Source organism: Marmota flaviventris, chromosome 13 (genome assembly GCF_047511675.1).
Source record: "Marmota flaviventris isolate mMarFla1 chromosome 13, mMarFla1.hap1, whole genome shotgun sequence".
In the NCBI taxonomy this organism is placed as follows: Eukaryota; Metazoa; Chordata; class Mammalia; order Rodentia; family Sciuridae; genus Marmota; species Marmota flaviventris.
Genome location: NC_092510.1, coordinates 784,258 through 928,436, shown reverse-complemented (window position 1 = coordinate 928,436; position 144,179 = coordinate 784,258). Strand labels below are relative to the sequence as shown.

Here is a 144,179-nt window from a genome sequence, read left to right as displayed (position 1 = left end):
TATGAAAATAATAAGGACTTTGGAAAATACTTTTTCCTCTCTCTTTCTCTGATTGATATTGGAATCTATCTATATGTCTACCCATTTATTTTGAAACACGTTTTATTGGAGATTGAAAAGGCAATTTTATACTATAGCTTTTTATATGACAAAGGAGAAAACAGTCAACTTGTCCTCTATGAAGGACCCCAAGATGTGTGTTCTCTCAAGTCAAGTAATCAAGATTTGAACCATTTGCTCTATGGGGACTGAGGCAATTTACTTATTTTTATTTTCTGTTCCTTTTTCTCTATCTAAAAGGTAGCATTAAATATAGCAGCTTGTTTACATTATTTTCCATTAGTTTTAAATAAATGATGTGAAGACAGCTGACATGTAGACAGTGCCCAACAAAAATAGCAGTGACTCTTGCCACTGTCATCCATCTTGTGGTCCTTTGTCATCATATTACAACAGTGATGTAGGATCAGAGAGATTTAATCCCTCAGAGTATCATTGATTCTCTGTGATCTAAATTGTGATAGCTAATATTTCTAGGTTTGGTTTGTCATAAATTAGTTGGTGATGAATGGTTCGTTCCTTTCCTGCACATGTTTGAAAAATTTTATGCATTGTTCATACACTGTTGGGTGACATTCTGGAAACACATCCAACTTCAGCTATTTAAAATATTATTAATAACAGCCTTCCAAATTGTCTCCATGACACCTATCTTCTGTAGCTTTTCCTATTATTTTAATTTACATCAGAATTTTCCTTCTAAAAACAAATTTACTCTTGTCACATTACTTCAGATGTACCTTTAGGATAAAAATACAAACCAAAAGAAACTAACATAAATATAATGAATTCCTTTTGTTATTCAATAAGCTAAACATATCATAGAAGTTCTCTAATTTAGTCCTTCCAGTGATTCTTCAGTATAGGTGATAATGAACGCTGACAGTAATTTTTATGTAATTTTTCATCTGCCATCTTTACAAATGTAATTAATATATAATTTTCCTACAATAAATATAACATTAGCATTTCAACTATTTTGCAGAATATGATTCCTGTCTCATCACAGTGAAAACTTTAATAAAATTTGTATATTCTTAAAACATTTATTATAAATATTATGCTAATTCATTATTAATAAGAAATCAGTCTAGTTTATATTTTCCCCTAAAAATGGCATTTTAAACAAAAATTGCATATTTATACCTACTTCCATTTTATTTTCAGATGTGCATCTATAAGAAAAGTGGTTCTATATTTGAAAAGTAAAAAAAATAATACTTTTTGGTTAGCTACAAAGTATGTTATGCAATTTTCAAAGAACACTGTGAAGTATGTACACATTAAATACATTTATATATATATATATATATATATATACATACACACACACACACATATGCAGTATAAAGCAATGTTTTGTTGTTTTAGGACAGAAGTATTTAGGGAGTTCTTTCAGATTCTGTTACACTAATTCTAAACCAGCAAGCTGAAGTGGATATATTTCTCTCAATACAACATAAATTAATAGAAATAAAGAAAACTATGATTTTTAAATTAATTTAACAACTACCTGTTGTTTTAAAAATAGTGAGGTACTAATATTAGAATTCAAATTCGTATCTATATATGTTTTCAAATATTTGAGCTCTTTTAATTTTTGCATGAGTACAAAATAACAATGGAAATACCTAAATCCACATGCTACAAGACCAAATTTTCACAATAACTAATAACAATTCTGTCCCGATTCCATGGTAACTCCTGGCAATTACTAAATGTGTTTCTAGTAGTAGTAATAGTAGTAATAGTAGGTAAATGTTAATGTTTTTAAACACCAAAATTATTTTTTCAATTTATAATCTCGTTGTGGTTTATTTATTATTATTTCTGCCCACGTGTGGTTAAGAGTTATGTGACAGAGGAGCCATGAATGGGACTATGCAATTTTTCTGGAAGTTACATAACAAAATACCATAAACTGTGTAGCTAACAACAGACATTTATTCTCTCAAAATTCTAGCAGTCAGAATCTGAAATCAAGGTTTGAGCAAGGCTGTGCTCTTTCTGAGTCTCTAGATAAAATCCATCCTTTCCTCTTCCTAGCTTTGGTGATAACCCTTAATCCTCAGCTTTCAGCTACCTCACTCCAATCTTCTTCTGTTCTCACAGGTACTTCCCTTCCCATTATCTTGTTATATATAAGTCCTTCAAGCATATTGGTTAAGGGGCAACATTAATTCCCTCATTTTTACTATGAGTGATAAAAAATAATGATTTTACCATTTTAGCCATTTTTTATAGACTGACAGATTAATTTTGTTCAAAGTATAATAAAAAAAAACTTACAAGAGTAACAGGCTTATTGCATATTTTATTTTACAGTCCCAAGCACTATTAAGTATCTAATTTTGTAATGCTATATGAACATTCTTAAGTTGGATATGGACATAGTTGTTTTTTATTAAAATATGCTGGCATTTTAAATCTATAATTTTCAGTTAGGAATGAATTAATTTAAAAGATACTTAAGAAAAATCAAATAGTAATTCCTTTAAAATAACATCTTAGCCATTTTAAGTGTGTAATAGAGTAATATTAACAATTAACATTGTTGGAACAACCTATGTGCCCTTAAACAGATGAATCAATAAAGAAAGTATGGTATATATACACAATGGAATATTACCCAGCCTCAAGAAGAATGAACATATGGCATTTGCTTGTTAATTGATAGAACTGAGGCTGTCATTCTAAGTTATATAAACCAGTCTCAAATAAAAAAAAAAGGCCAATTTTTCTCTCTGAGGTGTGGATGTTAACCCATAATGAAGGAGGGAAATACAGAAGTTCACTGAATTGGACAAAATGGAATGAAGGGAGGGGTAGGACTATAAAGAGAGTAGAATGAATTGCACATGATTTTTCAATGCACATATGAACACATGACAAGTATACCCGCACAAGAATGGGATAAAAATTATAATGGTTTGCACTCCATATACGCATAATATGTTAAAATACATCCTAGGGTCATGTGTGTGTAGAAAACAAATTTTAAAAAGAGAAATAATTTTATATGGGTTTTGTATTCAAAATAACATATTTTATGCTGTCAGTGATGAGAAATATAATAATGTTTTCTGATAAATAAAGAGAACTGTATTTGCATATTTTTTTCTTTCCCAGAATGTTTCTTAGACAAAGGTTACAAAAACATGCACCTGAGAAAAGACAGCCTCTTCAACAAATGGTTCTGGGAAAGCTGGAAATCTATATGCAACATAATAAAATTAAACCCCTATCTCTCACCACACACCCAATGTGGATCAAGGACAGAGGACTTAAATCAAAATGAATCAAGGACATAGGAATTAAACCAAAGTCTCTTCATTTAATAAAAGAAAAAATAGGCCCTAATCTTCATCATGTGGGATTAGACTCCAACTTCCTTAATAATACTTCTGTGGCACAAAAATTAAAATCAAGGAAAACTCAAACTAAAAAGTTTATCCTCAGCAAAAGAAACAATCTGTGAGGTAAATACAGATCCTACATCTTGGGAACAAATTTTTACCCCTCATATATCATATAGAGCACTAATCTCTAGGATATATAAAGAACTCATAACGATAAGCACCAAAATCAAACAAACAAACAAAAGCAAATAACCCAATAAATGTCCAAGGACCTGCACAGACACTTCTCAGAAGAGAATAAAAAAACAATCAATAAGTATATGAAAAAAATGGGCCCGTGCCTGCAAGGTGGCAGAACAGGCCCAGGGGCCCGCCGGCATGGTAGATACATCACCCCAATTGGAGGAATGGCCCAGCTGCCACCCACAAGGTAGGCAGACCGTGCATCCCAGAGATGGGGCCCAGCAGCCCGCTGGCCTAGTTGAAAGATCACCCCAATTGGAAAAGGGGCACAGATGCTGCCTGCGCCTACAAGGTAGGCAGACCTGCAACCTGGAGAACAGGCCCAGGAGCCTGACAGCATGGTAGACAGATCACGCCTATTGGAGGAGGGGCCCAGCCGTTGCCTGCATGGTAGGCAGACCATGCAACCCGGAGAAGGGGCCCAGTGGCCCACCGAAGTGATAGACAGATCACCCTAATTGGAGGAGGAGCACAGCCACCGCCTGTGCCTGCAAGGGAGACTTTGCAACTATACAAGAGCAATATAAATATATAGGGGAAAAATTCAATAACACAACAGTTTCACCAAGCAGAAAGAAATGCGAGCAATATGAAAAGACAAGGAAAGAAAGGACCACAAGCAATGCAGGTCAACTCAACTTTAGAAGAGGTAATATCTGCAGCAGATGGAATGTCAGATAAAGAATTCAGGATATACATGCTTCAGATGATCTGGAGTCTCAAGGAAGACATTAGACAGCAAAATCAGACAATGAAAGATCACTTTGACAATAAATTACATAAACGAATCCAAGAAGCAAAAGATCAACTATACAGGGAGATAGAGGTTATAAAAAACAAACAAACAAACAGAAATCCTAGAAATGCAGGAAGCAATAAACCAACTTAAAAACTCAAATGAGAATACTACTAGCAGAGTAGAACACTTAGAAGATGGAACATCAGACAATGAAGACAAAATATTTCAACTTGTAAAGAACATAGACAGCTCAGCGAGACTGTTAAGAAACCATGAGCAGAATATCCAAGAAATATGGGATAACATAAAGAGACCAAACTTAAGAGTCATTTGGATACAGGAAGGTATAGAGGTCCAAACCAAAGTAATGAGCAATCTGTTCAACAAAATAATACGAGAAAACTTCCCAGACTTGAAGAATGAGACAGAATCCCAAATCCTAGAAACCTACAAGACGCCGAATGTGCAAAATCATAAGAGATCCACACCTAGACACATTATAATGAAGATGCCCAAAATACAGAATAAGGATAGAATTATTAAAGCTACAAGAGAAAGGAAGCAGATTACATTTAGGGGTAAACAAATCAGGATAACAGCTGATCTTTCAACACAGACTCTGAAAACTAGAAGATCCCAGAAGAACATATTTCAAATGCTGAAAGAAAATGGGATCCAACCAAGAATTGTGTATCCAGCGAAATTAAGCTTCAGGATGGAAGATGAAATTAAAACCTTCCACGATAAACAGAAGTTAAAAGAATTTGCACCTATAAAACCATCTCTTCAAAACATCCTCAGTAAAACATTACAGGAAGAGGAAATGGAAAATAACAATGAAAACCAATAGTGGGAGGTAGGACAGTAAAGGGAAAAATAATCAAAGAGGAAAACAAATCATGTTAAGTAACATAAATAAACAAATATGGCTGGAAGAACAATCAATAATAACCCTAAATGTTAATGGCTTAAACTCACCAATTAAGAGACACAGGCTAGTAGAATGGATCAAAAAAAAAAAAAAGATCCAACAATATTCTGCCTACAGGAGACGAATTTGATAGGAAAAGACATACATAGACTGAAGGTGAAAGGTTGGGAAAAATCATATCACTCATATGGACTTTGGAAACAAGCAGGAGTGTCCATACTCATATCAAATAAAATAGATTTCAAGCCAAAGTTAATCAAAAGGGATAAAGAGGGACACTGCATACTGCTCAAGGGAACCATACACCAAGAAGACATAACAATCATAAATATATATGCCCCAAACAATGGTGCAGCTATGTTCATCAAACAAACTCTTCTTAAGTTCAAGAGTCTAATAGACCACCATACAATAATTATGGGAGACTTCAACACACCTTTCTCACCACTGGACAGATCTTCCAAACAAAAGTTGAATAAGAAAACTATAGAACTCAATGATACAATTAATAACCTAGACTTAATTGACATATATAGAATATACCACCCAATATCAAGCAGTTACACTTTTTTTCTCAGCAGCACATGGATCCTTCTCAAAAATAGATCATATATTATGTCACAGGGCAACTCTTAGACATTATACAGGAGTAGAGATAGTACCATGCATCTTATCTGATCATAATTGAATGAAACTGGAAATCAACGATAAAAGAAGGAAGGAAAAATCATGCATCACTTGGAGAATGAACAATAGGTTACTGAATGATCAATGGGTTATAGAAGACATCAAGGAAGAAATAAAAAAAATTCTTAGAGATAAATGAAAACACAGACACAACATATCGGAATCTATGGGACACAATGAAAGCAGTTTTAAGAGGTAAATTCATTGCTTGGAGTTCATTCCTTAAAAAAAGAAAAAAAACAACAAATAAAAGATTTCACACTTCATCTAAAAATCCTAGAAAAAGAAGAGCAAAACAGCAGCAAAAGAAGTAGAAGGCAAGAAATAATTAAAATCAGAGCTGAAATTAATGAAATTGAAACAAAACAAACACTTGAAAAAACTGACAAAACTAAAAGTTGGTTCTTTGAAAAAATAAATAAGAATGACAGATCCTTAGCCATGCTAATGAAGAGAAGAAGAGAGAGAACTCAAATTACTAGCATACGGAATGAAAAAGGCAATATCACAACAGACACTTCAGAAATACAAAAGATAATTATAAATTATTTTGAATCCTTATACTCTAATAAAATAGAAGATAGTGAAGGCATAGATAAATTTCTTAAGTCATATGATCTGCCCAGATTGCATCAGGAGGATATAGACAACCTAAACAGACCAATATCAATTGAGGAAATAGAAGAAGCTATCAAAAGACTACCAACTAAGAAAAGCCCAGGACCGGATGGGTATACAGCAGAGTTTTACAAAACCTTTAAAGAAGATCTAATACCAAACTTTTCAAGCTATTTCAGGAAATAGAAAAAGAGGGAGAACTTCCAAATTCATTCTACGAGGCCAACATCACCCTGATTCCTAAACCAGACAAAGACACCTCAAAGAAAGAAAACTACAGACCAATATCTCTAATGAACCTAAATGCAAAAATCCTCAATAAAATTCTTGTGAATCGGATACAAAAACATATCAAAAAAATTGTGCACCATGATCAAGTAGGATTTATCCCTGGGATGCAAGGCTGGTTCAATATACAGAAATCAATAAATGTTATTCACCACATCAATAGACTTAAAGATAAGAACCATATGATCATCTCGATAGATGCAGAACAAGCAGTCGACAAAGTACAGCATCCCTTTATGTTCAAAACTCTAGAAAAACTAGGCATAACAGGAACATACATCAATATTGTAAAAGCTATCTATGCCAAGCCTCAGGCTAGCATCATTCTGAATGGAGAAAAATTGAAGGCATTCTCTCTAAAATCTGGAACAAGAGAGGGATGCCCTCTCTCACCACTTCTGTTCAACATAGTTCTCGAAATACTGGCCAGAGCATTTAGACAGACGAAAGAAATTAAAGGCATAAAAATAGGAAAAGAAGAATTTAAATTATCACTATTTGAAGATGACATGATTCTATAACCCAAAGGGTCTACAAAGAAACTATTAGAGCTAATAAATGAATTCAGCAAAGTGGCAGGATATAAAGTCAACATGCATAAATCAAAGGCATTCCTGTATATCAGCGACAAATCTTCTGAAATGGAAAAGAGGACAACCACTCCATTAACAATATCCTCAAAAAAAAAAATAAAATAAAATACTTGGGAATCACCCTAACAAAAGAGGTGAAAGACTTATACAATGAAAACTACAGAACCCTAAAGAGAGAAATAGAAGAAGATCTTAGAAGATGGAAAAATATACCCTCTTCATGGATAGGCAGAACTAACATCATCAAAATGGCGATATTACCAAAAGTTCTCTATAGGTTTAATGCAATACCAATCAAAATCCCAACGACATTTCTTGTAGAAATAGATAAAGCAATCATGAAATTCATATGGAAAAATAAAAGACCCACAATAACAAAAACAACTCTAAGCAGGAAGTGTGAATCAGGCAGTATAGAGATACCAGACTTCAAACTATACTACAGAGCAATAGTAACAAAAACAGCATGGTACTGGTACCAAAACAGGCGGGTGGACCAATGGTACAGAATAGAGGACACAGAAACCAATCCACAAAATTACAATTATCTTATATTCAATAAAGTGGCTAAAAACATGCAATGGAGGAAGGATTGCATCTTCAACAAATGGTGCTGGGAAAACTGGAAATCCATATGCAAAAAAATGAAACTCAATCCCTTTCTCTCGCCATGCACAAAAGTTAACTCAAAATGGATCAAGGAGCTTGATATCAAATCAGAGACACAGTGTCTGATAGAAGAAAAAGTTGGCTACGATCTACATACTGTGGGGTCGGGCTCCAAATTCCTCAATAGGACACCCATAGCACAAAAGTTAATAACTAGAATCAACAAATGGGACTTACTCAAACTAAAAAGTTTTTTCTCAGCAAAAGAAACAATAAGAGAGGTAAATAGGGAGCCTACATCATGGGAACAAATCTTTACTCCTCACACTTCAGATAGAGCCCTAATATCCAGAGTATACAAAGAGCTCAAAAAATTAAACAATAAAAAAACAAATAACACAATCAACAAATGGGCCAAGTACCTGAACAGACACTTCTCAGAGGAGGACATACAATCAATCAACAAGTACATGAAAAAATGCTCACCATCTCTAGCAGTCAGAGAAATGCAAATAAAACCACCCTAAGATACCATCTCACTCCAGTAAGATTGGCAGCCATTATGAAGTCGAACAACAACAAGTACTGGCGAGGATGTGGGGAAAAGGGTACACTTGTACATTGCTGGTGGGACTGCAAATTGTTGCGGCCAATTTGGAAAGCAGTATGGAGATTTCTTGGAAATCTGGGAATGGAACCACCATTTGACCCAGCTATTCCCCTTCTCAGTCTATTCCCAAAAGACCTAAAAAGAGCATACTACAGGAACACTGCTACATTGATGTTCCTGGGAGCACAATTCACAATAGCAAGACTGTGGAACCAACCTAGATGCCCTTCAATAGACAAATGGATAAAAAATGTGGCATTTATACACAATGGAGTATTACTCTGCATTAAAAAATGACAAAATCATAGAATTTGCAGGGAAATGGATGGCATTAGAGCAGATTATGCTAAGTGAAGCTAGCCAATTCCTAAAAAACAAATGCCAAATGTCTTCTTTGATATAAGGAGAGTAACTGGGAACAGAGTAGGGACGAAGAGCATGAGAAGAATATTAACATTAAACAGGGACGAGAGGTGGGAGGGAAAGGGAGAGAGAAGGGAAATTGCATGGAAATGGAAGGAGACCCTCAGGGTTATACAAAATTACATACAAGAGGAAGTGAGGGGAAAGGGAAAAAACAAGGGGGAGAAATGAATTACAGTAGATGGGGTAGAGAGAGAAGATGGGAAGGGAGGGGAGGGGACGGGGGATAGTAGAGGATAGGAAAGGCAGTAGAATACAACAGACACTAGTATGGCAACATGTAAATCAGTGGATGTGTAACTGATGTGATTCTGCAATGTGTATACGGGGTAAAAATGGCAGTTCATAACCCACTTGAATCAAAGTGTGAAATATGATATGTCAAGAACTATGTAATGTTTTGAACAACCAACAATAAAAATTTAAAAAAAAAGAAAAAAGTGTTCATTATCTCTAGAAATTAGAGAAAGGCAAATAAAAACTCCTCAAAGATGTCATCTCACTCAAATCAGAATGGCAACTATTATGAAGACAAACAACAATAAGTTTGGTGAGGATGTAGGGAAACAGGTACTCTCATACATAGCTGGTGGGACTGCACATTAGTGCAGCTGGTATGAAAAGCAGTGTAGAGATTACTTGGAAAACTGGGAATGGAACCACCATTTGACCCAAAGGTCTATACCCAAAGGACTTACAAAAAACATATTACAGGGAAAAAGCCACACCAATGTTTATAGCAGCACAATTCACAATAGCTAAACTGTGGAGCCAAACTACATGTCATTCAATAGATCAATGGATAAAAAAGTGGCATATATACACAATGAAATATTACTCAGCAATAAAAGAAAATAAAATTATAACATTTTCAGGTAAATGGATGGAGTTGGAGAAGATAATTCTAAGTGAAGTTATACAATCCCCAAAAGACAAAACCTATACTTGGGTATTTACAGGAAGCATGGGAGAAATAGATGAACTCTGCATAGGGCAGAGGGGTGGAAGGCAAAAGAGGGAGCAGGTGGTTATATATGATGGTGGAATTTGAAGGACATTATTATCCAAAGTACATGTATAAAGACATGAATTGGTGTGAACATACTTTATATATACAGAGATATGAAAAATTGTGCTGTATGTGTGCAATAAGAATTGTAATGCATTCCACTGTCATGTATTTTAAAAAAATAAGTTAAATTAAATTTAAAAAAAAAGAATTGAGTGTAGGGACTCAAGATTTCAAATGTACACCTGTTCTCATACTAGCATTTTTAAAAATAACCTCTGATGGAAAAACCTCAATGTCCCCAAACACATGAAATTATTAAAAACAAACAAACAAACAAAAAAAAAAAAAAAAAAACAAAAAAACATGGCATTGTCATACCATAGAATATTATTCAGATTGGAACAACAACAAAAAAGTTTTCAGGAGTAATTCACGAACCTTTAAAACATTATTGCAAGTGACCTGTAGGTCATGAACTATCCAATGCTGTAAGACTTTAATGTAGAAGGTGAAATTGAGGGTAGAAACACATACAGACAGAAAATAGAATGGCATTTACCAGGAGCTGAGAAAAGGTGTCAGCGATATTTTGAAAAGAAGAAAAATCAATGGAATGGATGATGAATATTTCACAATAGTAAAAATGTGCTTACTGCTTCTTATCTGCATTCTTAGAAAGCATCTGAAGGTTCAACCAAAAAAAAAAAAAACACCAAAATTTTAGTGGGTGGCAATATATATATATATATATATATATATATATATATATATATATATAGTTTCAAAATTATATATATATATATATATATATATATATATATATATATATATATATATACACACACACACACACACACACACACTCACACACACAAGTAAATAAATGATATTGGTATTTTAAAAAAGAAAGAAACAAAGAAAAGGATAAAAATGGTATATTTTCTATTTTGTGAACCTTATCATAAAAAGAAGTACATCTTGACCTTTTTTATATGTTAAGTGTAATATGCCCAGAGCAGAAGAACAAAACACCACAAGTTCACATTTATTTGTAGAAATCAATAAGTACGTATAGTAGAACAGGATGGAATAGAGATCACAAGAGACCGGGAAGAGTAGAAATAGACAGATTGAAAGAGTTCATTGAGGAGCACAAAGACCAAAATGGAGGAATCACTCCTGATACTTCTATGGCACAGTTGGGTAACTATTTTTGAAAATAACCTAAAATGTGTTTCAAAATATAATTTGCACCTGGCAGGTGGCACATGCCTGTAATCCCACTGACTTCACAGACTGAAGCAGGAAGATCTTCAGTTCAAAATCATCCTCAGTAACCCTGTCTTTAAGTAAAATAACAAAGAGGGCTGGAGTTGTGACTCAGTGGCTAGCTACAACTGAGTTATAACACCAGCACCAATAAATAAATAAATAAACAAAAATAAATAAATAATTTTGCAATACATAAAGATAATTAACAGTTAAAGAGATGAAAATACTTATTACTATAATTACTACCACTTCGATATGTGTACTGAATTATCATAATGTACCCCATAAAATAAATATATAACACATATATTAAAGAGTTCCCAGTAACTTTATAAACAGCTGTGAAAAACTTCTCTTAAATAAATAGAATTTCATCTGTGATGATTCTAAAAGTGTCAACATATAATTTGTATACTTTCTGAAAATTTTAAAGCATTTTAGTGGATTGGGTTCAAATCTTTTATTCTTTTCTTTTTCGGCCACAAATTATACCCAGTGGTGATTAACCATTGAGCCACACCCGCAATCCTTCCTTCCTTCCTTCCTTCCTTCCTTCCTTCCTTCCTTCCTTCCTTCCTTCCTTCCTTCCTTCCTTTCTTTCTTTCTTTCTTTCTTTCTTTCTTTCTTTCTTTCTTTCTTTAAACAGGGTCTCAGTAAGTTGCTTAGGTTCTTCCTAGGTTGTTAGTGAATGGGCTCAAACTTTTGATTCTCCTACCTCAATCTCCCAAGTAGCTGAGATTACAGGTATGTGCCACATTGCAATGTATTCAAAGAAGGAGGAGGACTTTTTGCTATGGATTCAATTAAACCTCAGTCTCTGCTGCTCACTCTTTCAAGGTTATGTTGCCTTATGTAGCAAAAGTTTCTTCATTTTCTGGGTTTATGTTTCACAAGAGATCAAAATGTAAAACTCAAATGATAGAGAAATATATGAAAAATATTTTGCCTTAATAATTCATGCCGTAAAAATTATGGATTTGTAGTATTATTTTAATAAGAAAAAAATATTAAAGTTGCATATCTAAAGAGTTGTCTGTATTTTACATCACTGAAAATATCAAAAGATGTAATGTGGGAAATGCTGAAATATTATATATATATATTATATATGACTGTCTCATAATATTGTTCCTTTTGTGTTGTAGTTTTGGATTTAAAATTATGATGTAACAAGCAACTGAAAATTGAGAACTGGTTCAGGTAACTTGTAGAAAAGTTGTACAAGTTTATCTTCTAAATAATGAAATAATTAAAATACACAATAATAATTCCTTAATTAATGGTCATGTCCAATTAGTTGAAATGGTGGGATGCTGTGCCACAAGAGTTCCAGTGAATGACAAGTATAGAAGAGAAGAAAACATGAAAAGACCCTTCACAAAATAATCTTTAGAAAGAGCATGAAAACATCTGTAAAGATGCTAAACAGCACCTGTCAAATGGGAAATAAAATTAAAATTAATACTAGATTCCTCAAGCCACTAATAAATGGCACACACTCACACAAAACCCAATAGTAACAAATACTGATTGGTTGTGGAGTAGAGGAATTCTTTTTGATTGTTGCTTGGATGCCAACACAGTCTTCTCGGAAAGAAGCACTGTATTTTTTTTATCCTTAATAAAGTTAATATATGATGCAGTAATCACACTTCCACATTTTATTCTTATTATTTGTAAACTGATGCCTACAGAAATGGTGTATATGCTACCAAACCTTGATCCTTCTCCCTGATGCCAATTTAATAAGGAGTACATGGTTCTGAAAAATAGGCAAAGCAGGTATATTATTGCTTTGCTAGTAAAGAAGAAGCATAGAGGACTCCAGTTGTAGATGCTTTGATTCTGCTCATCTGAGGGAACAGAATCTTTGTGTGTGTGTGTGTGTGTGAAGTGGGGATTGAACTCAGAGGCATTAAACCACTGAACAACATTCCCAGTTCTATTTTAAATTTTTATTAAGATACAGAGTCTCACTGAATTGCTTAGCACCTTGCTTTTGCTGAGGCTGGCTTTGAACTCAATCTTCCTGCCTCATCTTCCTGAGCCACTGGAATTATAGGCATGAGTCACCATTCCTGGCAGAACAAAGAATATTTTCAAAATAAGCTATTCAAAGACTGCCTGCCAGGTTCTCCCTGTAAAGAAGAGTAACTGTTCACTTGTCAATTTGGGAGATATCTATTCCTTAGATCTCCTGGGGCCATCTTTGAAGTCTGAGTTATTTGGTTCCTCTGGTGGATGTGTTCTCAAAGCTCTCTGATTCATGAATGGGAAAAGGCAATCTAGTTCCTAGTTATGAAACAGGGGAGAGAGAGAGAGAGAGAGAGAGAGAGAGAGAGAGAGAGAGAGAGAGAGAGAGAGAGAGAGAAATATGTTCTTTTTCTCTTTTCTTTTTTTAAAAGCCTCAGTGGTAGAGTGACAAGGGTTATATTCCAAGCATGGGGCAAGCCACTGTTACATATGCAAATATTCACAGCAGATTTATTCAACAACAATTTAAATTGGAGGATATATAGCAAATTAATGCTAAATGTAATATTAATATATGAAATGGAAATATAGCAAATTTGCTAAAAATATCTTTAGCAAATTAATGGAGAAGTATATGTATTTTCAAAAAAAAATCCATTCAACAAGAGTAGCCTATTAATTAGCTCAACAACCAAAATAAAATTTAAATGCATTTTCCTAAGTAAAAGAAGCCAGTGTAGTAGAATGAGACAAGGTCAGACACCAGAGGAATAACAGAAAGGAGAATTATTTGGCTCTAGCCAGGTTCAGAGAGAAAACTTTTTACTCTACTCAATCAATTGGCCTAAAGACCATTTTCAGGATGTTTTAGGACTTCAAACCCAGGGCATAGGGAGAGGTACTCTGAGGTTCAAAATCTACAGAAGTTCCCATCATAACAGAATTTTTTTCACTGTTCTGAGTAAATTAACACCTCAAAAACAGTTTTTTTTTTTCAAGAATCAGTACCTGAGAAAGAGCTTCTTTTACCTCTCTTTTTCCCCCTAACCTTTTGAACCATTAAAATGGAGCCCAATTAGTTTTTGAAATGTAAATATTCCTGTGAATATCTCTGGCCCAAAGACAAAGACTTTGTTACAATAAAAACACACTTTTTCAAATACACTTCCCACTTGAAAAAATTTCACAAAGTATATTATATCATTGCAATAATAGGTTGCTCAAAAATCTTGTGAAAAACTAGTAAAGAGGTGTTCAGCATCTGATACATTGATCTCTTTCAGGCTCATGGCAAAGTAAGATAGAGCAACAGGAAATAGAAAGCTTAACTACATTGAACTCTTTTGTATTTTCTTTTGCTCATAGTCATAAAACAATTATGGTGAATATTTGTAGAAAAGCTTAATTAAGATTTTCTGTGTAAAAGGGGATTTCATTAGAATAAGATGCAAAGGGTATTTCTTTATTTCAATTAATATGACATTTCTGAGATGGAAACAACATGGAGTAAACTAAGGCTACTGATTTTCATGGTTGGACAAAAGTACAGCCTCTGATAAAAAGTGGATGTTTTTTCTCTTCCTGCATCACAGTTCCTGATATTTCTTTCAATGAAATTCTATTAGAGAAATATTGATGCTTATCTTTATTTTTTTGTCTATTAATATGTGCATGCTCATATAAAAACTACTCAGGAGTCTGCAGGAGTATTGCAAGTCTGTGGGAACCTTGGGTAACATAGTGAGAAACTTTGTGAACAAAAGAGGCAGGAGATGTATCTCATTGGTGGACCACCTTAAGGTTCTCTTCCCTATACCAAAACTACTACAACAACAACCTGAACAACAGAAATTCAACAAATAACATGAAAGAGTACTTTATGAACAAGAGAATGCCTTTATTATGTTAAAAATAAAAGTGTTGGGCACCATGTGAAACAATTGGAAGCTACCCACACTTCTGTTAAATATATAAAATGGTATAGTAGGTATAGGAATAAAATTAATGATTGCTAAAATTTTGAACATAGAATTACCAAATGACTTACCAATTTCATTCCTAGCTATATTTCCAAATGAACTGAAAACAGATATTCAAACACTTGAACATGAATATCAATGGCATCACCATGTCCACTAGGAAATATATGAAAATCCAAATTTCCATATAGAATGATAAACAAATGAATCTATGTATTTATATGTATCCATGTCTGTGTAAGCACATATACATATAGATACATTGATTATAAATATATACATATATGTATATGTATATATTGATAGACATATAGATATACTGATATATATATTTCAATATTACTCTGCCATAAAAATGAAATACTGATACAGGTGACCATGTAGACAAATCTCAAAAATATTAAAAAAAGTAAACAAAATCAAACATAAAATTTCACCTGTGCTATTACTACATTTATATTAAATATCCAAAAATTGGAAATCATAGAGTTAGAAAGGAGAGAGTTGGTTGCCAGGGCTTGGAAGGTATGTAAGTGAGTGGTTGATTAACAGATTACATGGTTTATTTTCAGTGATTAAAATGCTTAAACACAGTAATTTGTAATTACATCACAATATTGTAAATGTCATTACTTAAATTATTTTTTGATAGGCACTTTTATGAGAATTCAACCTCAATAAAACCAATAAGAAAAAAAACTTGAAAACACTGAAGTCTATGCAATTATAGGTAGAAGTGACAGAAATGAACTATGGGATTGGACATAACTTCCTTATCTTTGTATTTGAACACATGACCAGAGTGACTGCATTATGTAGAACCACAAAAATAGAATCCTAAATACAATGATTTATATTCCATGTATTTATAATATACCCAAATATTGCCTATCATCATGCATATCTAAAAAACAAATAAAATAAAATAAAAAGAAAGAAACTATCGAGTTATAGTGTCCAACATGTACTATGCATCACCAAACAAAAGCACGGATGGTAACACTTGATACCAGAAACCAAGAGCCTTCTCTGTCTCAGGCAGTATTCTTGATTCATTATTTACTTTGTTCTTATCTTTACACTATCTTGGGTCCTGTAAAAAGGTATATGCAACATGACAAATTATGACTTATGAATGTATAGTTTATTGTATTTTAGTATTATCCTAATAAATTTGTTTTAAATTTGAATGAAAGAAATAAATATATTCCTCCAAAAAACCAAGTATATATTTAGAAAGCATAGAAAAAGATGCTGAATGTTATATGTTATTAAGTAATTACAAATTAAACACACCTATAAAAGTTTACAAAATTTCAAACTTGACAATATCAAGAGCTGGCAAAGATGGGGAATAAGAAGAACTCTCATACATTGCTGTTGGGAAAACAAAATTGGACAGCCACACTGGAAGACAGTTCGGTGTACACTTAATATGGCCCACTAATTGTATTTCTCAGTGTTAATTCAATGGAATTGAAAGTTACGCCCACACAAAACCCACATACAAATATCCACAGTTTCTTCATTCATGATTGCCAATAACAGGAAGCAGCTAAGAGAGACTTCAGTAGCTATTTACCTGATATTAATGTAAACACTGTGATAAATCTATACACTGGAGGGTTATTCAAATTTTTTTTCAAAAAATAAAATTTACTATCAAACATGGAGACATCAGAAATATATACTGCCAGAAATCATATATTGTCTGAAATATCATATTTGTATAATTCCAAATGTATGACATTCTGTAAAAGTCAAAACATTAAAAATATTAAACATTGCCCAGAAATTAGGAGGAGTAGAACATGTTTAAAGAGGTGAAGTACAGGGATTTCTGGCATGGTGAATCCACTCTGTAAGATGCCATCATGGTGAAAATTGACATTATTCCTTGTCAATGTTAAAAAATCTGTAAAATCAGTGTTTTAATAAATAATTAAACTAGTTATTGCTATTAATAATTATTTAACACCATCACTATGGGCAAAACATTTTGATTTTTTGTTTACATAAAATATTTCTCAGTAATACACAAAGAAAAAAATTGTAGAAATTCTGAATAAGGGAAAGCATATGGGAACATGGTACTATGAGCTTTGTTTTTCTGTAAATCTACAAGTATCCTTAAAATAAAGTTTGTTAATTAAAACAATCAAAGAAGGCTTGGTGGTTTTCCTAGCCTAAAACATGCCTGGCCTAGGACTGACCCTCAACAAAAAAATTTGCACTGAGAATTAATAATTTCCAACAACCTTGTTCTTCTTTTATTTTTTCTTTCTCTTTCTTTCTTTCTCCCTTTCTTTCTTTCTTTCTTTCTTTTTGTATATTTTTCTGTGACGTGTTGCTGGAGTTTTCCTACAAAAAAGTCAAGAAAATCTACTTCTACAATTTTCATGATCTTTTTAGAGAATAGTGAACATAAGCCCTTAGTGAGTAAACTAATATTTTATTAAAAAGATGCTTATACATCAATAAAAATGATTATTTATCACTCTGCTCCATACGTAGTAATTCTTTGAATACTAAGGAAAATATGTTCTAAGCTTATTTTACAACAAATAATTATGAGAAAATTATCTGAGATTTTTTTTAAGTCCACCTCACTTCCAATATGCTACCTATAAAATGAGATTACTTTTTTTTTTCCTACCCAACAAATCTCTGGTTGAAATAACTGAAGATAGTCCAAGTAAAGCGGTGTGCTGATACACATTAAGGGGCAGATAAATTGTGGGTGATATTACTTAGAAACACAGTTCTATTGATCAGATGAATACTAGGCATTTGATGAGACTGAAAATTCCATATTCTTTCTCCATATTTTCTTTATAACTTAATCCTTCCCATGTAGATCTTTTATTTCTGAGCTACGGTAGTTACTAACACTATCCTACCAGAAAGAGATAATAGGGTTCATGAGTCATTTCTGTCCAGATTAAGTTCCATTATGCTCACAATAATATTTAGTAGAGTTGGACATGACCAGAGCCAGTCAGGACCTTCTTTTACATTTCTCAGCCAAGGTTAACAGAAAATAGGTCCTCATTTTGGTTCTTAGAATGGGAAAGAGAAAATCCTGCATGATTGGCATCTACAGTTCATTTTTTTCACAGTTCTTAAACTACCTGCTCGTGGCTAAGCTGAACTGTACAGTAACTGAAGAAATTATCTTCAAGCACAGATTGGTTCATAATGACAATGTATATCTGCTAAATATTCAATTTGATGAGGTCGAGAGAATCAGAAGATGGACTACAATGGGAAGGGGTAATTGGAAGAAACACTGGCTCCCTCAGAAAGAAGGTGCCCTGTCTTCATTCCCAAATGAGAAAAAAACATTAGTCAATGTGTTCCTTCCTTTCTCTCTTCTCTACTTTCTTCCTTTCTCATTTTATTGGTTATTTCCTTCTTATCTCTCACTCTCCATCCCTTCTTTGATTTCTTTCTAAGAGAAGATGTCTCAGTTTACTCTTCATATTTACTTCTCACAAACTTGTCATTTGGAAAATAAAGCTCTATGGGAGCCATATACATTTATATTAGGTATCATTACTCTGAATTTTTTTTAGTTTAAAGACTTGAAAAATATATTTTAGGAGTATACACCCTCACATAAAACATTAGTTTTTTTGTTTAATTTATTTTCTTATACAACAAGTCATACATGTCCAGGGTCCAGGGTCTTACATTGTTTTACTAGGAACAGAACAAAAAAAACAAACAAACAAAAATGACAACAGTAATAAAAACCAAATTATTTTCTATTACATTACTGACTTTTCTGTAATAAGAGTAGTTTATAATAATTTAGAGAAAGTTATTTTATCTTTTCCTGAGAAGTATTCAATCTTTCAAAGGAATTTTCACTGATTTTTTTCACCCAAATATCAAAGAATGATTTTGTTCGCTGAAAACTTTAAAGAAAAAATGCTTTTCAAAGACAATTTAAATTCATTCAATGAACGACAACAGACTTTGGGTGTTCAGGTAAAGTAAGCATTTTCTACAGAAAATTTTGTAATTTTAAAATAAAAATGTAATTGGATCATCAGGGTACAGCTTTGCTCCAAATATCTGTATCCACACATTGATGTCAGGATGCCAAAGCTTGGGAAAAAATGAATTTTTTCTTGTAGAAGACTCAAAGCCCTGGGTACCTATTTCTTTGTATTCATGTGTTTTTCTGGCACTGAGGGACTATTCTGGAAGAGGCAGAAGAGTTAATGAATATTGCAGCATTATTCAAAGTGTAGCCATTTATCTGAAAAGACTTTCTGTTATTACTGAGTTTATTCATGGAAAATAGTCATTTTTCTTCTTGGTCATAGATGTGTCAAAAACAGTTTAACAAGTTGAACTTGACAGTTCCTTCTACCACAGCCTGGTTTATTAGTTTCCCTTGAAATGAAGCATTTTATTGAATTTATTAAAAATATGTGTGTAAACTATTATGTTCTACTCTGTCCTCAGTAGCAAGAGAACTGATGATCTATTTGCTTAACTTTGTTTCTTTCTACAAAACATATCTAGGCTTCACATTTGGGTTTCCAGCTAAATTCAGCATGATGTTTATGATAGAGCTCCTTTTATTTCCCTATTTCTTAACACTGTAATAGTATCTTATATTATCCTACTCTACAAACACTTAAATATTTTAGTGTAGTAATTATCCCAATACACACACACACACACACACATGAACAATGTTCATTCCACCTTTCATGGAACTTAGCTTTTAATTCAGAAGTATTTCATAATCTTCATCCTGCTCTCATTGGGGCTCTCTCACTTCCCTTGACTGATCCTCTTATGTTTCATTTATTTCAAAAGTTTTCACATTTATTTCAGGAGAATTATGTCAAGAGTATAAATGACATTATTAGCAATAAATTTGATAATATTGGAGAGTTAGAGTGTTAAAATATTTTATCCCATCATTTCATACATCCATGTAGAGACTGTGATAGAAATTATAGCTACTTTAAGTGTTGTATGGATCAAAAACTTAAGATGTGGGCTAAAATTTTTGAGTAAAATACCCAAATTGAAGTCATGGCTGTGTTATTTAATGAAGTTTTAACAAGTGACCACAAAATACTGGACACACACGCACACACACACACACGTGTGTTCAAAGAAAGGAATCTTGGAGGTGTCAGTCCTCTCCTGGGGAAAAATAATGTTTAAAAAAATATTGTTATTTGAGGACTAACATTTGTCAAAGCAGGCTAATGTTAAGGTAGGCATTTCTCCTCTAAAGCATGAAGTCTTGAGTGTAATACATTAATTCTCCCAAGGAAGGGTTTATCACAAGCCTAACAACTAAGACAAAACCCATTATCAGAAAAATTCTCAGCCCAGTTGTACAAGAAATGGAAAATAGAATGAACACCAATTCTTCTAAAATTATTTTATGAAATATAAAATAACAAAACCTTCTAACCTCATTCTATGAAACTAATATCAACCTGATGCAAAAACCAGACAAAGTCACATCAAGGAAAGAACATTTCAGACCAGTATTCCTGATGAACAGAGATGTAATAATTCTCATTAAAATTATAGCAAACAGCATACAAAATCATATTAAAAAGATTGTATAACATGATCAGTGGGGTTTGTCCCAGGGATGCAGGGTTGGTTCAACACATGGGAATCAATAAACAATTTTTAAGTAAATAGATGTAAAGACAAGAATCAAAAAAAAAAATTATCTCAACAAATGCAGAGAAAGCATTTGACTAAATACATGGTCAAAACACTATAAAATTATATATAATAGAAAAATACCTTAACACTATAAAAGCTGTCTATGGTAAACACAAGGCAAATATTCTTCTTCTTCTCCTTCTCCTTTTTTTTTTTTTTTTTTTTTTTTTTTTTTGGAGTAAGGAGATTTTACTGAAAACAGAAAACCGGACAAAGGATTACAAACAGGAATGTGGACTCCTAGCAAAACAAAAACAAAGAAGAAAAAGGGCAAGGGAGAGGGGTGTCCGGAGGACAAAAGGGGGTAGCAAGAGTGAGGAAAAGGTGTGATATATTTTTTTCTTCTTCCCATTTCTTTTTAAAAAGCCAACACAAAGAAACACACGCACACACAACCCTTTGTTCCCGAGTAGAAACATAAATACAGAAGAATCAAAAAACTCTATTCTTCTCTCTTCCGAAAGCAAAAAAAAAAAATAAATAAATAAATAAAAGAAAAGGCAGGCTGAAGGCTGCGCCTCACAGAGCCCCTTCAGCAGCAGTGTGTAGAAGGGGCGTCTGGGCCCTGGGTTTGTGTGACACCTGGCGGCAGCGCGGGGAACAGAGGCAGTGCCAGGGGGTGTCATGCGCTCACCCCAGAGGACAAGGCCACTCTGGAAGGCACTCCACCAAGGAAGTGACAACAGGAAGCAGAGGATGAGTGGCAGTGGTAACGCAGCAGGAGCAGTGGATATGACATCTCAGTGTCTGGTCTGAGCATCTGAAAAGTCCCCCAAGGTCCCCATGAGGAAAGTGTCAGCTGAGAGCATTCATCCCATCCACTGAGATCCTCCAACAGAGAAAATGGTAAGTCACGTAACACTAGCTCCTGGACTCCTGCTCCCTCTGACAACAGACTTGGAGAAGTGAGAAACTGAGGTGAGCACTGGGAAGGCCCAGGAGAAGCCTCTGTCCTTCTGCAGGACAAGGGTCGAGGCCCAGAGCAGGCCCAGCACAGCCTCCTCCTGGAGAGAACATGGAGTTAGGGTCATTGAACTGGGTGGGACTGGGCATTACCAATTTGTAATGCAAATGCACCAGGAAAAGGGATAATGTCTTAAAAAGCCAAGGTAGTTCTGGCTAAAACTAGTCAAAGGCTTGGTTTGAAGAGAGAGCTGGAGAAAGAAAAATCAAGTTGTTTCATGATTGTCCCCGAGGCCACTGCAGTTGGTATAACACTGATGAATCTGCTGAAAGGTGCAGGTCGTGTCCAGTGCTTACTGAAGCCTTCAAGGTGCTCTGTACATAATACATCATTTTTGTTAGAGCTCATTTGATTGCAAAAGAAAAAAAATCGATATCCATACAAGTAGTTCAAAGAAAAAGTGAAAGATAAAAAGCAAGAAATAAAGCAAACACCAGACAGACGCATTGTGGAGGTGGCCTGGATTTTCCGAGTCCCTCTGGGCAGTCTAAGCTCTTGCCATACTCCCATCCTGGACCTCTACTTAATGTCACATAACACTGCCAAACCTACTTGTCACAAAAGCCTCAGGTCCAGATGTAAACCACATTAGTGAATCCAAAAGATTTCTACAGACGCTTTTCTGAAAAACAAGCTATAACATATCAGCCTTTCTATTCTGCTCCCAAAGTGCATCTCCAGGGTGCCAGTAACTTTTGTGTTGCTATTCCCTTTATCTCCTGCCATGAAGGCTCACAGACACCCTCCACTTGTCTGATAATTTCAGTTTCAGTGAGCTCTGTGCAATAATAACCAGTAAAGCAACCATCATCTCCATTCCTGCTTAGAAAATGATTCATAATTCAGTAATTTATTTACTTGTTTTTCTGGACAAAACTCAGGCGCTGGTTCTGCCTTACCTGGGAATTCATTTAGTGCTACCTGTAGTCCCACAGCACACTCTCAGGCCCTACCACAGAGGAGACACATCCCAACCATGCATTCCTCCTCAGAATATCTGGCTGTCCACTTTGAACCACTTAACCTAATGGCTCCTGCACCTGTCCAACTGCTGCACTCAACAAGCAGTACCTTGTGGTCAGGGAATACACCTGTAGCCAGCTAGGTCCCAAGAGATGGCAGAGTCTTTCCTGAGCTCAGCCTGGCTGCAGAGCTCAGTCAGTGGTCTCACTGGGTAGCAGGGCCCAGGAAAATGCTCAGTCATCTATAGAACCCGAAAATAAGCTCTGCCTGCCAAGGGTCAATATCTACTAGCCTTTCCAGGATCACAGGCCAGACTCAACAGTGACTAAGTGTTCTGCCAAAGAATACCTGCAAAAGCCAAAAATGTGGCCATTTCCATACATACACAAACACTAGTGCAAGGACCCTGGGACTGCAAAGACACAGGAAATCAAAGAAACTATGAAGTCTCCAACAGTGGACCCTAAAGAAAGAGAAACCAATGAAATGACAGAAAAATAATTCAGAACAATCCTCTTAAAAATGTTTTGTGAACTTCAAACTGGGTGTAATGGTGCACACCTATAATCTCAGAGACATGGGAGGCTAAGGCAGGAAGATCACAAGTTTAAGTCCAGGCTGGGCAACTTAGGGAGACCTTTTCTCAAAATAATAATAACAATAATAATAAGAAAGGCTAAGGAGGTAGCTCAGTGGTAAACAGCCCCTTGGTTCAATCCTAAGTACCACATAAAACCACAAAATACACACACACACACACACACACACACACACACACACGATGTGTAATAAAAACTATTTAAATAAAAAATCAAAATCCTAGAGGCAAACAATACAATGACTAAATGATAAAATGCAATAGAAAGCTTCAGTGGTTTTTTTATGATCAAATATAGAGCATTTTAATGACTAATAATTAGGAACATCTACAGGAATCAAGGTACATCATTAAAAGACTTAAGTTATGCATAACAATAGCTCAAGGAGAAAAAAATAAGAAAAAAGATCCAGAAATAGTATTTAAAGAAATAATGGATGAAAACTTTCTTGGCCTGAAGAAAAAATGTACTATCTAGGAATAGGACAATATTCCATCAAATTCAAATCCCATCAAATTCTTGACAACACATAATATTCAAAAATCAAAGAAAAACTTCTGAGAGCATCATGAGAAAAGAAATATACCACATAGAGTCCCATTACAGCCATGAACAGGTTCCTTGGCAGAGACCCTGCAGACTGGGAGACACCATAATAACACATTCAGAGCACTGAAGAAAACACTGCAGAGTGCACCTGAACGTCAAAGCTATGTCTCAGAAATGAGGGAGAAACACAACTTTCTCAGACAAACAAAAGCCACATGAGCTCATCACCACTAGACTTGTATTATAGAAACTGCTCCAGAGAGTTCTTTAAACTAAAAGAAAAGGCTTCTAGTTAATACACATGAAACTCAGGAAAGCACAAAACACAATGGTACAAGTAATAACAATCAATATTCAGAACATTGCAGGACTACAAAAGTAATATATTGTTTTATGCATAGCATGAGGTTAAAAAGTCAAAATTATTAGTGAACTCTATAGCTAGAGTAAATTATCAAGAGAGACATTCCATAAAATGATGTCAATTCAGGTATAACAAAGATAAAACATGGAGGGAGATTCAAGTGTCCAGTTATTGTATAAATAATTCTTATTATCTTGAAAAAGGCCATAGTAAGTATATTATAAGCATAATATGTTCTATTTTAGCCTCATAGTGATCAAAACCAAAAATCTATAGTAGATACACAAAACAACAACAAAAAGATTCAAAATATAACAATGTAGGAAATCACTAACCATGAAGGAATCCAGCAAAACAGAAAGAAAGAATCTACAAAGAGAAATTATTTAAATGGCAGTAGTGAAGTCTTTACCTGTTAAAAAATCACTTTAGAGGGCTGTGGTTACAGCTCAGTGGTGGAGCACTTGCCTAGCATGTGTGAGGACCTGGATTCGATCCTCAGCACCACATAAAAATAAACAAAATACAGATATAAAAAAATACAATAACATTTTAAAAATTACATTAAATGTAAATGGGTTAAATTATTGAATGAAAGACAAAGTAGATCAATGGATTTAAATAAAGATCCAATTATATGTTGCCTGGAAGAGACTCACTTTACCATTCAGGACAAACAGAGAGCAAAAGTGAAGGCTGGAAAAGTTATTCCATGGAAATGAAGACCAAAACAGAGGGGGCAGTTGTGACTTCACCAGGCAAAATAGACTTAGGTCAAAACTGTAGAAAGCAACAAAGAACACTAGGGTGTGATGATAAAGGAGTGCACTCAGCAAGAAGATATGACAGCTGTGAATACATATGCAATGGGTGACGGACCTCAGTATACACAGGATCTGAAGGAGGAGGGGCCGCAGTGAGGCAACTGTAGGGGAATTTGTTCACCAGCTTCACTAACACAGGTCATGCACACAGATAATCAATCATGGAACACTGGATATGAACAGTACGTTGAACAAAGAAGGCATAACAGACATAAAAAAAAAAGTCTAACAGCAACACGTTCTTCTCAAATGCATACAGAACATTCCTAAAGACCGCACATGTCAGGCAAGATCAGCCTTAGCAAATTTAAGACTAAAATCATATCAAGCACATCGCAACAGCATGAAACTAGAATTCAGTAAGAGGAGGTATTTCTGAGAACTTACAAGGCACAGGTTTTCAGGATAATTAGTTGGCTAATTAAAAACTAAAAGAGAATGGTCTGGGGTTATGGCTCAGTGGTAGAGCGCTCACTTAACATGTGTGAGGCATTGGGTTCGATCCTCAGCACCACATAAATATAATATAAAGATACTGTGTCCACCTATAACTAAAAAATAAATATTTAAAAAAAAAACTAAAAGAGAGATTTAAAACGTGGAGACAAATGAAAATGGATGCACAACACAATTTATGGACTGCAGCAAGAGGCAGTCCAAGAGGAAAGCTTTTCACAATAAACACCTGCATCAAAAAAAGAAGAAAAATCACAAATAACATGCCCCTTGAGGCTACAGAAAAGGAGAAACAAATTAAGGCCAATGTCAGAAATTAAGAAATTGACACTAGAAAAACAATGCAAAAGAATAACAAAACTGAGATTTTAAAAAGATAGAATCAAAGCCTTCAGTTACACTAACCAAGAAGAAGATTCCAAAAAATAAAATCTGAAGTAGCATGTTACAACTGACACAACAGACAGTGGAATTACAAAAAAAATCAGGAGACTATTGTGTAAAATAATGCACACAAAACTACATAACCCAGAAGAAAAGCATTGATTCTTAGACACAATACAAAGACTGAATCAAGAAAATATAAATTGGAACAAACCAAGAACAAGTGAGGAGAAAGCCCAGGGCTTGATGGCTCTCCAGCTGACATCTAGAGGGACTAATATCAATGCTCCACACACTATTCCAAGAACTAAGCAGGAGGGCCTGCTTTTAAAATCTTTTAATGATGTCACCATTTCCCCCATATAAAACTCAGCCAAAACAACCCATTCCAATCAAAGGAACCAAAAAGAACAATTAGAGGAGAAAAGGTTTATTTGGGGACTAACTGTTTTAGATTTCACAGTCCATAGAAGGCTGGCTCCATTCCTCGGGGCTCAAGGTGCGGCAGAACATCATGGCGGGCGAGTGAGCTGAGGAAGAGCAGGGAGTGTGGCACCCAGGAAGCAGCGAGAGAGTCCACTTTCAGATAGATGCCACCCCCCATGACCTGCCTCCTCCAGCCATCCCCTCCCTGCCCACAGACATGTCCCCGAGGGTCCCTAATGAGCAGAACTCGCTCTCTGCTTCTTGATGTGATGTCTTGAGCCACCTTCCTTCAGCACATTCTTCCACCATAATGTCTGCTTCACCTCAAAGGATTTGACACTGGTATGGCTCAACAGTCACATCCCACTAAATGTCACTCATTGCATCTGCAGGACATGGAGAGAGAACCACACAAATGTTTTATCAACTGCAAAAAAAGCATATGACAAAATCAACATCCATTCATGAAAAAGGCATCAAAATCACATATAAATGAATGCAATTTAACAAAAAATCACATATAATAAGCCTATAGCTCACGTTATACTCCTTTCTTCTGAGATCAGTAATAAGACAAGGATGTCACTCTCATTTATTAAATCTAAATTAAATTTAAATAATACATAAAATTGCCATGTGATGTTTTAAAATGTATACACCATGTAAAGATTAAGACAAATTATGCACATCTATTTACTCAAATATGCATTTTTAGGGTGCAAACATTCCCATCTTTTCTTCTTTCTGAGACACAGAGGGTGAAATCCTCACCTGGAGTCTCCTGGGGGCAACAGGCAGAGCGTCTTGCTCTAATCTGACTCAGCTTTCACTGATGAACCTCTCTCCACCCCTCTGGAGCCTGTGATACCCACCCTCCTACTTTCCACTTCCATAGGATCAGATTTCTCAGTTTCACGTGAGTGTGACTGCACAGTCTTTCTGTGCCTGGCTTATCTCACAAAACTCAAGGACCCCCAGTTCCATTTGCACTGGTGCAAATGATGGTGTGTTAACACAGTGCTGGGTTAGGGTAAGGGTTAGGGTTAGGGTTAGGGTTAGGGTTAGGGGGCCCTTGATAGAAAGCAAAAGAAAGAAAGGAAAGGATACAAATGAAAAAGAAGACATGAAACTTCTGCTCCTGGCTGGCAACAGGACCTCACATACACAAAGCCCCAAAGGGTCCCCCAAACAGTTACAATTCATTTTTAAAATTCAATAGAGTTGCAGGATACAAAGTTAACTTGCACAAACCAGGATCATTTCTCTACACTTATAAGAACTTTCTGCAAAGAAGACCAAGAGAACAACCCCATTGACAGCAGTTAGAAAAAAAAGAAACCACTTAGAAATACACTCAACCCAGGAGGTGAGGCCTGTGCCCTATAAATTGTAAAATTCTAATGAAAGAAATGGAAGAAGACACAAGTAAGTGGAAAGACAACCTGCGTTCAAGGACTGGCAGAATTCATCGTTCAAATGTCCATGGTACTCAAAATAACCTAGACTCAAGGCAACCCTATCAAAATCCCAGTGTTATTTTCATAGATACAGTAAAACTGTGGCAGAACAAAGGAACCTTTGGCACTCAGGAGCTGACAGGCCGTGGCTCTGCAGGCTGCCACACAGCAGCTCTACTCACTGACGCTTCATCCCGGAGGCCTGAAGCAGCCATGGGCACTGTGACAGATAACCACGGGAGCAGAAGCTGAAACAAAGCACCAGGGTCAGTGCTTTCGGCTTGGTGAAGTGGAAGTCCCTCAGCTGTTGACAAGCTTGTACCTGTGTAAGGAACGTGAGCGGGCAGGCCGCTCAGCAGGGCAGGCTTCCTTAGGTCACACCTTCTCTCTCCTATGCCTATTGAATGGAAAGGGAGATAGAAAAGATTTTCTTAGTGACTTCCATTTCTGGCCAAAATGACTAAGTGGGGACAGATTGATTCTCCCTCCTGAAAAGTGTCGTGCAAATCCGGAAACACGTCAAGACACAGCCTCCAGGAAAGAAGGCCCCAGGTTTCTGACAGAGGGAAGTGAAAGAGTGGAGCCCTGAGCCAGCCTCGGCTTGCTGCCATGAAGTCTCCAGGCCACGTGAATGACGGGAACCCAGAGGGGCCCAGGTGATTCCTGAACTGAAGAGAAGGAGCAGGAGTGTGGGCAGAAGGATGCAGTTTACAGTCCTCAGCTCACAGCAAGGGGGTGCAGGAGGGGACACAGCAGGAAGGACAGGCACTCTGGAGACCTGATGAGGTCCCCTGGGAATGTCAGCTCCATTCACAAAGGCACACCTGTGGGAAACTGTGGAAGAGAGGGAAGGCATCACCTGAAGAACTAGAGAGCAAGGACCCTGACATGCAGGCAGGGAAGAGTGCCTTCCACACACAGCTGGCCTACACAACAGTAGGACCCAGAGACACGGGGTGCACAGAAGGGGCCTACATCCTGTAGGGGGACAGTGGGTCCTAGAGAGAGCACATTATTGGTTCCATGTAATAAATCTTAAAAGTAAGATGTGAAGGCCGAGTGTGCCTGATTTAAAATGTTTAGGTTTGGGGTTTTGGATTGTGCAATATTTGCATAGACTTTACCAGTTGAGCATCCTAATGTGTAGATTTGACCCTAAATGTCCTGACACCTAAACATTTTGATTATTATATCTGTGCTAAAAATATTCCAGATTTTGGAACATTTTAGATTTCAGATTTTTTTTAGATTAGGGGCACTCAACCTGTATTTTCAAGTGACTTAACTGAGTTCCAGAAACCATTCCTTGGAATATGCACAGAAGAGAAATATCCAGCATTTGCAAGGAAAAATTCACCACCAAACTGGCATCTGAGCAAACACCACCAGGCCTGAGAGGAGGAGGGACACACAGAGTTAGTCAAGGTGGAAGCTATCTATTGAAGCTGAACCAAAATTGACCCAGGTTTTAAAATCAGCAAATAAGAGTCAGAGTCATGAAAGCTGTCCTTCATACAGACAGATTAAGTGAAAACATGGACCATACTAAGACCCAAATTGAAATTCAACACAGAAAAATAATTATATGCAAGATAAAAAAGACACTGGCTGGGATCAACAACAAATCAGTCATTGCAGAGGAAAATGATAGTGAACTTGAAGAAATAAGAAGATAAATAATTCAAAACAAAACAGAGGAAATGAAATTGCAAAAAAAAAAAAAAAAAAAAAAAAACATTGGTGACATTTGTGAAACTCCAGCAGCTTAATATGTAAGCACTTGGAACCCTGGGATGAGAGGAAGATGACTATGTGGAAAAATATTTGAAGTAATGTCCTCAAATTTCCAAATTTGATGAAAAAGATAGACCTACAGTTACTTATAAAAATCTCATTAAAGCTCATGCATAGGAAAAAGAAAGAAAATCACTCACAAGGCACCCAGCAACTAGATTATCTAAAACCAGTGATAAAGAGAAAATCTCAAAAGCCCCCAGAGAAAAGAAACTTGGTTGTAAAAAAAAAAAAAAGAAAGATAAAGATGGCAGAACACTTATTTTTATCAAGAACATGAGCCTCAAAATCAGTGGAAGCACATCTTTAAAGTGCTGAAAGATAAGTCTGTTGACCTATAATTTTACAGCAAGTAAAGATGTCTTCCAAAAATGAAAATGACCGATTCCAGACAAACAATGTGGAAAGAGGTATCCTACACCACTTAAAACTACTACTAAATTAGCAAAACAGGATTATAGTTAACAAGCAAATGATGGAAATAAAATTAGAAAAAGTTCTTCATACACATGCAGTAGATAAAAAGGAAAGGGGGTTAAATAACAGATGAGACTAACAGAAAACAAAAAGAATTTTTTTAAGAACAGAACTGTTATCAATAATAACATTAAATGTAAATGATACAAAATCCCAAAGGCAGAGATTGCCAGATTGAGAAAAAAAAAAAAAAACAAAACTAAATGCCCTATAAATACACAGACACAAATGAGTTGAAAGTCTAAGGATAGAAAGATATTACCATGTTAATATCAATCAAAAACAGCTGAATGTCTGTTAATATCACACAAGTTCAGTCTCAATGCAAATGATATCACCACAATAAAGTCATTTTATAATAACAAAGTAATCAATTTACTAAAAGGTAGAAATATTTTAGACATTTATACAAATATTGATGTGGCTTCACCAAAAAAAAGAAAAAATCTTTAGAACTTAAACTAATAAAGGTGCAGGAGAAAGACAAATTCACAATTTCAGTTACAGATTTCAATATTTCAATAGTTCTCTTTCAATTTACTGAATAAATAGGAAGAAAACTCATGTAACTGTAAGAGACTTGAATAATGCTACCGCTAGTCTAGATGGGATTAACATTTTGAGGCATGCCAACGAACACCAGTAGAACTCATGGTTTTCAAGTGCACTGGAATATTTATCAAGATAGACCATATTCTGAGCCACAAAACAAGTTTTAATAAATTTAAAAATATGCAAGTTGTTCAGCTTGTTTTCTGATTACAAGGAAATCAAATTAGCATAAAAAAGTAGTAAGATTTCTGGATATTTCCAATGATTTGCAAACCACTAAATACTTTATGTGACTCATGGGTCAAAAATAATACACATTCCTGGGTCAAAAAAGTAATATAAAGGAAAATTAGAAATTATTTTGAACTGACTTCAAGTGAAAACACAACATGCAGAATTTGTCACAAAAGGAAAATTTGTCACTAAAGCACCCACTTTGGAATTTTTCAGGCTAAATATCCATATTAGAAAGGAAAAGCTTAAACTAATGACTTTTGCTCTTACTTTAAAAGCAGGAAAGAGCAGTAAATTAAACTCAAATTAAAGTAAAAGAAACATTAAAATTAGAGCAAAAATCAATAAAATGGGAAGGAAAAGAAGCATAGAGAAGAGTGAAGTCAGAAGTTAATTATGTCAGAACACCCATGAAATGCTGATTCTGGCCAGACCAGCAATTTCCGGCTCCCTTCAGGAAGTTATTTATTTATTTATTTATTTATTTATTTATTTATTTATTTAGTAGTTGTAAATGTATAGAATACCTCTATTTGTTTATTTTTATGTTTTGTGGAAGGATAGAACCCAGTGCCTCGTGCATGTAGGCAAGCGCTCTACCTCTGAGCTACCGCCCCAGCCCCTACTAGAATTCTTACAATCTGGTTTTATATTCGTAGTAAAGATCCACTTGAGACACTATTCTCACCCAGTGGCCAAGGTGGAGCAAAGTTGTTTATTTTTCCTGCATGCAGATATCCACATTGTTCCATTCTGTTCTCCAAAGCCACTATGAAGAGAACTAAGAGATCAAGCCACAGATAAGAAGAAAGCTCTTATAAATTACAAATATGACACTCTTTCCTATTGCCATTCAGTAAACTTCGAGAAAATGGAAAGAGCATAGAGTGATAAGGAAACAGGGGATCCTTTGCCTGGGAAAAAAGCAGCCAGGAAATGGAGAGGGGAGCCACATGCAGAAGCAGGAGGAGCTGCTGGAAAGGATCCCTAGGTTCATCATGCTGACCACTCACAGTGAACACACACACGTGAAAAAACTTGGCAAACCATACAGTCTGCACGCATAATCACAACTCAATGCAGTTCTTACACATGATTTTCCAGTATCTTAAACATGTGTTTCATAAGCCAAGCTGGGGGAGTTTTTTAGGGGGAGTCTTATTTTGAAGTCACAAATTATGAACTTAATTAACTTATAAAATTATGCAATGAGTTTGATTAACTTATAAAATTATGCAATGAGTTTTTTTTCACTCATTAGAAGTGAAAAACAGTAAGCAAGAGTGCCTGAAAAGAATAGCACAACTGCTGGATGCACCCATTCCTGAAGGGTTTCTAAGGTCACTGCTGTTACATCACCTATGAAGGATCCTCAGCTTTGGCTTTATGTGAAGGATATTCTACCATTTAACTGTCTTTGCTGTCTATGCCCAGGCATCCTTAATGGTGTCAACTGTGCTGCTTATGGCTCTTCCTAGGGTTGGAGCACCATGAAGTGAGAGCCCAGTGCATGTCCTCAGCTCTCAGTTGCACAAAGGCTCAGAGAGGAAATGGCTGGCCATCAGGAGGCCCAGCTCAGCGAACGCTGGGTCTAGTGCACTATTTCTTCCTTCCCTGTCTTGAATTCCATGGGTAACCCTCCTGGGGAGCTTTTCCCCATCTGAACGTGTACAGTTATGAGGCCTTGCAAGGGCCCAGGCTTCTGAACCTCTTTACTTAAGAAAAATACACAGCTGCTCTGGTGCGGACACGTGTTGTCACACATAACTGCAAGCTGTGGTGATATCTAATGCTTTGTGATCTCTTAATACCATATTTACATCTTTCATTAGAAAAGGAAGACCCAGATACAGACAGAACCTACACATTCTGTACACTGTATTTCTATGGGATGAAAATGATAAAACTTTTGAAAGCCTCAAAATGGTGGGACAAAGAGGAGGGAGGAGTAGCATGACTTCCTGTCTCTGCCTGTTGACTAACCACAGATTTCCAGGGCCAGGATCAGACAGCATCTGATCTGGTGGTCCTGCAAAATCCCAGACAGTCTATCTCCACCACAGAGTAGGTGTGAGACCACTCCTTGAAACCCACAGGAGATCTGATGCAGAGGCCCTGCAAATATAAAAACCCTCAGATGCTGGGTCCCTTCTGTACCCATACTAAAGTGGTGCAGTATTTGCATTGAATCTACACATATCCTCTCACACACTTTAAATTGTGTTTAGATTACTTCCATAACACAGTGCAAATACTATAGAAATAGTTGTTTTGAAGTCCTCGGTTCAGGGAACAATGACAGGAAATAAAAATCTGTAAATGTTCAGATTAGCTGCATTTTTTCTAAATAATTTTGATCCATAGTCAGTTAAATCCATGGATATAGGGGCAATGAATAGGGAAGACAAACTGTGGTGCACTGGAGGTACAGCTTGTTACTTAAAAAAAGTAATCCAAGAAATAAAACCAGAAAAAAAATTACTACTCATTTACTGCTTTCTATTCCTGGAAATTAACTTATGCAGGAGTTTATATTCATTTTATGTATTTTACTCAAAAAACAAGGACAATTAAAAACTTTAAAACCAATAAAATGTAAAGCCAAAATATCATAAATAGATTTTCACTAATATCCTGGAAGTCATTAAAGCAATTTATGTTTTATGCATTGCATTAAACTTTCTAAAAACCTTCATGATGATTTAAGTTCTGGGTAGTAAAATGAATTTACATTTTTTATTTATATGGGTGCCTTTTCCTACTTCTTTTGGAAATAACCAACCAAACAAGTGAGGTTCTCATTTACTATGCAGAACAACAGTGGGCAAGAGAAACTGAATTGGACACATCCGTCCCGTAAGAAGAATTGGTGCAGTGACCTTCGGGCTGGTTCACCAGCCTGCACAAAGCCCAGAGTATGTGAGAAGTGGCCCTTGACACCGTGCTCACATGGAGAAGAGAGCCAGAAAGCAGCCTGGCATAACAGCAAGGGCCAAGAACTGGGCATCAGAGGATGAGGATTCTCTCACTAACCAGCTCCATTTTTTTGGATCCCAGTTTTTAAGAAAATTAGGGGGTTGAAAGAAATGACCCCTAAGGTTAGACCCTGGTTCTAAATGTGACCTTTAAGGATGGAGGATTCTGTAGCACACGAAGTATTGGACACTACTCCAGAAGATGACACTGACGTGGGGAGGGCAGAATAGGAAATCTGGTGCTCAGAAGAGAAGACAGCTCAGAGATAGTGTGCAGAGGCGTCAGAGCAGGTCTCAACTTAAAACCACCCCCCCCCCCAAGAATGATCCTGTGCCCATGAGGTGTGGGGGAACCCTCCTAAAGGAACTCTGGCTCCGTGAATCCTGTGGCCAAGGGGCACTGGTTCTGGAGCTGTGTGTGTGAGAAAGGAGACAGAAAGGAGCCCTACTATGGCATGCCACCATCATTAAAGTCACAAGCCTCAGGGAGCTTGTCCTGTCCAGGGTGGCCTGGGGGCTAGTGGCCCACTTGGTCATCTGTGGGAGGGACTCCCACAGAAAGGAGCCCATGACTGAGCTATGTCTGAAGATTGAGAAACTGTGGACATCTGAGGGGTGCTTAGCTCTGTGTGGACCTATGAGAAGTGTGGACGGGGACGCAACGCCCCAGGAAGGTGAAGGTCTGTGTGTGAGGAGGAGGCAGCAACAGGGAGCAGAGGTGTAGAAAAGGGAGACAGAGGTCATTGGGAGAGAGGGAGAACCGTGAATCAGCTGTTGCTTTTATAAAAGTGTTTTTAGTTGTAGAGGGGCACTTTATTTTATTTATTTTATGTGGTGCTGAGGATCAGACCCAGTGCATCACACATCCCAGGGAAGTGGTCTGTCTCTGAGCCCCAGCTCCATCCCAGATGTTGCTTTTAATAAGAGGGAAAAAAGGAACAAATGAAAACCATTAGATGATCCAATTGATTGAAAAATGTGATTTGGAGACTATGACACCTCAGGAAAATGAAGGGGGGAAGGAGCAGAAGAACTGACAGAAGAGGAGATGAAACAGAGATCGAGTTCTTATCAAAAGAAAGAAAGGGCCCCCAACATGAGGACAAAGTCTTCACGGGAAAACAGTAGATGAGAGCAATGTTGGAGGAGAGAAATGGGTGAACCGTTCTCTCCTGGATGTGAGACAAGGCATAGGAGAGCAGTACTCTTGGCTGAAACACTTGGGGTCAAAACAGTAAGCTGCAGAGCTATGTTAGAAACCCCACCACCTGCCTCGAGACCAAGGAGAGAGCCCGCACAACTGGTTCGACTCGGCGCTGGACTCACTAGGTAAGGAAGCAGGGAGCTGCAGGCCAGGGAGGCCTGGGTTAAGCTCCTGTTGAACACTCACACAGGCAGGCAACACATGTGGAAGTCCCCAAGAGGAACCCAAGGGTGGCAGATTCTGGGGAGAAGAGCAGCAAGGCGAGGAAGGGACAGGAGCTCTAAAACTGAGAAACTGCAAGACAGCCTTCCAGTCTATGTGCAAGGCTCCCAAGGCCCTGGGTGCACCCAGAGTCACACGGGGCTGGGAGACTCCAAACCACCTCAATAGGGACAAAAGAACAAACTGACATCTGAGTTGCCAATTACTCCCTTAGACAAGCAACCAGCAAAACAGTAAAAGGATCCAGAGTTTGCACAACCACAGTCATCATATCCAGAATATGTAAAATTATCCAGCCCATAAAGAAATACTAAAATGTGGCCAGTACTGAAAAAGATAAAACAGTTGAAATAGAAAAACTCCAATATGACTCAGATGTTAGAATTTTCATGCAAAGATTTTAAAGTGGCATCATAATTGGGCCCCTTAATTAAAGGAAAAAGAACTGTAATCCCAGAGACTCGGGAGGCTGAGGCAAGAGGATCAAAAATTCAAGGCCAGCCTCAGCAAATTAATGAGATCCTCAGAAACTTAGGGAGACCCTGCCTCAAATTTTTAAAACATAAACTTAAAGGACTGGGATTGTGGCTTAAATACTTTAAAAATAAAAGGGCTGGGTATGTAGCCAGTGGTAATGTATCCTGGGTTCAATCCTTGATACCAAAAAAAAAAAAAAAGTAAAAGATCTCATGATGAATAAAAACTAGCAAATTCAAGCAGGAAAATAAAAAGTATAATAAAGAACAAAGTGGAAATTCCAAAATTAAAAAAGCAATATCTGAAATAAACCAAATAATGTGCAAACAGCAGAATGGAAGAGACAGAAAAGTCACTGAATGTGAAGTTAAAGGATTATAAATTGTATCCAAAGACTGAAAAATAATTTACAAAAAATGAGGAGTCTCAGAGGCCAATAAAACAATAGGAACTTTATAAAAGATGTATAATTGTCATCCCAACAGATTAATAATCGGATTAAAAAATAGGTAATGGCTGCAAATCCTCAAATAAGGTACACTTAAAGACTCAAGATGATCTCTGAACTCCTAACAGTATAAACAAGAAGAAAACCACGTCCAGGCACATAGCAGTCAATGACTGGAAACCAAAGACAACAAGAAGGTCCTGAAAACAGACTGAGAAAAATGGCACAATGCAGATAGGGAACAACACAGCAAACCACTTCCCTCCCTCTCACAGGAAAACCTGACACCTAAGACTAATGGGGCACCATCCCTGAAGGCGGAAAGAGGAACAAAATCCTGCCCACTCAGAACGGTTATGGGGGTGGGGGGATGCGGGGGGGCTTGCTCGTACTCTTTCATGAAGTGCCTTCCTACTGGCAAAATGACATCCAATGGTACAGTTTTTCCCTTCATGCTCTCAAGGGAAATGGCAGACAGGCAAGGCACATGGCCCGCAGGCCCCTCTCTGCTGCCCTGTCCTGGGGTGAAGCCACTTGAGAAGTACAAAGTGAGAGACTCAGAAAGTTCTCGGAAAGAATACCCCAGAGCTGGCAAGAGTCAGCAGGCCTGGGCAGCAAGCCTGGCACTGTGGAAAATGCCCTTGGTGGTTGTGGTCAGCTTTTAGCCAACACCCGGGGGCCTGTTCACCACTTGAACCTGTGAAGGAAGCACCAGTGTTCTGGTAATTCATGGGCAGAAAGTCATGCTGACCACAAAACAGTGCCAGGTGCTGAGCACTGCCTGACCTCCTGCCCATGCTAGGCTCCCATGTGGGTCACCAAGATAGAGTGATTACGAATCTTGTCATTTATAGAGGAGCACCTGGGGACTCCTCCACCCTCCCGGGACTGCAGCAGCTCAGTTAAGACAAAACCCAGCTCGTGGTCTCATGGGTGGTGAAATAGCAAAGGCCCCCACTGCAAACCAGCACAGCCTGGTCTGTTGAGACAAGGGAAGGGTAGGGTGAGAACTAAAGGTGCCATGTTAAACATTCACTTTCACCAACAGAAAGAACCCTCTTTGATCTTTACCCTCAGGCTGCTGTGCCTGGCTCTGCGTAAAACTGACAGGGTCTTTGCCGGCTCAGCGGGAGTTCTTGCTAGAAAAGCTGGCGGGGAAAGGAACCTCAAAAGGAAGAAGGTGCTGAGAGACCTGTTCTAGTGACCATCACTGTCAGATAGTTTAAATGAGGGATCCACCAGTGGGTATTTTAAATTTATAAATTAGTAGACAGTAAAATTGTGTGATATGTGTGCAACTGTTTTACCAAGAGATGAAGAATGGGGAAGAAAAATATTTAAATTGAAATAAGGATGCCAAATCTCCAAATACAGCGAAAGAATTTAAGGTTTCAAGAATTTTACCTCCATCAGGAAAAATAAACCCATGGCTAGGCACATCCTAGACAAATGTGGAAAACTAAAGGAAGGAGGAGATCTTAAAAGACAGAGAAAAGAGCAAACAGGTATAAAATATCAGGTTTGAAGAACTGAGATAAAATGAGGCCTCTGATTATACGTGATGTAAAGACCTTTTTGTGTTACAAATATATAATACATATTGAACTTTTCCCATATCTCCAACAATCTTGTCCATGCTGGGCATAAAGCTTTATCCCATAGTGACCTAGTCACTACCTGCTAAACAATAATGCAGTGCTGCATAGGTTCTCTTGAGAGTTGGGTAAGATGAGGCCACACTCCAATTACTTTTTCCAGATCTGTAAAGAGAAATCAAATCGGGTCATTTGTCACTTGCACCTTGCAGGATCTCTAGCTTATTACCTTGTATCTCTCTACAAAGCCCACATTTTAAGGAGCATGCCACCCTGCCCATATTCTCTGGGACCTGCTCCTCAAGAGCAGACTGTTTAGGAAAGGGGGTGACCATATAAAAAGTAGCTGGTATCCAAATCTGTGCACTATGTGCCACAGTAAATGGAAGGGATAAAGTGAAGTCCTCCCATCCCTGATTTGGGGAGTTCCAGAGGAGCGTGCTGCCTCTCCCTGTGTAGCAGGTCCTGCTGTCAGCCCCACATGTGGACTGTTACATGAACTTCACAATACGTCTACAGTGAAGGCCCCATGAAACTTGGACACTGAGGCTAATTTATCCACGATGACACCAGGTCAGTTGGGTTCCAAGTCCAAGCTCTAGACAGCTAGCTCTAGGTGTCCAGAGACTGGAGAGACAACCTGACTTATTGCTTAAGGTAATGCGGACCACAAGCTGCCACAGAAGTTTCCTCTTGAAACCTGAGACTGAAGGAAGAGCCTCTGCTCGGGCTGCCATTATCTTTACCTGGATGCCTTTGCTTTGTCCGGGAGGTAAGTGCAGGCTTCCACTGCTAAAGTTCTAGTCACATGTTCAAACTTCACATTTTTCATAAAACTCAATTTGGTATCCTTTGCTCAAGAATGGATGCCCCCTTTTAAGTTTCCAACTACGACGTAGGAAATGTTATCCATCAGGCTGTGGGAAATACCCACTGTCAGTCTAGCATCAGCTATTTGGAGAACAGCCCTGGTGGTTGGCCAGGACGTGATGAACACCAGCCCCTGTGCCCGTATAAAACATAGCTGGGGTAAGAGCACGCATCTTGAGGGATATTTAAATTTACCCACCCAATGTGGCTATAACTCCTGGAGTTTTCTTCTCAGGAGCAGTGAATCCTGCCTATACCAGGGTGACAATGTGTGCAGTCACCCTCTGTGATCCTTAGCAGACTGCCCCACAGACTGAAACAAGGAAGCTACAACAAAGGCCTTTCGCTTCTCATTTCTGAGGCTCGGTGTTCAAGGATGGGCTGAGTGGTAACACATCTAAGTGCAGCTAAGGTCAACCATCGTGTAACCAGTGGAAAGAGAAAGACAAAAACTGCTTCTCAAGAAATGTCAGCACAATAACAAATAACAATGTCATGGCCAGTTTCAAATGCTTCAGTAGTAATCAGCGGAGGATGAGACAAGACATAGCGAGCCCAGCCAGCACAAGTTCCCCAGTGGTCCCAGCCTTCCACTAGGGAAGGCTGTAATCCAAACACCAGCTCCCAGCAAACTTGTTTCAAACTCCAAATGAAATAAACCAGCATTATTGAGGTTGATATTTTAATTTAAAATGTTGCATCCTAAATCCCACATGATCTTTCCAGTATTCTCCAATGTAATTTGTCCACTGGCTGCTGCCTTTGTGTCCATCATTCCCCAGAGCATCCATGGACATCTGTCCCCCATTATTTCCATCTCCTACAATGCCAATGAACCACAATAAACTTCAACACAAACTACAAACTTTGAAAGCAAACTACACATTGTGTGGATTCTTCTTTGAGAAAAGGAATTGGCCTTTGTTCTCTTAGCCAACAAACAGCCATGGTCTCACGGTCAGCAATGGTCAGTCACCATAGATCTTAAAGCACAGCAAAGGGGCAGTGGCAAGAAGTGGGTTAGAATAAAAGTAACAGCCAAGTTTTCATTTGGGTTCTCAGTTCTTGGAACTTCACAGGGGCTTCAGCTTGCTAAATGAATATTAATGGTGACTGTATATTGAATTAACATGAGTCCTTGGACCAAGTTTTGGTTGGATACTTCACCGATGCACAGGGCAATCACTGACTCTCGATGAACAGGTTCTCCAGTACCTTCTCAGTTGTTGGTGTGTGTTTCAACAATTTCCAGAAAGGTTTATTGGTGTCAATACCCTGCAGTCCAATTCTGCCAAGAAGCCACCTTAACACAGGAGCTAGAGGCAGTTTTTAACAGAAGTTACTGGATGATCTGCTGAACTGCACAAATATCTACACTACATAATCACTGATGTGTGAGACTTCATTATTTTTCATTTAAAATTGGATAATGTCAGCTACTATGTATTAAAAAGACATTTTCCTATGGATATTAAATAAAGTAAATGTGAAATATCTACTAGAATCATAGTTAATGAGAACAGAGATCAGAGATATGACTTTCTGATTCAAATATTTCATCCAAATCTAATAGCAGAAGGAAGTGGTGGATATTACTCAGCTGAAAGTATTCAGCCCTAAATCCTCATCTTACATAACTTTATCCCTCGAATGGATCCAACATCATTGCTCCAACTCCACACAAGCCCCAAACAATAACAAGTAGATATTAATGAGAACATTTCAATATGCTAATAAATATGCATATAGAATGCATACACAGAAATAGGTGTAATGTAAGACAAAATACTAGAGCATAGATTCAGGTTTCACTTTCTGCCTTGGATTTAAAAAAATATATATAAACACTCTAAAATTTTTAAAAGAACATTGATCCATGTATTGCTGTGTCACGATCCTATGAAAAAAACCCAGGTAAGGAATTTCCTTACAATTACAACCTAAATCAAAGGGAAGAAAAGCGAGAAGAGAGGGGGACTGATGGGCAAGGCCAAGGAAGGATGGGAGGTGCCCAAGGCGCGTGGGCGAATCGTGAGCCTATGAAGCTTTTTTTTTTTTTTTTCCCAGCCTGGAAGTAGACTTGTCCAGTATTCACGTTCCCTGTACACTCTAGCACTGGAGAGGTGCCACAAGGGTTCCTCAGGCACTGCCCATCCTACTTTCTCTGGACCTCAATAATTTCCTGGAAAAATTCCATACACGGGTTGGTCCATTAAAGTTAATGAAGAACGTATCCGCGGTGCGGAAAAGAGCTGCCTCCTGGGGGAGAGCCCTGCACGCTTCAGGGACGCCACCTCTGCAAGCTCACCCCAAGGGATTTGCACCCGGACCCTCACCACAGACTTCTCCCCCGCAACTCCTCAACGGGGAAACAGCTGTGTCTTCCAGACCCGCCCAGGGTAGCCACAGGCAGGTGCCCAGGCAGAGCAGGGCTGCTGGCTGTGGGTCCATTACACATCTCACATCTCGCAAATCCCAGTGGCCAAGCTGCCTTCTAGCTGAAGGTGCGCCTAGGCTTGGACCTGGCTGGGACCTGCGGGCAGACCCGCGGCTGCCCTGACCTGCAAGCTAGCAGGCGTCTCTCCTCACCAGCAAACTGGACACTTGACCCACTCTCCAGACACGCACAAGCCCCCTCCCTCGTGGATCCCTTATCTTGTGGCCTTTCCCAGGGGAGGACACCTGATGTTATTGGAGGCTCCAGCTGTTTGATTCATGTCCAGAGGAAGTTGGGGGTTCCGGATTCGCTACCTTAAGAATTTCTCAGCGCGTGGAGGCTTGTGGCACAGGTGCGCACCTCTGGTGAGGTGCAAGGTGAGTCCTCCTTCTCCAGGTTATCGTGGCGAGGGCAGGGCGAGGGAAGTCTTCATGCTGCGTGTTTCTGTTAGGCTCCTTGCCTAGGGAGGACAAAATCCGCAGGCCCGCACTGGAGGAGAAGCAGCTGCCTGGACCCCAGAGGGAGTCCGGACCGGCACCAGCGGCTCCAAGGGCGCTCTGCCCAGTACTGCCTTCCTGGGAAACAGTCCAGGACTCAAGACTAGAGGCCCGAGCAAACCCAAAGGAGCTCAGAGGAGGGGCGAGGAGGTGTGTTCGGGAGCGGGGTGTGTAGGGCTGAGCTATTCCCTGCTCAAAGGGAGGGGAAACCCGGGAAAGCCCAGAAAGAGCCGCGCGCCCTGAAGCGCTCACGCCACACTGCGGGGCAGCGCTGCCACTGCGAGGGACTCCTGGGCTGGCCCTCCGCTCCCGCATGGACCTTTGCAAACCCCTACACACCCCCAAAGGTTCCAGCAGAGTGTAATCAGAGCGGATCCAGGCACACCCCTCCACCTTAGGGGTTAATTGAGATGGGCAACTCTGAGGCACGGGCTCCAACTCTGGCTTGCAGCGCCTGCTCAGGGCTTCAGTCGCTAAAGCTTCTCGGGATGGTCGGGAGGTGGCACGCGAGGCCCTGCCAGAGCCAATGCACCTGCGAAGGCCAGAAAATGGAGGGGGCGGAGGAGGAGCAGGGATCCTACCAGGGATCCTTGGCACAGTCCCTACAAGTTACAGCTGAGGGATATAAGCACCTGTCCGCGGGCTAACGCTGTGTGCCAGGAACCAGGTCTCCTTTGGAGTGGACCCACCTGGTGGACTCGGGCCTTATTATTATTTAGTGGAAGGCAGCAGGGTAAATCTCCTCTTTGTGCAATAGAAGTCTTTGCTGGTCCCAAAGGCTTACCCTGCCTCCCCCAATGCCCGCCCTGCGGTTGGTCGGTTGGTGTTTTGTTTTGTCTTTCTTTTGGCAACTGTGAAGTTATGATCTAATTAGGCAGCATTTGGACACAGGTGGAAGGAATATTGACCTGTGAGGAAGAAGAAAGAGAAATCAGGAAAGAGCAACTGCTTCATGAAGACTGCATTGCAACATTGCAGAATGAGTCTGAATGGTGATCAGCAGCACATTAAGATACAGCCATATTAATGAGCATAAGGTTAAATTTTTCTAGATTTTTTTTTTCAGGCAGAGAGAGCTGAGTTTAAATATTCGGAATGGAAAATCAAGGCATGTAAATCAATGTCTACTTGCCAGACCCAATTCCTCAATTTTATCATGTGAAAAGTGTAGGAAGAAGTTGGGATCCTGGATGAGGACCCCAGACTCACTCACCTGTTCTTCAGGCACATTGACGTGGTGACATAAGCACCCCATGGGATGCCTCTTTAAGAATAAAAGGAGATTAATTTTAATTCTTAAGTTATTTGCTGCTGTTCATCATTTCTTGATGTTTCCATTTCCAAGTTGGAATAATCCCCACTTTGTGAGAAACATTTTCACATTTGCTTGCTTCTGGCTGCTGAAGTCAAAAGCAGCTTCACATTTCTGCTGGGGGTGGTCAGATGTTGGTTAGAACTCTGGCTTGGCTCCTGCTAATGTGTATCTTTGTGCAAATTATTTCTCTCAATGATTCTTAACATCTCTGAGGCAGGAGTTATAGCTGTGTTTTCCAAGTAAGAAAACCAAGGCTCAGAAATGTGGATGTATGGAGGGCCGCTGGCATAGTAGCAGATGCTCATAAATGGCAGACATTGTTATCGCCCACTGTCTTGAATCCACCACCGTCTTGAATCAACCCACTTCATGTTAATCCACAGACACTATCACTTGACTCCACTCTCTCTCTCTGGCGTGTCTGCTCATGTGCAAGGACCCATGTGGTCACGTGTGCATTTCCCACTCCTCTTCTAGACCAGGATCTGATGTGGTGGAGGAAACCAGTCCTGGAGAATGATTCAAGGGAGCAGTTGTCAGTGGTCCAGAGAGACTTCCTATGACCTCCAAGCTGGATGGTTCACCTTGTATAGAAAACATAGTTTATTAATCAAGCTTGAAAAATTACAAAGAAAAAGACAGGAAAGCCATTGATGCCTAATTGATTTTGTGTCACTTGCATGAGATATGTTTGACTTTGACATAGTCGATTGTGCTTTAGAAAGACGAGGTTTTTTATCCATGCCATGAACAGTTTTATTCCAAAAGATTCCAAGACTTTGGGTTTCACTATTTTTCTTTCATTTTTGAATCCCATCTACTTTTTTATTGTGTTGTATTAGGTCTGTCTGGACAGATGCATATGTTGGTTAGCCCTCACACTGTGGGATTTATCCTCACCATCCTCAGAGGTGTGCTTCCTGCCATTTGGAAACCTACCTCACAAGCAGTAACTTCTGATTTTATCACCCAGTTTTGCTTGCTCTAGAATTTCATATAAATTAAATCATACAATTTGAACTCCTTTGCTGAACAGCATTGATGAATTCCAACATGTTTTTGCATATTTCACTAGTTCCTTCCATAGATGCACCATTATTTATCTATTCTCTTACTAATGAGTATATGTGCTGATCCTAGTTTTTGACTCTTAGGAATGAAAATGAATATTTGTGTACAAGTTTTGCTTGTGAACATGTGCTTTCATTTCTCTTTAATATCTAGGAGTGGAAATTGGGGATCCTGAGGTAGATGCAGGTGTAGCATTTTAAGGAAATTATCATTTTCCAAAATGTCTGTACCATTTTAAATTACTTATTAATATTTAGCAAATAATCTGAAAACAAGAAGTTCCAGACAAAACACGTTTCCTTTCTGAGTCTCTCAGTATCTGGGATCCAGGCACAGCTTGGCTCTGTCTTCTGCTTCAGACTCTCCCCTTTGGTGGCAATGAAGTGGGCAGCTGGGAATGTGGTCCCCTCAGAGGGCTGTGCCAGGATGTACGGCTGTGGGCAGGATTCAGTTCCTCCAAGACTTTGCATGGAGCCTCAGTTCTGTGATGCTTCCTACTTTCCCTTTCTACATGGGTAGGCTTCATCAGGCAAGTACTCAAGTGGAGACAGAGACAGTGCAGGCAAGATGGAGGTCACAGTCTGACAGCCACATCGTGGTGTGACAGCCTTCCCTGCACTACATTCCTTAAATTAGGAGCAAGTCATTAGGTCCATCCACACCCAAAGGTTGTGAGCAGAAGGAGGAAGGATCACTGAGTGCCCTGGGAGAAGCAGTCTGTCAGTCTGTCCTCCAGCCCCCACGGATCTGTGTCCCTTCCCACCGGAAGTCAGTTCACTCCCTTTCAAGTTCCACCAAAGCCACCCCGCTCATCAGCAGCTCAGAGTCAGATTCCATACCTGGATCAATGAGGTTCCTGGGTGGCACCCCTGGAGCACAGCTGCTCTCCATCATTTCACCTAGGAAGGTAAGGAGGCAAGGTGGCCAGCTGAGGTGTGGCTCAGAGGTGGAGAACTGGCCTAGCACAGGTGAACCCTGGTTTCCATCCCTAGTAGTGAAAGGGGTGGAGTAAGGTGGCTTCCCCACCCATTCATCTAGCACAGCAGTGGGACGGGCATGGGCACTAGTGGCAGGGAAGCCTGTTCAGGGGGAGGAAGGTGGGAATTCTGAACCAGCAAGCACAGGGGGAGAGTCCTGGCCTGAGAGTGCTCCTCAGGTTCTTCACAGTAGAGTTACTACTGTCTTTCTGATTTTCAGGCTGTCTTCTGTGGGCACTGGGAAGCTTATGTGCAGCCCAGGCTTCAAGAGAAGGGAGTGATATGTGCCTTCGGAGGGCAGGTATGAGTCTTTGGTGTTCCTCTCCATGGGAGGCTGTGTCTTCTCACCCATTTATTCAGTAATTTAATAATATGGCCATGGACTTGTGGATATTTATGTTTCACATTGTGATATATAATAATGTGACTGTTTTGTTTTGCGCTGAAAATGATTCTGGCATTGGTCATTGGTGAACTTCAGTAGCTCCTGGGCACTGTCATCCTACTTCCATCAGCATGTGTGTGCACATGTGTGTGGTGGGTCCTTCCTTACTCTATGGCAATATGAAGTTTCAGACTTATCTTTACATTTTCTGCCACTAGAATCCTCCACTTCTCCAAGGACCCAGGAAGCAGAGAAAGAGCAAGATATAATCCCCAAGGGCACACCCCTACCTCCTCCAGCCACATCCCACCTACAGTTCTAGCCATTGTTCCATTAAAATTAAGAATTCATGAGGTGGATTAATCTATTGCATAGGTGGCAGCTCTCGACATCTGCTCATTTCACCCCTGACCATCCCCGCGTTGTCTCCCATATGAGCTTGTTGGGGGACACCTCTGATCCCAACCCTAACACGCTGTAGCACCCTGTTATGGTATGGCAGCCCTGAGGGTGTGGTGGTGAGGTGTGGAGGGGAGAAGCATTCTAGAACATCATAATCACATCTCAGTCTTTCAGAGAGCTTGTTTCCCTTGGATGTAGTCTTCACAAGTATCTCAATTTTATTCCCCCACCCCCAGGAGGAATAGGAAGGGCAGTGTAGTCAGAGTGTGAAAAATGGCAGGTGTTCCTCTGGAGAGCAGGTCTTTGGAGGATGCTCTGGTCAGGTCGCAGTGATTACTCTTCCTCACCCTCTGCAGAGGCCATGGTGGTATCTTTCTTGCTCCTTGCTTTGAGAACTTGGTGTGGTCTCTGGAGGTGAAATCCACAGTGTAGGGGCCCTAAGAATGTGACCCAGGAGGCCCCACTCTTGCACCCCTCCACTCAGCCTCAGGCAAGTCACCCCATTGCCTCTGAAGTGATTCCAAGGCTTTGTCTCCCAATAAGCAGAGCACAGCTGTGACTTCCTGAATTCTCCTGCTTTTGCCTGTTCCTGAGTGACAGCCTGTCTGGAAACTTAATTCTTGACTGTCCAGCAAATGCTGTTGACTTCCAGTATACCCAGGCTTTTCCTGAAGGTGTGGAGGTGTAACTTCTAAGCCATCATCTCAAAGCTAAAACAGTGTCAGTTGGTGTCTTTTTTTTATCTTAGCTTCTCCTGTTGTACTTTTATTTAGTATTATTCCACCAATTTAAGTCTCTTGTCTCATGTTATGATATCAGAAGCAAGAGAAACCCATGTGCCACCTTCCTCACTTCCAGGGAAGCTCAGTTGGAACCAAGACTCTTGGGTAGCCCTTTTTTCAGCACAGTTCCAGACCACACTATCACCAAGATTTTGTCATTTCATGAAAAACATCTCCCTTCTGGTGGGGTTGTTGGGAGCCATTCTAGAAGCAGTCTACTCTAACTGCAATACATATTTTAGTAATTAATGAGGGTTAGAGCATTCAGAGTAGTGTGGCCAGCTACAATGATAAATTGTACTTTTTAATAGTAAAATTTGGAACTTATACATGTGGTAATATTCATTAGAGGTCCACTATTCAACCCTCCACACAATAGGTTGCACTATATCAGATTTGAAGGGTCCAATTCGAGGGAGATGAGCAGAAATGTCCTCCTGCTTTCCCTTCCCCTCTACAGAGCTCTTTCTTGGGATATTTGTGAGTTATGTAATCGATCCTACATCCTGTAGGTCCTGTCTTTCAAATCACCTAAGTATCTTTTCAATGACTCTTAAATTAGAGCACACAAACACCACCCCAGAATAAGCATGACAGAGGAATCCAGAGCTCTAGAAAGTACCCTATTCCCTACCTGCCAGCTCCCTTTCCTACCAAGAATGAGGATAGCAGGATTTAAAGCAGGTCAAACATTGGTTTTTCAAAGTAAAATGCAGCCACATATCATTGGCTTCATTTGGCTCCATTTTCTTGCTTCATAAGTGTATACTTTGCATTTCACAAAATTTCATCAGGAATGTAGGCAAGCACAAGTGCTGATAGTGAGCATCAGAAAAAAGAATGAATATATGGGAATAGTGCTTGCTCCAGCGAATAAGCTATGTGGTCACTGTTACACCACCAGTGCTGGGAGCTTTTGGATCAAATTTTTGGAGGGCAATTCCATGTTTCTGATAGTAAGTTTAAGATCTGCTGACTTAGTAGTCCACCTTCCACACTGGGCTGAGCAGTAGCAGAACATTAAAAGGTGAGGTTATGTGCTGCACATTATATTCTTTCTGGTCTCATTCAGAAGAGTGAGATAGTTGTACTTTAATCATGTGCTTTGCAAACTCACATCTGGCCTTTGCAGCAGAGGAAGAGAGAGGCACAAGCAATGACCATGGACATTTTTTTTTTTTTGGCTTACTAAAATACTGTCTATTTCACTTAGCCTTGAATCTGAGAGAACAGTGAACCAAATTTGTTGCCATCATTCTTGCTCCTCATTCTAGAAGAGGACAAAGAAATGCACCCAGTGTAGAGAAGGTTGTCTTAGGACAAGCACCTACCACTCCCATGATTAATGTACCACTGGAATGCGTTCACATTTATTGAGCACCTGCTAAGCATTCAATGGGTGCTTCATGGAGCTCCTGTTCCTGCAGAACATTCATTTCCAATATGTATCTGTCACACTGGCATCTAGGAAAATTCTGGAATACTCCTAAATCCAATAAGGTCATGAGAAAATTACTAGCAACTGGCTGGACACATAATCTGAAGGCTTTGTGTTCTCAGGACCTGTGACTGTTGCATGTGTATGGCTTGGATGCTTTGTCACTCACTGCCATTTTAAGCCCAGTTGATTACATTGCTCCAGGCTAACTGTGAAGTAGTCCACATTGCCCTTGGCAAACAGACCCTGCAAGTCAGAAGCTGCCATAAGCACCCTCTTCTCCAGAATGGATTCTTCCCACAACACGCCCCATGCCATCGCACCCCCACAGGCCGTGGTGTTCCTCGCCTCCCTCGGCTCCTCACTGCACTGCAGCTCTGCTCTCTGGAGCTGACTGTCCTGCACCTGTTTCCTTGCCTCAGGTCTGTTTAGTCTTCCCAATTGACTAGCCACTATTTAACTTTTAGGTAATTTTCTCAAAGCCCCCCATGAAGAAAAAAAGTGCTATTAAAACCTTGTGGTAGATGGTGACCAGAATAAGTGCAGCCCTCCAACCCAAGGAAGGGACCTCGAGGTGTGCGTTCCCACTGTCCTTTTGAGCTCCCTGTCCTGTGCCAGGAGCTGATCAGCCTGCAGCCTGGCTTGGCTTCCCTCCTTTGGGGTCACTGAGGGAGCCAGAGCGCCAGCTGTACAGTGGGCCTCGCCTGCTGCTGCCCGCTGGTGCCCCTGCCCCTGCCACCCACAGACATGGCAGGAGTGCCCCCCGGGCTGTTCCTGGGGGTGCTGGCCTTGCTGGCCGCTGACCCTCCACAGAGCTTCCTCACGCCCTGCAGGACCAGCGTGCTCACGTCACGTGGGAGGCGCAAGGCCTGCTCATGTCTCACGTGGGAGGCGCAAGGCGTACTCAAGTCTCTCAGGGTGAGGTGGCAGGGCGCGCTCACGTCTCATGTGGGAGCCCACTCAGAGTGCTTATGTCTCATGGGGGAGGCCGCACAGCACGCTCACGTCTCACAGGGGAGGAGACAATGCACACTCATCACGTCACATAAGAGAAAAGAAAGCAATCTGCTGGCCTCTCCATCACGGCCAGGCAGGAGCAGCACACTTGAGGTGAAGACAGTGACACTGCGATGACCTGAATTTTGACAGAATTCACTCCAGATGATTAGTACAGAGCTGTCCCAAGGAGCCGCGCCCTGCAGCGGTAGCGCTTTGTGAACCCTGTGCAGCGCCTGGGACCTGCTGGTGCCCTGGGCCATGAGCACAGAGGTGGAGGCCGGATGGGCTCCTTTGTTTACCTGCGCACTACCGTGTTCAGGGTGTGATCACACTGCAGGTAGACTTGCTGAGGAGGTAGCATTTTATTAACAAACATCTATAATCCAGTCTGTGTTCTCAGCAGACCCTGCAAGGTTGCCCTCTCATTCTTAAGTTACGAGAATTGCTTCGATATTTGCAGAAAGAGCATCATATCAGGAAATTCTAGAAAATGACCTGTCCTACCTCCCAATGATGCCACCTGAGTAGGTGGGTCCCTCCTTACTTCCCTTTTCCTAGCTAATAAAATCCCACTCAGCCTTCAGCCCAAGCAGCCAGATTCCAGGGCACTCCTGAAAGCAGGCAGGTGCTGCTGAACCCACTCTAGGTCAATGCAGTGGGACGAATTATCACTTCTCACACCCTACAAATGTTGATAAGTCAAAGTCCACTGTTTGTTCTCTTCCTATTTTAATTAGATGTTAAAATCATCCTGGCAGAACTCAGCAAGTGACAGGGAGAATTGCCACCTTTTTCCTTGTGATTTGTCCTGTCTACCACTGCCAACCCTCCCCTGTGCCCCTAATCTACACCCACTCAGGTGTTCCTGTGCCTGGCCTCCATCCCTCCCATCCTAAGCTGTGTCTCAGGTACCTCTTTCCTGCACATGGGGCCGCCTCCTTCAGCAAACCATGCACTCTGTCCCTGTCCTCTGAATCTCAGTCACTTGCCCAGTTCCTCCATGAGACCTGCATGCTGTGGCAGAGTCAGTTCCACCAACTCCCATGGACTAACTTCCTTGGAATTGATATTGATGTCAATATACATACCTCTGTCAAATATACTCTTCAAAGTTATAGTCTCCTTCTCTTAAAGTCATTGCCACTATGCAGTTGGAAGTTCTGGAATATTTTAATGAAGAAACATGAAGACTCTGTACATTATGTACTACATATATTTAATATATATACATGCACTTTTGGAAAATTAAGTGGATTACTATATTTTGAGGGAGGTTTATTACACAGAACGATATTTATTTGAGAATCTGCTGCTTTGCTTTTATATTCTCTATGAAGAGGGGGTGACTGAGTGGATCAATAGTGTAAATAAAACTCAACCATTTAAGGGAAAATGGTCTGTAAACAATGTAAACTATCAATTACCTATCAACATAAAGTTTACCATTTTAGTCATTTCAAAAATGTAGGATTCAGTGGCATGAAAGTACACTCACACTGTTGTGTAAACAGCCCATTAACTAGTCCCAGAGTTCTTTATCATACCAAATGAAAACTCCATTTCTCTAATTGTAATGACCCTTATTTGAAAGCCTATTACAGCATTGTGTTCAATGATGTGGCTGGTAATAGCTCCTGTGTTCTATATTAGGAGAGTAGAAAAGGAAAATGTGCAGAATGCCCATCGAGTTCTGTGTGCTAGGTTGACCAATGCAGGGGAATGGAATGCATCCAGGCAATTTGGCCAGACAGGTGTCTGCAAGCTTCTGTGGGGGTCCAGCACTCACTACTCAGGCTATGCAGATGATTTCTGCTGCAACCATTCAGCTCTGCTGTTGTGTAAAAACAGCCATCGACCCTATGTAAACCAAGGGGAGCAGGCGTGTTCCAATAAAACTTTATTTGTATGTATGTATTGAAATTTGAATTTCATCATGTTTGCACATCGTGAAATATTCTTTTGATAATTTTAAAATTAATTAAAAGTGTGAACAACACTATAATCTCATAGTCTATATGAAAACATGTGGTTGACTGGAGTTAGCCAGTGAGTCAGAATTTGCTAACCCCTAGGAAAAAAGAAAAGTATGTAACATATAATGTAACTTACCAATATTAAAAATATATGTACCAAAGCAATGATGTAGATTCTCTAGTATATATTTAAGAAGTCCATTTCGCACAATAAAATACTTGTCTGTGGAAGGGGGAAAGGAAGGGTAATATAGAGTGGCTATAAAAACTTCTGAACAGGTGTGGTGCCGTGGTGCTCCCCTGTAATCCCAGAGGATCCAGAGGCTGAGGCAGAGGGATCATGAGTTCAAAGCCAGCCTCAGCAACAGTGAGGTGCTAAGCAACTCAGTGAGACCCTGTCTCTAAATAATACAAAGTAGGGCTGGGGATGTGGCTCAAATGTTGAGTGCCCCTGAGTGCAATCTCAGGTACTCCCTACCCCCACTGGCACCAAGGCCAAATTTGGGGGCAAACAGAGGTGAGGAAAAGAACCTCACCCCCCCCCCACTGGTGCATAGGCCTACCCACAAGTATGGCTGTATGCTGGACCGGTAGTCAGTTACGTGTATGATACAATTGCAGTGGTACCAACCTAAGACAGGAAGCTGACACCTAGAGGTCAGCTCATCTGATGATGGGTAAGGACCATATGTTGTATTGGACAACCTAACAGGCAGGGTCCCTAAGCCACATTGCTTGTTGTTTAATTAAACAGAAGGGGGGAGATCCTGAAAGCCATAGCCAAGTAGGAATGACGCATGGCATTTTTGGTTGAAAGGTGACCCCAGCAAGCCATTGAGATGATAATGATTATGTTAAGATGTGCATTCAATTGGAGATTAGACCCCTGCTGTCTGCCTAGGCCTGCTACTTTGGAGCTCTCTTGGGACTCCCGGAGAGTTCCCATTGGTTGGGGAAGTGTGGTAGGAGGGAATTCTGGGGGAGGGATTTCCTGTTGGTGGAGTGTGTCCCGGGAGAAGGCCGCGTGCATGGCATTCACGGGAGTTTTGGAAATAAAGTTTGTTCCTGCTTGAGTGTCTCATGATTTTGTGCCCAGCCAGACTGTGGCATTCACTGGTTTTGAAAGAGCCTACCTAAACAAGAGTATATGTGTGTCCCATCAATTTGGGAGGGAAAGAGATGAGCATAAATAGATAAGAAAATGAATGAATATCAAAAACTAGGAAATGCATGGCTCTGCTGATTCTTAATCTCCAACCAAGGGTGGTGAATGAGTGTAGTGTGAAGACAACAGTCTAACATTGTGTGACCTCCTACTATGCACAGTGTTTGTCAGTGACAGATGAGAGATAGATGGAAAAATATAGATGGTGTTGCTCTGCACCTTCCTGAATTATTGCTCACCTCCCATGAATTTCATAGGCATCATTTCTAAGGATGGAAACATGCAATGTCAGAATTTCAAAGGAGGAAAAGAGAGGTGGCCCAGATAGGTAGGGGGCTTGTCTCATGATAACAGAGTGTGAGGTCCAGTACCCAGCCTGGGGTCAGAGAACCAGTAAGAGAACCAGGCTGCAGGGTTGGGTCTGGAGGGAACTGAGGTGTGGAGAAGAGAGCAGGTGACAATTCCCCCACTGGCTGGGACCCTGTCCAAGGCAATATCAACAAGGTGGAGAACAAGTACATCGTCCAGGGTGTGTCCAAGCCGGTCCCAAGCATGCTGTTCATGGACGAGGTGCACATGCTGGACATCGAGGGCTTCACCTCCCTGCACCGAGCTCTGGAATCTTCCATTGCCCCCATAGTAATTTTTTGCCTCCAACCGAGGCAACTGTGTTATCAGGTAGGTGCTGCCGGCTGTCCCTGCTCCACAGGTCTGTCCCCACCCATGGCATCACAAGTTGGGATGGGAAAAAGAGAGTGCATGTTGCCCCTGAGAGGAGACAGCAGGGGGACTGAAGGCCACAGCTGCCTTGTCCCTGATGGGCAGGGTCTCCACAGGCCTCTGAGGCTTGACATTCCTGTGGGGAGCAAAGGCCTGAGGAGGTGGGGCCACTCTGGTGGCCTGAGTGTCAACTCCCTCACACTGGTTCCCAGAGGCCAGCAGAGCCCGCTTCATCTTTAATGAGGACACTGAATGACATCGCACCTTGTCCCTTGTCATAGGTGGGAACACAGGTTTGTCTCTGAATTTGTTCTTCTTAGCTCCCCATTACAGCAGTGTGCATCCTGCCATGTCACCTACATGGGGTGTGACTTTCATTGCTGTGACTGGCCCTGCTGTGGGGTGTCCCCGGTTGTGTTCCTATGTGAACATGGGAAAGTGATGTCCCATGTCTCTCCCAGTCCCTCCCCTCCCTTCCCTTTGTCTCATCCAATAAAATTCTATTCTTTTCTCCCCTGTTTTGATCAGCATCTGCATGTCAGAGAGGACACTCAGCCTTTGGTTTTGGGAATTGGCTTACTTACTCGGCACAATCATCTCCAGCTCCATCCATTGACCTGCAAATGCCATCATTTCATTCTTTTTTATGGCTAAGTAATATTCCACTGTGTATAGGGACCACAGTTTCTTTATCCATCCATCTGTTGAGGAGCAGCTAGGTTGGTTCTGTAGCTTGGCTACTGTGAGTTGAGCTGCTCTAAACACTGAGGAGAACACAGGTCTCTCCAGGAACAAAACCAGTAAGGACAGTAAGACCTTCCTGGAGACACAGTGGGGCCTCTGGCCCCTGCCTGGCCTCAGCCTGCCTTTTAGTATAGCTGCTCCAGGCCGTGGGGACAGGGGGTCTGGTGCAGAATGGCTTGGGCACATCTTTAGGACAGTGGCCCTGATATCTGCGCCACAGCTGGGGGACATTCCTCCCTAGGCCCCTGCGCTGGAGTCCTCCCCACCTCCCCTCAGGCCCAGCGGCTGCAGTGGGCAGGTTTTGCCCTCGGGAATTTCTGTCTTCCTGGTTCAACAGGAGCTGAGCCTGGGTCTGCTCAGCGCAAGTGGCAGGAGGGCCTCTTCCAACCCAGCAGCCGAGGGCCATGGGGACGGGTCCCTGAGAATGCATGCTGGGGTAGGAATTAGAAAAGAACCCTGTGGTCCAAGTGTCTCAGGACAGCTGGAGCCAGAAGTGACCCCCTATTTGCCCAGACTGGCTGCTGAGTGACAGACAGTGGGAAATTCAGTGGCTCTCGATGGAGAAGCCCCGTCTCAGGAGCCAGGGCACCACAGCATCAGACCACCCACGGGTCCCTGCCACTGGCTGCTCCCTTGCCCTTGGGATCTGAGCAAATGACCCAGGCTCATGGGCAGCATTGTGTGGTCCCCCCAAGTCCCCTGATGTGACTGAACAAGATCAGGGCAAAAGTGCCTCCTGCAGCCTTGGGGGCAGCTGGTGTCAGCCTGGCCAGCTGCTGGGGGAGCTCAGGGCACCCTGGGTGGCATTGAGGGCCGGGTGCCCTGCAGCCACCACCTGATACTGTAGGAGTCCCCTCGTTGGGTCCCCTTACTGGATCCCCTCACTGGGTCCCCATCACTGGGTCCCTTCGCTGGGTACCCTATCTGGGTCCTGCCTGACTGGCCGAGGGCTCCACATTGATACATGGCACCCCTTGCTGGGGAGCCCTGCTCACAGCCCCACCCAGGGTTCCTGGTCTGGCTAAAAGGTGTCTTATATCCACCCTGAGCCCTAGAGAAAGCTCCACAGGAAGGTGGCTCTGACCCGAGAACCTGCCTGTGGGGATGGAACCACATGGTCTCCAGAACAGGACTCTGTTGCCTAGACCTGGGGTCATAGTTGAGAAGCACTGAGGGACATGGCCGCTGCCCCTTGAGCCCAGGAGCAGGGGCTGTGACCTGGTGTCCAGGGAACACGCAGCCCAGAGGCATGCTGGGCTGTGACCAAGGCTGGGCTGGGCCAGGAGCCGGGGCTCTGGGCAAGATGGAGTTGGGGCGGGGGCTGAGGAGTATCTGGCACACTCTGGGCAACTCCTGACCTGCTTTCCACAGGCTGCTGCCTAGGGGACCTTCCAGCTCCCTGCCCCACAGACCCACATCTGACCCCAGGGCTTATGTGGAACAGGGGGATAAGGGACAGTGTTGGCTGACAGCTTTTTCTCCTTGCTTTCCACGTGGGCCCTCAGGGGCAGTGGGACATCTTGATGTGCTGAGAGCCTGTGGGGCTGTCCTGACTCTGGGACCTGCCCAGGCCAAAGCCAGCAAGTGTCCACCCCAGCACCACCTGGCTTCAAGGCCCATCCCCCACCCACTGCATTTAGAGACAGAGTCTAGCTAAGCTGCTTATTTAGCACCTTGATTTTGCTGAGGCTGGCCTCCAGCAATGATCCTCCTGCCTCAGCCTCCCAAGCTGCTGGGATGAAAGGCATGGGACTCTGTAGCATCCAGTCATTTGAAGAAGTCTTAGGTGGTGAGTCTGCATGGTAGCCTTGGCCTCCTCATTTCCTTCTGTGTGGGGCTAAGGAGGGAGCCCAGCGCCTCCCGTGCCAGGCCAGCTCCAGGCCATAGGCATCAGGCCGTAGGCAGTGGTGTGGCCTGGTCCCAGTGGGAACCTGTGGCCCCGTCCCAGGTGGGGCTTTGAAGAACAGCCCTCTGGAAATGCAGCTCCTACACCCTGGAAAACTCCAGTAGCGCTTAGTGTGTCCACAAAACCGCAAAAATGCCACCACAGTGGGCTTTAGAACGCTGGCACCCCCATCCCCGTCAGCCGTCCACAGCCCCTCTGCTGCTGCGTCCCGTCCATCACCCCGACATCAGGCAGTGGGAGGCTGCTTTCTGTCCCTTAGCCTTCTGTGGCTGTATGTGGGGTGTGACTGACAGGCTTCACCCCTGTCCTCCAGGCACTTGAATCCCCCAAGGCTGAGGAGTGCCCGTCGCATGGGGCCTTCACCAGATCATGGATCTGTGCACTCATCAGCCCGAGCCCGTTGGGGGGTTTGGCTGTGGGAGTGATGCTGCAACAGATGTGTGGGGACTGCAGTTTCTTTCTTTTGGATCTGTGTGGAGGGGTGGAGCTGCTGTGTCACATGGCACCTCTGATGTTCCAAGGAACTGCCAGTAGGATGGCTTTATTGCCACACTCCTACCATGAATGTCTGGGGGTCTTGGTTTTTCCACGTGCCACTTGACATCTGTTACTGTCCACCGTAGATGTCCTGGTGGGTGCGCGGTGGCCTCTCACTTGATTTGCATTTGCCAAGGGCCAGTGAGACTGCATTTTTTGTGTTTTACTAGCTATTTTTTATCTTTGTAGAAATACCTGTTTGTATCCTTGGCCCTTTTTTATTATGTTATTTTTTATAATTGAATTGTAAGAGCTCTTTATATATTGTGGATACTAGACCTTTTCCTCGTGTGTGACTTGTGAGTATTTTTTATTCTTTGAGTAGTCTTTTCAGTGTTTGAACAGGGTCTTTGACATAAACAAGTTTTGAATTTTGATTTAAAGCTCCAGTTGATTATGCTGAACGTGTATGTGGCTCAGTGGTAGAGTGCTTTCCCAGTGTGCCCAAGGCCCTGGGTTCCACATCCAGCATCACACACACATACAAAAAACAAAGAATTGCAGTTTATCTGCTTTTCCTTTGGTGTTTTTGGCCTCATATTTAAGATATCATTGTCCAGCCAGAAGCAGTGTTGCACACCTGCAATTCCGGAGGCTGAGGAGGCTGAGGAGGCTGAGACAGGAGGATCACGAGTTGGAGGCCAGCCTCAGCAAGAACCTAAGCAACCCATCGAGATCCTATCTCGAAACAAAAATTAAAAAAGGCTGGATCTGGGGCTCCGTGGTGGAGCCTCCCAGCCCCAAACAAAATCAACAAAATAGGGGTTCCCTGGGGCCACATAAGGGTCAGTTTATTACCTGACCCTGGCTCTGCTTTCCTTGGGTCACCCCCTAGCTCTCTGTGGCTGTCAGTGCCCCCTTCCCAGTTCCCAGTGTCCAGTGTCTTGTCTCAGACAAGCATAGGTGAAGGGACTTCACTTGGCCTTCACAGGGGCACCAAGGACATCCCCTCTCCCCACGGGCTCCCCCTGGACCTGCTGGACCACGGGATGATCCTCTGCACCATGCTCTGCTCCCCTGCAGGAGATGAAGCAGGTGTGCCCCTGCCGCCATCCCCTCCGGCCTTCACTTCCGGCCGCTCACCACCCTGGGCAGCTCCTGTTACCCAGAGGCTCTGTCCCCTCATCTGCAGGGTGAGTTGGTTATGGGGACATTGTCCAGTGTCCCAGAGCCTCCATTCCCCTGGGTCTTGCCTGTTCTCACCTTTAACCCCCTTTGGTTAAGTTTGAGGGAGAGAATAAAAAAGAGGGACCTGACAACAACCAGGGACTGAACCAGGGCCTTTGATTCGGAGCCCGTCCCCAGCCATGTTCTGACTTTGATTCAGAGACAGGATCTCACTGAGTTGCTCAGGGCCTCGTTAAGTTGCAGAGGCAGGCCTCCACCTTGCAATCATCCTGCCTCAGCCTCCTGAGCTGAGATTACAAGCGTGCACCATTGTGCCTGGGGCCCGGTCACTGTGGATCATGTCTCTTCTCCTCTGAAGGATCATTAAGATCCGAGCCCAAGTGGAAGGGATCCACATCAGTGAGGAGGTGCTCTACCACCTGGGGGAGATCGGCACCGAGACCACTCTGAGGTGACACGGTGGCTTCCTGGGCCCAGGTGGAGGCTGCACAGGGTTCAGGCAGGTGTGAGAAGTCCCAGGACATGGTGGCTTAGATTGCTGAGGTCTGAGGTTGGTTGTGAAAGTAAGATTGATGAGAGAGGTGCCCCTTGTCCTGCAGCTGACACTCCCTCTGCAGGAAGTCACTAACTCTGTCACAGTCCTCTGGGACAGGAGATAGAACCAGAACCTGGGCTCCCTGGGGGCCTCATCAGCCCAGCCCCTCCCCTGGCCCCTGGCCCCTGGCCCCTGGCTCCTCTCCAGATGCACGAGGACAGTGGGCTCTCCAGACCAGGAAGGGTGTCCCCTACAGTCCATGAGGCCCTGTGATCCATTTCCTCACCCCCCACATGTCCCTGGGGTCCGGCTGAGCCTACAGCTGAAGCCTCCTTGGGTGGGTGGTGGCTTCACTGAATTTACCTCTCTTAGCTGGAGACTCACGGGGATGGGGCCTTGATTCTGTTGCTTTATTGTGACATTTGGCTGAGGAGCAAATCCAGGGCCTCGCAAGTGCTAGGCAGGCGCCCTACTACTGAGCCCCGTCCCCAGCCCTCTTCTGCATTTTATTTAGAGATAGGATCTCGCTGAGTTGCTCAGGACTCGCTAAGTTGCTGAGGCTGGCTTCCAACTTGCCATCCTCCTGCCTCAGCCTCCAGATCCCTTGGGAAGCCACTGTGCCCAGCTTGAGGAATTTCTAGACTAGGGTGAAGATGTGAGGACCAGAACTTATGTCACACTGGTGGCCTCACTGATGGGGCTGTGACTGTGATGTTCCCAGTCATGGAAGCTCTCTCCTTTTCTGGCTCCACAACAACCAGCCAGAGCCTGGAGGGGGGCCAGCTAGCAGAGTCCTGCCACCTGTGTACCTTGGGGGACTCCCTCTGGGCCCAGTAGACTACTGGCCCAACCATCCACTGCAGGTCCTTGGTGCAGCTGCTGACTCCAGCCAACCTGTTGGCCCAGATCAATGGGAAGGACAGCATCGAGCAAGAGCCCATGAAGGAGATCAGCGAGCTGTTCACAATGCCAAATCCTTGGCCAAGATCCTGGATGACCAGCAGGACAAGTCCATGAAGGGACCTGGACAGCAATCCATGGAGACTGCGTCCCCACGAAGGCAGCATGCACCTCCTGGGCCGGGCCTCCCCTTTCCCATGAGCTCTGCGGTGTGGTCAGTTCTGTCTGAAGAGCTTTTTGTTTTAAATTATTACTTTTGGGATTGCTTTGGTGGAATCCTCCCTCCCCAGAGGTGCTTTTAAATAAAATCTTAAATGTTATTTGGATGACATCACCCCTACCCCCTCCATCTCCCTTCCTCCTTCCCTCACTCTCCCTCTTTTAAATTATTTTTTTAGGGGCAGGGAATAACTGGGATTAAACCAAAGGACATTTTTTTCAGATACAGGGTCTCACTGAGTTGCTCAGGGCTTTGCTGAGTTTCAGAGGCTGGTCTCCAACCTGTGATCCTCCTGCCTCAGCCTCCCAAGCCACTGGGATGACAGGTGTGTGCCACCATATCCAGCTGGCCATATTTTAATTATCTACTATTGTTATATATATATTTCTTCCAACATGGCTCGGGCTCAAGGCCAAAGGTGTGGGTTCTTAGCACTGTCCCCAGGAAGGGTGCCTCTGTGTCCCCCACTGTGTGCTGTTGGGATTTCTCTCAGGTCACGAACTGAGACAAGCTCACTTGTCACAGGGGACAGTGGGGGCCAGGGTGAATCCTGAGCTTCACCTCCACCTCTGCCCACAATCTCCTTGTCCACTCCATCCCATGTCCCCACACCCTGGCTGCTGAGGTCCTGCCAATGTGGGGGATGCCTCTGTGTGCTCATGCACACTGTGCTCGGCCTATTGGGAAGGAACCTTCTGGAGTGGCCAGCTATCAGAGGCTGCCCCCCTCTCACTCACTCAGGGGCCCTCTAACCCTGAGATGATCAGTGATGGGGATATGCTGAAGGGACCAGGAGCCAACAGAAGGCTCTCAATGGCCCAGCTGGACCAGCCTGAGCAAACAGAGAGAGTCATTTTGGGTTGTCACCCAGTGCGCAGTGACACGAGTCACTCTGACATCAGAGGAACTTGGTCAACAGAGGGGGCTGGGCTCGGCCACCTGCAGGTTCCAAGTCAATGAGGTAAATGTGCAGACCAGGACACCGAGCCCATGACGCCACCCTCCACAGATGGACAGGAGAGGAGGGACCATGTGGGTATGAATCGTCCCCTCGACCCAGCCAGGAGGTGGTGGTCAATGCCAACTGGACACATCCACAGCAAGCACCTCGGCAGATACAAGGGTATGGTGGATTCCCCACACCCAGGGTCCCAATCAGTCCATAAGCTCAGCTGAGGGACACGAGCAGAGCACCTGACCAGTCCTCCACCAAAATTTGAGGTCACCAAGAACAAGGGCCATTGAAGAAAATGTCACAGCCCAGGGAAGCCTCTAGAGATGGGACAACAAGGTCCCTGGCTGGGATTGTAGGACAGAAAAAGGGGCATCAGATAAAATAGAAGGCGGTTGGTGCAGGTGGTGACTGGGTGCCAACTACAAAGGATGATGGGTGACACACAGGAATTCAATGCCACCATCACACTGCTCTGCAAATCTAAAACTGTTCTAAAATTGTAAGTTCCCCCCTTGTGGCACTGGGCATCGAACCCAGGGCCTCACATGGTCGTCAAAAGTTCCAAGAAGGCGTGTGCAGTGGGGCCAGCCTGTCATCCCTGCACCTCTGTAGGCTGAGGCAGGAGGATCGAAATTGGAGGCCAGCCTCAACAATTTAGCCAGGCCCTAAGCAACTCAGTGAGACCTGTCTCTAAATATAATATAAAATAGGGCTGGGGATGGGGCTCAGGGTTGAGTGACCCTGGGTTTCATCCCTGATATCCCCCCAAACAAATGAAAGCCAACTGGCTGTGAGAGCCCAGAGCACCCTGGGCTGCACCCCATCCCTTGGTGTGTGGAACTAGCCTCACTTGAGTCCTGTGTATTTGGAGGTCAATGCGCGACCCCAGATCTGAACTCTAAGGGCAGGTTTCGCCCCATCCCCTCCTCTGACCCAGGCCCCAACCTTTCCCAGGAACATACCAGAGGCCTCAGTGATAGCAGGCCCCAGCTGTGGGTTGGGACAGAGGTGCCCTGGTGACCAGAGGGGTGTGTGGTCTTCTCGTTCCTGCTCCTCACGTGTCAGGGAGGTGGCCAGCTGGCTCTGGGCAGAGATGGCCCTGGGTGGGCAGGTTGGGTGGCCTGGATCTCCTCTGATTCCCCGGCTGTCAGGCCTGAAGGTCACATTCATCTTCCAGAGGCAATTTTTCTGAGTGACCCCGCCCCCATGGGGGAAATGTCTCCCTCCATTATGAGAAGGACACATCCGGGCAGGAGCAGGGGATTTGTCACGTCTTATCACACTGACACACCACCTATCGGCCATGATAGCACTTCCATTTTTTGCACTATTTCAGCTCGAGCATGAAAAATGGTTGTGTTGTAAGGTGAAGGGGGTGTACTGGTCCCCTGAAGTGTTTGAATTGGTCAAAGCTGGGCCCAGGCTCTGGGGTGCCTCCCAGTGTAGGATTGGGTGGCCCATCAATCCCAGCTTCCTGCTGGCTCCCAGGGGTCCCTGTGGGAGTGAGAACACAGGATAGAAAGGGCTTTTTTTTGGCACCATGGACTGAACCCAGGGTCCCTTACCCACTGACCCCCATCCCCATCCCTTTATATATTTTATTTAGAGCCAGAATCTCACTGAGTAGCTCAGGACCTCTCTAAGTTGCTGATGCTGGCCTCCAAATTTCAATCCTCCCCCCTCAGCCTCCCAAAATGCTGGGATGACAGGTATTTGCCAGCCAGCCAGGATCCTTTCTGTTCTTGAGCCTCAGCTTCCCCATCTGTAAGATGGGCCTCTGTCTCCTATCACTGGAAGTGTGTGACCATATCCCATGGATCTGGGAGGTGATGTGTAATCAGCCATCCAAGCAGCCTGGATTGAGAGGAGCCCCCAATCTGGGTCCCTCCAGGAAGAGGACTTGGCAGTCTGTCAACAGGGAGACCCCCCCTGGCTGGTTCCACCCTCCCCTTCCAGACGCTGGGCTTAGAAGAAAAATCTCCATTTTGGGGATAAGAACCCAAAGCCTGCGGAGGGCCTCAGAGATGAGAGGATCAGACCAGGCGAAGTCACTGGCTCCACCCAGTGTCCCCACTGGGAGAAAGACCCTGGGCTGCTGCCCCAGGGCTGCACTGAGTGAAGGGAGCTATGGCCTCCCTTGGTCCCAGGCCTCAGGGAAGCAGAGTCAGAAACGGAGGGCAGCAGCCACCCCTCTCCCTGCTCACCCATCGGTCAGCACCCAGCACCGTGCCTTGTCCCCTCCCCAGGGCTATTCACCAAACTGCCACCTCCCACTTGGAGGACGGCGGGAAGGTGGCCAGGTTGCAGGGAACCTCTGTCGCCCTCATCACAGCGGTAGGAGATGATCAATAGGTGGCTCCATAAGATGGGCCAATGGGCGCCCACCGATTGTCTGCTTTGTCATCTGCTGTCGCCATCACCATCATGTGGCCTATGCACAGATCTGCGCTGTCAACCTCGTGTGATTAATGGGGACACCATCTGCCATGGGGAGGGACATCGCAGTACACTGTGCAGAACACTGTGGACGCAGGGCAGATGTGGGCCTGGAGACATGCAGTGGGACCCCTAGGGCTCGGCTCCCATACCAGGCTCACCCAAGGACCAGAGGGACTTCAGCAGGGGTGGGGGCGGGAACGCAGTGACAACCAGGCAAGCTTCCAACCCCACCCCTGCCTGCAACAGACTCAGCCTCTAGGGCCACCATCATTGTCCCTTGTGGATCCCTTTCCGACTGTTCCAGCCATTGGAGAACCCCAGATCCGAGGCGGCCACCTGTCATCCCAGGCTGATTTGAGGCCAGCCTCTGAACTTAGCAAGAACCTGTCTTAAAAGTCAAAAAGGGCTGGGACATGGAGCAGTGGCCAGCGACCCTGGGTTCAGTTCAGTCCCAACCCCAGGGGCGAATCCCACACCCATGGCACCAGCACTGGGCAGCCTAGGGGCATCTCTGGCTGCAGGCCGCCTGCACTCTTCACCCTAAGCGGGAACTTTTCGCACTCAGGACGCGGTGGCAGTGGCAACAAGATGCCAGGGTCTCGGGGCTCCTGCGCACCCCACCCGACTCCAACGCATTCCTCCAGGCGACCAGGGAGACCCCTAAGGTGACCTGTCTCCTGGACAGCATCCCTGTAAACCAGCTGCTCCACCATTGCCCCGAGCCCAGAGAGACCTGTAGGGGGCCACGGAGGTCGAGGGTGTTCTGCAGTGGCAGGGCCGGGCCACCGGGCGGGGGACAGCGGCGCCCTCCCTAGAGGAGCCCAGCTGCGAGCTTCCAGGTGCACACGCACTTGCACAGCAGGGTCCTGGCTCCGCCCACCCCATCCCCAGAGGCATAGCCACGCTCACCCAACCCCCCTCCGCACGTGCACTGGCCAAGCCCCGCCCCTGGAGCGTGGCCACGACCCATTCCTGCACCGCCCACACCTCACCCCTGGGTCGTGGCCACACTCGCCCAGCTACTTTGCCCCCTGCTCCCCATCAGGAGAGGAGCAGAGCGTGGGGAGGCGGCCATGGGGGAGCCCTCTTGGAAGGCGATGCCCGCGGTAGGTGTTTACTGGCATAGGGGAGGGGGATGGCTTGGAGGAGGACGGAATGAGCCTGGTGCTGTGGGGTGTGTCTCTTCCTCAGGAGGCTGAGGCAGGAGGCTCGTCAGGTGGAGGCCAGCCTCAGCAACTCAGCGAGTCCCTGTCTCTAAAGGGCTGGGATGGTCGGCGGGTAGGCACCCCTGGGTTTAGTCCCTGGGACCACAACCCAGGAAGGCACAGAAGCGGTTCTCAGTGGAAGTTTCCCCGAGATGCACACCCTTGGCCTCTGGTCCCTGACCACAAGCTCCTCAGGCCTCCTCTCTGGAGACCCCCAAACCAGATCAAGGTGTCTGTCTGACCTTGACTTTGAAACTTATGAAGGGCAAGGCTGAAGAATCGCCATTGAGCCCCAGACTTGCGATCCTCCTTCCTCAGCCTCCCAAGTAACTGCGATTAAAGGCATGTGCCACGGGGCTGAGGATATGAAGGCTCTTGTCCAAGTCCTTGTAGGCACGATTCTTTTCAGAATTGATCAGAGAGGGCATGTGTCAGGATTTTTAGGACCCCCCCATTTTCTCCTGACCTGTGGGAGAAATGAGGAAAGCACGCCCTGACTAGGATGAGCTAAGAGAGGCAAAGGTCAACTGGCTGCCCAAACCCAGCCCTCCCTTGATGGAGGACAATCAGATACTCCAGGGAGACCAGTCAAAGCAGGATCTTATTTATTGAGGAAGTACACACAGCTAATATACCACACAGGAGCCAATCAGGATAAAGGTCACAGGGGTGGAGTGAGTTCACGTGTCCACCCATCCCGTGGTCTGTAAGAGAAGGCACAAGCTGTCCATGAGGGCAAAAGAGTCCTGGACCTTCCTGGAGGTGGTCTGTTTTTCCGTCACTACCCACAGCACTGCCTCCTGGCTGATTGCCAGGTGCCATTCCAGCCACATGTGCGGCCCCAAGACAGGAAGCGGGCAGCAAGTCATGCCCTACAGGCATGCACCTGTTCTGGCCTCATGGAAACTGCTAGACCTTTCCTGATTCTGGTCTATTTGCTTCTCATCCAGGCTGTAATGCTTCTAGAAAGAACAGATGGGTGATGTGGCCCCAGAAGTTTTGGGGCAAGGAGTGAGGGGTGGGTGCTGGCATAGTTAGGGCACCCCTGGGAGCCTCCAAGGAGATGCATTGGTGGGTGTGGTGGGTGCTGAAGCTCGGGCGGGTGTTTGACGGCCCTCGGACGACAGCATTTTGATGGTGTTACGTGCTCAGGCACCGGCCCTCATCAGGAAGCTGTGGAAGCTGAAACTGGAGGCTCATGGGTATTATGCTTGTGAGGATCAGGCCAGGCAAGAGTGCAGGTGGGGGTCAGTGGTGGAGGGAGCGGTAGGAAGTAAACCCAGAGGTTAGGAGCCAGGGGTGGCAGCTGATGCCACCAGGACCCCTCATTTATGACCTCAAGCAGGTCCCTGCAGGCAGGGGTCTGGGGTAGGCAGAGCCTGGTGCTTGGCCTCCCAGCTCCCTCCTGGCCTCCTACTGCCCTGGGCCTTACTTTTTTCACCTGTAAAATGGGAACCAGCTTCTTCCTTGGGGGCTCCATGGTTGAGCAGGGACCACATGGAGGAAGTGTTGAGCAGAGTCTGCCCCAGGGGGGAAGAGCCACCTGGCCAACGAAGTCGGTGGCAGACACTAGGGGTGTTTGAAGGCAGGGCGTGAGCCCCAGTCCACCCCCCACCCCACCCCCCACACACAGGTTACCTGACAATGGGCTCCAACTGCTCTGCTGTGAGGCATATTTGCAGTGGCCCCAGGCACAGCCCTAAGTCCCCATGGCAAAGAGAAAAGGCCCAGCGCTTCCCAAGTCAGGAGGTTCCTGACTTGGGGTTTTGGTTCTTTCTTGTATCATAGACTGAACCCCAGGACTGTGGGACCACGGAGGCCCACCCCTGCCCTTTTTATATTTAGACACAGGGTCTCATGAGTTGCTGAGGGCCTCACTAAATTGTGAGGCTGGACTCCAACTCATGATCCTCTGCCTCAGCCTCCCGAGTCATTTGGAAACAGGCGTGAGCACAAGAGGATGCTCCCAGCAGGAGGAAGGCCAGACTGCACTGCAGCGTGTCTCTGGGGATGAGCTTGAGCGGAGACAAGACCGTGAACCAGCAGTTTGTAAAAAGTTGCCTTTATTTATCATTTAACCATCGTATCTCAGTTATGCCATTTTGGCTTCCACAGTGACTGTCCCCTGGAAGCTGGGTCAGCCCCTTCCAACCCACCCACTGTGATGTGGCTGGTGTTGGGGCTGCCCTGCTGGGGACTGGGTCTAGACAAGGCCACATGGGAGAAGGTGCTAGTACCTGGTTGGGGCCAGGGCCCCTCTGGTTCTTGTCCCAGGTCTCTAGGTACAGTGTGCCACCTCTACTGAGCCATGACAGGGCCCGTGCAGAATTGGGGCACCCTCCTGAGGGAGCCTGAAGCTGAGTCTGAGAGGGGCGTCTGAGAACTCTGGAAAGGTCACCAGCTTCATGGACTATGTCACCTGTCACCTCAGACAACATTGTCTTTCTGTCTCAGACACCAGAGTATCTTCCCAGGGACCCTGAGCCCCTGACCCTGAGCTCAGGCCCTGAGCCTGAACCTCCCCTCCTGGCCTCCGAGTGTGGTGGAGGCTGAATGTGGTGGAGGCAGACAGAGCTGGTGGCGTCTCGCTGTCCCCTTACTAGCATTTGGTCCGTAAGTGCAGTCAGAACATTCTAGAAACACAGGGAGAGACAAAAGACATCCCTTCCCAGGGGCACGGGGGCAGCTGTACAGTGAGGATGCACCAAGGCTGACTGGAATCTGGACAATTGGACTTGGCAGGGTGGTCCCCTGAGGGCACCAAGCTCTGCCAGGCAAGGTGGAGGTGGCAACCCCAGGCCTCCCCCAGATGAGGACACAGCTGCCTGGCCACAAGTTGGCCCCGAGGTGACAGGGATGGCAGTCCTGGCTGTGTCCCAGCACGAGGCCCATCTGGACACTTGGTGGGAGAGCAGCTGCTTATGGCTGGGCCAGGAGCTGTTTTATCCTGAGTCCAGGGGACCCAATGCCCCCCATGGGAACAGTCTGCACCAAGAGAGTGCCACTGCTAGTGATGCTGAGGACATGCTGGTGACGCTGTCCATTTCCCCAGAGGAGGTGAGAGTCGACTCCTGACCACCCTAAGGCCACACACAGAGATTTTGTGCTTCCAACCCAGTCAAAATGCCACCTTTGTGGGGACCAGGGACACCACAGTGGTTGCACACATCACTGAGGGGGGGAGGGAAGGCCAAAACCAAAGTCAGACAGAAAATGGGGACAGCGCACCCCATCCCTGTCAAGGCTGCAGCTGCCAATGCTAGAAGGAGGAGAGGAGCCCCTCTGAGGGTGGCCACCCCATGGTGGAGAGGAGGGGCAGACGTCAGCCAGACGACAAGGTCCCCATGCGACACAGCACTGCTGCCCCCGGCCACCACTGCCTTCCGAGGCACTGCCCAGCGTCCTCCCTGGTCCTCAGATAGGCGTGGCTCTCAGAAGAGCAGGGTGCCCATGCTGCCCACCTCGCTCGGCTCCTTGACGGAAATCTTGAAGGACTGGGAGATGTTGATGACTGCCAACAGGATCCCCGTCCCCAAGCCGATGGTGCCCAGGAAGGCAGCCAGGACCGAGAGGCCCCAAGACACAGGCCCCCAGAGGCCGCTGCCATGGGGATGTATCTGGGGGGAGGGCAGGTGGTCAGGCCCAGGCCACCACAGAGCCCCCAAGCTGGCCACCAGGCTTGCCCACAACTGATACCAGAACATCAGGAGGCCCCACCACCTCCCTGAAGTATCCTCTGCTAACACCCCTGTGTGCCCCACTAATGCTATGGGACCTAGTCCCTGTTAGGGGACTGTGACTAGTCCAAACTGAAAGGCTGCTGAACACAGTGGTCCATACCTGTTACCCCAGTAACTCGGGAGGCTGAGGCAGGAAGATCACAAGGTGGAGGCCAGCCTCAGCTGCTTTGCAAGGCCCTAAGCAGCTCAGAAGATCCTGTCTCTAAATAAAATATAAAAAGGTCTGGGGTCGTGGCTTAGGGGTCAAGTGACCCTGGGTCTGGTCCTCAGTAAGGGGGCTGGAGGGCTGGGTATGAGATTCAAATGCTGAAGATGTCTCTCGAAATGGCCACTGTCCCTACCAAGGACTTGAAAGCAACCAAGAATTTGCAACTGTGGCTTTTCCTGTGGTTGCTTCTTTCAGGAAAGGTCACCAATTGAGAACCCACAGGACAACCTGGGCTGCCACCTGACTTTGTAGACACAGCCCTTCTCACTGTGGCTGCTGCCGAGTGGCAGAGGAAGAGCTGAGAAAATGGCAGAGGTCACCAGGAAGGCCAGGGGCAGCCCTCAATCCAGGACGAGGTGTAGCTGCAGCGGGTGCTCCTCCTGCCCCAGGCACCTGCACCCTGGGGCCTCTCCCACCCTCCCTCCTCTCCACCCCAAGGTGACGGCCACCCTGGCCTCCTCTTTGCTGTGGCCTTGTCTGCTGGAACTGACCTCCCTGCTTCCAACACCACCAGCCCTCTGCGGCTCTGCTGGCCTCTCAGCCACATCAACCATCTGTCTTTTTTCGGTCTTGGGGATTTAACCCAGGGGTGCTCCAACCCTGAGCCCTGTCCCCAGCCCTTTTTTTGTATTACATTTAGAGACAGGGTCTCACTGAGTTACTCAGGACCTCACTAAGTTTCTGAGGTTGGCCTCCACCTTGCCATCCTTGTGCCTTGGCCTCCAGGTGTGCCTCAGAGAGCCTGGCACTTCAGCTCAGGTCCATCTGGAGCCCCACTCTGTGCTCAGAGCCTGGACACTGCTCCTGGATGCCTAGGGCAGCATCCCACTAGCATGAGCAGAGGTGAGGGTCCCCTGCTGCCAGCACCATCCCTACAGAGCCCCATGCTTGGTCGCCAGACTGCATGCACCTGGCTCCCTGCTGAGGGCGCCAGGCATCTTATTCCATGTCCCCAGCATCCAGCACTTAGCAGGTTCATAAATATCCAATGACATGGGGACCTTGCCTACCCTGTGATCTGAGAATGAGACACATGGACACTGGAGACCACAAGGACCACCGGTGCTCGAGGCCCGGGAGCTGCACCTGCTGACTGGGGGTGGGTACTGCACTTGCTGGTTGAGCTCATGTACCATGGATGTCTCCCGGTGGCCCCGCATCACCATCTGCTGCTCCTTCAGCTGCTTGGCCACCTGCATGATGCCCACAGCAGAGGATATGTTCAAAGGTGGGCTCAGAGGAAAAGGTCTCAAGCTGCTGGACATGTAAAGGGCTATTTCTGCAGCTCTATGTCTTTACACGGACTTTAAAAATGCCCTAAGGCCTGGGGTGCACCCCTGTCATTCCAGAAGCTTGGGAGGCTGAGGCAGGAGGATCACAATTTGGAGGCCAGCCTCAGCCACTTAGCAAGGCCCTGAGCAGCTCAGCGAGACCCTGTCTCCAGATGAAATCTAACAAGGGCTCAGGGGTTAAGTGTCCCTGGACCAACAAGGTGCTGTAAGACCAGACAATGTGTGATTTTCCACTCTGGCTTCAGGTTCTCAGACCTGCTGCTGATGGCTGAGCTCCATCCATCTGTCCTTAATGCTCTGAACTGTCTCACTGTGGTGAGCCGCTTCTGCCGTTTCTGCAGACTATGGTCGCCATTACGAGATGGCGCTGGCTCCGCTGTGGTATGTGACAACTCCTTATCTGGGAGAGTTGGCACATGATTTTTCACCACCCTGTACATCACCCTGTGAGAAAGCTCCACGCGGCAGCTTTGCATTGGGGTTTGGGATGCTTTATTAAGGCTGGGAGGGGCATCCGAGAGTTAGAAGAAGAAAGAAGAAGATATATCAAGGGACCTGAATAAAACTGCTGAGAGAAGATTCCCGAGTGTTGCGTCTTCCTTGTGGGCAAAGGGTCGCGACAAGTGGTGCCGAGACCCGGGAACCAGAACTTTTAGCAGTCAGGTGTGGTGCACCGGTTAGTCCCAGGTAAGTGGGATCCGCGACCAAAGCGGGGTTAGTCCCAATAAGTGGGATCCGCGATCAAAGCGGGGTTAGTCCCTAGTAAGTGGGACCCGCGACTAAAGCGGGGCAGTTCCTCTGTAATGAAAGAGGGAGCCTTGCATTTTATTGCAGCTGCACCGTGTACTTTCGCTTCTACTTTCACTTCCGTTTTCTGTGTTTCTTTCGTTGTGTCAGTGTGCTTTTGTTGTTTGTGCTTCTTTTGTTGTTGTGTCATGGGTGCCGCATCTTCAAGTCCGCTTCTCCTGGCCCTAGATGGCCTGTTACGTTCCAAGGGACTGGAAGTGAAACATAGTACTTTACAGAGATTTTTACAGAAGATAGATATCGCTGCACCGTGGTTTGCATTTTCGGGCAGGCTTACTGTACCTAGTTGGGATAAATTAGGCAAAGATCTTGACTTTGCTTCTGAGCAGGGCATGTTAGAGGGTGGGGTGATACCCCTTTGGAAAATGGTCCGTGGTTGCCTTACAGATGGCAGATGTCAGGAAGCACTTGCTAAAGGACAGGAGGTTTTAGAGCGATTACATGAGGAAAAATCGGAGACGGCAGAAAGCGAAGTGACTCGGGAGGATTGGAGTGTGCGGAGCATGAAACGGGGGAGGAGACGGTTGTACCCAGATCTCAGTACGCTGCGTACACCCCCATGCGAAAGTGGGTCAGAGGAGGAGGAGGATGAGGAGGAAGAGCTCGGGAGGCTGTCTTGTCAGCTAGGGAGTTTAGCTATAGGAGAAGGGAACAAAAAGAAACAAGGGCTCAAGAAAAACGATCCCCTGGATCCACCGCCGTATGGTGGGGGCACTTCGGGGAGAGCTTTCCATGCCCAAACATGGAGGGCTGTTCACGCTGAGATGGGTCTTGCTTATCCAGTTTTTCAGGATGACAACAGGGGAAGAGTCCATGAACCCTTAGATTTTAAAATTGTAAAGACCCTGGCGGAGTCTGTACGCACTTATGGGGTGGATGCCGCCTTCACACTGACTCAGGTGGAGAATCTATCTAGATACTGTATGACTCCCTCTGATTGGGCTAGCCTTGTTCGGGCTTGCGTTTCCCCAGGTAAATATTTGGACTGGAGAGCATTCGTGCTAGAGGGCGCAATAGAGCAGGCCGCCCAAAACCATGTGGCGGGACACCCCCATTGGGACAAGGATATGCTCTTGGGGCAGGGTAGATTTGCAAATCAACAGACAGGATTTCCTCTTGAGGCATATGATCAAATTAACAACATTTGCATTTGGGCATGGAAGTCGCTTCCAAATAGAGGAGAGGTGTCTGGTAATTTGACCAAGATTCTACAAGGCCCTACAGAACCCTTTTCAGATTTTGTAGCAAGGATGGTGGATGCTGCTGGAAAGATTTTTGGGGATCCTGATAGAGCCATGCCCCTTATCAAGCAATTGGTCTTTGAGCAGTGCACCAAGGAATGTAAAGCAGCAATCACTCCTTTTAAAAATAAGGGCATAGAAGCATGGATGAAAGTGTGTAGAGAGATTGGAGGACCTTTAACTAATGCAGGTCTTGCAGCTGCTGTCCTTCGGATGGCAAAAGGGGGCAGTCCTGGTGCCGGAACATGCTTCCATTGTGGTCAACCCAGTCATTTCAGACGTGAATGTCCTAAAAAAGATAATTTTACTGGACCCCCTCACGGTGGCCCTTCCAATGGCCTTCGTCAACCGGGGCTGTGTCCAAAATGTAAAAAAGGGAAGCATTGGGCAAAAGAGTGTAGATCAGTGAGGGACATCTATGGACAGCCTGTTTCAGCTGGGCCAAAAAACGGCCGAAGGGGCCCCCGACCCCAGGGCCCACAAATATATGGGGCAATGGAGAATGTCACACCCGAACCCGAGACATGGCCATCTCTACGCCATCCCATGAGACGCGGAGAGCCACTACAGGTGCCGCGGGATTGGACCTCTGTTCCACCTCCAGACTCGTATTAACACCTAAGATGGGAGTCCAATTGGTGGAAACTGAATTCAAAGGGCCTTTACCACCTGGCACTGTAGGTTTGCTAATTGGACGTGCATCCTCTATATTACAAGGTCTTCATGTCTTTCCTGGAGTCATTAGCCCTGATACTGTAGGGTCAGTAAAGGTTATGGTGGAAGCTCCAAGGGGTATTGTGTCTATTTCCCCAGGAGACCGGATTGCCCAATTGCTAATTCTACCCAGTCTGCATACCCGCTTTCCTGCTGATTCCTTTTCAAGGACAAGTGATGAGATTGGAGTCACTGGAGGGAATTCTGTTTATTTGTCCTTAGATATGAATGACCGTCCTACTTTAAACTTAACTATAGAAGGCAAATCAATTTTGGGGTTGCTAGATACTGGAGCAGATCGTAGTATAATAGCACAAAAGGACTGGTCAAAGGGGTGGCCGGTGCAGCTCTCAGATCAATCACTAAGAGGTTTGGGATATGCCCAAGCCCCTCAAATCAGCTGTAGACATCTATCTTGGAAGGACCCAGAAGGACACAATGGCACCTTTCAGCCTTATGTACTTGATTTACCTATCTCTTTATGGGGTCGTGATCTGATGAAAGACATGGGGTTCACTCTTAGTAATGACTATTCCCCAGTGTCTCAACAGATTATGCAAAATATGGGGTATAGGCCAGGTCTAGGACTAGGAAAACACCTACAGGGGCTTAGGCATCCTGTACAAGGTCATCAAAAGCTTAACAGATTTGGTCTGGGTTTTTCCTAGGGGCCACTGGGGCTCAAATACCCATAACATGGGTCACCGAGGAGCCTGTTTGGGTGCCTCAGTGGCCTCTTCCCTCGGTTAAATTGGCAGCAGCCCATAATTTAATCAAAGAACAACTAAACTTGGGTCACATCCAACCTTCTACTTCTCCATGGAATACTCCCATATTTGTTATTAGGAAAAAATCAGGAAAGTGGCGCCTACTGCATGATTTACGAGCAGTTAATGCTCAAATGCAACTTATGGGGCCCATTCAAAGAGGGCTGCCTCTGCTCTCCTCTATTCCTCAGGGCTGGCATATTACTGCTATTGACATTAAAGACTGTTTCTTTTCTATTCCTTTGCATCCTAAAGACTCACAACGTTTTGCTTTCACCCTTCCCTCATGTAACCACGAGGAGCCAGATCTTAGGTTTGAGTGGATAGTGTTGCCGCAGGGAATGGCTAATAGTCCCACGATGTGCCAGATGTATGTGGGGAAGGCACTCGCACCTCTCAGACATAAGTATTCCTCCATCAAGATCATTCATTATATGGATGATGTGTTATTGGCCGCTAAGTTAGAGCAGATAGTTAATGAGGCCTATAAAGACTTAGTAAAGCTGTTAGCTCAATATGGGCTACATATCGCACCTGAAAAAGTTCAAACGGGGAATTCTATTGAGTATTTGGGAGCAATAATTGGGTGTGACAAACTGAAACCACAAAAAATCACCGTAAGAACTCAGGATCTCCAAACTCTGAATGATTTTCAAAAACTGCTGGGAGATATTAATTGGATAAGGGGATATTTACATATTCCTAATGGTGTGCTCCAACCTTTGTATGCTACCCTTAAGGGTGATCCAGATCTTGCTTCTCCTCGTAGCCTCACCAAAGAGGCTAGGGCGGCCCTTATAACAGTAGAAGAAGCTATACAACATGCTACTCTATGCAGGCTCCAAAGTGATAAACCTTTCCAGTTATGTGTGCTTGCCACTATGCGGCAGCCTACTGCAGTACTGTGGCAAGATGGGCCTTTACTATGGATCCACCCACATATATCCCCAGGAAAATCTTTAGAATACTATCTTGATGCTGTTGCAGCGTTAGCACTTAAAGGGATCCACCAAAGCATTCAATTTTTCGGACAATCACCTTCTTCTCTTATTATACCCTATACTAAGGCTCAACTTAATGTTTTGTGTGCTACTCTAGACAACTGGGCTATTCTATGTTGCTCGTTTCAAGGGGATATTGATAATCATTACCCTTCCCATCCATTACTCCATTTTGTTAAAGAACATCCCATCATTTTCCCTAAGGTAACTTCACCCAATCCAATTCCGGGGGCTGTTAATATTTTCACTGATGGTTCCAAGTCTGGAATGGGAGCTTATGTAATTAATGATTCTCCCCCTGTTCAGCATCAATTTGCTCCTGGTAATCCACAATGGGTTGAACTGCAAATTGTTATTGAGGTTTTTAAACAGTGTTCTTTTCCTTTTAATCTTATCTCGGACTCCATTTATGTGGTACAAGCACTCAAAGTCCTGGAGGCCGTGGGAGCTATTAGTAATGCCCATAATGTATCTGCTTACTTTAATCAGCTTCAACAACTTATCTGTAGCCGCACTGCTCCTTTTTATCCAATGCACATACGGGCTCACACCTCTCTTCCTGGTCCGTTATCACAGGGTAATGCCTGTGCGGACTCAGCCACTAGAGGCCAGTTGATATGCTTGGTTTCCTCCTTAGAGGGGGCTAAATTATTTCACCAGAATTTCCATGTTAATGCTTTAACGCTGCACAGGCGTTTTTCCATTTCAAGAGCGGATGCTCGTCAGATAGTATTACAATGTCCCCATTGTGTCACATTTCTTCATCCCCCTACTTATGGAGTGAACCCACGGGGATTGAAGCCATTGGTTGTCTGGCAAATGGATGTGATGCACATACCTGACTTTGGTAACCTCAAGTATGTACATGTTTCTGTTGATACGTGCTCTGGAGTTCTTCATGCCTCTGCTTTGTCGGGAGAGAAGGCACGTAATGTTATTACTCATTGCCTAGAAGCATGGGCAGCATGGGGTGCTCCTGCATCCCTTAAGACTGATAATGGACCTGCTTATACTGGCAGACAATTTACATCCTTTTGTTCTACCATGGGAGTGCAACTTACTCATGGTTTGCCTTACAATCCTCAAGGACAAGGCATTGTTGAGCGTGCTTATCTCACCTTAAAGGAAACTTTACAAAAACAAAAAGGGGGAATAGGAGCTGAACACACTCCTAAAGAACGCCTGTCCTTAGCTCTCTTTACCATTAATTTTTTAAATTTGGATATTCATGGTCGCTCCTTGGCTGATAGACATGTGTCCCCTCAGCCCTCTGTGATTGGCTATGTTAAGTGGAAGGATGTTCTTACGGGCCAATGGAACGGCCCCGACCCCGTGCTGACATGGGCACGAGGATCTGTATGTGTTTTTCCCCAGGATCACACGGAGCCGTTGTGGGTCCCTGAACGCCTGACAAGAAGAGTCTTGACATCAACCGACCAGCAACAAGAGATACCACAGCAACCCTGTGATGAGGATCTTCACTCTGCTACGTGCTCTGGTTCTGGTGCTGGTGCCGATGGCACAGACGACACCAATGCAGTGGTGGGCAGTGGCACGGGCTTGGCCAATGCCGATGCCGGTTCATGGTAGTTCTAGTGTCCTCCCCACTCTTTTCTCTACCTCATGTGAGATGTCTGCTCCCTGTGCCTCTCCTAGAGGGGACGTGGAGAGCATTTTTAATCAATCTCAGGTTAATCTCACAGGAGTTTTTTGTTTCAGCCTTGGAAACGCTAATTGCATTAGCCTTAAGACCAAAAATTTGACTAACTGGGAGGACCCATTGCGGTCCAATCAGGTCTCAGGGAGTATTATTAATGCCGTACTGAGCCAAGTAGTTTCGGGGAAGCAATCAGGTTCAGGGACCCCTGTAAATAGCTCTGCTTTAAATATAACTACCTTGGCTATGATCTCCAAGGTACTAATCCCAGTGCCTCCTTCTTCTAATAGTACTTACAATGCCACTCATTTCAAGGCCTCTCCTTACTGTACCCCTAATCTTGGTTTCCCCCCAACATTTACACCTTGTCAGGATCATTCTTGGGAGAAACTTCAAGTTGCTAAGGGTTTCTCCTTTTCCCCCTCTCTTAAGAGGTATGTTTATAACTTTAACCATAGTGCCAACTCCTCTACAGGAGTAGGTTGGTCCTGGTTTCAATGGCTGATTTCCAATGAGAAGGGGGCTTCAGCTGATATTTCTGCATTGGCTAAATTTCTGGGAGCCAAAAGCTGGCTGGCTAATGTTTCTGGCACTGTTAGGGAAAGTGAACGAGGTAATAGACTCACATCTGTTTCGTTCAACTCTTTGCTATATAATGCCACATTGCCTCCTGCAATGGTCTACGTCCAATCCCCGTTCTTGCTCCTTTTGGCTAATAACACCTCGTCGGGGATGCTGGATTGTTCTAGTGTTACCTGTCTCTTATCTGAGTGTTGGAATGGTTCTTGGACTGTAGCAGTGGTTATGAAAATTCCAACCTTTGTCCCAATCCCAGTCACTGCGGACCCAGATAAATTCCCCATTGTTGAGCTACTTAGAGTCCGCAGAGATTTTGGAATTACGGCAGCTATAGTGACAGCTGTAGCAGTGTCTGCTGCTGCAGCGGTTACGGCCGGAGTGGCCATGGCCAGTCAAGTACAAACTGCTGCCACTATTAATCAAGTTGTTCAACAAACTTCCACCATACTTGAATCCCAAAATTCAATTAATCAACATATTTTGTCAGGGATTTTAGCTGCCAACCAAAGGATAGATTTACTCCAAGCTCAGGTAGAAGAATTGGCTGACTTAGTGCTTTTGGGTTGTGTTGACCAACGTGCACATTTATGCATAACCTCTGTCAGATTTAATGATTCCAGGAATGCCTCCCACATCATTGGCGAATATTTGGCCGGAAATTGGTCCATGGCAGCAGAAAACTTGATCCAGTCTCAACTAACTCAGATTGCTGTTTTGAATAGTACCCGTGTTGAACCAGTGACTTTGGGTCAATTCACCGATTGGATATCTTCTGCTTTTTCCTTCTTCAAAGAGTGGGTGGGAGTAGGCATTTTTGGTGCAATGTGTGGCTTCAGTGTTGTACTTTGTTTGTGGCTTCTCTGTCGCCTTAAAACTCTCCATGCACAAGAAAAGGCTATGATCATACAAGCTCTTGCAGCTTTAGAAAATGGCAACTCACCTCAAGTCTGGCTTGCGCATCTTAAACAGTAAACCTTTGACATGGTCGTTGCACCCCAAGTTATTATAACATTGCACTGGGATCGACATGACTTTCCTTGTTATTCTCTTAGTGTTGGAAAGCCCTTGCACTCTGCCGGTCCTACTGCCATTGCACGCAGATGGGTTTCCACACTAGTGCTTTTCTATCGCTTTAAAGTCCGTGCCTTTCTTTCAGGGTGCTGTCAACTTGTTTGTCGTTATAAACAGCCACAGTTCGGCCTCAGCTATCCCCCTTCATCCACCATCGTCACGATGCAGGATGCGAGGCAAGGCACTGCACTTGAGTGATCCTTGACGTGGACCTCAAGGAAAGCATGTCCTATTGCATGCGGGTTTGACGTCCACGCCCCGCCCTACGAAAAAAGTCGTTGGCTGATATGGCCTCAGATCTGGGGAAGGGCCCTCCTTAGGACTGAGCCATACTATGCAGCCACTTCTGCACAGTGGGATAGGACCTCTACTCTCGCCTGCATTGTTTTATAAAACAGAAAGGGGGAACTGTGGTGAGCTGCTTCTGCCGTTTCTGCAGACTATGGTCGCCATTACGAGATGGCGCTGGCTCCGCTGTGGTATGTGACAAACAACTCCTTATCTGAGAGAGTTGGCACATGATTTTTCACCACCCTGTACATCACCCTGTGAGAAAGCTCCACGCGGCAGCTTTGCATTGGGGTTTGGGATGCTTTATTAAGGCTGGGAGGGGCATCCGAGAGTTAGAAGAAAAAAGAAGAAGAAATATCAAGGGACCTGAATAAAACTGCTGAGAGAAGATTCCCGAGTGTTGCGTCTTCCTTGCGGGCAAAGGGTCGCGACATCTCACCAAGGTGGGTGGCCCATCTGCATGTCACAAACCACCACTGTGACAAAGCAACAAGCTGAGTGACACTTTAAGAACGTCCATTCATACTTGCATTCTTGGTAGATGAGCCCAAGACCTCGACCCAGATCTTAGAGAAGAAGGCGCAGGATCCCAGCATGAACACTAGGTACACTACCACATGGACAGGGTCCTCCAACATGGAACCAAAGGACTCCAGCAGAGACAGGTAGTAACACAGGCCACAAACTGCATAGGCGCAGGTGGGGCCTCCAGAAGACGTGTCCTTGGAAGAAGGAACAGAAGATCTGGGATGCTGTGTCTACTGAACCTGAGCTTCAAGATGAACCCAGAGCAGATCAAAGACTGTGATTGCAGCTGGGCACAATGACACATGCCTGTCACCCCACAGCTCAGGAGGCTGAGGCAGGAGGATGGCAAGTTGGAGGCCAGCCTCGGACACTTAGAAAGGCCCTAAGCAGCTCAGTGAGACCCTGACTCTAAATAGGGGTGGAACAGGGCTCAGGAGTCAAGGGCCCCTTGGTTTAGTCCCTGTTACAAAAAACGTCCTGCACAGAATTTGGGAAAGGACACAGGGGAGGAGATCTGTGGGTGAGACACTTGGTCAGTAGCAAGACGCACAGATGCTGAGCAGCAACACCCACTCTGTGGCCAGGAGAGGATCCTTGGGAACATCTGACTGACAGACCAGGTGCCCGACAGACTGACGAGCAGGTGCCCGCAGAAGCAGGCCTACAGCATCTGGGAGATGACGTAGGGGTGGGGACCAGGGCAGACTGCAGGACGATCGGGACATTGGAAGTGAAGAAGGGCTCGATAGGGTAGGTGTGGTACTGGCCCTGGTAGTGCGCAGTCTTGATGGGCAGGTCCACCCAGAAGCCCTGAGGACACAGAACAGGGCGCTCTTCACTGCCTTGCTGTCCCCTATGGTCCAGAGACACGAGAGGTGGCACCAGCTCTGGGGACCCCACTTCTGACACTGCTGGAGAGCACCTTCCCCTTCCCTCACAACCACTGTGATTGGGACACACACAGAAAAAAGACCAGAAAAACTGGTTTCAAAATGTACTAAAGTCCACTCTACAGCCATTCATATATAAACAGAAAAAAAAAAACAATTATACCGAAGCCAGAGACAGTGGTGCATACCTGTCATCACCAGCAGCTCTGGAGGCTGAGGCAGGAGGACTGCAAATTGGAGGCCAGCCTCAGCAACTCAGCAAGACTCCGTCTCTAAATAAAATATAAAAAGGGCTGGGGATGGGGCTCAGGGGTTCAGTGCCCCTGGGTTCCATCCCTGGTACCAAAAAAAATAAAGAAAAAGAATTGCAGACTTCCTGTGCTCACGCTGGACACACCTGGAAATGGATGACCACAGCAAAGACAAAGATGGAGGCAATGAGGTTCATGAGGTCGGGGAGATTCTGGTGGGGGAAAGCCTCTCTAATTGCTTGGACTTTGTGCACGTGGCACAGAGATGAAATAGTGCAATAATAATGGCGCCCTCCAATTCCATGCCTGTTGGCAGAGGAGGACACAAATGTGAAGGGAATAACAAGGGGCTGGACTCCGCTGGGTCTTGGGCCTCCTCCTGGCCAATGCAGAGGCAGGAGAACAGAATCAGCCAGGAGACTCAACCGGTAGACTCATGGCACCACAGTCACGGGGTCACTGTCTGGATTTTTTTTGGCGCCAGAGATGGAACCCATGGGCCCTCGGCCACTGAACCCCAATCCCAGCCTATTTGTATTTCATTCACAGACAGCATCTCGCTGAGTTGCTGAGGCCTTGCTGTTGCTGAGGCTGGCCTCCAAGTTGAGATCCTCCTGCCTCAGCCTCATCAACAGGCAGAAAGGGGCCTGGCCTGAGGAACAGGCAAAAGACAGACCAGGGACACTGCAGCACAGGGCAACAAGGTCTGAGCACTTCAGAAATGGCGTGAGACTGAGTTTAGAACAAAAGGACAGTGGGAAACACTGTCACCATGGCCCCTGATGCCAGGTCGGTGCTTCCCTAGACATGGCATCTGTGGGCAGAGTGGCTAATGGCTGGGGACTAAGACATCCCAGTCTCTCCCTGGGACAGCATTTTCCTGTCACCCCAGATTTGGGACAGCAGGACTCGCATCACCTTCTGGATGGCCACTCAGATGGGCCATTTGTCCTGAAGACCACATGGACAGGATGTCTGTGACAGAAACACTATCCTAGCTTTCCCTGGCCCCTGGCATCCCCGTGATGGTCTTCTGACAGCCCCTCTCCCTGCCACCTCTGGCTGTGTGGGACAACAGCTGATGTCCCTGTGGTCGAGAATCTGGAGACATTAAAGCTTGAGCATTTTGTAAAAGAGGAAGTTCAGCAAACCCAGGGGGAGAAAGCAGGGACTTTTCCTGGCTGCTCTTGCCACCAGTGACCTCTCTGAACTTCCCTAACTTGCTCCACTGAGCCACATGCCGACCCTCAAACACACCAGCTCATCTCTGCTCCAGGGCCATTGCACCTGCCACGTTCTCTAGACGGACCCGTAACACTCTTCCTCAGTCGCCCCATCTTCCTTCTCTGCTCTACTCTGACCCGGGACCCTGGGATGACACTGACACTCACATGTCTTATGTTATCTCCCTTTGTATTCTTAGCACCCACAGAAGCTCCTGGTGCTTAACAGCACCTGCCTGACAAGTGTCTGGAATAAAAGGTGGGTCACAGCAAAGTCAGGGTGAGGGCCTTAGGAGCCTTCTGAATGTTTAACATGGTCATTTCTTGCAAATCACTACCCGCTGATCTCTGGGAACTGGGTTGTTTCATGTGCTAGTGTTGCCCGGGGGTGAGAGTCGTGTGGCGTCTGTACTGTCCACCTCCCTCCCAGCCTGGACTGTCCCCCACCTCAGTGAAGAAGGACCAGCTGTGATCTCTACCCTAGGGGCCCTTCCACACCCCACTTTCCAGGTCGCAAGCTGAGCCGTGGTGGCACTCCTGGTAAAAGGTGGCCCTTCCAGCTGCAAACTGCCTGTGCCTGATCCACCCTCTTCTTGCCCATCCTGGGGGTGTCCCCATGGCTCCACCATTTTGGCTCCTTACAGCACCACTCAAATCCCCCCAGGTAGGCCCTCTGCCCCAGGCAGTTCCCAGAGGTAGCCAAGGGCAGCCACCTCCATGTCTTGGTTGTCTGTGGCCTTCATCTCTCTCTAAGTCCTAAGGTCCTCGCTCTGATGTCACACTGGCTGGCTCAGGCTGGATGGCTGTGCCACTTCCCCAGCCATTTTCTCAGCCTGTCTCTCAGGAACAGCAAATCATTCCTTCCAAAGCTGTCCCCTCATTCACTATCCTGTTCCAGAGCAAAGTGATCCTTTGGCTGGATGCCGCAGCCCAAGCCTTCGCTGACTGGTCCCCTGTGGCCACCACTGCTCCCACTCCTTTCGAATGCAGCCCCCCCAAAGCCAGGAGGTCTTGGCCGACACCCCGACTCCTACCCAGCTTTCACCCCCACATCCACGGCTGGGGCCCATCTGCTTTGCACCCCCAGATCCTCAACCTTAGATTTTCTGAAATTCTAAGAAGAGTCTGGTGTCCCTTTGCCTACTCTTCTGTAAGTGTCCCTGACCCTCCTTCCCATGGTTTAGTCTTTCCCATGGGAACCCTCAGGCTCCCTGCAGAGACCCGTCTGCAGTTTTCTCAATTTGATGACGTGGCACTGGAGGCCAAGAATAAGCTCCACAGTCAATTCCAAGAAAACACACAAATATTTTCCATGAGAGAGACTTCCCAGCAAATAACAGATTCAGGGTTCAGAGGCCAAAACAGAAAGAAAAGAAAAAAAAGTCAATTTCCCTCTCCTAAGAAGTCTCACATGTTTGGCAATTTTTATTTTATTAAGATTTGTAAGCCAGGTGTCATGGTGCATGCCTGTAATCCCAGTGTCTCTGGGGGCTAAAGCAGGAGGATTGCAAACTGGAGGCTAACCTTAGCCAAATTGGGGCTCTAAGAAACTCAGGGAGACCCTGTCTCTGAATAAAATACAAAAAGAGGGTTGGGGATGGGGCTCAGGGGTTAACTGTCCCTGAGTTCAATCCCTAGTGCCTTTCACCCCAAATTGGCAGTACTGCGGATTGAACCCAGGAACACTCTTTCTACCCCAGCCCTTTTTGAGACAGGCTCTCACTTATTTGCCAAGGCTGTTCTTGAACTTGTAATCATCGAACTAACTGCTCCTTGCCTGAACAAGTGGTTTGGTGTAGCAATTTCCTTTTTAAAATCTTATTCTCTAAGAACAACTGCTACAATATGTGCAGATGATTGCCCAAGGATATTCACTTCGATGCTACCTGTGACTGAGAAAGGACTGAAATGTCCACCAGAAGACAATTGGCTAAAATCAGCACTTCTTTATCTTTGCAGTGCAGGTTCCTGCTAAGAAATATGAGGCAGGATTACTCTGTGGAATGTTAACTGTCTTTGAAATATTTTTATAAGAGGTGTTATTATTATTATTATTATTATTATTATTATTATTATTATTATTATTATTATTATTAGGAACTAGGGATTTAACCCAGGACCACTTAACCTCTGAGCCCTTTTCCCAGCCCTTTTTAATTTTATTTAGAGAAAGTGTCTCACTGAGTTTCTTAGGACCTCACTAAGTTGCTGAGGCTGGCCTCCAACTTGTGATCCTTTTGCCTCTGCCTCCTGAGCTGCTGGGATGACAGGCTTGAGCCGCTGCACTCAGCTATATTTTTAAAATTTTGCACACTGAAAATTCAGAAGAAATGTTTCTGAAACAGACATTTTCCCCCAGAGGAATACTCTGCATGCATGAAAACTTCCTGCAGAAATGCCCCACAGGAGACAGAACCCTTACCTTGGTTGGTGTTGATGGTGCTGGGGTTGAAGGCTTTTCCCAGGATGGTTTCACAGATGTTGCTTGAAATGGAGAGGGAGAAGTCAAAGCCCAGGCCGTGCCCTTTCTAAAGAAGGTCATCCAAAAGGAGGACGATCAAGCCCACCACAAAGAACTGCAGAATTAAAATAAATTAATTAATAAAAATGGACTCTTCATTACTGGCCCCAGGGCCCTGGTTCCTTCCATCTTCAATGACTGGGCTCTCTGATGTGAAGGCCAAAAAAGAGACCCTTCTCAATCTGCCTCCCGGGAATTCAGAAGCCAAAGCCAGGGTCTTTCGATTCTTTATTTTTTTTAAATCTGTTTTTTAGTTGGAGATGGACACAACATCTTTATTTTATTTTTATGGGGTGCTGAGGATGGAGACCAAGGCCTTGCACATGACAGGTGAGCCTCTACCACTTAGCCCCAGTCAAAACCCCTACATTTTTTGTTTTTGTTTCTTAATTGTTTGGGGTTTGCAGGTGGACAGCATGCCTTTATTGATTTCAATATTTCTCATTGTAGATGGGCTCAGTGTCTTTATTTGATTGATTTCTTTTTGGGCGGTGCCCAGCCTCCAACTCAAGGTTTCACCCTGCTCAGGCCAGTGTTTAACCCTGAGCCCAGACCTGAGCCTGGCCTGGCCCCATCTCTGGCTGAGTACTGCTGATGAGGAAGAGGGATGGTGCGGTCACTCAGGAAGCAGGGTGCAATTGGGGGTTCACCTGAGTGGTGATCAGCAGGCAGATCGCAGCACCCATCTTTGAGGGATCCCTGTCCATGCCTGTCATCACATCCACGATGGACAGGCCGATGGTAACAATCATGCCAAACACTAGGATCCCAAGAAAACCCTTAGCAGAGTGTGGCAGGAACACAGATGACAAATACTGACACTGCACCCAGGAACTTGGTAAGGATTGTCCAACTGTCACATGTCAAAGTGCAGGAGAACTCAGAGGCTTTCTAGTGAAAGCATCTTTGGTCTTTTTTGTACTTTAGGGATTGAACCCAGGGCCTTGCTGATGGTAGGCAAGTGCTCTACTACACCTCAGCCCAGTCATCCTAAATTCTTTTCTGTAAAAAATGATCTTGAATTCTTAAGATGGTAAAACATTTTAAAAAATTATCAAGGGTAAGGAGAAAACTTCTGGGTCTGCAGCTCAGTGGTAGAGACACTGAGTTCCATTTCCAGGTCTGCAAAAAAATAATATAAAAAACAAAAAGAGAAAGAGAAAAAACACCTGATTTGGGCTTTAGAAAAATAATGCAAATTTTTTTTGTTTGTTTTGCTTTTGGTACCGGGGATTGAACTCAGGGGTACTCAACCACTGAGCCTCATCCCCAGCACTATTTTGTGTTTTATTTAGAGACAGGGTCTCACTGACATGCTTAGGGCTTCGCTGTTGCTGAGGCTGGCTTTGAACTCACAATCCTCCTGCCTCAGCCTCCCGAGCTGCTGAGATTAGAGGCGTGCACCACTGCACTAAGCCAAGTATATTTTAAAATGTCCAAAATAAAAATTAAAAAAAAAGAAAACCACTTATTAGTGCTTTAGAAAAATGATGCATTAATTTAAGGCATTGAATAATAAATGCATTACTTATTATTTAATAATGCATTACTTAATTCATTAATGATTAATACATTAATACATAAATATATTCTACAATCTTGATTTGTGTCTGAAACTCACAAATTTAAGTTAGATGGATTTCTCACTCAATTATTTAACCTTCTAACTTAAGATCTCTAAGGCATGCTGTATGGAAGATGGCAGAGTAGAAAATTGTAATTATTGTTTTCTAAATAATACATTCCAGTTAACATAGGCTAGGCTTGGCTGACTCTGAGGCTGGTCCACATTATTGGGACTGCCTATCATTTGATATGGCCATTACTCTTAACCTAGTTTAACAGCACATAGAAACTGAGACTGCAGAACTATTATCTAAATTTCTTCCACATCACAAAACAAATCAACAGCAGAGCTGGACTGAGAGGATCACCTTTCTGCTCATTAAATTTTTTTAAATGCAGAAAAAAATAGCACTTGCTAAATAACTATCATGCGCTAGGCACTGTGAGAGTATTATTCAGTTTAATCCTTTTTTCTAGTACTGAGGACTGAGCAAAGGTGCTTCAACCCTGAGCGCCTTCCCCAACCATTTTTTAATTTATTTACAGACAGGGTCTCACTGAGTTGCTTAGGGCCTCACTAAGTTGCTGAGGCTGGCCTCCAACTGGCCATCCTCCTGCCTCAGCCTCCAGAGTTGCTGCAATTACAGGCATACTCCACAGCACCTGACTTTGATTAAATTCTTATAACAGCTCTGAAGTAGATGTCACCTCCTTCACAAGGTATGGAAATTATGGCTGGTGAAGCGGTGACCTCCATGCCCTGATCCTTCTATTCCATCCTCTGGGGCATTCCTGCACTCTCCTGCCCTGCCTGGCCTTCCCCCATACCCAGCACCTCCCAGAAGTTCTCTCTCATTACCAGGCCATGGAGCACCTACAGGGCTGGCAGGCCAAGCACACAGGCCAAACTGGGCTGTTTTAATGTCCCTAATTTTAGAGCCAATTCAAATTCTCTACTAGACACCAGAACTGTAACCATGATCTTTCTTACATTTCTCAGCTCTGTTGAAAAGGGCTTGGTCTTTTGGGGTGTCACCCACTTCAATCATCTTGACACTAGCCAAGAGTGCATGATGAGGCCCAAGGTGACAATTGCAGAGATACCCAGCTACGTGAGTGTGCCTAAGGGGCAGCCACAAAGCCCCTGTGAGCCCAGGAAAGCAAGACATCATTTAATAAAATGAACCTACAGAATTGCATGTGACCCCTTCTCCACATTGGATGGGCTTCAGGTTGCTAGCAGCAATTATAGAATAACCCCCCAAAACCAAAGATTAGAACACAACTGAGTCCCTCTGTCGAGCCCGCCAAACCCTGTGACACTAAGGAAGGCCAAGGACAGCTGGGGGCACAGCTCCATGGGGAAGCACTTGCCTAGCATGCATGATGCTCTGGGTTCAGGCTCCAGCAGAACTCTCCCCCCAAAAAGAGAAGAAGCCAAACCATGCACCAAGCAGAGTCCTTTCTGTGGAAAAAGCCAATGCGAATATGTCCATAGGTGTCACGTCTGGGAATCCTCATATTATACAGCATCATGATCTTGCCTCTGCTTAAGTGAGTTCAATGGAAAAGCTGTGCTCTTAACCATTGACATGAATAGTTTAGATCCTCAAGGTGAGGCAAGAGGAAGGCAAGTTCAAAGCCAGCCTGAGCAAAAGTAAGGCACTGAGCCACTCTATGAGACACTTTCTCTCCATAAAAAAACAAACTAGGGCTGAAGACATCTCTCGGTGAGTGGTTGCTTCTGAGTTCAAGCCTAGGGATAAATAAATACATTAATAAATAAATAAATACTTTCTGTTTTTGATATTTTTAAAATAATATTTTAGTCTTTATTTTATTTACCTCTTCTCTGATGTTTAGTATTTTTTCTTCTACTAGTTTTGGGTCTGTCTTGTTCTTGATTTTCTACCTCCTTGAAGTGGAAGTCTTGGTTGTTTTCTTTTTTGATGTAGGTATGTACTGATCTAATCTTCTTAAAATTGTCCCTGCTCTATGCTATAGGGTTTTTTGTTTTGTGTTTCTATCATCATTTTATCTAAAGAATTTTTTAAAATTTACATTCTGTTTATTCATTGACTCTTGGCTATTTGAAAGCTTGTTGTTACATTTGCAGACACACAGAATGTTTCTGAAGTTCCTCCTGTTGTAGGTTTACAGTTTTATTCCATTGTGTTCAGAAAAAAATATTTGAAATGATTTTTTAGCTTCTAAAATTTGTTAAGGTTTGTTTTATGACTTAACCTAGTGTCTATTCTGGAGAATGTTGTTGTTACTGTTGTGAAGACTTTGTCTTTTTTTTTTTTTTTAAACTTCCGTTGAGTCCATCTGCTCTGCAGTGTACTTTAAATCCTGTGTAAAGAAAGAAGAAGAATCAGAAGCAAGGTGCAGAGGCAGAATGACAGAATGACAGAAATTCTCCTTGTCCAAGCTGCCAGCTTTACTTATAGTAGTAGGTTACATTAGGTCACTGGAATCAGTAGTACATTATTGTTCATTGTGCCATTAGGCTACAGATTTAGCAACATTATACAGCTTCTTTGTTATTTACCTACTAAGGTTGCAATGTGCAATGTTAGGAGATTTGTGTGGCTCTCAAGTAAGTCCATTGTTTAAAGTTACTATTATGTGGACAGCTTTAGGTGCATCAGAGCTTGGCAAAACACTGTGGTTGTCTAAAAAGAGAGTCCCCCTGGAGCTAAGTGCCTAAAGTCAAGATTGAGGTTGATAAGATTCTAGCAAAGAGCTTCCCCATGCAAGGCATTGCCACAACAGCTAGGTATTGCACATGTATTATTTATCTTGCTAGTTTCTGAAAGAAACTGCTGAATATTCCAAACATAGGAAACAGGGTGCCTGTTACCTCCTGGGAGTTTGCTCACCAGAGGAATGCTGTCCTTATATTTCTATGGTCAAAACACTTTCAATCCTGTGTCTCTTTTTTGATGTTTTAGATGAATGATCCATCCATTTTTCAAACGCTGTTATTAGAAGTCCTCTATTAATATGCATTGAAGTCTCTCTCTCTCCCTTTAGATGAAGTCTGTCTTATGTCTATGTGTTGTAGTATTATGTGATTTTATATTTATACTTATGATAGTTTCTTGCTTAATTAAAACCATTTGTCATTATATAATGACTTTTGTCCTATTTGTCATTATATAATGACTTTTTTTCTATTTTTACTTTGGTATTAAGATCTATTTTTTTGTAATATAAGAAAAGCTACTTCTAATTTTTATTTCCATTTTCTTGAGATATCTTTCTCTTATTCTTCACTTTTACCCTATGTGTTTTTTTTTTTTTTTTTTTTTTTTTTTTTTTTTTTTTTTTTTTGAGGTGAAATGAGATTCTTCTAGGCAAAATATATATTTTTTGTTCTATCTATTATAGAACTTTATGTCTTGAGAATTTACGCCATTAAGGTGGTTCTTGACAGGTGAATATTTACTAGTGTCTTTTGGGTTATTGTTTACTACTTGTGCTGTCTGACATTTCTTCCTGTCTTACTGTCTTCTATTTTAGTTATCTTGTACTACATAGATTTGTACCACAACTCTTTGAGAGTTGAAAATTAAATGAATATGTAAATCTAATTGATATAGCATTTGCAGAATCAAATAATTAAAAGGTGTGAAGAGGCTTAGGTTTCTTACCTGTGACAATATCTACCCTCCTGACAAATACTATTTACTCTTTTATGTTTGGAATTTTTAGATATTATTATTATTATTATTATTATTATTATTATCATTTTATTAATCTTTATACATCTTAATACTATGCTTTAAAGAAATATGCATTTATATAAAATATGTTATAAGTAAATAACAGTGGTTATTTAGGGATCAGAACACTAACCTATAAATCAGTTGAAATAAGAAAAATCTGGTTTTAAAGCTTTATATAACGGGGCTGGGGATGTGGCTCAAGCCGTAGCGTGCTCGCCTGGCATGCGTGCGGCCCGGGTTCGATCCTCAGCACCACATACAAACAAAGATGTTGTGTCTGCCGAAAACTAAACAATAAACATTAAAGAATTCTCTCTCTCTCTCCCCCTCCCTCTCCTCTCTCTCTTTAAAAAAAAAAAAAAAAGCTTTATATAACAAAACAATAACATTGAAATCAGAAGAAATGAACCTTTTGGTTATTGGGGTAACTGGATATGATTGAACAATTAAAATATTTTTGCATAAATTGATTGAAATCCAACTGTATTAAAAACTAAAGTCATCTGGGTATGGTGGTGCATACGTGTAATCCCAGCACTTCAGGTGGCTAAGGCAGGAGAATCACTTGGTATTAAGGTGTAAATTTTGGGATATAAGAATAGCTACTTCTGTTTAATTTTTGTTTCCATTTTCTTGAAATAACTTTCTCTTATTCTTCACTTTTGTCCTATGTGTTTCTTTTGGAGGTGAACTGAGATTCTTCTAGGCAAAATATAGATTGTTTTTGTTCTGTCAAAAATCAGTACCTTGTGGTGGTTGATGCTTTTTGAAGTGCAAGGATCACACATTAGATTTCTTGGCTCCTCTTAAGTATAAGGGAATGGGGAATTGACATCTCATGGAATCCTAGCATGCAGAGCAGGAGCTCATGGCTACAGGATGTGATGTTCACCCCCAACTCTGTCCATCCACCTGTCTCTGCCCAGCATTGACTTAGATGAGCCACTTGGAATGGGAGTCATACTGGGGGTGCTGGGATTTTGATTTCTCCATTTGTAGCTTAAAATTTTTATAATGAGCACCAATCCTTAGAAATAAAAATATTAAAGACTTTTGATGGGAAAAGTCCACTAGGCATCCATCTAGCTGTGGGGCCTGCAATAGTGTAGAGAAGGGAGGCAGTACCTTTCCAGCCTGCCATGTGCCAGATGCTGGCTGGATCAGGTGGGTGACAGAAGGGAGCCTTTCTGCTCACTCTCAGGGGAGACTAGACAAAGCCAGTTGGCCACAGGTGTTCTGGAGCCCTCTGGGGAGGGGAGATGGGTACATCTGTGACCAAAACCTGGCATGTCAGCACCATCTAGTGGGAATATTAGGGACAGTCACCCATGATTCCCTTCTGGAAAAATAAAAAATCAAAGCAGATTTTTTTTAAAAATGCCATCTTGACCACTGGAATTTAGAAATGAGTTCTCTGGGCTCTGCAGTGAGCCAGTCAAGCATGGGGCATGAGGGCACTTGCTGTGTGCTTTGAAGCTGGCATGCAGCTGGTGGGCCCAGGAAAGGGCAGAATCATTGTGATTATTTACAAGTCACACCTACTCTAGCTGGTCAGAGCCTGTGCCACCCATTAGGAAACATTCTGAATGCAACCACTGCTCTTGTGTATTTCCTCTTTAAGCAAAAATAAAAAGGAACCATAGCATTAGCATTTCTCATATGTGCATTATGTGGCATTCGTGTAGGTTTGTTCTTGTGTCTTGCCTTCACAATAACTGGTAACACAACACTGCAGAGTCCATGTGACCCTTTTGCAGATGGGACAACCCAGACAGACCTGGTGAAGGCACAGTTTCAGCAGAGAGTGATTCAGACAGGAACTGATCAGCTTGTCTTAGTGTGAGTACAGACATCTACCTGGTCCCCAGCTGTGGGGAAGGGCTCTCCCCCCAGGGCCAGCACAGAGACTGGCAAGGCCATTTGTTGGCAAGAACTCTCTGTCATTTCCAAACAAAAATAGAAGGCTTCTGGAAGGCTTCTGGAAGCCACGGTGCCCATGGACAGCTCCCATGGCCATGGCTACATGCCATGATAAACAGCCTAGTTCACCTGCCAACAGTCAAATGGGTCTTTTGGTTTTTCAGAAAACCATTGTCTCCAGACAGGCTCTCCTGATGATTCACCACCTTAAATGTGATGTCAAAAAGAACCTGGAGTCCCTTGCATAATCACTCCTAAAGTTTTCACTCAGGCCTCATGGCCCACAAAATTGAATGCTCCCAGGATAGAAGCCCTTGATGTATGGGCCACAAGATGGCTGTTTTGTGGGTGGATCATAAATATTACTGCTATTGACACAGCCCTGAGGAACACATCCTGGCATCTGTGCACACGAGTGCCCAAACCCTTTTGGGTGGTGCCTCTGACTGTCACCACCCGCTTCTCTCTCTCCTGAACTCCCTGCTCGGAGTCCATTCCTTCCTTTCACCTTCAGAAATTAGAAATTGGTAAAGGTTCTTGACAAAGACGCCGTTTGGCTGAACCAAACACCTTGATGGCCTGTCCCTTCTCTTGCACTCGTATGACCCCAGCTGTCCTTCTAGGAGGCAGCCTTGCACACTGGTATCTTTTAGTGTATGCTGGGCAGAGGCACAGTGCTTAAATCCATCTGGGGCCACAGCAGACATGGTCTCAGGAAGCACCCTCACTACAGCCATGTGCTGGAAAGATGCTCAGCTGGGCACCAGTGTGGCACCCACGTAGCACCCACTCTGCTGCAAGTGTGAACACCAGCTGCACAAGCATGTGGCTCCCCTAATAAGAGTGGTTATATTTGGCCATATATAATGTGAGCTCACTGAACACACATTGACCTTGACAGTTTGAAATGGCTCCTTTTACCTGTGAGTGGGTGAGTGTGATGACGATATTGGATGAAAATAATAAAAACTAAATATTATTAACTGCATGCAATATGCAGGCCAGTGTACAAAGACTGCCTGTAATGTCTCACTTAATCCTCAGGAAACTCCACTAAATGACTGGGGTCCTGAGCGTGATTACACCAGACACCACTGCCCTCCATCCACAGCACTTTCCAACTGCAGATGGCCACACCATGAGTGCCCCTGATTGAAGATCAGCCAGGTATTGGTGTTCATGGCCACTAGATGCAGAGCACACAGCAGGATCATGGCCTTGTGTGGCCTCAAGTCGCTCAGCCTGCACCAGCAGGGAGGAAAGAGGATGATGAGGTCGGTGACAGAGAGTGCACCTCACCCAAGCTGCAGGCAGCCACCCATGGGGGCAGCACCCAGCTCTATCCACTGGCCTCTGCTCCAGTCACCAAGAAACTGATAGCCTCCTGGGGACAGTGGCAATGCTTGTAAAAGACTGTCCAGCTGACCTGCATCTTGACCACAGGCCACATAGTGTCACCCAGCCCTTCATTCACAGCCATGAAGTTGTTGGCAGCTCTTCCCCCCAATTCTGCTCTGTCCCCACCCTGGGACCTGACCCTGTGAGTGACATCTCAATTAGCCCAGCACCTGAGTCATGTGGCCCAATGAAAGACAATGTCACCACTGGTCAAAGAGGATTGGAGTGCTTTTAGCAAAGTCTTGTTTAGTAATGAAAAATGCTGAGAGTCAAGAACAATGTTGCCTAACAGCAACAGGACAGCAGCCCTCTTCTCACCTGCCTCCTCACAAATTATTACAAGATGCTAAAATTAAAGTTCATCCAAAGATACTCTCTGTTGCAAATACTCAAATCCACCAGCATCACCATCCAAGCAGCCATAGACTCTGACAATGATCATGGCTGGATTTCAATACAACTATATGTACAAACCAGGCACCAGGCTGGATTCAGCCTGTGCTCTGCACCTGCCCAGCCCTGTTCTCTACTCCTGCTCTGGTCCCAGGCCCTGACCGGCAAACACATCTTGCTTCCCAGCAACTCTAGAAACTGGTGATTTCTCAAGAAGAGAGCATGAAGCTCTCTGCTGAATTCCACCCTCATAAGTGTCAGGAGGCTTTGGCACTTCAGGGCTAGAGATGAAGCAGCAGACAAAGGGCAAGGACTTGAGTGAAGATATTCCCCAACTGTGGCCCAAGCTAGGTTGAGCTGGAGAATCTGCAGGAGCGCTCCCAGGGAGAGGGACTGTAAGGATGCCTCATCTCTCCCTGAAACACACACCAGCCACCACTGTTGCTTAGAAGCTGATTTCCTACAAAGTCATGCCTCCACCACACCAAAATGTGGATCACTGCTGACAGGATCACATAATTTTCAAAATGTAAATGCCCTGGAACTTGTATTCAAGCATGGGGTCCATTCATTCATTCAACAACCATCAACTGTGCCAGGCCTTTCTATGGGTGCCACAGAGACAGGGGTGGATGAAACTGACCAGGATCTCTTCTTCTGGGGAGAGAGTCAGTAGATGACTCCAGCAATGGCCAGTGGTGACATCTGTGAGGATCATGAAATAGGAAGACATGGACAGTAACAGAAGAGCAGGGAGTAGCTGAGGGCTGCACAAACCAGTGTGGTCAGGGAAGGTGCCTCTCTAACAGCCAAGGATCAGGAAAGGAACCAACCCAGGGAGAGGCAGGGAACATGCGTTTAAGGCAAAGGGCACATGCTAGGACCTCAAGATGGGGGAGTAACAGTAGATTAATTAATGAATAGGGTTTTCATCTGCAATTGGCTCAACTCTGATATCCAACTTGAGTGAGAAATGATCCAAAGCAGCCACAGATTTCCCCAGAATAGCTGTGTGAGGTCCCGGCAGGAAGTTCAACTCAATGCAGAATGTACCTGATCATTTCCAGGACAGAAGAGTATGGAGTGCATGGCCCTCCCACAGACCCTCAGAACCCTCCTTTTTATGAACTGGAATATCATCAATGACTCCATCCTCAAGTGTGGTCCCTGGGCCTTAGTTGTGGAAAGAGTTTCAGCAAAACACAGGGAAAATCCCAGCTGCTTTCTGACCCATGAAGCAAAACCACAGGCAGTTTCGTGGGCTCTGGGATCCTGAATAAGTTCATCTGGGCAGTTGCCAACAAGATTCTTTTGGTCCACCTGCATTTCAAAGTTTGCCAATCCCAGCCCACCTGGAGACTCCCAAAGCAAAGCCAATTGATGAGGGGCTGGTAACTGGGCACACAGAACTCTGTCCCAACACACACCCTACCATACATTTCAACAAAACTATCTTCCCTCAGCACATCACTTGGTCCTGACATGCACAAAGATGGAGACAATAAAGGACGAGGGCTCCCCAAGAAACCATTCCACAGTCTCCAAAAATGAAAAAGGATTTACACAATAGACCTACATAGTTTCCAGGAGGCACTATGGAAAGCAGATAAAGGAAATGCAATTTAAGAATATTTTTCTTGTTTAAACAACATGTACCAAGTGAATGTGAGAGAACAGATGACATTCTGCTTCATGACATTAGAGTAATCAAAGTATTTAAAGAAAACTTCTCTGTTCCTCTTCTCCTAAAGCCATAATTGTGTACCATTGCAAGAGGGACGATGCCCACAAAGGTGGTATGGCTGATAAAGATCTCAGAAATTACCAGCTCACTCATGAAGTCCTCAATTGGGTATACCACTTGCCAGCTGAGTTGCTGGGTCCCAGCCAGACCATTGCTGTTGTTGACGCCAAAGTCCACTTGTAGGATCCCGTACACTGAGCCATTTGCTCTGGAAAACAAACATATATTAAAGTTCAGATTGAAGCACTTAACAGCATAAAGTGAAGAATGCAGTAAATGGCCCATTCCCCTTTGTCAACCAAGGAAACGATTGCCACCTTTGATTCACACATGGCAGTGTTCAAAGAACCTGGCCCAAAGCTGCCTGTCTGTGGCCCCATCTCAGGATGAGCTTTCAGGATCCTCTGTGGACAGAAGGCTGCTCCTTATTGAATGAGAAGCTGCAATGGATTCTTTCCCAGAACATGGTGACAGTTCCCTCCCCTGTCCAGCTGAGGAGGGAGGTGCCAGTTCCTCAGTGAAGGCCACCTTACAGCCCACATCAACCACCTCTGCAAAGACCCATTGACCAAAGATCAGGCAAACAAGTTCTGGAGATGAGAATGTGGGCCTATCTTTGGAGGAGCCTCTGTTGCCTAGGTCCATGTGCTAGATGGCTACTGGCACTGTAGGAGCTGCTGCTACTGAGCATTCCATCCAGTGGGACAGAGAGTTGCAGGATGGGGACCCATGTAGGGACCCCTTGACAAGCATCTTCAGAGCCCCGGTCAGTGGTCCAAGCACAGGCTTTGGAGTCAATGGCTTTTACCACAAACTGGCTGTGGGACCATGAGAGTTGCTTAATTGGGCCTCCACTCAAACAGCTGTCAAGTGGGAATAATGACAGATGTCCACATCAAGGACTCAGGTTTCTAATTTTTGAAATGTTGTTCACCTTAAAGACTTTAAAAATTATTCCTAGCTCCTGATATATATATATATATATATATATATATATATATATATATATATATATATATATATACACACACACACACACATATACATATATATGTATATATATACATGTATATGAATATATATGTATATATATATATATATGATTTTATATAAGTCTGTCTATATATGTGTTTGTGTGTGTGTGTGATTTTAACAAAATCTTTACATAAAATAAGGTATAGATGAACAAATCACACAAGATGTTCCTGAGAGACAGACTAACCCTTCCCTGTGTTCTTCCACTTTTTAGTGAACCCTTTAACATGAGGAGAGGAGAAGCTAACACCAAACGGTGGTGAGGAGGGGGCAGCTGCACTGGCAAGTTGCAGAGGTGCTGCATGGCCGGATGAGGACCAGCTGGAAGCTGCCTCCTTCTTCTCAGCTCAGGTGTGAAGTGTCAGCCCACTGGGAGACACAGCCTGATGCATGCCAAACATGGTCACATTTCCCAGTGCACGTTGGACCATGGCAACCGCATGGAGAGGGCCTGTCCTCTGCAGAAAGCCTTGTCTTTGCTTCTCCTCTTCCCTGTGAACAGAGCCTCCCTCTGCCCCAACCACAGTGCTCAGAAGAGGAGGGCTTTGAACTATGGGTCCTGGTGGCTCACCTCCTGAGGTCTAGGTCCAACAGCCAGTAAAGGCAGGGAAACACTTGCCCCCACTGGCCAAAGGCACGTTGCTTCTATGCAGAGAGCCATGTCCTCTGTCTTGTTCCCTTGGCTTCAGCTTATCTGTACTGAACCTTTCCAATTTGCTTCTTTTTCTAATCTTTTGTCTTTTGGCAACACAACCCTTTATCTTCTGGCTTCATCTTTGTTACTGACATTCCCTCAGGATTAGTAGTCATTACAATATTTTAAATTAAGACCTGCACTGCCCTCCTAGCTGTGTGCATCAGGGCACCCGACACAACACGTGTAATTCTTATCACAGAATTTCAGGCAGTTTGTACATTATGTTCTATTAAAAACTCAGTTCCACTCAAGGTTGTCACAACTCAGAGATCACAGCTTCCTGCTGGATGATGTGCTGAGATATATTCACACATTCCTGTTAGCAGAAAGTTCCCTCCACGGGCCTGTGCTTCACACCTCATTTGATATCACAATGCAACCGAAGGCATAAAAATAAGCAGTTATTTATTTATATTATGGAATGGATTCTAGAGGGATACTAGATGAGCATAAAATATCACACCATAGCCACAATCCCTGCCCTTCTTCAGCCCTGGGGAGAAGGGTGGGGCTAGGAGCTGTCAATCACACATCTCTTTCTCAGTCACTTCTAAGAACTTCAAACTCTGCTCTCAGAAGACAACAGTGACAACCACCTCCAAGAATTTGTGTGGTTCTCTGCATTTGAAACATTACCATTTGACCAAATATTTCAACAAAATTCCTTCTGCATGGAACCTGGACACCATCCCCTACCCAGTGTCCCGGGATGCAGAGACAGATGGCACCCACAGCATGCTCTGGGGGTATCAGGACCCCTGACACTGTGGTGACTGTCTGGCTCACTCTCACTCAAATCCCCATCAGAGTCCATGGCCTCCAGATCCCCTCCCACCTTCCATCCAGGCCTTCAGCTGAGGTTGATGGGAACCCCTGACTTCAGGGATGGCTATGGCAGTTGCTTAGGGGATCACATGATCATAGTTATATCCCCAGGGCCATGGATGACCAGGACCTCTGCTGGGCCTGTCTGGGAAGAAAAGCTTCTAACAGAGTGACCACATCAACAGATGGATGCAGATGTAGTCAGTGTCCACCATCCTCCTCAAGAATGGAGAGCACTTGAGAGGTGTACAACCATGGGAACATGGGGACAGGCTCTGAGTAGAAGGTTGGAGCCCTAATCCAATGCTCCTGGTGCCCGTCCATCAAAAACTCAACCTGCCTGAAGACCTTCATTGTTACAGGACCAAATGGACAAAACCACCTAATAAACCAAGCACCCGAGAGGAACTTTTCTACCAGGAATACACACAGCAGTGCTGTTTGTTATGGCTTGGGTCTGGAAAGTCCCCCAAAGTCTCATGCACCTAAAGGCTTAGTCCCCAGTGCAGAAATGTCCAGAGGTGGTGAAGCCAGATTTAAAATTAGGTAGTCAGTGTAGTTAGGTAAATCGGGTCTAATATCAAGTGAAATATAAAATGGAGGCCATGTTGAGAATGAATTTCTGGAAAAGCTGAGCAACTCTTGGAATGTTAATGAAGCCCAGAAAACAGCCTGCAACAGATTTGAAGACAGCCCATCCCAAAGAAAGTTAATGAAGCCCAGGAAACTTCCCCCAACAGATTTGAAGATACCTCCATCCCAAAGAAATGTTAATGAACATCAAACTTTACTCAGAAATGCCCAGATTACTTCTTTGGCCCACCTGTGTCCCAACCCTTCCCACCAAAAACTATAAAAAGGGGAACACATTCACCCTTCAATGGATTCCACCTCTTGGGTCCCCTTCTTCCTCTGGGAGAAGTCTTTTCTGCTGTTTTTTTTTTTTAATAAACTTCTAATTTTCCACTCTGACCTTGCCTCAGCATGCTTCTCTGGAGTTATTCCTCAACATTGGGGAAGCAAGGACTCGTCACTGGTCAACAGCGAAAACAGTGGGGATCATAGGAAATGACTCCATCCCCAGGTGCTGACCTCCTTGTTGGAATAATGCACCAGATGGATTGAAGATGGGAATGGATTATTGGGAGTGGGACCCTGTTGGAGGAAGGTCATCACTGGGGATGTGGCCTGACAAGGTTCCTCTCATCCCCAGCTCCTGTCTTCTCCACTCCCAAGGCCTGGGACTGAGCAGCTCTCCCCACCACACCCTCCAGCCATGATGTTCTGCCTCACCTCAGGCACAGAGCAATCTATTTGGTCAACCATGAACTAAAGACTCTGAAATGGTCAGACAAAGTAAACCTTCTTTACTCAGAGCTGTAGGGGTCATGTATCCTGGTCACAGTAATGAGAAGCTTCATCACACACTGTGCAAAACAGAATAAAGCCACAGCCCTTGACAGACACCAACTCTGAAGAGTACTATATGCCACTCTCCCCTCTTCATTCCCTGATGGCAGAGACCATTTCCCACTACAAATCCCAAAATACTATCCAACAGGTACTTCCCAAGAGCACCTGCTTCTTGGGCAAAGGCAGAGATCCCACAGCTTACTGATGAGCTCTTAAGGGAAGACTCCCCTGGAGACTGATTATAGAAGAAGACACTTAGGACAAGTCCCACTCCTTTTCAACCCCTGAATATTTCTGGGTAAGTTTTCAATGCCTGAAAGAGCTGCAGCCATCTTGTGACCATGAGGAGATGAGGTACAGGATGGTGGTCAGTTCTCTGGCTGGATTGGAGTAGAAGGACAGAAACACTGAGCAGACATGTGGTACCACTGTGTCACCAATAACAAGACCAACCAGCTTTGAATTGCTTGGGATGTGAGATGACAAAATTCTTTTGTAGCAGCCATCGGCAGGCAGATGATCTATTACTTGCAGCTGAATGCCCTGAGCTAATATTAACAACTCAGGAATTTGATGTGATCAAGACTTGGGGTGCTCAGTATTTGGGTATGTTCAGGATTTGGGGATGCTCTAGATTTGGGGTGCCCAGCATTTGGGGGTGAGCAGCAGATAGACATATATTTCCAGAGACATTGTGGTCACCTGAGGCTGCTAGAATGAGTTTGAAGGGAGAGGTGTCCAGATCACCCAGACAGTGGTTCCTAACAGGCTTCTGACCAGCACTTATCTGAGGCCCTCTTTCCCCTGAAAGAGCAGGCAGAGGGAAACACCAGCTGATGCTGTCAGGGTCACCAGGAAGAGGCAGCCACACCATGCCACTTCAGGGAACAGGCTGTCCCCACCACTCACACACCCACCAAAGATCCTGTGTTTGTGGTCCTCAAAGAATCTAATAGAGAAGAAAGGAAAGAGAAAAGACTATGACAATGCAGCATGACAGAGCACTTGCCTGAGGGGCTCATGTACTCAGATAAGGAGCTGGTGCCTCACTCGGGGTGAGGCCTGAGCCATGATTGTGGCTGCATAGCTGCCACAGTAATTAACCTGAATAACCACTGAAGATGCTTGCCCCATACATGGGACAGGGCAGGGGCCAAGACTTCAGGCAAGGGATCTGGTCACCCACAAGTTGTCCCGATGCAACATCATCAGTGAGGGCCTCTCTCTGCAGCAGAGCTGAGCACAGCCCACATACCTGTGGTTTGAGCCCCAGCTGGAGAAGAGAGGCTGCCCCCCAGCAGTGCCAGGAACCTAGATTAAGACCAAAGATATGCACCAGTCCCCAGGTGTGACATCAGAAAAATGACTATTTAAGTGGAAAGGAACAATGACCCCCTCAGTGGAGCTGCATCGGTCTAGACGCCACCTCCAGCCCTCGGTTCCCACACAGTACCCAGTCTCTCAACTGCCTTGGGCCTTGGGCCATTCACCTGCCCTGGGTGTCTGGTGGCCCATGCAGGCCAAAGTGGCCATCATCTGGGTGCTGCTGTGGTCCACTTCCCACTGGTCTCTATTGCTGGTTCTCAAGGCTGCGATCTTCACACCTGCTGCCACCTTAATTCTGAGAGGTAGGAAACAAAATGTATAAGAAAGCATCCCAGGACAACTCTGCAGGCCAACACGACCCTATAAGGGGGAGTGTGGGCATACTGTCCTCTCCCCAGGAGACAAGAAGAACACTGTGAGTGGCTTTCCTCTGAAAACAAAGTGTCCTGTTATTTTTACGAGTGCCTGAAAATCGGAGCCCAAAGCGTTGACCATTTCCATTAATTTTCAGTTTAGTCTGAGTTTGGACAGGTCACTTCCTGCCACTGGGATTCATTGGGTGTGATAGGCATGTGGGGAAGTAGATGGACTCTGCCCCTCACCTGCAAGTGGGAAACAGTCACCATGGGATGGGGAAGGCCAGGCGCTGCCACATCAGGGACCTAGGAGGCCACTGCACTGAGCACTCAGTGATGGGGAATGCTCAGCAAAGCTCTTGCAGTCTTTCCTATGAACACACAAAAGGAATGCAAGGGCAGATGAGGCCCATGTGCAGGAGTCAGAGAGCAAAGACAGGCATAGGGAGTTCATGTTCAGCACTGCTGAGACCTAGGGAGCCAAGATCCCCTCAAGATTAATCATCAGACCACATACGGTCCAAGGTGCTGCTGGTTGAAACAAGATGAGCAAAAGTGAAGATATAGTAGACAGTGACATGGGAGGAATGATCTACAGATCATCTGATAAGAGCTAATATCCAGAATATGCAAAGAGTTCTTTCAAATCAATAACAAAAAGACAAATTATGCAATGAAAAAATAGGCAAAGGTCTTGACTGCATAATTCTACAAAGAAGACATACAGATGACCAACAGGTGCATGAGAAGATGCTCAGCATCGTCAGTCATTGGGAAATGCAAATCAAGACCACAGTGAGCCACCACTCCACACTCACTCACTGGTTAAAATATGACATAAAGGAGGTGGCAAGGTCCTGGAGAGATCAGATCCTCACATGTTGTTGGTGGGGATATAAAAGGCACAGCTGCTATGGAAACGGTTTGCCAATTTCTCAAAACGTTAACCTAGAACTACTGTAGGACCCACATATGCCTTCCCTCGTTAGGAAACTAGAAAGCAAAAAGGAAAAAAAAATCTGGGGAAGGTCTCATGAAAATAGATGAAAAACCAGAAGAGGAGGGAGTGGCAGCAGGGAGGAGGGAGTGGGGAATGAACTGGACCAAATCATGTTTGCATACTTATGGATGCAAGAGATCCCCTAGTATGTATAACAATTAGTTTCTTATAAAATGACTACAGGACCCAGCAATCCCACTCCTAGGCTTAGAGTCCAAAGAATTGAAAACAGGAACTCAGTAAAATACACATACAAACATGTGCACAACAGCACTTTTTTTTGTTTGTTTGGGGTTTTTGATTTGTTTTGTTATGGTACCAGTGATTGAATGTAGGGGCACTTAGTCACTGAGCCACATCCCCAGCCCTTCTTAAATTTTGTTTAGAGACAGGGGTTGCTAAATTGCTTGGGGACTTCCTAAGTTGCTAAGGCTGGCTTTGAGCTTGTAATCCTCATCCCCAGCCTCCCAAGCCACCCGGATTAAAGCTGTGCATCACCACCTGGCCAGTGCTGTTTATAATGTGCACAGGGGGCAAGAACTCAAATGTCCATCGACTGTTGAGGAAAAACTAAAGCATGGTTCATTCATGACCTTGGAGTATTACTGAGCTGTTTAAATGGCTGAAGAAAGATGCATGCTCCAACAGTGCCCATCAAAAAACTATTCTATGAAGTGTGGGAAAGTGAACATATTGAGTGGTATGATTCATACAGAAAGTGAACCATAGAGACAGAAATGCAGATCAGTGGTCTCCAGGGTCTAGGAACAGCAGGGGAATGGTGAGGTACTGTTTAGCTAGTGGGTACAAACTATCTTTTTTGGGTGATGTGCTAAGTGCCACTGAATTGATGGCTTTAAAGTCGTTAATTTTATGTTACATGAATTCTAACTCAATCTTTTAAAAAAGAAAAAAAGTTTGGGGTGGGGACACGTAAATGACCCACCATAATTCCATGTGGCTGAAACTAACCTCTGTATGGCCCAAGCGAGCAATGCTCTTGTAGCAGAATTTGAGGCATTGAAGGATGGAACGTGGGGATGGTATGAAGCTCTTGCTGCTGCCTGCCCAGGGAACCCTGCAGTGGGACTGGGGACTCAGGTGTGCCTCTATAACTAAAAGAAAAGGAAATGCGGTGTTGTCCCCTCCAGCTGCTCCCTGTCCTGCTGCCCTCCACTCCTGTTGCTCTCCCCTTCCTGACATGGATCCCTCCCCAACTGCCCTCCTTTCCTGCCTCCCTCTTCCTTATGCCCCTCTTCTGCATCCCCCTCTCTCTCTGACAAGTCTGTCCCCAGACTACCAGCTGCTTGGCTGCCATCTCTTGTTCCTGGCATTTCCTGAAAAACCTCAGCCAGGAGAGATGGCATCCACTGGAGACCCTCACAAATCTTGCCCTGACTCTTCTGTCCCTCTTTCTGTATCCTGTTGGCTTTTTTAATAATGTGCACAGGTGGCAAGAACTCCAAACTTTCCAGTGGGTGAGTACAGTGGTCCCTATGTGCCATGGGTAGGGATCACTAAGGAAGCCTGTGACCAGGACTCAGTGATGCTCAAGGCTGCCAAGCACCTTCTCCCACTCACTGTTTCCAACATCCCCTGACAGCTAAGAACTTCTTGGGATCAAGTGCTATGCACAAAGCCCAAGGAAATGAGAAGGCACAGAGCTCAGGTTGGACTGTGAGTCTCAGATGGCATGGGCTACAGGCCAAGACCATGGACACACATTCCCAGGACCAATTTAAGACTAGAAAAATGACTTAGTAACCAATGACAACATGCATCTGGCCTTCTACTACAGGCCACTCAGCCTGAAGACTCTCATAGATCCATGGCACCCTCATCCCACTGGGTGGCAGGCATGCTTTCTGCTCCCATTTTCCATGTGATTACGCTGCTAAGGTGTCACTGGACAGGCTCTTATGTGGGTGGCCAAGGAGAAAACTGTCCACTTCATCCAGCAGAAGTAAAGATGGCTCATATTTGGAGAGCAGATGCCACCATCTCTACTGGTAGCCAACAGGCAGGAGAGTGAGGTCAGTGCATCCACTAGATCAAGGCCCCATGACCCCTGGGAAAAGCACTCATGATCCAAATGCAAAGGCACCATGACCAACCTAGGTCACACGTGAGAACACTGTGTCTGGTGTGAACAGGACAGCAGCAGCTGAAGGCCCGTGGGGCTCTCATGGGTCTGTGTAGCTTCCAGGACCAAAATCCATGGGGCCCATGGCCAAACCAGTGGGCTCTGCACAGACTGCCTCAGGCCTTGCCTGCACCATGCTGACCCCTCCAGCACAGCACCAGGACTCATTATCTGGCCTCCCAGATGAGAAGCCTGGGGAGCCAAGCAACATGATCAGAAGGTACACCTACTGCAGGGCAGGCCAAAGCTCAGACACTGCCCCTGGGAGGCAGGGCATGGCTGGCCACACAGGGGCCAGGCCCAGGGCCTGGCTCTGCCAGTAGCTAAGACTGTAATGGAAAGTGCTGAGAGGAAAATGCAGTGGTGTCTGGAGAGCTCCCCAACCCCACATCCACCCAGCACCCATGATGTGGCTTTATGTAGAGGGGGGTCCTCCACCCCTGGAGTTCCTTAAGGATCTCGAGAGGAGGCTTGTTGTTTTAGTGTGGGTGCTGAGTCCAGGGAGTTGTGTCTTTATGAGACAAAACAGGAAAAGACACAGAGTCATGGAAAAGATGAAGAGCAGAGGCTGGAGCACCTTCTCCACCCCACAGCATCTGCACTGTGAGCTTGGGCACCCCATGCCCAGAGCACAGATCCCCACTGCTCTAACCACCACCTCCTTGGTCATTGGTGTGGCAGCTGAAGGACACTTGTGCAGGGCTGTTTCATTAAGTCCTACGATGGTGTTGTGGGATGCAGGTGCAGAGAAGGAAGAGGGCAGATGTGGGCAGGGCAGGTGTGGTGCAAGTAGAGAACAGGTAGAGGGCAGGTCCTGGCATGCATGTTATTATACATATGATGCACAGAGGAGGTGCCAAGAATATCTAGGGGACAACAACTATGCAAATAATACAACATGGCAGGTGAGGAGGAATGAATGGTATGAGTTTGCCGTGCAGGCTTAAGAAGCCCTAAACATGCCATCCACCAGCCCCCAGAACAGCAGGAGTCATGCAGGATGAAGGAGGCAGTTGAGCCAGAGAGGATCACAGAGGCACTGGGAGCAGGTTGGGGTTCAGCTGACTCCCAGTGAGACCTGGGCAGTGTAGCTGAGCTGCTGGGACTTGGCATCCATGTACATGAATAGTAGGTGATGACACTCACCCTCCTTGCCATGGTGAATGTTAAATGAGGCACACATGTGCCCTGCACGGAGTATTAGAAACTGATCCATGTTAATTACTGATACTTTCTCAACATGAACCTCCAGATACTCCCCAGAGAGGACAAACTCAGCACTTGATCCCACCTGATGAGGTTCCATGGGAACTGCTCTAGGACACCAGTCAGCACCCAACCACCTCTATGAAGTCCCTGGGAGCTGTTCTAAGACCCCAGCAGCATCCCAACCACCTCCCCTAAGGTTCCTTGTAATAGCTCTAGGACCCAAGTAGCACCCCAATCACCTCCCCTGAGGTTCCCTGGGAACTGCTCTAGGACCCCAGCAACATCCCAACCACCTCCTCTGAGGTCCCTGGGAACTGTTCTAAAACCCCAGAAGCACCCCAACCACCTGCTGTCCAGATATGATTTCCTTATCCACCTCCTGTTTCTTGGCAGAAAATTCTTCCCACACCCCAAGGCAGGGAAAACTCCTCACTTTGGCATGGCAAATCCACTTCTTTCATAAAATATTTTGCTCTAGAGAACATCAAACTCTGAAACCTTTGGACCCATAAGACCTCAGTGCATATCTGAAAATTCTCAGAAATTTTATAGTGGTTGCAATTGTAAACACACACACACACACACACACACACACACACACAAACACCAACTCTGCTTCATGACTGCTCAAGTTCTATTCATAGAGCCATTTCCAGTGCAGCTCACTACTGAGGTTTAATTGATGCCCCCATTTCTTTCAGGCAGCTGATCCTATTAAATTTACACCTGAGGCTTCTCATGGTAACAGTGTGGCTGCCACAGCTCCAGATCTTATACCGACATCCATAAAGAAAGAAAGCATAACTCTCTTCCCCACAACAAAAATTCTGGAGCCAAAATTTTATGAGATGAATCCTATTGAGTATACATTTTTTATTCCTGCACCAAGGGCAAAGTTAATCCCATTTTAATCATCCATGAAGGGTTATCAAAGAGAAGCTCCTCAAAGAAGATTGAAGTTATAATTAAAGTGGAGTGCTGTGTATCAAAAGTATAAGCCCGATGCCAAACTATTGACATTTTGCACCTTTCTTTAACACAAGTTATTTTTTTTTTTCCTAATCACAGTCCTTGGTCCAAATTTTCCCTCAATTTAGGTTATATTTGCTTGGAGCAATTAAAGCCCAGACTCCAACACTGATTCAGCCAAGATAGATATCAAGAAAACCATCCTATTCACAATGACCTCAAAAAAATAAAATACTTGAGTACTAATGTAACTAAGAAGGTGAAAGATTTTACAATTAAAATCATGCAACACTGAACAAATAAATTGAAGAAGACCCTAGAAAATGGAAAAGACCTCCCATGTTCTTGTATTGGCAGAATTAGTACTGTCAAAATGGCCATACTACCAGTATAGTAATATACAGATTCAATGTTATCCTTATTAAAATGTCATTTTTTTTCCACAGAATTTGACAAAACAGCCCTAAAATTCATTTGAAAGAATAAGATACACAGAATAGTCTAAGTGATACTAAGTACAAAGAGTGACATAGGAGGCATCACAATGATGTAGAGGATTTCAAACCATACTCCAGAACTGTAGTTACAAAAACAGCATGGTTTGGCATAAAAACAGACATGAAGACAAATAGAATAGACTAGAAGACACAGAAATAGACCCGCACACTTACAGCCATTGGATACTTGACAAAGTTTCCAAAAATTTATGTTGGATAAAAGATAGTCTTTCTAACAAATTGTGCTGGGAAAACTGGATATGTATATGTAGAAGAAGGAAACTGGACCCCTGTCTCTCACCCTTCACAAAAATCAAGTCTAAATGGATCCAAACCTTAGGAATCAGAACAGAAACCTTGCAACTTCTCAAAGAAAACATACAGTCAATACTCCAACATACAGATGCAGCACCAGCTTCCTCAAAAAAACCCTACACCCCAAGAAATAAAACAAGAATCAGTGAGTGAGGTAACATCAAATTAAAAGTTTCTGCACAGCGAATGACATGACTAAGAGTGTGAAGAGAGCACCTATGGAATGGCAGAAGACCCTGGCCAGCTGCTCCTGTGAGGGAGATCAATACCCAGAACACATAAAAACTCAAAAAACTTACCTCCAGAAAACAAATAACCAAGTCAATAAATGGGCAAAAGAACTAAACAGACACTTTCCAAAAGAAGAAAAACAAATGACAATAAATATATGACAAAATGCTCACCCGCCCTAGCAATCAGAGGAACGAAAACCAAAACTGCATCAAGATTTTATCTCCTTCCATCTGCATGGTAATTATCAAGACCACAAAGAATTATAAATGCTCGGAAGAATTTTGGGGAAAGGGCACGTTTCCACATTGCTGGTGGAGCTGCAAATTAGCACAATCACTCTGGGAAGCAGGATGGAGATTCCTCAAAAATTAGGAATGGAATCACCATGGGGCCCAGCTATCCCATTCCCTGGTATTTATCCAAAAAAAAAAAAAAAAAAAAAAAAAAAACACTAAAATCAACATACTACAATGATGTGGGTACAACAACGTTTACAGCAGCACAAATCACAACAACCAAGTCATGGAATCAACCCAGATGCCTGTCATAGATATATGAATTAAGAAAATGTGTTCTAGCCCCACAATGGAGTTGTACTCAGCCATAAGGAAAAATGAAATCATGGAAGTGGAGAACACTGTGCTAAGGAAAATGAGCCCAGTCTCAGAGAATCAAAGGTCAAATGTTTTCTCTCACATATGGAAACTAGAGTGAAATAAAGGAAAGAGGGAGGAGAGTGTCCATGGAAGGTCAGTGGAGTAGAAATAGACCAAGAGGGAGTAGGGGTGGTCAAGGGCAGGACAAGGGAGTGAATTCTGAAAAACCATGTATGTGCATATACAAGTACACCACAGGAAATTTCAACTTTATATGTAAGTAGAGAGAACAACTCAATATAAATAAATAGATGAGAAACATCTATAGAGTGGAGAAAGGAGAATGGGGGAAGGGAGACCATGAGCTGAAATCAAATCCCATGCATTTATGACATTGTCAGGATGAATGAAACTACTAGAAATTACTACAATGCTCTAAAAAAAAAATCCCTGCTAACAACTCAATACCAATTGCTGTCATCTGTTATATATGTCCTGGCATCATTGAAGTAAAAACTACATGTAATTTCTCAAGTCTCTGCATATGCTCCCACATTTGGTGCACACAAAAAAAGGAACATGGCTTCCATTATAATAAAAAAATTCTTATACATCCTTATACCACCATTCCAAGAATTTTCTTTTAAAGAAAAATGAAGAAAGGAAAGAAGGAAGGGAGGATGGAGTCGGGGGGTGAGGATGGAAGGAAGGAAGAATGTCTGTCCTCACTTAGCCATTGTCCTTGGACAACAGCAGCATCTATCCCACCCACTACTCTGACATCTCCGCCATCTTGGTTGTGCTGGCTCTGCTTACTGGCAGCTTCAAACAAAATATGCATGCAGTGCATCTTTATTGCAAAGTGAAATTGCAAGTCTTGTGATCCTGGAGGATTGACACATGCCAGGAGGGTGCTTGGCAACAAGAATGCAGCAAGGGTCTACAGTCACTCCTCAAGGGAGAGTCATTGACAGTTAACAAGTGGAGAGGAAAAGACCAAGGAGAGCACTGCTTTATAAGAGAGCAGCTTATACTGCCAGGCACAGTGAAGCTGCTGGGGACTGCGGAAGCCCTTGAATATTTCTGCTGAATTGACCCTTTCAATGATCATATTGGCAATTTCAAATGTGAAGTTAAAAATTCAATATTATGTGACAATATAAAATTGAAGAAGAGTCACAGATGACCTGCATGCTATAAATTCTTTGTTCTGCATATTAGAACATGCAAATTATTAAACCTGTGTTTTCTTTAACATAAGATCAAGTAAACTTATTATAATAATCTGAATTTCATTTCTCAAGGAATACACCCAATCAACATTTTTCTCATTTTTTAATTTTTGTAATTCTTGTGAAATCTTGGTTCCCATTTTATTTTTTTATTGGTTGTTCAAAACATTACAAAGCTCTTGACATATTATATTTCATACATTAGATTCAAGTTGGTTATGAACTCCCAATTTTACCCCAAATACAGATTGCAGAATCACATCGGTTACACATCCACATTTTTACATAATGCCCTATTAGTAACTGTTGTATTCTGCTACCTTTCCTATCCTCTACTATCCCCCCACCCCTCCCCTCCCATCTTCTCTCTCTACCCCATCTACTGTAATTCATTTCTCTCCTTGTTTATTTTCCCATTCCCCTCACAACCTCTTATATGTAATTTTGTATAGCAATGAGGGTCTCCCTCCATTACCATGCAATTTCCCTTTTCTCTCCCTTTCCCTCCCATCTCATGTATCTGTTTAATGTTAATCTTTTCTTCCTGCTCTTCCTCCCTGCTCTGTTCTTAGTTGCTCTCATTATATCAAAGAAGACATTTGGTATTTGTTTTTTAGGGATTGGCTAGCTTCACTAAGCATAATCTGCTCTAGTGCCATCCATTTCCCTGCAAATTCCATGATTTCATCATTTTTTAGTGCTACGTAACACTCCATGGTGTATAAATGCCACATTTTTTTATCCATTCATCTATTGAAGGGTATCTGGGTTGGTTCCACAGTCTAGCAATTGTGAATTGTGCTGCTATGAACATCAATGTAGCAGTATCCCTGTAGTACGCTCTTTTAAGGTCTTCAGGGAATAGTCCAAGAAGGGCAATAGCTGGGTCAAATGGTGGTTCCATTCCCAGCTTTCCCAGGAATCTCCATACTGCTTTCCAAATTGGCCGCACCAGTTTGCAATCCCACCTGCAATGTACAAGAGTACCCTTTTCCCCACATCCTCACCAGCACTTGTTGTTTGACTTCATAATGGCTGCCAATCTTACTGGAGTGAGATGGTATCTTAGGGTGGTTTTGATTTGCATTTCTCTGACTGCTAGAGATGGTGAGCATTTTTTCATGTACTTGTTGATTGATTGTATGTCCTGCTCTGAGAAGTGTCTGTTCAGGTCTTTGGCCCATTTGTTGATTGGGTTATTTGTTTTCTTATTGTTTAATTTTTTGAGTTCTTTGTATACTCTGGATATTAGGGCTCTATCTGAAGTGTGAGGAGTAAAAATTTGTTCCCATGATGTAGGCTCCCTATTTACCTCTCTTATTGTTTCTCTTACTGAGAGAAAACTTTTCAGTTTAATAAGTCCCATTTGTTGATTCTTGTTATTAACTTTTGTGCTATGGGTGTCCTATTAAGGAATTTGGAGCCAGACCCCACAATATGTAGATTGGAGCCAACTTTTTCTTCTATCAGACGCAGAGTCTCTGATTTGATATCTAGCTCCTTGATCCACTTTGAGTTAACTTTTGTGCATGGTGAGAGGAGGGGATTCAGTTTCATTTTGTTGCATATGTATTTCCAGTTTTCCCAACACCATTTGATGAAGATGCTATCCTCCCTCCATTGCATGCTTTTAGCTCCTTTATCAAATATAAGATAGTTGTAGCTTTGTGGATTAGTCTCTGTGTCCTATATTCTGTTGGTCCAACCGCCTGTTTTAGTACGAGTACCATGCTGTTTTTGTTACTATTGCTCTGTAATATAGTTTTAAATCTGATATCGCTATACCACCTGATTCACACTTCCTGCTTAGAATTGCTTTTGCTATTCTGGGTCTTTTATTTTTCCATATGAATTTCATGATTGCTTTATCTATTTCTACAAGAAATGCCGTTGGGATTTTGATTGGCATTGCATTAAACCTATAGAGAACTTTTGGTAATATCGCCATTTTGATGATGTTAGTTCTGCCTATCCATGAACAGGGTATATTTTTCCATCTTCTAAGATCTTCTTCTACTTCTCTTTTTAGGGTTTTGTAGTTTTCATTGTATAAATTTTTCACCTCTTTTGTTAGATTGATTCCCAAGTATTTTATTTTTTTTGAGGATTGTGAATGGAGTGTTTTTCCTCATTTCCGTTTCAGAAGTTTTGTCGCTGATATGCAGAAATGCCTTTGATTTATGCTTGTTGATTTTATATCCTGCCACTTTGCTGAATTCATTTATTAGTTCTAGTAGTTTTTTTGTAGACCCTTTTGGGTCTTCTAGGTATAGAATCATGTCATCTGCAAATAGTGATAATTTAAGATCTTCCTTTCCTATTTTTATGCCTTTAATTTCTTTCATCTGTCTAATTGCTTTGGCCAGTGTTTCAAGAACTATATTGAATAGAAGTGGTGATAGAGGACATCCCTGTCTTGTTCCAGATTTTAGGGCGAATGCCTTCAATTTTTCTCCATTGAGAATGATGCTAGCATGAGGCTTAGCATAGATAGCTTTTACAATGTCAAGGTAAGTTCCTGTTATCCCTAGTTTTTCTAATGTTTTGAACATAAAGGGATGCTATACTTTGTCGAATGCTTTTTCTGCGTCTATTGAGAAGATCATATGGTTCTTATCTTTAAGTCTATTGATGTGGTGAATAACATTTATTGATTTCCGTATATTGAACCATCCTTGCGTCACAGGGATGAATCCTACTTGATCATGGTGCACAATTTTTTTGATGTGCCTTTGTATCCAATTCGCCAGAATTTTTTTGAGGATTTTTGCATCTAGTTTCATCAGAGATATTGGTCTGTAGTTTTCTTTCTTTGAGGTGTCTTTCTCTGGTTTCGGAATCAGGGTGATGTTGGCCTCATAGAATGAATTTGGCAGAGCTCCCTCTTTTTCTATTTCCTGAAATAACTTGAAAAGTATTGGTATTAATTCTTCCTTAAAGGTTTTGTAAAACTCTGCTGTATACCCATCTGGTCCTGGGCTTTTCTTGGTTGGAAGTCTTTTGATTGCTTCTTCTATTTCATCTATTGATATTGGTCTGTTTAAGTTGTAAGTATCCTCCTGACTCAGTCTGGGCAAATCATATGACTTAAGGAATTTATCGATGTCTTCACTATCTTCTATTTTATTGGAATATAGGTTTTCAAAATAATTTCTAATTGTCTTCTGTATTTCTGTAGCATCTGTTTTGATATTGCCTTTTTCATCCCGTATGTTAGTAATTTGAGTTCTCTCTCTTCTTCTCTTCATTAGCATGGCTAAGGGTCTGTCGATCTTATTTATTTTTTCAAAGAACCAACTTTTAGTTTTGTTAATTTTTTCAATAGTTTCTTTTGTTTCAATTTCATTGATTTCCACTCTGATTTTAATTATTTCTTGCCTTCTGCTACATTTGCTGTTGTTTTGCTCTTCCTTTTCTAGGGCTTTGAGATGAAGTGTGAGCTCATTTATTTGTTGGTTTTTCCTTTTTTTGAGGAATGACCTCCAGGCGATGAATTTCCCTCTTAAAACTGCTTTCATTGTGTCCCATAGATTCCGATATGTTGTGTCTGTATTTTCATTTATCTCTAAGAATTTTTTGATTTCCTCCTTTATGTCTTCTGTAACCCATTGATCATTCAGTAACATATTGTTCATTTTCCATGTGATGTAGGATTTTTCCTTCCTTCTTTTATCATTGATTTCCAGTTTCATTCCATTATGATCAGATAAAATGCATGGTATTATCTCCACCCCTGCATATTTACTGAGGGTTGCCCTATGGCATAATATATGGTCTATTTTTGAGAAGGATTGGTTCCCATTTTAATTAGGCAAATATTCTCTGAGTAAAGAATAATTTCCCATAATACCCTCCTATTTTTGAATGGCAATGCTCATGAAAATGCATGTTTTATGTGTGAAAATATGTGAATATTCTATCTTGGAGAAGAAAAGAACTCTCCCTTCCTTCCCAAAATAGCACCTTCCTTTCTGCCTCTGAGCCTCTGTACATGCTGTTCCCTCTGCCAGAAATACTCTCCCATGGGTGCATGTGGGGCTCACTCCCTAGTCTCCTTCATGTCTGGGTAGGTGTGACCTTATGGATTCAGCTTACATGACATGTGGAGACATAACAACATGGTTGCCCCAGAGTGCCCCAAGGGGTACTGACCTAGGTCATTTCCCAGCACCATAAATGCTGACAAAACCACTGTGTGCTGGGTGGAGTTTGCTGCCAGCCTCACTAAGGCATGAGTCTGACTGTCTGACATTCCCCTAAGGTGACCTGAGGTGGGTTTCAGTCAAGAAGAGGTCACCTGCACATCAGTCCTGTGTGTGGTGTAGAAGACTGGGATGGGCAGGGCCAGGACCCCCCCTGCCCCAGCTAGAATCTTCCTGTGAGGGGAACTGAGGCATCTGTGGTTAAGGGAGGAAGTCAGATGATGACCCTCAGGTCAAGACCCTGCAGGGGGTAGTCCCTATCTTGGGCATGACATGGCCCGAGGCACTGACCTGCAGCTTGCTTGTACATACATGGTTAGCCCTGAGCTATGGGCCTCTCCTGTGCCTTCGCTGGGGGAAAAATTCATGGGCACTATAGCATTCATATCAAGTTCAGGAGGTGATTGATCAGTGCACATTATCCCCAGATCTGCTGGGGGGAAAGGGGAACCAGCACATCCCAGCACAGAGGAGCTCACTGTGTCCATGGGCCTTGAGCTACATGCTCAGCCTTTTCTGGGGCAACAGTGTGGACTTTCCCCTTCATCAACCCCCACTAGCTTTGCCCACCAGCCCCACATCTTACTCCATTCTTTGTTTGGCATGCCAAGAACCTGGACCAGGTACCCCCTGGAAACCCCTGCCCATGCACCAGCAACATGTAGACAGCCCTCCTTCTTACCCAGATTTAAGGGACCCACTAGGCTTGCTGCACCCAGGATGATGGTCCTAGCAGGAAGTGCCCCAGTGGTCCCCCCTGTGCAATCCTGAGCCTTGGCCTCTCTTCTCAGTCTCAGGGCCTCCAGGGGCTGCCCTCACATACCTGGGGCAGGCATCAGTGACCATCACCTCCATTGAGCCCTCCCCCCAGGCCCCAGTAAGGAATGTCACCAACACTGTAGGGAGGGAGGGATCCCATGGACCAGAGATCCTCAGATTCAGAAGCACACAGGATCACTGGTGCCACCAGGGATATTTCAGAGTTCTGTGCCCACCCTCCAGAGCTGAGACTGGGCTGGTATAGAGGACACATGGGCTTCAGGGGGTGACTCTGCCATGGGCTCCAGGCAGCCCTCACCAGGCAGTGTGATCTGGAGCACATTTAAGGGAATCCCATCATGTGGGAGGAAGGTGAGATCGCTTCACAGCCCCAGAGCTAAGCCCAGCCCCAGGCGCAGTGCCTCTGCTCTGGTTAAGGGGAGCATACAGATTCTGTCTGTTTGGCCAACCACTCTGCCTATGATCAATTAGCAGAGAGCCACTTGCATCCCAATAGGGATATGGAGGCTGGCAAGGTGGGTCCTGCCAGGTGTGCCTTTCAAAATGGGATATAAACTTGAAAGATGATAGGGCAGAGTAAGGAGCCCTGAGAGCAGGCAGGGAGATCTCTCTTCACACCTGCCAGGAAGTCCTGGCCCAGTGGATCTTCCTTCTGTAGGTGCCTGCCCAGGAAGCAGAGAACCTTGAGGATGTAAATTTTTGGCCTCTGACTTGGAAAGGGACCAGGAGGACCAGCAGACCACGGGAGCTGAGAAAATGCATCTGCCAAAGAGATGAGCTGGATAGGCCAGAGTGCAGCTCCAGGGTAGTGCAGGAAGGGATCCGGGTACAGGTGAGGACCCCAAAAGTGCCCTGGCTCCTAGGAGGGGCTGCCAGCTCTGGTCTCACCACTCAGCCTAACTGTCCATCTGAGAAAGTCAAATGTGGCGGGTGCAGCTAGGGAGAACTCAGGAACAACACTAAACCATGTGTTTTACTTTGATGTCTGTTCACCAAGACCCTGCTACACACCAGGAGTTGACTACCTACTTTTTGCTGTGGGAATGGCCATCCCCAGAGGCACCCGAGTAGCTTAGGTTTGGGACCACACACCTGCCTTGAGGTCAGACTCCAGCATAAAGCCATCAAAATTACCACACCTCTGGTCTTCCAATGCCTCATCTGTAAAATTGGGATGTTGGAAGCAACAGGTACCTCTCAGCATCTCTTCAAGTATCAGGATCTTATGTGCAAAGAACTTACTGCAGACTCTGCCAGGCAATCCGTACCACACAGGCTTATCATGGTGGGTGATGGGGTCCAGGAGCTGCCCCCTCAGAAGCCATTCCTGCCCACCTGCCACACTTCAGTCACCTTCAGTCCCACCCTGCCTCAGGGACACACAGACCTGGAGAGAATCTCTCATGAATCATCAACAGCTCCTGCTCTGTGTCTCTCCATACAGAGGGCCCTTGGGAACAGTGCCACCTGCCCACACCCAGCGACTCAGCACCAGGGCTTCCCAGGGGAGGGGCACCCTGTGCATTCCAGGCAGCTCAGGCTGGGCCGGCTGTACTCCAGCTTCTGGGATTGACATGTGTGGCCAAAGCATAGCATCTTTATGGAGAGAGACTGGTCTAAGAAGGAACTGTGCAATCACCCAAGCCAATCAGATTTTTCATCTTCTGGCCACAGTTGATTGACTCACAAAGAGACAGGGGACCAGAACTTGTCAGGAATTGACAAGCCTGCAGTACAACAGGCTTTAGATGCCAGGCCAAAAACATGCTATGATTGTGAACAAACAGGACATTTTTAAAGGAATTGCCCCATAGGAGGAGGGTTTAACAAAAGTAGGTATCAGAGGAATAGAATACCGGGTATTTGCCCACGATGCCATAGAGGGAGACATTGGGCTAATGAATGCCACAGTCTGGCTGGGCACAAATGCTGCAGTCTGGCTGGGCACACAATCACGAGCCACCACACAGCTTGTAGATTCAAACAGCAACTCTTTATTCCCGAACTCACACCAGCCGTCTACAAACACGTTCTGGGGAAATCCACGTTCTCTGCCCAAATCCACGTTCTCGGCCCAAATCCACGTTCTCGGCCCAAATCCACGTTCTCGGCCCAAATCCACCTCCACTGGGCTTCTGTCTCCCAAAAAATACTGTCTAAATCCCGTGAGAACTCAAGGGGAACTCAGGCAGCAGGATATGCCCTATTCCCAGCAGGAATAATCTTAAACCTTAAACCTGGAACCTAAACTGGGAATGCCCTAAACCCGATTATCTTAAACCGGGAACACCCTAATCCGCCCTGGTCCTTGAGCAAGGTCACCTACATTCAATGTCACTGCAACATGGGGTACGCTGGTAAGGAAATTGTCATACATACTTGGCTAATGGCTCCCAGCAGGTAGAGACTGGGAACCTGGTGATCACATTCACAAATCTCAATCCAGAGGCTGCCCCTCTGAGTGGCATCAGGCCCCTTTCAACCTGGAAAGGAAGCAGCTCTCTGGCAACAGGACCTGCCATTCTCATGTCATTCACACCACTGGGCAGCAGAGCTGCAGCTGGGGCCCCTCTACAGTGGTGGTCTCAGAGAAGCTCCTGCCCTTGTCCTTCTGCCTATTCTCCAGGACAATTTTTCTCCATTTTTACAGTCTAAGGCATACCTCCTGAGACCACACTTGACAGAAAACTTTAATGGTGGATGGATGGATGGATGGATGGATGGATGGATGGTGTAAGATGGATGGATAGATAAATGGGTGGATAGAGGGATGAATGGTGGATGATGAATGGAAGGATGGATAGATGGATGGTAGATGGAAGGATGGATGAATGATAAATGGATGGTAGTTGAATGGATGGATAGAGTCAAACAGAAGGACAGACAGATGGAGATAGGTATTTCTCCATCTCAAGGATAAGCCTCTTAGAAGTGATTATCATTTTTTACTCCAGACTTCCAATGTCCTACCTGATCCAGTCACAGCAGCTCCATGAATGACTACCTACAACAATGTTGGTGATATTTACAAACTAAGATTACAAATAAGATTATAAAAGCTATATCTGCTATTGCAGCCACAAAAGTTACCAACAGTAGCTTTCAGCCTAAAGTAGGAGAAAAGATCACTGAGGAATGGCACAGTGTGGTGGTTCTAATCTACATGGGGGCACACAAAGACCAAGGAAACCAAGCACCGGTTGACATTGCCTTGAGTGGCCTTCCTGCAAGGCCAAAGTCCATCATCTGCACACAGACCAGGGACCAAACTATTCTTAATTATTCAATAACCCAGAGAACCAATTTGGGTGCTCACATTCAAAACTTCTCTCTAAATGTTCAAGCCAAAAAAGCTCAGGACCCTCTTGCTTTGACAGTATCCACCCTATCCTCCAGATTCCTAAAATGTACACCACCACTTCTGATAGTCTTTAGACATAGCCTGCAAATACTGCCTGTCCAGAGAAATAAAATTTAAAGAAGCCTAAGGTCTCAGAGAGCTCAAGATGTGTTTCAAACAAGACCAATGTTGATCAAATAAATCATCACTCTGCCTGGTGCAAAGACAAGCAGAATCTATTCATTTTCTCAAGTATGTCGGACATTTTTCATTAGTAGTCATTGCTACAACATTATTCTTTATACATACAATACTTCAATCTCAGTATGCCACTTTCCAGTATTCAAAAGTACCAATTACCCCAGTGCCTGTGCATGTCCAGACCACAGCTTGGTCTGGCCTTTCATCCATTCCAGTCATCTAACCTTGCCTACCTCCTGCTGTGGATCCCTCTGCACTCTTGCTCTATTAAACATCAACAAGTACTTAAGCACCTGTTGGGCTCAGAAAATATGGACATCAAAAAAAAAAAAAAAAAAAAAAAAAAAAAAAACACCAGAGATTTCTCCATGTCTTTCCTACTAGAATATAAGTTTCCTGAAACTCAGATAACCACATCCTTCCACTCTACAGTCAGTGCAAAAGCAATGCCTGGGAAATGGGAGACACTCAAATATTTGTTAAATTAAGAAATTAATAGGTCTCCCACAGATGCATTAGTACAGGTCACTCAGTGTTAAGACCCTGGCATTTATTGGATCCTGATTTAAGTAAGTTCATCTTATTTCTTTCAGGCACCCATTCTATTAGAAAATACAGGAAAGTCACAATAATAAAGCCTTGGAAACCTCAGCCTGGTAGTTGCAAAATGTCCAACACAGATGTCATTAGCACCTGTTATCATGTAGCCTGTCAATGGTAAAGAAGTCCAAGGTCAACCATCACCTCTAGCAGTGGGTCCCTGAGGTGCTCCAGTTCCATCTTTTGTGTGATGGGAAAGTAATGGCCAGGCTCAGGATGTCCCCTCCACGTGGGCTTCAACTCTTGAGAGGCCATGCACATTTTTTACCCCATCAGTAGTTGCTGGGAAGGAACAGAGAATTTCAAAAAGACAAGAAAAAATGTTAAGCTTTCATCTTAATTCTAAAATTCTGGCATCTCATTCAATTTATAAAATATGAATATTATTTAGTTTTAGTGAAAGAAGCAGACACAGAAGACAAAGCCAGTATGAGCTCATGTACATGGGGAATCTGAAACAGCTGAATGCACAGGAGCAGAGATTAGAATGAGGGTTTCCAGGGGCATGGTGAGGGATACTGGGCAAGAGTAGCAAAGTCCAGCTAGATGGCTGGTGAGGCTCAGTGACCACAGCACAGGAAGGCAACTCTAATGAATGATAATGCATCATGTGCTTCAGAACTGTAGATTTACATGTCTTTACCACACAAAATAAACAATTTAAAGTATTTGAAAAAGTGAGGTGATAGATTTGTTAATCATCCTGATTTGATCATTACACCTTGTAAACATACATCCAAATATAACATTGAAGCCCCCAATTATATCCAATCATTAACTGTCCATTAAATTAAAATTTTAAAAGGAAATAATTTAATATGAAAAAAAAATTAAAATATCTTTTAGCTGGGAGAGAGCAGTGTTTCCAGGGTGTGTGAAAGACACTCTAAGGGTCCATGAGGAAATCTCAGGTGGTAAGATGATTTTATAATGCTAAATATCAGGCAAAAGAGGCTTAGCAGGAAGGCCACTCATCTATTTAAATCCTCTGACTGAACCAGTTGCAGAGGTGCCAGTGGGTGTTAATGGCTTTAAACTTCACTGACATTTGCAAACCCTGCCTTTTGACAGAGAGAACTAATGAGCCTCAGAGTCAAGGCACTGTGGAGTTGCTGACAGATGGAATGTGCTCAGCCCACCAGAAAAAGAATAAAGCCAGGGCTGGGCATGTGGCTCAAGCAGTAATGCGCTCTCCTGGCATATGCGGGGCGCTGGATTCAATCCTCAGCACCACATAAAAATAAAAGATGTTGTGTCCACCGAAAACTGAAAAATAAATACTAAATCAATCTCTCTCTCTCTCTCTCTCTCTCTCTCTCTCTCTCTCTCTCTCTCTCTCTCTTAAAAAAAATAAAGCCAGAAGATCAGGAGATTGGTTTTCCTCAGAGAGTAATATGAAATTTAAAGATAAATTAATTCATTAAAATGCATGTCTGTTAAAATGAACATTGTGATGGAGAGTAGCTTGGGTGGATGCAGGGAAGAGCAGGTGGCACAGAGTTACTGAACTCTGGGAAATGCCCGTCACTAGCTTCACAACTGGCCTCACACACTACTACACCCCTGCAGCTGCACAAAAAGGATCTCTGAGCTACAAGTCGGGAAGATTCTCTCAGAACCTTCTCAGTTCAGCTAATAGGAGAGTGGCTGGAACCACAGAGAAGTCCAATCCAGGTTGAGTTTGTTCAGCAGCTCAGATGGTGAAACAGGAAACACACCTGGAGGGAATCATGTTGCTGAAAAACTCCTGTTGTTCCTCAGTCATAAAAAACGAAACCACATCCCCTGCCTTCACCTCCATGTCTCCTCTGTCTCCACCACTAGACATTCACAGAGTTGCAGGGAAAGGGAAGCCTTGAACAAAGAGTGTTTTCAAGCAGAGAGAAGGCAGAGAGCAAAAGTTATAAAAGCACAGTGGCCATAATGCTCACAGAGTTAGACTGGGCTGCCACTCTTCAGTGAGTGGTCGAACCCCAGAACACATTTCTAAAACATGGCTGAGCTGAGTTTAATAAAATCCCTAGTGTCAGTGAAGACGCTGACCCATGATGCAAAGTCATCCCTGGAGCCAGGAACGTTTGCCTTACATGGTGGACACCAGCCTGGCATTCAAATCCACCTTCAGCCTCACTTAATAAAGGACTCTGATCACTTTAAAAAACACACAACTGTGGCATGTCAAAGTTTCTACCTGTTGATACAGGGGAATGTGTGCTACATAAAGACAGCTGGCAGCTCCTAGCTGCAGAGCAAGCTGCTGCCACACAAGGCTAACAATGTAACATAGCTGGCATCACATATACCTGAAACCTGATTTAATTTCTCCAAGTGGGTTCAGTTTCTTTCAGAACAAAAAGCAAAGAAGGGTGTTTCTCTATTCCAGGACTGAGTATAAGTAACTCCAAAAATATGTGTCCTTGAGCAATAAAACAGACCTCTTCATAGTCACCTGGGGAGTCCCCAAAAGACAAATTGGCACAAGACCCTGAAAGTTAATAATAAGGCACATCTGTTCTTTTTAAAACTGAGTTCAATATCTTAGTCTTCCAGTGAGAACATTTTAGCAAATGAGTCTGTCCACTTTGATCACAAGTTGGGTCCTGAGTCTGAGACTGAGACGCTTCCAGAAAGCAACAAGATTGTACATATGTGTGTTCAGATACACAGGCAGCTTTTGTGAATCTTAACTCAAATATTACAGTATATTGTGTGCTATATAATTGCAGTACAGTTCCTGACACAATTTCCATAACAGCAAAATTTACATACAGACAGTGAATAAATAAACTTTCTGTGGCTTGGTCTGTCATTCTTTCAGTCAACAAATCCTATTAGGAGTTTTATTAACCAGCTCAGTGATAGAGGTGTTCTATCTGATGTTACAGACTTTGGCTCTACAACCCAGCCCTGCTGCAAAATAAAATTTATCTCTCCGTATTTTTCTGCAACATGAAGCTGGCAAAATTAAGTTTCTTTTTATGTGGCATTGGAAATACCCACTCTCTCCTTTTTCTCATTTGAGTCACAGATGGGCTCTCTCCTTTCTATGAGTTTTCTTTAATAGCATGTATTTGCAATTAGCAAGTGAGAATCAAGGGGTAGATTGAAAAGCACATAAGATTGCCAACCCGAAGTAAGTCTGGGCAAGAAAGTAAAAGAAGGGTGCTCTGCAAAGATAATGCATTTGGAAAATCTGGAAGAAACTCCCAGAAGGCCCTAAAAGATATCCTTCTGCAAATTTCCCATTTAAGTTGAATCTGAACAGAAAATGTGGAGGATTCATGGAACTGACTAATCTTTAGTTAAAAGCAGAATCCTTCTTTACCAAAACAGGGAAGAAAATTTGTTTGCTGGTGAGCTGTGTCGAGCTTTGTGCCCTGTAGACTGTTGGGAGAAATCAGGTGGTTCTAGAATTTCTTGCACCCCAAAAGAATTAAAGTGGAAAAGTCATGACTGATCCAGGAAGTATAGGCCTCAGAGGAGAGGACCTCAGGGAACAGAGGAGTCTTAGCTATATCTTTCCTTTTGACTAACAGCATTCTCTAGACCTACCATCTCAGAGGGAAATTCCCAAAGAGGGAACCTCAAATCCAGAGCAAGTTCCAGAGTCTGATACATCTGCCAGATAGTGTCACCAACAAATTAATCCATCCCCAAACTAAAAGCCTGGACTCCTGCAAGTCCCAAACTTGCAGTGAAAAAAAAAATGAAAGAGAGAAGGAGCAGGGAGGTGAAAACACATCTGAATGAGCCTCCACTGGCAAGAAAAGCTATTTTATCACTTTCCACCACAGGGCATGGTGCTGGCTTTCCAGGTGGCTATGGCCAGGCATCATGGACTATATGGCTTAAATAATATGTTTTTTCTTTGAGGCAGCCTCTCACCATGATGCCCAGGCATTCTGAACCCCTGGACTCAAGTGATTCTCCCACCTCAGTCTCCCAAGCACCGAGATATCACTTGTGTACAATGCCCTGGAAGCCAAAGCTATAACTCAGAATACTGGGAGACCCACCTCATCAGGGGCCCTAACTCCCTGGCTGGTAGATGGCTATATTCTCTCTGTGTCCTTGAGCTATTTTCCCCAGTCTCCGAGAATCGGTGTTCTCATACCTTCTTGTAAAGACATCTGTCCTCATGGATGAAACCCACCCTGATGGCCTTGTGTTATCTTAATCCTTGTGCATGGAGGATTCACAACCCTACTGTATGGAGCTGAGTTTAATGTGGGAAGATAGTTGGCAAACAAGTGCGTACATGAGGGAGCTTCTCCCCCATGCTGGCAAGTGCTGGGGAGAAGGAACCTGAGTGATGGGCCCAGGGTTGTTGTAGGGGAGACTCAGGACTGGTCAGGAGGCCTCTCAGGACAGGGGACCCTCAAGTGAGCTGTGAATGGTGAGAAGGGGACACTCTGTGGGCCATAATGAAAAAGTCCAGGGACAGGGCAGAGAGAATGAAGGCTGCATGAAAGACAAGAGGACGCTCAGCCTCCAGAACCCAGATGAGGACATGTGGCTGGGCTGAGGTGAGCTAAGGGCTAAGCATGGCTGGGCCTTGTGGAGTCAAGGCCACTGTGGTGAAGGTCGTTTTACTTCTCACCTGTCATTCCACTTTTGACATAATCAGAATTTCAAAGACTGCATGTGAACTCCCCCAGATTGCAATCCAAGCAACCCAACCAACGCAAAACTTCTCCTGACATTGATGCTGATATCCCCACCCTGAGGACAGGCAGAAACTTTCTTTGGTGAAACCAAACAGGAAAGAGCCTGGAAGAGGCTTTGATTCTCCACTTGGAGGGAAACACAGATCTATCTGAAAAGCATCAGGGGCAGCTGCATCACCAAGAGCCAAGGGAGATCGCTGCAAGGACCCTAGAGGCCAGCCACAGGGCAGTCACAGAGAAAATAATAGAGGTGAGCAATGGATTTCCTTATTCTTATTTCAGATTTGATTGAACTCTAGGGATCCTTCTTGATCTCTCATGCCTCCAGTCCATGAGAGAACACAGGGTCCTCCACATCAGCAACCCCTCTCTGCAAAGCTATCTTCAAAGACATTGGCATAAATTCAGTGAGTTAAAATATGGAGGATCCACGTGAGACCTAATGTTGGAGTAAAATTCTCTAAAAATTAGAGGACCTCATATTAAATTTCTTGCAGTTTTTTAGATGTAGACCACGATATAGGAAGAAATGCAATTAAATGTTTTAACTAACCTTAAAAGCATAGATTACACAATTCATTACCTTCTTCCTTCTTGGCTTTAAGTGAAATTTTTTCTGAAATCTTGTTTGAATACAGTAATAATTGTGGATCAGTGCCAGGGAATATCACAGGGACAGAGGGCAAATGCACTCCTGGGCCTGAGCCTGTGGCCCCACAACTACTCTTGAAGCCCTGCTGCCAGCCACCCAACTAGCATCAGCCCAGCATGGCTGAGCGAGGGCCCCATGGTGTTCTCTGCAGCAGTGGCAGGAACTTGCTTGGCAAAGTGCAAAGTACTGGGGTGGAGTACCCCCGAGTCCACTGACACCTCACCCTCAAGTGACAAGAAAAAAAGAGCTCGCTTTTTTGGTTCAGGGGCAGGCTGACATTCCCCCTGTCCAAGCTGCATCTCTCTTCCTGCAAGAGAACCTGGTAAATTCTTAGCCTGCATGTTTGCTCCCCTGACTTGGTTTTGTTTTCATTGCCATCAGGTCAAAATATCCTGTGTTTGGCAGCATTGGTGTAACCTGCAGGTCACAGAGAGGTACAGGGCAGAACCTGTGGGACTTTGGGTGGTTGTCTGAATCTCTTCTCCTGAACAGGAGAGGGTGTTTCAATCAGCTTTGTTCCTGCTGTGAGTAAAGGATCTGACAAGCCCAGCTGTAGAGGAGGAAGAGTTTATTTGAGGACTCACAGTTTCAGAGGTCTTAGTCCATAGAAGACCAGCTCTATTCCTTGGGGCTCAAGGTGAGGCAGGACATCATTGCGGAAGAGGTCATGGTGACCAGGAGACAGAGAGAGACTCCACTCTCCAGATACAAATATATATCCAAAGCCAGGCCTCAATGTCCACTTCCTCCGGCCACACCGCGCCACTTCAGTTACCACCAAGTTAATCCCTATCAGGGGATTAATCACTTATTGGATTAAGACTCTCACAACCCAATCATTTCTTCTCTGAATCTTCTTGCATTGTCTCACACATAAGCTCTTGGGGAACACCTTACTTCTAGTAACATGTGACTATAACAAAGGGACACGTGACATGTGAGCCCTGGTTTCTCCCTGGTCCTGTAGGCAGGGCTCCCCTCTCTTTCTCCATCTTCTTGATTCTGCCTTTCCTTTCTCTTCTGTGTCTCTCCTTCTCTGTCCTTTTCTCCCATTCTCCTGTCTCAGCCCCATTGGTGTCCCAGGTGTGAGGGGGCCTCTGTGGTACTGAGGCCTCTGGGGCACTGGAAAATGTCAAGGCCCCTGACTCGTCAACTCTCTCCATGGTTCTCCACCCAGAAAGCTACCACAAAGAGGCAAGAATGATCACCCAAGACCTTGCAGGCCCAGGTGGACAGTCCTAGGATGTGACATGTGACATGCTCTTCTTCTCCTCTCCTCCTTTATCTCCCACTTTGCCACCACTTACAGTGTCTTCTGAATCCTGAGAACGGGTGGCATGGAGAGTACTCCTAGTATCTTCTCTCCAGCTTCCTGGCTTGTGCTGCACCAGCTGCAGCTTACTGTACTTTGAAGCCTTAACTCACGTCTGTGACTTCTGGGGACCCGGAGGAGAGGGATGGGGTTGTCCTCTTTTCTTGCTGCAGGTAGCTGTTGCTGGCTCACATATCAGGCTTTTCCATTTGAAAATGAATAGTCCTTTGACTAGGATGTGACAGTATTTCCTACAGCACCTGCTAACACAAGAACAGAATGACAAAGGTTCAAAACTGGCTGGCTTGATCCCAAGGCCCTGGGTTTCCCAGACATGTGTACTAAGCACAGGCAACACTGGGGTAGAAATGAAGGCAAGGAGGTTGAACCACAGGGGAGCACACAGCCCTGCCCAAGCTGAAAGAGTGAATTCACAACAGTGATGGAAAGGAAAATCCTCAACAGCAGAAGATCAGGAGGGTAGAGGGAAGGAGACAGGGAGAGAGGAGAGGAGGGCCTGGGTAAGTTCTGCAGCCAAAGTAGAGCAAATTACGTCCCATGCTTTTGTAATTACATCCAAATGAACCCTCCTGTCATGTGTACCTAAAAAGAACCAGTAGAGTCGGGGCTGGGGCTGTGGCTCAGCAGAGTGCAGTCACCTAGTGCATGCGAGGCGCTAGGTCAAGCCTCAGCACCAAATAAAAGTAAATAAATAAAATAAAAGTATTGTGTCCAACTACAACTAAAAAAATTAATTAAAAAAAGAACCAATAGAGTAAGTCCTTTATTTGAAGATTAACTTTTCTTAAAGCCAATGTGAATTCCTGGGTTGGTGGCAGGGCAACAGCATCTTGCAGTTCTAGGCCATCTCTCTTTCATGGCATGAACATGGTTTGAAAATGCAACAAAAAGACAGGATTTTATAGGAAACTATCTAGAGAGGAAAACAGCAGAGAGATCAGGAAGCGATTCCCCTGGGGCTGTCCCTTGACAAGTGCTGAAGGCGGCAGTCCTGCAAGTTCTTCAGACCTCCCAACCTACTGGTAAGGCTGAGAAAGGCCTGGGAAGCAGTGAGTAGTTCAAACAGGGAGGCCAGGACAGATGGTTCAGTGTTGTTGTCCTGTAAAGTGGGGGAAGGCCACAGCTAGCTACTTCCAAAATCTACCCTGGGCCTCTATTTAGGAGAAGTCAAAGTGAGTGGGACCAACACAGTTCTCAGGCCTTGACCTGCACTCACCATCCCGACTCAGGCCTGGCCTCTAGAAGCAGGAGGTTGGCATTTCACAGCTGGACATCCCTTTAGAAAGCAAGGGAAATGGAGAGGCTCTTCATTCTGGGACACTGAGAAGCAGCTACTGAGGCTTCCCTCTGGAGGAGTCTCCCCAAGTGCAGGGCTTTCTCAATGAAAACCAACTAAACTATGGCAAAACCTAGTGACAACTCAAGGAGGCTGGGGTCCAGATGCATTTCTAAAAAGGCTCATAGGAGCTTCCAGAAAACACAATGACACAGACCCTAATTCCACAGACAGAGACCTCTGAGAGGTTTGGATTTCATCACTGATGTCAGGACAAAAATGACTGCTACTGTGTTGCTGGGGACTTTAAGGTGTTTAATAACAGGACAAGGCAGAGGAGGCAAGCTGGGAGTGTCCAGGGACTAAAATAAACAGCATTAGTCTACCACAGGCTGGCCCAGCCCCCTGAGAGCCATCCTAACTAGAGCCCTCCCAGAATTTCAGAATTGTAACAGCCCCAGGGGCCATATCTGTGTGCCTAGAGCTCTAAGAAAGGCTACAGTGAATATGGGTGTCCTGGCTTTTCCTGTTGGGGACACCAAGTGGCAATGCAAACCAGAGCCCTTGTTGGCACTATTGGACAATGACCACTATGGAATGACACCATGATGCTCCAGAAGCCCAGGTGAGCCTCTTGTGAGAGGAGCCTTGGCCACCCTTCACATGGCAGGTAAGAAAACCAAAGTTCTGGCTATTGCTGGAGCTGCCTGTTCTGTCCCAACTCAGTCTGTTGAACCTTAGTCAAGCCAGCAGTGACCCATGACAGGAGTGGATGGCAGGCCTAAGGTGACATGCTTTGCTTTTTGTCTTAATTGCAAAATTGGTTATCATATTATCTCTATTCTTTGGGTCCCAGAATGTCCTCTGCCTCTGTTATGAAGGAACCTAGTGATAAAATCAGAAGCAAACACCTCCTTAGTCAGAAGCCAAGTTCAGGTAGGACTGCCCTCAGAACAAGTTATTCACTTTGCTACAGATTCCTAATTATGGAATAGCAAAACATTTATGGATTCCTAATTATGGAAAAGCAAAACCTTTACAGGAGAAGGAAAGAGCCTGCCACTGACTACCAGACCTTGAAGGGTCTTTGACCAATTAAAGTTGGAGCTGGGCTGTGCCCCACTTTGGGCCTTCTGTGACTTACAAAATCCTTTCACATGTAGATACACAACAGGCTGGGTTTTGCTTTAGGGGTTCCAACCCCCCAAATTGGGATCCATCTCACAACAGTAGCCTACTTCTTTGAACAATTAGATCCCAGTGCCCCAGGGGCGGCCGGCTTATTTAATACCAGAGATACAACTGCTTTGCTGGTTAATGAGACCCCCAAATTTACCTTGGGAAAACCAAGGCTCAGACACCCCAATTCCAGATGGCCTTAGAACTCAAGGTCCCATTCCTGGATTACAGGGAAGATGGACAGAACTATCAGGCCTTCTTGTGGCTATTCCCAGCACATGCTGTGGGTTTGTCAGACTTCAAATGTGGTTACTCTACACTCAACCACAGCGTCTGTCAGACATCAGTGTGAAGAGGTTGCTGAGCAAACTCACTTCATTGAGGTAGGTATAACAGCTGTGTCTCCTGAAAGATGGAAGCAGGTCTTTAAAGAAGACATCAAAGTGACCTCCCAGGCCCCGACACCTGTGCACAGCCCTACAAGCACCAGGCTCTGCACTGAGAACTCCCTGCACTACCTACATCACAGTGCTGTCCCAGCCTGTATCCAGCACCACCCAGCCTTCGCCTCCAGTGGCAGAGGCAGGAGGTGTCCACAGCTCAAGCTGCCTCTCATCCCACGTCATTGTGGTGTGCTCTCCTTCTCCAGGAGCCCCTTCCCAGCAGCAGACTCTCCCAGGGAAAAACGAGGGTGAACAATAACACACGAAGGAAAATGAAGGTGATTTTCCAAAATCCTGAGTCCCTTGACATCTCCCTGCCTCCTCCATAGCCAGGATCCCAAGTAACACTGCACAGCATCTCCTTGCTCACCTGTCATTACTCAGCCAGCCACTCGTTAATCACACCTCCACCAGCCACATCCCTCCATAGCAAGGTCAAAGCAAAGTGCCCCCAGACCTTTCCACTGGAAACTCAGGAGGGGGCTTTGGCCCACAGTTTACTTGGCAGGTGAGGTGCTTTCAACCATCCCCTTCTTGCCTTGGATTTCCATGATTTCTGTGACATTGCTCTCTGCTCCCTTTGTTTGAACTTCCTAAAGAAGCTGGTATAGTGCTAGGAGCCTGGGGAAAAGATGCTGTGGTCATGGCCCTAAAGGACTGAGTCTGGGGCAAATTCTGGAGTTTTTCTGACTTCTTCCAGTTGCTTTGTTGCCTCTTAAAGACAATGAGCTCAGAAATGAGGAGGCTCCATCAACCTGGCCTGGAGGACAACCTGGAAGGCAAAGGAAGCTGAAGGTCTCCACACCCCAGGGTGTGGAATGGGCAGCTAGAGATGGAGTAGTCAGGAAAGAAAAGCTCATGGGCATCAATAGCAGCCTCAGAGCAGAACTCACAGAACACTCCACAAGCACCTTGACCTCAAAACCAATGTCTCCACCAATGAGCCAAACCCCAGCCTGCCACCATCCTTTTCTAAACCCTCAACAGTTCTTGCTGTCAAGGCCTCTGTAAGATTCCACACAGAAGACACCTCTGAGAAGAAAGCACCCACCATGTGTATATGTGGGCTTCACCCTGTGACTGTGAAACAGTGGTGCTCATTAAAGTGTCAAGCCACAGCCCTGTGGGTTAAGGAAGCTGCCTGGGATTAGCCTGGATATTGATGTTCACAAGGAATCTGGCATGTTCATCATAAAAGATGTCTGCTCAGTAGTCAGAACAAGATAGATCCTGTAGTATCCTCTTGTCCTGAGACCTCATTTGTAATGAGTCAGTGTTTACTGTCCCAGGGAGCCAGGACTACACTGGAACTAGGTGGCTGACTGCTGGCTTCTCTGGGGTTGTCCATTTGTACTCAGTAAGCATTTCTTAAATTGATGTTCATTTGCCCCATGCTAAGGCAAAAGAAAGGAAGGACTTTTGCCTATACTTGGGACAAAGATTGAAAATGGAGGAAGTCTAACCTCTGAGGTGTGTGTAGTGGGCAGTGGGAGAGGCCTCAGAAGACAGCTGATGTGACATCCCTGGATCCTGTTCCAGGAGGACACTCTCTTCATGGTGACCCCGAGGCTAGGGTTTCCTCTGATTGCAGAGTGGCCCAGCCTTGCACTTCCTCACCTCATCTCTCTTCCCTCTTGGTTGATGATGGTCACTGCTACCCCATATTCTTGCAGTGGCTGGTTGTGCTAGAGTTCACCTGCTCTTCTAGACTCACAAAAACACACCAGCACACTGTGGAGGCCTCCAGCCATGTTCACGGAGGTTAATCCACCAGCAGGACAAGCAACCTGGTGACGTAATTCAGGGGCCATCTCTGGTGGCTCAGGGGCACAAGCTCTTAACCGGCAAACATCTGCATTGTCATTTTCATCCCCTTTAGATCAGGTGGTGAGATGTTTTTGTAAAAATGTCCCCATGTCAGCAGGAAATGTAGAAGATGAGATCTCCACCTTTTCTCTACAAGAATGCAGAGAACAAACTGTCCGCCACAGGAACAGAGGGCAAATGCACTCCTGAGACTGGGCTTATGGCCTGACAGCAACCCAATGAGGTCTGGTGCCATCCACCCAACCAGCATCATCCCTGAATAGCTGAGCCAGGTGCCCCATGGTGTTCTCTTCAGCAGTGGCTGGAAATGACCTTGGTACAGGGCAAAGTGGTTGGGTGGAGTGACCCTAAACTCATAGACACACCACCCCTCAAGTGATCAGGAAAACCATCTCCTTTCTTTTGGTGAGGAGATTGCCAAGGGAGTATGTGTCTCTTCTTAGCACCGTTCCTTTGGATTTCCCTAAAGGTACTCACATGCAAGTTCTTGGAGGGCAACCGCACAATGCTGGGAAGGCAAGTTGGACTCATGCCATGTGAAATAAGTACGTGCAAGAAATGTACTTATGCATGAAACTGGCAGTTTTTCTTTTCAATAGAATTCTCTAAAGGGAGGAGTAATAGCGAGATGACTGCCCCACTGTGTCTGGGAAATCCTGAGGAGCATTTCAGGACCCCAGAAAATAACCCACATTACCATGTGAACTCTGAGCTTCTCCTCAGCATTAAATACACACAGCAGCCACCAGTTTAGGGAAAAGCATTCCTCGAGACTCCCCACTGCACCCTCCCTCCATCGAGATTCCCCACTGCATTGTTCTTGGCTCCCTTCCTCCCCGCCAAATGCTGGGTCACAGGGAAAGCCATTGTCATGTGTTGCTGATGTTGGTAGCTGCTCATCTGACAGCCAGTCTCCATTTCTGTCCTTGCAGGAAAACTCTGATGTGGTGGGAGGGGCCCAGAAGCACGCCAGATACACACAGGCAGCCCTCGGTAGCCAGGGTTCCCACTCAAGCGATTCAACCCTCTGATGATCAAAATTCCAGGAAATAGCTGCACCTGTCCTGCACCTGCAGTTCTCCTCCTCATGATGCATGAATGATATAGTGGGGAAGTGCTGCCCAGAGTCTGTGGACTGCACCAGGCATTATGAGTGATAAGAGAGGACTGAAGTTCATGGGAGGAAGTATTTGGGTCCCATGCAAACCCTGTCATCCTACATAAGGACCTTGAGCATCATGGAATTTTGGTATCCAAGGAATATCCTTGGGCCCAGCCCCCCACAGATGCCTACTGATGGCCAAAGCCATATTCTTCACTTCCCCAGAGGCAGGCTTGGGAACAGGAGCAGCCTGGCATTGGGCAACAGTCAGTGATGTTGATTGACATTTCTGGAAGTGTGCCTTAAGGGAAGCAGACTCCAATGCACAAGGGCTTTTCCCCCATCTCTTCATCCCTCTTTCTGAGTGAAGTCTAAATATGATGGCCATGACTATAGCAGCCACCTTGTAACAATGAGGAAATGGCCAAGAGTTGTAAAATCCTTGATACTCAGACGTCCTCGATCCACCAGACCAATAATTTCCTGTGGCAATTCTGACCTTAATTATACCCCTGTCTTGGTGATGTTCATGTTTTCTGTGGTTCCTACTAGATGCAGCTGACCTTGATCCTTACAAGAGCTGACCCTCAGATCACTTATTCTCAAGCACCTCCAATCCAGCTTTTTCTCCAGAGTGAATCAAAACACCTTATCCAAGTCACCAACAGCATCCCTTGGCAACACATGCAGGATAGCTCATGCCCTTTCCTGCTTTCTCTGAAGCATGTATCCTGCTGCCTCCCAGCCTCAGTCTCCTCTTCCTGGCTGTGTTAGGTCATGCTCTCCTGGTTCTTCTGCCAATTCTCTGCCATGGTTTTGAGGACTGATCATTCGTGAACCTGTTCAATGCAGGAATCCTTCAAGACTGGTTCATAAGTTCTCTCTCTTTCTCATGATTTTATCTGAGAAAATCTCATTCTTTACATGGCTTCAGTTATTATTGTCAAACTTCCAAGTGCCCCAGAACTCTATTTCTCTAGGAAAGAAATGGGAAAATATGCAGACAGGTGAATGAAGTACTGCAAACATGGTGTAAATTACGGCCACTTACACTGTAGGCACAGCCCTGGGTGTAAGGTCATGTGTTGCAGTCCATGCACTTGCTCTATGGCCCACTCCTTGATTGGTCAATGCAAGGAAGTTAGCAGAAATTGCATTGGTGGCTGCATGTCATCTTCTTAGCTATTGCCTCAGTATATGTACATGGTAACTGCAAAATAAAATCAGAACTGCTTCTTGCTTGGTCTCCAGAGGCCTAGAGCAGAGACTTCACAGCCACACTCTACCCTGTTCTGTGGACCTCCTTGCTGGACAAGAGCAACCACATGCAGGAGGTGCAGATTCCAAAAGTCAACCCCAAAGCTTGGTGGCAGAGCAGAGCAATAACAAAACCAGCAAGAAACAGCCACCATGGCTGTCACAAGAGACTGCTGATACAGGGGAGGCCCCTCCCAACACTTGCATATGCTCAGTTCATTCTGGCAAAACCTGAAAGGAGGGGGCCACCAGCTCTCCTTACTCAGAGCAACCTAAGGTGTGAAGAGCTGAAGGACCTCACCCAAGCAGAGCCACGGCAGAGCCATGGCAGCCAGGCCCCAGGCCCTGGGCACGGGCCTCTCACCCAGACAGATGCTAACATGTGTCCAAACTGAGGACATGGCCTGGAATGCCATTCCAAGGGCCAGTGGAAAACTGGAAGAAAATTAATGCCCACCTGCAAGGGACAAGTAGACAGCTCACACCAGAAGGTGGCAGCAGCTGAGGGTGGAGATAATCCTCAGGGAGGTGCTCAAGGCTCAGACAGAGGCAGGATGATGGATGAGTCTACACACAGCAGCACCGAGCATGAGGTGAACACCAGCCATGAGTGGGTTGGCTGTGCCTAAGTGGATGGGGGCTGCAGGAGGGCGCCATCAGGAGGTCAGGCTCTGACTGTGCTGCACTCTAGTTTTTCTTTTATGAAAAAAAAAAAAAAAACATTCACTGTATCACCTTTATATAGTGTTAACTTTAAAAGTCATCGGCAAATAAGCTGATGACAAACAGAGGACACACGTGTTGTGATCCCCATGTGAGTTACCAGAGACATTGGGAATCACAGAGGAGGAGAGTCATAGGTGGTGGCCTGGGGGTGGGGAGAGGAGGTGGCAAGTTTTCCATCAGGGTGGCTGAGTTTTCTATACATGAGAAGGATGCTCCTGGAGGCCTCTGGACAGTGTGGGGAAGGAAGGCCCCTGGATGCCTCTAGACAGAGTGGGGAAGGACAGTCCAGAGACAGTGTGGGGAAGGACAGCCCCTTGAGGCACTGGAAATTATGGGGAAGAATGGCCTTTGGAGGCCACTAGACAGTGTGGCACAATGTAAACACTGCCACTCTGTGCCCTACACACGTGTTGGGAAGCAGCTGGCCCAGCATGGTATTGCCATGGTGAAAAGTATCATCCAGGACATATATGACTCTCCTCAGAGCTTCTTTTTTCAGATCAGCATTCCAAATATGTGAATTGAAATCACTGGACCAGACTCCAGGGAGCACAGGGTAGTCACTGTGGGGCGAGATGAAGGGCAGTGCAGCGGGAGGCAGTGGGGGACCTGAGACATTCTAGCCCAGATGCACTGCCCTAAGCAAGGCACAAGGTGGTCCTACAACTGCTGTCAGGTCAGCCATGGCAGTGTGGCAGATGAAGGCCAGGCACCTACACACGGCACCTACAATCTCCACTGTGCTAGGGGCATGGAACTACCTAGAGCAGAGAGAAATGGGGGGTCTCTGCATATGCCGAATAGGTGTGAACACAATGACCCTTGCCTCCTCCAAGGACTGCAGGGGTTAAAGTGATAACAAACGAAATGTGGTTTGACACAGCCTGGGTGTCCCCAAGTTATCAACCACTGCCATGATCTAAGTACACTCACACCCCTAGCAACCTCCAGGCAGCACAAAGACCCAATGCATCTGGCAGGGTAAACAGGTGGGCGTTTCGAGCACTGCTCAGAAACACTCGGCCAAAGGCAGCGGGTGTACTGCGCAGTTCCATCCTGGGGAACAGTCACCTGCTTTCCTCTCTATGCTCGCCTGAAACCCAAGCTCCGAGGACTAGGCTTGATGTAGATTCCAGCAGTGCAGGTTCCAGAGCACCTGTGTCTAGGCACAATTTTCTAAAGAATAACCTGTGTTTCATCTGGAAAAAAGATGAATAAAGCCTGGAATTTTGGCGCCACTTGAGGGACAATCATCAAACAGGTGGCTATTTTTTTCATATTTCACAATAGCCATGATATGGAATGTGTATAGTTAGAAAAAGAAAATGTGGTGACTATACATGATGGATATTATTCAGCCATAAAATATAACAAAAGTCTATCATTTGACATGAGCCAGGCAAGAAAGACAAATACAGCACATTCTCACATATGCATGGCACCTAAAAGAGTAGATCTTTATAGAAGCAGAGCTGAGAGGGAAGGAGGCAGGTGGAGAGAGGACATTAATGGGTTCCAGGTGCCACTAGAGCAAGGGAATTCTAAGTTCTAAAGAGCACAATGGGTGATTGACAACTGTATATTTCAAAAAGCTTATAGGAAGAATTTTGAATGTTCTCAACACAATGAATAAATGTTTGAAGTGGTGGATTGGCCAGTTGCCCTCAATGATTGCATACTACATGCCTGTATTGAAATACATTGTCATGGGGCTGGGGATGTGGCTCAAGTGGTAGCGTGCTCACCTGGCATGCGTGCGACCCAGGTTCGATCCTCAGCACCACATACAAACAAAGATGTTGTGTCCGCCGATAACTAAAAAATAAATATTAAAAGTTCTCTCTCTCTCTCTCTCTCTCTCTCTCACTCACTCACTCTCTCTTTATAAAAAAAATAAAGAAAAAGAAAAAGAAATACATTGTCCTCATTTGCAGGTAGGGAAATCATGACACAGAGAAAAAATAGCTTCTGCAAGTCACACAGCATATTTGTGGCAGCACCAGGATTTGACCTTGTGCTTCAGAGTCCATGTCTTAACCACTGGTATCCACTACCTATAGCTTGAAAGATCAGCCCAGCAGGTTCTCTGTATGAACCAAGGAAACTCTGTTTCACAAACCAGGGATAAAGTTCTCTGGGATCTCTCTTGGTTGAGCAGATACTGCATTTGGGGAGAGAGGGTCACACCACTTCAAACTCTCTTGGTGTGTCACAAAGACAGACCCCGTCTCCAGCCTTCATGCTGCCCCCAGCCCTATCTGCTTCCACACTGTGCCCACAGGACTCTGCCAAAAGGCTTTTGCCTTTTCAAGGCCCAGTGAAACATAGATACCCCTGTTTCCAAACACTACCTCAGTGCTGGAGAAGAACCAAGGTCACATATGTTCACCATGACCCTGTGCAGCACTCGGTCAGAAACACAACATGAGACATGAACATGGCCCCCGTTGTCCTCTGCCTGATATCCACAGTATTGAGAAGAGACCTTGGCAAATCCCATGCACACCCAGGCTGGGATCCAGGCCTCGCTTGCCTCCAGTGCAGTGTGTCACATCCCATTAGAAAGGAAATGTTTCAGACAGACAGTCATCTAGGTTGGAAGATCAACACCTTCCCTGTGCCTGATTTTGAGAGGCGGCATACAGCAGGGACAACAGCCACGTGCCACATGGCAATGGAATAACTGATCAAAGTGCAGTGCTCAATGCAGGACTCAACCTTGGTCCCTCTGGCAATCAGCCAGGGTGGCTAGAATGTGGGCACAGCTCTAGGAGCCCCCCGTGGCTTTGTGCCTTTGATCCCAACTCCCCCAGACAGGGGAAGCCATAGGTGCTCCCCAAGTCCATCACAGAAGCTGCCACTTCCCCTGACCTGCCTCCACCTCCCAACACTGAGCCTCCATCTGGGCACAGGGGGCTGCCCTCCTCTGCTGTCCTATATGAGCTCCCCACTCCTCTGCCCCCTTGGAGTCTCTGCCAAGCACAGAGATGGTGGCAACTTCCCACCATGGCCAGCTCTGAAGAGAGCCCTGCTCGCTTCATTTATTTCCAGCATGTCAATGAGGTTTTTCTCTGGCTCTTACATAAAACAAAATAAACCACTGAGATGCTTTCATGGTGCAGCACAGACCCATTCCAGACGATTACATCAAGAATGTAAAACAAGGCCTCTCAACTCACACATGTAGGCCAAGAACCCAACCCCATCCCCTTCTGGTGTGTGACCTTGTTCAGGAGCTCTACCTTCCAGTCTCGGTTTCCACGTGCATAGAATGAACAGGAGTAACTCCTTTGTGTGGCTGTGATCATGTAGAGTGATGCAGGCAAAGATCCAACCCAGAACTGAGCACAGGACAAACAGCAGCTTAAAGAACACAGTTACAGCACTGAGGCCTGGCCACCTGAAGACACACACTGAACAGAGTGAGGGCCCAGCTTTTTGGGGACTTTGCATGAATCAGCCAAACCAGGCCTAAGCCCATTCCTGCACTATACCCAGTCCCTCTGATTCTCCTCCCCATAGACAGTAAGTGACAGGATGTGCTGTCATTATGGGCCAACAGCTAGCCCTCCTTCCAGTGATGCACCCCTTTTTTCCAACCTCTGTCAGTGCTTCCAGACCCAAACACCCACAGGAGCCAGGTGGGCAATGCAGTGTGGGGCACAAAGGAGGGGAAAGTACTCCGTGAGCTAGATGGTGCACCACGTCCAACCAGAGCCGATGGTGCCAGGCTGCCAGGTCTTCAGATCTGCAGAGGAAACAGCATGCACCCTCTTTCTGCTGGTAGAGGTGAAAGCTCAATCAGAGCTCTCTAGGGACTCTGTGGGGGCCAGGTTCCGCCCACCACATGCATTTGTAAATGAAGGTTTATTGAGACCAGTGGCACTTACTCACCATGGCTGCTTTCACGCTGCACCAACATACCCAAGAGGCCCCTAGGGTTGGGTGTGGCCCATAGTGCCACCTCCCAGCCAACCCCTTCTAGAAGCTCTCTGCCTGGTCTGTCTCTTGGCTCTCTCCTCCTGTTCCTGAGGGGATCACTCGATTTGACTTTCTCACGATTCCAAAAAGTCTATATAATGTCAAGCCCAATGAATGTTCATGTTTTCTCTTTTAAGATAAACACCTAGGACAAGAGAGTTTAATGAAGGATGCTAATTCTTTTGTGTTATTTGCCTAAAACATTAAATTTAAGCTTTCAGTGCAATGTGGCTGGCATATAAAATGATACATAGAATTAAAAAATTTGTATAATGTAACAATTTAGCAAATGGAGTCATGAAGTAAAAAGATTAATGTTAATTAATACTCTTCCCCAATCTAACAAATTATAATTTAATCTAGATCCTTGGACATTGAAAACTGAGAAACCAGTTCTAGCATTTTCTGGATATACATTTTAGAGATATAGACTTTTAAAGATATGGCTATTGCATTTGATTTGTAAAGACACAAATATTAGAAAACATTTCTAATTGTAAATCCAAACTACATATTCTTTTTTTTTTTTTTTTTAATACTTATTTATTAGTTTTCGGCAGACACAACATCTTTGTTTGTATGTGGTGCTGAGGATCGAACCCGGGCCACACGCATGCCAGGCGAGCGCGCTATGGCTTGAGCCACATCCCAGCCCCCAAACTACATATTCTTGATCTTTTTTGTTTGTTTGTTTGTTTTTGGAAGGTGGCACATATTTAGATTTGTTGGAGAAAATAGATGTCCAGACTCCAGAGATTGGTGATTATTGGCAGTAAAATAAGCAAGTGAAAGGGATAATGATTGTATTCTTACTTTATACCTGCATATAATCATGGTATAGTAAATGTTCTTATTACAGTAATTGTTAATTACTCAAAAATTGTTTTAGTCTCTTAAAAACTGGGTTATGCCTCCATGACTGTGTAAAATAGTAAGCAATTTTAAACTGGTGATTCAATGACCTTTAAAATACTAAAAATCATCTGGTACTGACTCCACTTCCAACATTTGGTTATTGACATTATCAAAAAAATATGGGGTCACCTGTGAAATTCATCAAATTAAGAGTTCTATCCACCAGAGGGCATGGATTTTCCATAGGAAAGGGATGGATGTGAAGGTGAAGAAATTGTTATAATAAGTGACCTTTCTTTTGATTGGCTGTACTCTTAACTTTGTTTTTAAAGACACAATAATTTGGAATTGATTTACATAGGGACACCAATAACTTGATTTCATCATGACCCCCAATTCTGATTTCCTGCAGAATTCATTGCCTCTTCCACTGCTTTGGCTGTTCACATTTATAACTCTTTATTACCATGCATCTGCTTTTTATATGCTCTTTCTTCCTAATTATTCTGTGAGTCCTTCAAGGACATGCTCTTGTACTTGTGACTCTCTACCCATAGCTAAACACAGAACCCTGTCTGAAGTAAATGATGGATAATTATTTGTCAATGAAGGTGATAATGGTTCTGAAGTAATAAAAATCATCACAGCTATTGAAAAATAACATTACTGTACCAATTGATTGTTTATAGAACATTTTTTACATGTGCTATATATTCAGGACTACAAATGACTATGTTATTGACTTTTACTGTAGGTTTTAAACATTTGTTTTACTTCAGATTTCTGGTAGTAAATAAATTGCTATATAAAATAAATATTTTTAAATGACTTTTCTATTATGAAATAGTTTTATTCCAGAGAGCAAGAGAATTTTTTTGAAATTCCCTTTTAAATAAGCCATCATGAGATTATTTTGTTTCCTTCTTAACTTCTTTAGCTCAGTAGCTTATACATGTTTGGAATTTTTTTTTAATTTTAATATTTATTTTTTAGTTTTTGGCAGACACAAAATCTTTGTTTGTATGTGGTGCTGAGGATCGAACCCGGGCCGCACGTATGCCAGGTGAGCATGCTACCGCTTGAGCCACATCCCCAGCCCAATGTTTGGAATTTTTAATTCAAGCCATTTTTTTTATTAATTTGAGAGAGAATTCAACATTATCTTTCTGTTTATTCAAAAAATAATAATCTTGATACATGTGAATTATATAACAAGAGATGCCGTAATGTAATTTTATATGTACAGACAGTCATTAATAGAAAATTAATATAAGCAATTTCTTGCCAAATTTCAGACTTAGTTACTTTCTCAAGCTCTATTTACTAATCCTGAGGGATTACATAACTAAATTATAATACAAGTAGCAAATTAGTAGTCAATTCAGTGATTAAAACCACCAGCTACCAACAATTATGTTTATTAAATTTATACCTTATTAAATCTAATTGCAAAGTAGAGTGTCATTAAACATATAAACCTTTCCAAGTCATAATATTCACAGTGTTGTTCAACAATTTCATCACCATCTTGCAAAATAAGAATGTTAATTTCTGTTCTTTATCTGGTATGTCTATTATCAGGGAATACATAAGTTACTCTCTGAATTTTAAATTTATTCAAGTTAAAACTGTTTATTTAAATTCATCATTTAGAATATATTTCAAGTAAACAAATCTAACAAACAAGTGTATATAAAGCCTGACTCTTCTGTTTATTTTTTTAAAAATGAAAGCATTAGAAAATAAATTCCACAGATCCAGCAATGAGTGTCACTCAGCACCACAAAATGCTCTGCCTATCATGATAAATATGTTACATTGAGCCTAATATTCAACATCTCAAGAAATGTAAGCAAAAATGTCACAAATTTTTGCTTGGATATAATCCCAGATATCTTCCAATCATAATGTCTGAGGTGAATGTATTCTTTGATGAAATATCCATAGGTTGGTCAAAGTAGGTTTTTTTCTATGTATCCAAGATATCCAAATCACAGGTTTCCATAGCAATTCACAAAATATACCACCTGAACTCTTCAATTTCAATATCAATTTAGTTGGTACTTGGCAGTGCTCAGTTTAGGCTTACTTTAAATATACATTTTAAATCTACAAGCATATTAGTAAGGAACCAATTTTTGAGTGGTATGCACAAAGATAATCTCTTCATAATCACTAATTAAGTAATATTTTTAATCTTCCGAATTTCATAATGGAGATTGTAGTCAATGCAAGTCTCTTTCATTGATTAATTATTGAATTACTGAATTTTCTTTGAATAGTAATAGTAAATAGCAGTAAATCACATGTGTTAATGCTTACATATAAAATCGTATTACCCTGGGGAAAAAAAATATTTTAACTATTTTTATATTGTTTTGTTACAGAATAGTTTTTCTTCTCAACAACATTATTTTTAGTGGACATACATATTGTTATGTAGGCTCTTTCAAATGAGTGGGACTGAATCCTTTTACTAGTCTGTCACATAAACTTTGTGACCTAGAAGCTAAATCTGCCCCCCCAAAAACCTTTTTGTCTAATTTCACAAAAATACTGCATGGACTAGAGGGACTATTTCTTTTTTGCCTGTACTTTACACACACACACACACACACACACACACACACACACACACACACTGATATACCTAGCCTAGTTCTCTCATTAGATCAGAAGCCAGCTGTCACAAGTTATGAAGGATTCATTTCTGTTTTCTGTAAAAATATCAGGATGTCTGTATGGCCTGGCCATTAGTTGATGTTGTAGCTGATTGGAATGACTGCCCATGCCCTGAACTCACCCATGTCCGGTTTTCCCTGACCATATAACAACCCTTTCCTAAACCTTAGTGATGCCTCATAAATTCTGGCCTTCCCTGGCCAGAAAACGACCCTCTCTGAGTCTCTAAGATCTCCATAAATTCTGATGCCTGGGCAAGCAAAAATGTAAACTTGTGTTAGGCTCCTCAGAGTGTTGTTATCTGTAACCCCCCCCCCCCTTGTGTAATTTTTTTTTTTTTGGCTATAAAACTGGGCCACAGAGAAGCCTCGCCGCTGTCCTTGGCTCCCACAATTTTGATGGGCAAGGCAGCCCGGCCAGTCGAAATAATAAGCTTGCTTTAATTTGATTTTAATTGGAGTCAGTGGTCTTTTCTTGCGTCGTGGTCTAACAACACACACACGATGCATCATTTTAATTGCAATATAAGTACACAAACCTTAAATAAGCAGTTTATTATTATTTATTTATTTATTTATTTTTTTACAAATGAATATGCCTATGTAGATGCACAGTCAGGCTAGTACTTCACCATCACCTGTGCTCTAACTCATCCAGGGTGCCTTCTCCCACATGCAGGCATTGTTCTACCTTTTATCCTCATATCTGTGGCCTGGACTTGAACTTCTGATGAGGAGATTAATAGTTTTTCATTCTTACAAATTTTATGGGAGGTATGTATTTGTATATCAACTTAAAAATATAATTATATGACAACAAAAAGTTCAACTTCATATGTTAAATTACACATATATATTTCAAACCAGCATTGTTTGCTTTGTGATCTAAAAGTTTTAGGATTTTTGTTTTATTCTTGGTCATTTGTTCTTAAAATAAACTCAAATTCAGAAACTGTTGTGAAGTTTTTCTCAGGAAATATCAAAGAAGGTAAACAGGAAACAATGTTTCTAAGGCCACCTTTTAAACTACATCAATGTGAGGATACTCTCAATAGCTGCTGTAGATAGGAAAAAAAAATAGTTATTCAGCAAAACTATTGAAAAAGTATAGCAGATACTAATCGGGTTTCTGTGCTCATTTCAGTTCTCAAAACAAACTGGCTTCAATATTTAAAATTAGGTTCTTTTATAGTCTAAAGAGGTGATAGTAATATTTCCCTTATCAAAATCATCTGAGCCAATATCATATTTACCATAACTTATAATAAAGAGCACTAGGAATTCAGTTATGTAGTTGATAAATTATGATAAATCCAAGCTGAGTTTTGTTATTTATAGCTCCAAGTATACTTCTGTGAAGACATGAAGCAAATGTTTGGTCATATAAGAATACAAGCTAAATCATTTTAGTTAATTGCAGAGACAACTTTCCCACCTATAATTTAATATAACATAAGCTCGTAGAGAGTATTGCTATTGGATCTGGAGGAAAGTTGTTTGAATTTAAATGTCAGCTTTGTAGCTAATATCCATGTGAACGTGTGCAATTTGCTCAATTTCTATTAGTTTCATCATCTTTTGCAAAATGGTTGCTATGTGAAAAATACCTATTTCATGTGATTGTTGGAAGCCTTCAATAATTCATGCAAATTAGCACCTGGCCTGAAAGTCATTAATATTAGCTATTATTATTTTCATTGTTGATTTTGCTATTATTACAAATATAGGGGTTTCTAACAATGTGCAACATCAAAACAATAATAATAATATTTTAATACTCACCAGAAGTCTCAATTTTGCTATATTCAATGACTAAGTTGATAAAAATTCCAGAGGAATTGGCAGCCTCTAGACATACTACCCATCTGTCTCTCTAGATTCTCTAGGCTTTATGTTGTATCAAGTCAGATCATCAGAATGGAACATACTCGGACTATAATACTTTTGCCCCCTTCAGAAATGTCTTCACAGAGCTCAATTTGGCACTATGCCCTTGGCTTCTTCTCGAAGGTCAGTGTATGAAATGCCTATATAAAGAATGCCTCTGCTCTTTTTGTAAAAGTGCTATTGAAGATACTGTCCATTCTCATGTTTAATGTTTCCTAGACAAAGACTTTGGTTATGAATTCTTCTTAGTGCTAAATTTAATGATTTCAGTATATCTATTCTTTTGTTTTAAAGTACCTCATCCTTTGGGGAAGCAGGAAGTTCTTTAATAATAAATAGAAGATTTCTTTCAACATATACAGTTCTAGAAAATGTTACCAGCTATTTTTTTTTTTTACCTTCTTCATCAGGGAAGAACAAAATCAAATAAATTAATTCCCCCTTTTCTGTTTCAAACTTAAAATGTTATCCCAGTAGACAATATTTGCATGTAAAAGGAGAGTCTACTAGAGAGAGAAACAAGTTGTAACACTGATAAATTTTCAGGGCACAGACACCTCTGAAGGCAGAGGGGTTCTCAGATTCTATCAGCTCACATCATATGAATCTGAGCTTGGAAAGTGGCAGACCTCTAACTGTTGTTTGCTCTGCACAGTGTTTTAGAAGACATTGTGTGGGGCAGGTGTTACAATTAGCCAAACACAAGCATTCAGGCACCTATTGTCAGTCCCAAGATCCTTTCCCTATTTAATTCTTCTCTATTATCAAGGTCATGTTCATCAATGGTAGAATCTGACATGAAGAGTCCCTGTTGCATTACTTTAGGCATAAGAGTTTCTTGCACATTTGCATAAAAGCTTGCAACACTTGGAGCAAATATTTCTGAAGAGCTAAAAAGGGCATAGTAAATAGGTTTATGCAACCATCCCTCAGTATTTTCTTGTTGAGGGCCACAGCGGAGTCAGGATGATGCATGGCATATTACCAGAAGGGAGTGGTTGAGAGGTGACCCCAGCAAGCCTTTGAGATGATGATGGTTATGTTAAGCTGTATATTCATTGTATATTTGACCTTTACTCTCCGGCAATAGGGCGGCTCTTTCTCTGAAGCCATAAATGATGACTGCATCTGCTTAATAGTCTTTTGTGATTCATCAACCTTAATTTCCCATTTATTTTCTTCTTGCTCCACACTTCTCTGAAGCTTCTGTAAAATTCCTTCTGTTTCTGCAAGGACAGATTTATGTTTTTCACACTCTAGCTGTAAAAGTGTGTGTATTTCATCAATAATTCTTCATGAGGGGGGGAAGAAGATACCTGTTAGTAATTTTGTTCCTTAAGCTGCTCAATCTGGGATGGAAACAATTTGTTTTCATCTTGTACCTCCTGTAACAGCTTTGTTTTGCTAGAAAGGTTGCTCTCCCTCTCTTTTAGCACAGCTTCTACTCTCTTCAATTCATTTTCCTTCTCTTTCAACACAATTTACAACATCAGTATTAAAATGTTGAATTTTACATTGTCTTTACCACTTTGATCTTCTGAACAATTTAATTGAGCAAAATGAGGTAAAAGATTACATGTTTATTTCATCTTCAGAAATGTAAAGGTCTGATCATTCAAACAGTTTTTTATTATAAAACTGAACTCTGAAGGTGTCTATAGAGTTGGCTTTTTTAATGTTTTTCTTTAAATCAGTAGTCTAACAAGGATTAGAAAAGACAAAACTCTGTTCAGTGTTTCTGACAAAGTAGAAAGGGTGAAAACATAAATAAGGCTTTAATAAAACATAAATAAGGCTTTAATAAGGTGTCGCTGCTGCTGGCCTGTGTTGACCTAACCAGTGAAGAAACAACTGATTCCACTAGTTCAAAAATCCACCCATCTGAAAGTTCTCAGCAAGAAGATGGCAGCATGTTCTTTCTCCTTACCTGGAATATTGATGGGTTGGATTTAAACAGTCTGCAGGAGAGGGCTCATGGTGTGGGTTCCTACTTAACTTTGTACAGCCCAGATGTAATATTTCTACAGGAAGTTATTCCCCCATATTACAGCTATCTGAAGAAGAGAGGAAGGAGTTACGAAATTATTACAGGTCATGAAGAGGGATATTTCACAGCTATAATGTTGAAGAAATCAAGAGTGAAATTAAAAAGCCAAGAGATTATTCCTTTTCCAAGTACCAAAATAATGAGGAACCTTTTGTTTGTTCATGTGAGTTTGTCTGAAAATGACCTTTACCTTATGACTTTCCATTTGGAGAGCACCAGAGGACATGCCCAGGAATGAATGAGTCAGTTACAAATGGTATTAAAGAAAAGGCAAGAGGCTCCAGAGTCACCACGGTGACATTTGCAGGAGGTACAAACTTACGGGATCAGGAAGTTACTAAATGTGGTGGCTTACCTGACAGCATCTTGGATGTGTGGGATCCTAAAAGGTCCATCAGATCCAAATTCACCCCGCATGTTAACACCTGAAGCAAGAAAGGCATTAAAAATCATTGAAACACATATGGAAAGTATGCATTTGGATAGAATTGATATAAGTTTATTTTTCAGAGGAGCAGCAGAAGAGGGCCCCATTATTCCCCTGTAAGGGCCCAGCTAACACCGGAGGAAGAAACCACCAAGAGACTGACTTTATGCAATAAGCAGGAGGGGGTTTATTGAGATTCCAGCATGCTGGGGCTCCGTGCCCACTCAAGAAGGGAGAGCAGTCCAGAGCCGGGGTTGAACAATGCTTAAGTATACATTTTTGGGGGGAGGGCGGGGACTTTACATACATCACAGTCTCCTTTAACAAATCACCATACACCACGGGAAAGTCAAACAACAATTTTTAGACTTGATTAGTACATACATTGGCTGGAACAGGGCAGGCTGGAGTGATAGGTCATTCCTAAAGAGGGGGTTACATTTAAACTGATTGGTTTAGGCCCTAAGGTGTGTACGTGCTGGACTGCACGGTTTCTGGGGAGGGGGTTGTTTTTACAGAGCAACCAGATGGTTAGGGGAGATTTCAACATACATTTCAGTGGCTTATCCAGGAGTTGTTTTTAACTTCTACATGAATTGTAGGTTCCAGGAAAACAGAACTTAATTTCACTTCAGGAAATTGCAACTTAACAGAACTTTAAAAACTTCACAGAACTTAAAACAAATCTTAATCTTATCCTTTACATTTTAACTCAGGCTTCGCAGCTTAGAAACTTTACCCTTTCACCCAAAGTTTGGACCTCTTTGGGTTGGAGAAACAGGACTGTGGTAGATTTCCTAGTGATCACGGGGTCTTCTGTGCAACTTAGATGTGATATTGTGAAATGTTTTCACATATGAGTTTAAATGTTTTGAGTAGACTTCTGAACTTTTTGCAAGTATTGTTTCTACCTATGTGGAAAGGTAAGTTTTATATAGATGAATTAATATACTGGAAAATTGTTTCAGAAAAAAAAATAGATTTTATAGTATCTAATTGTTCAGTTTATTTAGATAATCTATTCTATTTCATAATATTATACTTAATTCTTCTAAATAATAAAACATGATTTATTTGGATAATTTAATATAACCAACGTGCCATTAAATGATTATAGATTAACAGACTGTAAATATATTAAATCATCGCAGTGAGCCTTTGGCATGCAAATAGCCCTCAGCCATTCTCAGGTACTGGGGGCCTCCAGGACCTGCTGCTTCTTTTCGGCTGGACTCTGAGGGCCTGGGATCCATGCGGGGCCTGGAGTCCAGGGGGACTAACACACCCAGGTGCCCCTCGCTTGGCGTCCGAAAGAAGGAGGCCCTTGCTGGCTACCCTGGACGGGTGGCATCCTTGGGATTAGGAGCACCACATGTTGGGCCTCACGCCCAGCCACTCTGCCTGGTGCCAGGCTAGACCAACCCCTTCCCACCCTGGTGCCTCGGCCTCCCACCAAGGGCATGCAGCGGCCTCCCCAGAACCCAGGGTAGCTACAGAACCCAGTGCCCACCCTCCCGTAGGTCTTTAGGGCCACACGTCCCCTGTGACAGAACCAGCCTGTGCCAGCAGGCAGCCACGCCCAGCCAGGTGTGGGGACAGAAGCCAGGACATGGTCACTGTATTCACCACCTCTCTTAGGCCTTGTGCTGGGAACTGGACA

The 144,179-nt window shown here is 44.1% G+C and overlaps 2 pseudogenes; one reads left to right on the top strand and one right to left on the bottom strand.

Moving 5' to 3' along the window:
* Positions 1-67,107: 67,107 nt before the first annotated feature.
* On the bottom strand, positions 67,108-94,548 carry LOC114083656 (protein transport protein Sec61 subunit alpha-like; annotated as a pseudogene).
* Positions 94,549-98,566: 4,018 nt separating this feature from the next.
* Positions 98,567-143,362, top strand: LOC139701579 (tyrosyl-DNA phosphodiesterase 2-like; annotated as a pseudogene).
* Positions 143,363-144,179: the final 817 nt, after the last annotated feature.